This window comes from Equus asinus, chromosome 16, assembly GCF_041296235.1.
Source record: "Equus asinus isolate D_3611 breed Donkey chromosome 16, EquAss-T2T_v2, whole genome shotgun sequence".
In the NCBI taxonomy this organism is placed as follows: domain Eukaryota; kingdom Metazoa; phylum Chordata; class Mammalia; order Perissodactyla; family Equidae; genus Equus; species Equus asinus.
The window spans coordinates 43,358,192-43,502,370 of NC_091805.1; the positions used below are offsets into that span (position 1 = coordinate 43,358,192).

Below are 144,179 nucleotides of genomic sequence, written 5' to 3' on the forward strand. Positions count from 1 at the left end.
AAGAAAGCTGGAGTAGTGACACTTCTGTCAGACAAAACAGACTTTAAAACAAAAATTATAACAAGAGACAAAGAAGGGCACTACTTAATGATAAAGGGACCAATCCAACAGGAGAATATAACACTTGTAAATATCTATACATCCAATATAGGAGCACCTAAATATATAAAGCAATTGTTAACACACATAAAAGTAGAAATAGAGCACAATAATAGTAGGAGACTGTAACACTCCACTTACACCAATGGATAGATCATCCAAACAGAAGTTCAATAAGCAAACATTGGCCTTAAATGACACACTAGACCAGATGGACTTAGTAGATATAGAGAATATTCCATGCAAAAACTGCAGAATGCACAATATTTTCAAAAGCTTATGGAACATTCTCCAGGATTGACCACATATTAGGCCATAAAACAAGTATCAATAAATTTAAGAAGATTAAATAATACCACACATCTTTTCTGACAACAAAAGTATGACACTAGAAATCATCTACAGGCAGAAAATAAGAAAAGCCACAAATATGTGGAGAATAAGCAAAATGCTACTGAACAACAATTGGGAAGGAAATAATAAAAATCAAAGGATAAATCAAAAACTACCTGAAGACAAATGCAAATGAAAATCAACATGCCAAAATTTATGGGATACAGCAAAAGTGGTTCTAAGAGGGAAGTTTATAGCAATAGAGTCCTAGCTCAACAAAGAAAAATCCCAAATAAACATTCTAATAGTGCACCTAAAGGAACTTGAAAAAGAAGAACAAAGCCCCAAAATAGCAAAAGGAAGGAAATAATAAAAATCAAAGCAGAAATAAATGAAATAGAGATTAAAAAGCAATAGAAAAAATCAATGAAACCAAGAGCTGGTTCTTCAAAAAATAAACAATATTGACAAACCTTTAGCTAGACTCACCAAGAAAAAAAGAGAGAAGGCTCAAATAAATAAAATCAGAAATGAAAGAGTAGAAATTACAACAGACACCTCAGAAATATAAAACGTTATAAGAGAATACTACAAAAAGCTATACACCAACAAACTAGATAATCTAGAAGAAATAGATAAACTCTTAGAATTACACAACCTTCCAAAACTGAATCAAGAAGAATTAGAGACTTTTAATAGACCAATCACCAGTAAGGAAATCGAAACAGTAATCAAAAACCTCCCAAAAAATAAAACTCCAGGACCACACAGCTTCCCAGTTGAATTCTACCAAACAGTCAAAGAAGACTTAATACCTATTCTTCTCAAACTCATCCAAAAAAAAATGGAAGAGGAAGAGAAGGTTCTTAATTCATTCTATGAAGCTAACATCATCCTGATACCAAAACCAGACAAGGACAACACAGAAAAAGAAAATTTAAGACCATTGTGACTGATGAACATTGATGCAAAAATCCTCAACAAAATACTAGCAAATCAAATACAGCAATACTTTAAGAAGATAATACACAATGATCAAGTGAGATTTACCACAGGGATGCAGGGATGGTTCAATATCCACAAATCTATCAATATGATATACCACATTAACAAAATGAAGAATAAAAATCACATGATCATCTCAATAGATGCAGAGGAAGCATTTGAGAAGACACAGCATTCATTTATGATAAAAACTCTGAGTAAAATGGGTATAGAAGGAAAATACCTCAACATAATAAAGGCTATATATGACAACCCCATAGCATATCATTCTCAATGGAGAAAAACTGAAAGCTATCCCTCTAAGAACAGGAACCAGACAAGGATGTCCACTTGCACCACTCATATGTAACATAGTTTTGGAAGTATTAGCCAGAGCAATCAGGCAAGTAAAGGAAATAAAAGGGATCCAAATTGGAAAGGAAGAAGTGAAACTGCCACTATATACAGATTACATGATTTTATAGAGAGAAAACCCTAAAGAATACACTAAAACACTTTTAGACATAATAAATGAATACAGTCAAGTTGCAGGATAAAGTATCAATATACAAAAATCAGTTGCATTTCTATACACTAACAATGAAGTAACAGGAAGAGAAATTAAGACTACAATCCCATTTACAATTGCAACAAAAAGAATAAAATATCTAGGAATAAACTCAACCAAAGAGGTGAAAGACCTGTACACTGAAAACTATAAAACATTATTGAAAGAAATTGAAGAAGACACAAAGAAATGCAAAGATATTCCTTGCTCTTGGATTGGAAGAATTAATATATACTTCCTAAAGCAATCTACAGTTTCAATGCAATCTCTATCAAAGTTCCAACACAGTTTTCACAGAAATAAACCAAAGAATCCTAAAATTTATATGGAACAACAAAAGACCCCAAATAGCCAAAGGAATGCTGAGAAAAAAAGAACAAAGCTCATGGTATCACACTCCCTGATTTCAAAATATATTACAAAGATGTAGTAACCAAAAGAGCATGGTACTGGCACAAAAACAGACACACAGAGTATTGGAACAGAATCAAGAGCCGAGAAATAAACCCACACATTTATGGACAGCTAATTTTCGACAAGGTAGCCAAGAATGTACAATAGGGAAAGGAAAGTCTCTTCAATCAATGGTGTTGGGGAAACTAGCCAGCCACATGCAAAAGAATTAGACTAGACCACTATCTTACACCATACACAAAATTAACTCAAAAAGGATTAAAAACTTGAATGTAAGACCTGGAACCATTAAACTCCTCGAAGAAAACATAGGCAGTATGTTCTTCGACATTGGCTTTAGCAGCGTATTTTCAAGTACCGTGTCTGACTGGGCAAGGGAAACAATAGAAAAAATAAACAAATGGGATTACATGAAACTAAAAGCTTCTGCACAGCAAAAGAAACCATCAACAAAATGATGAGACAGGCTAACAACTGGGAGAAGATATTTGCAAACTATATATCTGAAAAGGGGTTAATATCCAAAATATACAAAGAACTCATACATCTCAACAACAACAAAAATTAACAACCCAATTGAAAAATGGGCAAAAGATCTGAACATTTTTCCAAAGAAGATACACAGATTACCAACTGGCACATGAAAAGATGTTCAACATCACTAAATATTAGGGAAATGCAAATCAAAACTACAATGAGATATCACCTCACTCCTGTCAGAATGGCTGTAATTAACAAGATAGGAAACAATAAGTGTTGGAGAAGATGTCAAGAGAAGGGAACTCTCATACACTGTTGGTGGGAGTGCAGCCACTATGGAAAACAGTATGGAGATTCCTCAAAAAATTAAAAATATATATACTATATTATCCAGCTATTCCACTGCTGGGTATTTATCCAAAGAACATGAAAACACACATGCATAAAGATATATGCACTCCTGTGTTCATCACAGCATTACTCACAATAGCCAAGACTTGGAAGCAACCTAGGTGCTCATCAAGGGACTAATGGATAAAGATGTGGTACATATACACAATGGAATACTACCCACCCATAAGAAACAATGAAATATGGCCATTTGTGACAACATGGATGGACCTTGAGGTTATTATGCTAAGTGAAATAAGTCAGAGGGAGAAAGTCAAATACCATATGATCTCACTCATAAGTAGAAGGTAAAAACAATGACAACCAAACACATAGAAGCAAAGACTGAATTGGTGGTTACCAGAGAGAAAGGGAGAAGGGAGGAGGGTGAAAGGGGTGATTAGGCACCTGTGTGTGGTGATGGATTGTAATTAGTCTTTGGGTGCTGAATGTGTTGTAATCTACACAGAAATAGAAATATATAACAATGTACATCTGCAATTTATATAATGTTATAAGCCACTGTTACCACAATAAAAATAAAAGATTTAAAAAAACAAACAATGAAAGCAAAAGTTGATTCTCTGAAAAGATCGATAAAATTGATAAGCCTCTAGCAAGGCTAAGAAAAAAAGAGAGAGAAAGCAATTACTAATATCAGAAATGAAAGAGGGATATAACTACGGATCCCATGGACATTAAATTATAATAAAGGAATATTATGAGCAAGTCTATAACGACAAATTTGATAACCTAGATGAAGTGGACCAAATGAAAGCCTCAATCTATGAAAATTCACATAATAAAAAGCAGTAAATCTGATTAGGTCTGCACCTATTAAAGGAATTGAATCAATAATTAATAACTTTCCACAGTAGAAAACACTAGGCCTAGATGGGTTCACTGGTGAATTCTATCAAATGTTTAAGAAAGAAATTATGTTAATTCTCTACAATCTCTTCTAGAAGATAGAAGCAGTGGGAATAATTCCTAACTCATTCTATGGGGCTAGCATTACCCTAGTATCAAAACCAGACAAAGATTACAAGAAAGGAAAACTACAGAGTATGACATCAGCAAGATGGTGGAGTAAGAAATCCTAAACCGTTTCCCTGTCCTCCCACACACACCAAATGAGCAACAATACATGGACAAACTTGCTTTGTGAGAAGTCCAGAAACTAAGTGGATGGATTCTATACTGAAGGTGACTGCAAACCCAGATTCACAAAACTCAGATTCAGAATACCCTCTCACTTGAATCCTTGCCCATGGCACAGTGCCATGTGATCAGAAAGAGACTACTTAACTTCCGACTTCTACCAGGGAGGGAAGAATTTGATTATCATGTCCAGCTCCCCAACATTTCTGAGGGGGTTCCACAGAGAAATGACCTCTGCCCTGCCAGGACTGTGGAGCTAGGATGGATTCACCACAGGTTGTCAGCTTCAGGAAGAATGGAGAAGGCAGCTTGGGCTTGTATACATCACAGCTACCCTTTCTTCCCGGCACAGACCAAGGGGACAAAACAGCCAAGCTATCAGATTCTCCTTGTGGAGGAAAAGAGTAGAGCCTTTTGTACAATGACCCAACTTCTCAGAGAGGGCTCCCTAGAGTACTGACCCCTGTTCTGCCAGTCTTGGAGTTCAGATATGTCTACAACAATTTAGAAGCCTACAGGATAATGGAGACTACAGTTTGGGCTCACAGACACCATTACTTGTCCTCCTGCTTAGCACACAGTGAGGAGACAATAAAACCCAGCTATTAGCTTCTGCATGGAGAAGGTAAGAGTAGAGTCATCTTTACAATGACCCAACTTTCCTGAGAGGTGTCAATAGAGAACTGACCTTGGTCTTACCAGTCGTGGAACTCAGACAGGTCCACCATAGTCTACTGACCTTGGGAAGAAAAGAGACAGCAGCTTGGGCCAGCAGATGCCATAGCTCACCCTACTGGCTCACCACATAGTGACCTGACAAAATCCACAGCTGTCTGCTTCTACCAGGGAGGGAAAGTGTTAATAGAGTACCTCATAATCTCTAGTTGGGCTGATTTGCGGGGGTCATTTCTAGTAAAAGTCCAGCCTATCATGACTGTGAGAGGTGCCTGCCTTGTTTAACTTTAAAACATAAACACAGAGAGTCAAAGAAAATTTAAAAATGAGTCAAAAATGTTCCAACAAAGGAACAAGATAAATCTTCAGAAACCAAACACTGAAACACAGGTATAAGATTTATCTGAAAGAAAATTCAAAATAGCTGTTATAAAGATGCTCACTGAGGTCTAGAGAATGATGCATGAACAAATTGAGAATTTCAACAAAGGGATAGAAAATATTTTAAAAATTCCAACAGAAATTGGGGAGTAAAGAACACAATAATTGAACTGAAAACTTCACTAGAGGCATTAATCAGCAGACTAAATGAAGCAGAAGAAGAGATCAGTGAACTCAGAGGTCATTGGAAATAACTCAATCAGAGAAACAAAAAGAAGAAAAGTTCAAAATGTTATGAAAGTTTAGGGGACTTATGGGACACCATCAAGGGGACCGATATACACATTATTAGAATCTATGAAACATGAGAGAGAGAGAGAGAGAGAGGCTTTGAAATCTTATTCACAGAAATAACAGTTGAAGAAGTGGACATTCAGAAAAAACAAAAACAAAAACAGACATCCAGATAGAAGCAGCCTGAAAGTTATCAGATAGGAAGAATTCAAAAAAATCCACACCAAGACACATTATAACCTAATTTTTAAAAATCAAAGACAAAGAGAGAACTTTGAAAGCCTTAAGGGAAAAAGTCTCATTACATACAAAGGAACCCCCTCATAAGATTATGAGTGGATTTTTCAGAAAAACCCTTGTGGCTAAAAGACAGTAGGATAATATATTCAAAGTGTTGAAAGAAAATAACTGCTAAGTAAGAATATCATACCTGGCAAAACTCTCCTTCAAAAATGAAGGAGACTTAGAGACATTCCAAGACAAACAAAAGCTGAGGGAGTTCATCCCCAGTAGACCACCTGCCTGACAAGAAATGCTAAAGGGAGTCCTAAAAGTTGAAATGAATGGATGCTGAACAGCAACATGATATCATAAGAACATATGAAACTCATTAGTACAGGTAACTATAAAGACAAATAAAGAACACTGTATTACCATATTGGCGGTGGGAAGATCACTTCTAATTTAAATGTATAAGTAAAATAAAAAAGTATTAAAAATAACTATAACTACCTACATGTTTGAAAATAGATAATATAAACAGATGTAAACTGTGACTACAGTAACATAAGGGGGGGAGAAGTTAAAGTGTAGAGTTTTTGTAAGCAATTGAACATAAGTTGTTAATTCAAATTAGACTATTATAACTATATGTTATATTACATAAGCCCAAGGTAACTGGAAAACAAATAAAACTATAGAATTTATACAAAGGAAAAACAAAAAGGGATCAAAGTGTATCAATACAAAAAAATCAACAAAACAAAAAGGAAAATAGCAAGAGAGGAAAAGACAGACAACAGAACTACAAAACAGAAAACAACTAACAAAATGGCGATACTAAATTCTTCCCTATCAAGAATAACTTTACATGTAAATGGATTAAATTCCCTAGTCAAAAGACATTGAGAGGCTCAATGGACCAAAAAAAGAAAAAACATATAGCAACTATATGCTAGCTACAACAAGCTTACTTATTTTTTTTCCATGGCTTTATTGAGGTAAAATTGAGAAATAAAATTGTATATATTTAAAATGTACAATATGATGATTTCATATCATATATGTATACATTGTGAAGTGATTACCACAATCAAATTAATTAGCACATCCATCACTTCACATAGTCACCTTTTATTGTTGTTGCTGAGGACACTTTAGACATACTCTCTTAGTAAATTTTCAAGTTTACAATACAGTATTATTAAGTGTAGTCATAATGCTGCAATTACATCCTGAGAACTTACTCATCCTATAACTGAAAGATGGTACCCATTGACCAAAGTCTCCTCATTTCCCAGCCCCTGGCAACCACCATTGTACTATGTATTCATATCTATGAGTTTGATCATTTTTGTTTAGATTTTGCATATATGTAACAAGATACAGTATTTATCCTTGTCTTCCTTAATTCACTCAGCATAATGCTTTCCAGGTTCATCATGTTGCAAAAGGCAGGAATTCCTTCTTTTGGTTGAATATTCCATTGTGTATATGTGTGTGTGTGTGCGTGTGTGTGTGACATTTCCTTTTTCAACTCATCTGTTGACAGACATTTAGGTTGTTTCCATATCTTGGTTATTGTGAATAATGCTGCAATGAACATGGGAGTGCAGATATCTATTTGAGATACTGATTTCATTTCCTTCAGATATATACCCAGAAGTGGGATTGCTGGATCATATGATAGTTCTATTTTTAGCTTTTTTATGAACTTCCACTCTGTTTTCCATAATAGCTGTACCAATTTACATTGCCATCAACAGTATATGAGAGTTCTCCTTTCTACACATCATTGCCAACACTAGCTATCTCTTGTCTTTTTAATAATAGCCATCCTAACACGTATGAGGTGATATTTCATTGTGGTTTAATTGATTTAGATTCCTCTTGTGATTAGATATGTTCAGCACCTTTTGTGTACCTGTTAGTTATTTCTATATCTTCTTTGGAAAAATGTCTATTCAGGTCCTTTGCCAATTTATTAATTGGATTGTTTGGTTTCCTGCTATTGCATTGTAAGAATTCTTTATATTTTTTGGATATTATCTCCTTATTGGATATGATTTGAAAATGTTTTCTCTCATTCTGTGGATTGCCTTTTCATTTTACTGCTTCCTTTGCTGTGCAAAGGCTTTTTAGTTGGACATAATCCCACTTGTTTATTTTTGCTCTAGTTGACTGTGCTTTTGGTGTCAGATCCAAAACATCATTGCTAGGATCAACGTCAAGGACCTTTTCCCCTAGGTTTTCTTCTAGACATCTTACAGTTTCAGGTCTTACATTTAAGTCTTTAATACATTTTGAGTTTATTTTTGTGATTGATGTAAGATAGAAGTTCAGTTTCACTCTTTTGCATTTGGATAACCAGTTTCCCCAACATCATTTATTGAAGAGACTAACCTTTCCCCATTGTGTGTTCCTGACAATCTTGTCAAAGATTAGTTGACTGTATACATGTAGATTCATTTCTACACTCTCTATTCTAGTCTATTGGTCTATGTGTCTGTTTCATGCCAGTATCATGTTGTTTTCGTACTATAACTTGGTAGTATAGTTTGAAATCAGGAAGTGTGATGCCTCCAGCTCTATTCTTCCTTCTCAGGTTTGCCTTGGCTATTTGGAGTCTTTTGTGGTTCCATATGAATTTTAGGATTATTTTTTGTATTTCTGGGGAAAATTCCACAGTAGTTTTGATAGAGATTGCATTGTATCTGTACATCACTTTGGATAGAGTGGATATTTTACAACTTTAATTCTTCCAATCCATGAATACGGGATACCTTTCCATTTATTTGCGTCTTCTTCAACTTCTTTCATCAACTTCTTAGAGTTCTCAGTGTACAGGTCTTGCACCACCTTTGTTAAATTTATTCCTAAGTATTTTATTGGTGCTATTGTAAATGGGGTTGTTTTCTTAATTTCTCTTTCAGATAGTTCATTGTATATAGAATTATAACTGATTTTTGTATGTTGATTTTGTATTCTGCAATTTTACTGAATTTTTCAGTTTTAAGGAGTTTTTGAGTTTTTTGGAGTCTTCAGGGTTTTCTATATATAAGATCAAATTATCTGTAAACAGAGATGATTTTACTTCTTTTACAATTTGGATTCCTTTTATTGCTTTTTCTTGCCTAATTGCTCTGGCTAGGACTTCCTCTACTATGTTGAATAGAAGTGGTGAGATGGGGCATTGTTGTCTTTTTCCTGACCTTAGATAAAAAGTTTTTAGCTTTTTACTGTTGAGTATGATGACACGAATGATGTCAGCTAGATGGCAGAGTAATTGACAACAGCCTTCATCCCCTCAAAATGACAACAATTAGATAGTTATCCAGAAAGAAAAATAGCCCTGGGAGAGCTCAAAAGTATAATTAAGAACCTTCAGCAACACAGTGGAACGAAAAGTGGAGATCAACCAAACAGAAAGGATCAGTGGGGAGATTGCCTTAGTTGAGATATATGGACATGGCTGGGGAAAAAGAAGGATGGGGTTATCAGTATCAGTCATGTGGTGTGTGTCCTCATGTTCCTCACTGGCCTGCTCTGCAGAGAACCCTGGTGGCCTTTGCCACTGAGGACCTCAGTAGCCCCCAAGACAATCTGAGTCTCCTGTACCTTTCACAGTGGAGGTCCCTGAAGTGTTCATCAGTGTGGGACCTAGAAATCTTGTCCAAAGAGGACAATAGCAGCTTTTGCCACTGAGTTAACTCAGTGACTCAGCAGACGTGACTTCCATGGACTCCCTGGAGAGGATGCAGCAGAAGAAGAAATAATAAGGAAATTAATTGTGATAAATGCATACATTATCATGGAAGAAAGATGTTAAACAACCTAACTTTAAACTTCAAGGAACTAGAAAAAGAGAAATAAACCAAACCCAAAATTAGGAGAAGGAATAAAGTAACAAAGATTAGAGCAAAAATAAACAAAATAGAAAATAGTAAAGCAATAAAAAGAAAAACCAGAACTGAGTTGGTTTTTTTGAAAAGATAAATAAAACTGATAAACTCTTAGCTAGACTAAGGAAAAAAGAAAGAAGTCTCAAATAAAATTAGAAATGAAAGAAGAGACATTAGAATTGATGACACAGATAAAAAGGATCATAAGAGACTACTATGAACAATTATGCCAAAACAAGGGATAATTTAAAAGAAATGAATAGAGATTTCTGGGAAAATGGTGGCATAGGAGGACTCTGAACTCACCTCCTCCCATGGACACAAGAAATTTACAACTACCTTTGGAACAATTGTCCCTGAGAGAGAGCTGAAAACTGGATAAAAAAACTCCCACAACAAGAAACAGTGCTAACTGAGGTGGAAGAGGCAGAAATTCCTTTCTGGAGAGAAAAAGGCATATTCTAGTCATGGAGCTTCACAACCAGGAGCAATCTTAAAGTACAAAGCATTTTCTGGAGAAGCAGGGGATCTGAGTGGGGGTGTTTTGCCACAATAAGAAGCTTTGGACTCAACACAATTGAGATGAGTGTCATAATATCTGGCTTTGCTGGCTATTAACACCAAGGGGGAATACCCCCAGAAAGCTATTGAACATAAGGGACAGAAAAAGTCTGCTCTTAAAGGACCCATGCACAAATTCACCCATTTCTGAAAGTAACCTAAAATCACCAGAAAGAAAGGTGCACAGTCCTTTGGTGAAAAGAGATTCACTTGATAGGCTTTGGGCACTTCTTGACAAGAGGTGGGATCTCCCCAGGCTGGGACCATTGTCCCAGGGACTGAGACATTGGCAGCAGATATCGCAACCTAGTAAAGCATGCTGACACAGATGCTGGTAGACACCAATGAAGTTCTTCCCCTGGCCTGTTAGCACAGGGGTTCCACCCACTAGAGCACTGATTTAATCCAGCTCCGCCAGAGCAGATAGCCCACCCTAGGGACTGGCCTCACCCAACAGCAAGACCTTGGGCAACTTGTGGGCCTGCATTGGCAGAGTATGTCAGAACTCTGAAGTGGGGCAAGTGGGTCCACCTCTTCAGGGCAAGGCACGAATGAGGAGCAGGGTGTATGTGAGGGGTTGGCCTGCATTGGCGGAGCATGTGAAGCCTCTGCAGCAGGGCAGGTGGGTCCACTTCAGTAAGCTGGGGTGTGCACATGGGCAGGGCTATGTGTGAGTGTGTGGGCCTGTGGTCAGTGGGGCTTCAGCTGCAGCAGGCTTGTGTTTCTTAAACAGCCACATAGGGGATTGGACCCACCTTCCAATGCCTGAAACAATTAGGTGCTGACACACTTGGGGCTCGCGCCACCCAGCTGCACTACTGAGCAAGCTGACACAGTCTTGCAGGTTGGAGGACTACAGCAATTGTAAGCCCCTGAGCCTAGCGATCAGTCACACTGGGGGCCTACTCACTTAACAGAAAAACTGTACCAGGAATGTTCTATTAGAACTGAAGCCAATTTTGCTGGGGCTCCCCATGCCTGACAAAGTGACCATAACAGCCACATGCAGCTGAGCATTCTAACCAGCCAGCCAAGGGGACAGCCAAGCCTCCCTCTGCACCTGCAGTAAAAGAAACCCTGCTACAACAGAAGGAAAAATGTAGCCCACACAAGGGACACTCCTGGAACATTTGGAACTCGTGACTAGATGGAAGCACACTGCTGGGTCTCATAAGGCATCTCTTATATGAGGCTACCTCTCCAAGATTTTGGGGGATGTAGCTGATCTACCTAATACACAGATGTGAGCACAGAGAAAGAGGCAAAATGAGGAGACAAAGTAATATGTTTCAAATAAGGGAACAAGACAAATACTCAGAAAAACAACTAGATGAAAGAGAGATAAACAATCTGCCTGAAAAAGACTACAAATCAATAGACATACAAATGTTCATTGATCTTGGGACAAGAATGGATGAACACAGTGAGAATATCAAGAAATAACTGGAAAATATATAAAAGAACCAATACAAAATGAAGAATACAATAATGGAAATGAAAAATTCACAAGGAGAAATCAATATCAGAGTAGATGATATGGAATGGATCAGCGAGCTGGACAAAAGACAAGAGGAAATCACTCAAACTGAACAGATAAAAGAAAAAAGAATCAAAAAGATCAAGAACAGTCTAGGGGACCTCTGGGACAACATCAAGCACACTAACATCTGTATTATAGGTGTCCCAGAAGAAGAAAAGAGAGACAAAAGGGCAGAGAATCTATTCAAAGAAATAATAGCTGAAAACTTTCCTAAGCTAAGGAAGGAAACAGATGCCCAGGCACAGGAGGCACAGAGAGCATGAAACAAGATAAACCCAAAGAGGCCCACATCAAGACACTTTATAATTAAAGTGTCAAGAATGCAAGATAAGGAGAGAATCCTAAAATCTGCAAGAGAAAGGCAACAAGTGACATACAAAGGAAACCCCATAAAGCTATCAGGTGACTTCTCAGCAGAAACTTTACAGGCTAGAAGGGAGTGGCATGATATATTTAAAGTGCTTAAAGGAAAACATCTACAGCCAAGAATACTCTGCCTGACAAGATGATCATTCAGAATGGAAGGAGAGATAAAGAGTTTTCCAGACAAGCAAAAACTAAAGGAGTTTATCACCAAGAAACCAGCCTTACAAGAAATGCTAAAGGGACCTATTTATGTGAAAAAGAAAACAACACAAATAGGAATAAGAGAATTACCAAAAAATAATAATAAATGAAATAACTGGTAAAGGCAAATATACAGTAATGGTAGCAGAACAACCACCTATGAAGGTCAAAAGACAAAAGTACTAAAATTATCTATTTCCATGATAAGGGAGTAACAATACACGTGCTCAAAAAAGAGGTTAAATATGATATCAAGAACATAAAATGTGGGACCAGAGAGTAAAACTTCTAGCAAAAGGTCAAACTTAAGAGACCATCAACTTAACATACATTGCTATATATATAGTTATTATATATGAACCCCAAGGTAATCACAAACCAAAAACTTATAATAAAAACACAAAAAAATTAAGAGAAAGGAACTCAAACATAATACTAAAGAAAGCCATCAAACCATAAGAGAAGAGAGCAAGAGAAGAAGAAAAGAACAGAGAAAAACTACTAGAACACCAAGAAAAAAGTAACAAAATGGCAATAAGTACATAGTTATCAATAGTTACTTTAAATGGCAATGAACTAAATGCTCCGATCAAAAGACAGAGGGTGGCCAATTGGATTAAAACACAAGACCCATATTTATGCTTCATACAAGAGACACACTTCAGACCTAAAGACACTCACAAACTGAAAGTGAAGGGATGGAAAAAGATACTCCATGCAAATGGCAATGAAAAGAAAGCTGGAGTAGTGATACTTATATCAAACAAAATAGACTTTAAAACAAAAACAGTAACAAGACAAATAAGGACACTACATAAAGGTAAACAGACCAATCCAACAAGAAAATATAACTTGTAAATATCTATACACCCAACATAGAAGCACCTAAATATATAAAGTGATTATTAACAGACATTAACAGAGAAATAGACAGTAACATAATAATAGTAGGGGACTTTAACACTCCACTTACATTAATGGATAGGTTATCCAAATAAAAGATCAATAAGGAAACATTGGCTTTATATGATACATCAGACCAGATGGACTTAGCAGATATATACAGAACATCCCATCCAAAAATGTCAAAATACACATTATTTTCAAATGCACATGGAACATTCTCCAGAATAGATCACATATTAGGCCACAAAACAAATTGCAATAAATTTAAGAAGATTGACATAATACCAAGTATCTCTTCTGACCAAAACAGTATGAAACTAGAAATAAACTAGAGGAAGAAAATTAGAAAAGCCACAAATATGTGGAGATTAAACAAAATGCTACTGAACAACTATTTGGTCAATGAAGAAATCAAAGGAGAAATAAAGAAATACCTGGAGGCAAATACAAATGAAAATATGACAGCAAAAATGTATGGGATGCAGCAAAAGCTGTTCTAAGAGGGAAGTTTATAACAATATAGGCCTACTTCAACAAACAAGGAAAATCTCAAATAAACAGTCTAAAAGTATGGCTAAAGAAACTGGAAAAAGAAGAACAAACAAAGCCTAAAATCAGTAGAAGGAAGGAAATAATAAAAATCACAGCATAAATAAACGAAATAGAGACTAAAAAAAAATAGAAAAAATTAATGAAACCAAGAGCTGGTTCTTCGAAAAGATAAACAAAATTGACAAACCCTTAGCTAGACTCACCAAGAAAAAAAGAGAGAAGGCTCAAATAAATAAAATCAGAAATGAAAGAGGAGAGATTACAACGGACACCTCAGAAATGCAAAAGATAATAAGAGAATACTATGAAAAGCTATACGCCAACAAACTGGATAATCTAGAAGAAATGGATAAATTCTTAGAAACATACAACCTTCCAACACTGGACCACGAAGATGTAGAAAATCTGAACAGACCGATCACCGGTAAGGAGATCGAAACAGCAATTAAAAAACTCCCAAAAAATAAAAGTCCAGGACCAGATGGCTTCCCTGCTGAATTTTACCAAATATTCAAAGAAGATGTAATACCTATACTTCTCAAACTCTTCCAAAAAAATTGAAGAGGATGGGAAGCTTCCTAACTCATTCTATGAGGCCAACATGAACCTGATACCAAAACCAGACAAGGACAACACAGAAAAAGAAAATTACAGGCCAATATCACAGATGAACATCGATGCAAAAATCTTCATCAAAATACTAGCCAATTGAATACAACACATTAAAAAGATAACATACCATGATCAAGTGGGATTTATTCCAGGGATGCAGGGATGGTTCAACATCTACAAATTAATCAACATGCTACACCACATTAACAAATGAAGAATAAATATCACTTGATCATCTCAATAAATGCAGAGAAAGAATCTGATAAGATATAGCATCTATTTATCATAAAAATTCTGAACAAAATGAGTATAGGAGGAAATTACCTCAGCATAATAAAAGCCATACATGAGAAACCAACAGCTAATATGATAATCTATGGAGAAAAACTGAAATATATGCCTTTAAGAATAGGAACCAGACAAGGATGCCCACTTTCACCACTCTTAGTTAACATAGTATTGGAAGTCCTAGCCAGAGCATTTAGGCAAGAAAAAGAAACAGAAGCAGTCCAAATTGGAAAGGAAGAAGCGAAACTGTGACTATTTGCAGATGACATGATTTTGTATAGAGAAAACCCTAAAGAATCCACCAAAAAACTTTTAGAATTAATAAATGAATATGGAAAAGTTCCGGGACACAAAATTAACATACAAAAATCAGTTGTGTTTCTATACACTAACAATGAAGTAGCAGAAGGAGAAATTAAGAATACAATCCCATTTACAATTGCAACAAAAAGACTAAAATATCTAGGAATAAATTTAACCAGAGAGGTGAAAGACCTGTACACTGAAAACTATAAACCATTGTTGAAAGAAATTGAAAAAGACACAAAGAAATGGAAAGATATTCCTTGCTCTTGGATTGGAAGAATTAACATAGTTAAAATGTCCATACTTCCTAAGGTAATCTACAGATTCAATGTAATACCCATCAAAGTTCCCATGACATTTTCCAAAGAAATAGAACAGAGAATCTTAAAATTTACATGGAACAACAAAAGACTCAAAATAGCCAACGGAATCCTGAGAAAAAAGAACAAAGCTGGAGGTATCACACTCCCTGATTTCAAAATATACTACAAAGCTATAGTAATCAAAACAGAATGGTTCTCACACAAAGACACAGAGATCAACTGTACAGAATTGAGAGTCCACAAATAAACACATAGATCCATGGATAGCTAATTTTTGACAAGGGAACCAAGAACATACAATTGAGAAAGGAAATAGAAGATAAGAACTACAACAACACACAAACACATAGATGCAGAGATTAGTTTGATGCTTACCAGAGGGTAAGAGGGGAGGGAAGACCGTGAAAGGAGTGACTGGGCACATGTGTACGGTGATGGATGGCAATTAGTCTTTGGGTGGTGAACATGATGTAATCTACACAGAAACCAAAATATAATCATGTACACCTAAAATTCATATGTTATAAACCAATATTACCTAAATAAGCAAATAAGTAAGTAAATTAAATTAATACAAACTACCAAATCATGAAGAAATAAAAAGTCTAAACAGACCCAAACTGGAAGGGAGATTGAATCAATAGCCAAAAACCTCCCAATAATGAAAAGCCCAGGACCAAACAGTTTCACTGGTGAATTCTATAAAAATATTTAAAGAACTAATGCCAATCCATCTCAAGTTCCTCCAAAAAATTGAAGACAAGGTAACACTTCCAAACTCATTTTAAAAGGCCTGCATTACCCTGATGCCAAAGCCAGATAATGACACTACAAGAAAAGAAAACTAAGGACCAATATCCCTGATGCTATAGATGCTAAAATTCTCAACAAAATATTAGTAAAGTGAAATCAATAACACATCACAAGGATCATACACCATGACCAAATGGGATTTATTCCTGGGATACAAGAATGGTTCAACATATGTAAGTCGCTTAATATGATACACCACATTAATAATATAAAATCATAAGATCATCTCAATAGATGCAGGAAAAGCATCTGACAAAATACATTATTTCATGATTAAAAACCCTCAATCAGTTGGGTATGGGAAAAACATACTTCAACAAAATAAAGGCCATATATGACAATCACACAGCTAACACCAAACTCAATGGTGAAAGAATGAGAACTTTTCCTCTAAGATCAGGAGCAAGACTTGGGTGCCCATCTACCACTCTTATTCAACATAGTACTGGAAGTCCCAGCCAGAGCAATTAGAAAAGACAAAGGAATAAAATGCAGTCAAATTGGAAAGGATGAGGTAAAACTCTCATTATTTGCAGATATGATCTTGTATATAGAAGATCATAAAGACTCAACCAAAAAACTGTTGGAACTAATTAATAAATTACAGAAAGTTGCAGGATATGAAATCGACATACCAAAATTAGTTGTGTTTCTATACACTCACAATGAAATATCTGCAAAATAAATAAAACTATCCCATTCACAATAGAAAGAAAAACCAAAAAAATACTTAGGAATAAATTTAACCCAGGAAATGAACAGAAAGTACAATGAAAACTACAAGACTTTGATGAAAGAAATTAAAGAAAATACAAACAAATGGAAAGCTCCATGTTCATAGACTGGAAAAATTAATATTATTAAAATGTTCATACCTCCTAGAATCATGTATAAATCCAATGTAATCCCTATCAAAATTCTAATGGTAATTTTCACAGAAATAGAAAAACAATCCTAAAATTTGTATAGAACCACCAAATATCCCAAATATCCAAAGCAATCCTGAGAAAAAATAACAAAACTTGAGTATCAAACACCCTGATTTCAAACAATAGTACAAAGCTATAGTAATCAAAATAGTATGGTACGGACATAAAAATAGACACATAGTCCAATGGAAAAGAATAGAGAGCCCAGAAATAAATCTCCATACATATAATCAACTAACATTTGATGATGGATCGATAAACACTCAAAGGGGTAAGGATGGCCTCTTCAAAAAATGATGCTGGGAAAACTGGATAACCACATGCAGAAAAAATGAAATTGGACACCTATCTTACACCACTCAGTAAAATTAACTTGAAGTGGATAAAAATGTACACAGCAGACCTGATACTGTAAAACTCCTAGAAGAAAGAAGTTCCCTGATATTGGTCTTGGCAAGGATTTTTTGGATATGATATCAAAAGCACAGTCAACAAAAGCAAAAATAAATAAGTGGGACTACATCAAACAAAAAAGCTCCTGCACAGCAAAACAAACAATCAACAAAATGAAAAGAAAACCTACAGAATGGGAGCAAATATTTTCAAACTGTATATCAGATAAGGGTTTAACGTCCAAAATATATAAAGAATTCATACAACTCAATAACAAAAAAGTCTGATTAAAAAAATGAGCAGAGTAAAACAATAGACAGTTTTCCAAAGAAAACATACAAATGGCCAACAGGTACTTGAAAAGACGTTCAACATCACTAATAATTGGGGAAATACAAATCAAAACTACAGTGAAATACTACGTCACACCTGTTAGAACAGTTATCGTGTAGAAAACAAGAAATAACAAGTGTAAAAATGTAAAGAAAAGGAAACTCTAGTGCACTGTTAGTGGGAGTGTAAATTGGTACAGCCACTATGGAAAACAGTATAGATGTTCCCCAAAAATTAAAAATAGAATGACCATATGATCCAGCAATCCAACTTCTGGGTATATATCCAAAGGAAATGAAGTCAGTATCTCAAATAGATATCTGTATTCCCATGTTCATTGCAGCATTATTCACAATAACCTAAATATGGGGACAAACAAAGCATCCTTCAATGGATGAATGGATGAAGGAGATATGATATGATATGATATGATATGATATGATACATGATATATATATATATATATATATATATATATATATATACAATGGAATACTATTCAGCCATGAGAAAGAAGAAAATCCTGCCATTTACAACAACATAGATGGACCTTGATGATATTCTGCTAAGTGAAACGTCAGACAGAGAAATACAAATACTACATGATATCACTTACATGAGGAATCTTAAAAAGCTGAACTTATAAAAAGAGAGTAGAATGGTAGTTACCAGGGGTTGAGGGGTGGGGGAATTGGAGAGACGTTGTTTAAGGGTACAAACTTGAAACTAGTAGATAAGTAAGTTCTGGAGATCTAAGGCATAACATAGTGATTACAGTTAACAATACTGTATTATAAACTGCAAAGTTGCTAAGAGACTAAATCTTAATTGTTCTCAAAACACTAAAGATTTCTTTATGCGATTGCAATTAGAGGTGTTAGCTAATGCTAAGGTGATAATCATATTGCAATATATAAATGTATCAAATCAACACATTGTATACTTTACACTTACACAATGTTATATGTCAATTATATCTCAATAAAAATAAAAAATAATCTTTGCTCATTTTTATCATGTTATGTGCCTTTCTGCTATTGAGTTGTAGCAGTGTTTGCCTTTTAATTAAAAAATTTATCATTCATATTTATAATTATTGGTATATTTGGATTTAAATCTATGAACTATAGATATATTCTATATTAATCTCATTTGTACTGTTGCTTTTTCAGTCTCTTCCCTCCTTCTGGCTTAAATAATTTTTGTTATTTCATTTTCTCATTTATTAGCTCTTAATTATGCAGTTTTTACTGAGGTATAACAAAAATACAGTATTGTATTAGTTTCAGGTATAATATACTGATTTGACATTTGTATATATTCTGAAATGGTCAACACAGTAAGTCTAGTTACCATCTGTCACCTTACAAAATTAATATGATATTATTAACTATATTCTCTGTGCTGTACATTACCCCCCCAAGACTTATTTTATAACTGGAAGGTTGTACTTAATCCTCTTCACCCATTTTGCCTCACCCCCTTACCTCCCTCCCCTCTGGCAACGACCAATCTGTTCTGCCTATGGGTCTGGGTTTTGTTTTGTTTGTTTGTGTTTTAAATTCTACATATAAAGGAAATCATGTGGTATTTATCTTTCTCTGTTTATTTCACTTAGCATAACACCCTTAAGGTCCACCTATGTTATTGCAAATGTCAAGATTCCATTTATTTCATTTGACCATATATGTGAGGGTTTATTTCTGGGCTCTGTGTTGTATTCTATTGGCCTATAGGCCTGTCTTTATGCCAATATCACACTGTTTTGATTACTGTAGCTTTGTTGTAGGTTTCAAAATCAGGAAATATGAATCCTCCAGCATTGTTCTTATTTTTCAGGAATTTTTTGGCTCTTCAGGGTTCCTCGAGATTCCATATGAATTTTAGGATATGTTTTTCTATTTGTGCAAAAAAAAAATCATTGGGTTTTGTTAGGGATTAAATTGAATCTGTAGATGCTTTGAGTAGTATTCACATTTGAACAATACTAAAGTCTTCTAATCATGAACATAGAATGTGTTTCCATATATTAGTGTCTTTCAGCAATGTTTTGTAGTTTTCATTGTACAAGTCTCTCACCTCCTTGGCTAAGTTAATTCTTAAGTATTTTATTCTTTTTGATGTTATTGCAAGTGGAATTCTTTCAGTAATTTCCTTTTCAGATTGTTCATTGTTAGTGTATAAAAATGAAACTGATTTTTTGTATGGTGACTATGTATCCTGCTACTTTGCTTAATTCTTTTATTAGTTCTAAGTTTTTTTTGTGGAAACTTTAAGGCTTTCTATATATGATCATATGATGTACAAATGGATATAGTTTTACTGCTTCCTTTCCAATTTGGATGCCTTTTATTTCTTTTTCTTGCCTAATTTCTCTGGCTAGAACTTCCAGTACTATGTTGAATAGAAGTGTTGAAAACAGGCGTCCTTGCCTTCTTCCTGACTTCAGAGGAAATGTTTTCAGTCTTTCACCATTGAGTATAATGTTCACTGTTGGTTTTTCATATATGGCTTTTATTATGTTAAGGTAGTTTCCTTAATTTTGAGTGTTTTTATCATGAAAGGGTGTTGGATTTTGTCAAATGCTTTTTATACATCAATTGAGATGATCATGTGGGTTTTTTCTCTTTCTTTCTGTTGATGTGATTTGTGTGGGATCAGAACTGGCCACCTCAAAATGTCTCTTTGCCTTGATTATTTTCAAGAACAAGACTCTGAAAGAAACTTTGACCTTCCCCCTAACTGCCTAAAAGAAACTTAAGATAAAAGGCCTGTCCCCAGGACAGGCCATCACCACAGATAACTCTGGGTATCAGTAGACTGTGAGGGTCCTTGCTAAGCCCATTTTTATCAAAGTTCTGTTTACCAAACATTTGCCTTTCAATTTCCATGTGAATTACCTTCATCCCCTTTGAAGCCCCAAACCACCACCCCAACATCCTCCTTTGTCTTTAGCGGAAGATGATACTTAAGGTGACAGCTTTGGCCACTCTAGTCAGTTATCCAGTTTTCCTGGGTTTCTTCTATGTATACATGTTATAAAGCTCTGTTATATTTTTTCCCATTATGTCTCATGTCAATTTAATTCTTAGGCCAGCCGGAAGGACCTAGAGAGGGTAGAAGATTTATCTTCCTCCCCTATGGATTACATTGATCAATTTTCATGTTGAATCTTACTTGCATTCAGGAATAAATTCCACTTGCTGATGGTGTCTAATCCTTTAAATATGCTGCCAAATTCTGTTTCCTAGTATTTGTTAAGGACTTTTGAATCAATATTCATAAGGAATATTGGTCTGTGGTTTTCTTGTAGTATCTTTGTCTTTGGTATAAGAGTAATGCCGGCCTCATAGAATTAGTTGGGAAATGTATACTCCACTTCAATTTTTGGAAAAGTCTTAGAAGGATTAATTCCTCTTTAAACGTTTAGTAGAATTCACCAGTGAAGATCTGGTCCAGAGTTTTTGTTTGTTGGGAGACTGTTGATTACTGATTCAATCTCCTTACTATTTTTAGGTCTATTCAGATTTTCTATTTCTTCATGATTTGGTCTTGGTAGGTTTTGTATTTCTAGAAGTTTGTCCACTACGTATAGGTTATCCAATTTTTTGGCATACAAGTGTTCACAGTACTCTCTTACAATCCTTTTTATTTCTGTAGAATCAGTAGTAATGTTCTAATTTTGTTTCCAATTTTAGTAATTTGAATCTTTCTTTTAGTCCATCTAGCTAAAGGTTTATCAATTTTGTTGATCCTTTCAAAGAACCAACTTTTTGTTTCATTGATTTTCTCTATTGGTTTTCTGTTCTCTATTTTGTTAATCTCTGCTCTAATCATTATTATTTCCTCCTTTTGCTAGTTTAGGGTTTAGTTTGTCTTCTTCTACTTCTTTAAATGGTAAAATTAGGTTGTTGTAATGATATTATTACATCACATAATATTATATAATATTTAATTATATGTTTAATTATAATATAATTATATTATTATATATTAGATATATTACATTTTTTCATGTAAGCATTTATAGCTATACATTTCCCACTTAGCACTTTTTTTCTGTGTCACATAAGTTTTGGTATGGTTTTGTTTTGACTCATCTCTAAGTATTTTCTAATTTCTCTTGTAATTTCTTCTTTGACCCATTTGTTTTTAAAGATTATGCTGTTTAATTTCTACAAATTTGTGAATTTTCCAGTTTTCTTTGTTATTAATTTCTAACATTATCCAATTGTGGTCAAAGAAAATACTTTGTACAATCTCAAGCTGTGGTATTCTGTTACGGCAGTCCTAAAAAACTAATACAGATTTTAGTACCAAGAAGTAGAGTGTTGCAATAAAAAATATCTAAAAAAAAATGTGGCTTTGGAACTAATTAATGATTAGAGACTGCAAGAATTTTGAGATGTTAGAAAAAGCCTAGATTGCTTTGAAGGGGTTGTTGGTAGAAATATGAACATTAAAGGTGCTTCTGGGGACATTTCTGATGGAAATGAAAAATGTGTTATTGTACACTGGAGGAAAGGTGATCTTTACTATAAAGTGATTAAAAAAAAACTTGGCATAGCTTTTTTCTAGTGTTTTGTGGAAGATAGAATGTGTAAGTGATGAACTTGGATATTTAGTTGAGGATATTTCTAAGCAAAGTGTTGAAGTGGCCTGGTTCCTCCTTGCTGCTTATGGCAAAATGTGACAGGAGAGAGAGAAATTGGAGTTGTTAAGCAAAAAGGAACCAGAATTTGATGACTTGGAATATTCTCAGCCTATCCATATTGCAAAAAACAAGAAACCATGTTTTAAGAGAACATTAAGAGTGTGGCTAGACAGTCATTTGATAAAGAGATTACAGGTGTGCTATAGACTAAATGTTTGTGCCCCTCAAAAATTCATATGTTGAAACCTAATCCCTAATATGATGATATTTGGAGGTAGGGCCTTTGGGGAGTGATTAGGTCACGAGGCTGGAGCCCTCATAACGAGATTAGTGCCATTCTCAAAAGGACAACCCAGAGAGCTCCCCTCCTCCTTCCTTCATGTAAGGACACAGCAAAAAGACAATTATCTATTTACCAGGAAGAGGGTCCTCACCAGACACCAAAACTGCTAGCACTTTGATTTTGAGTATCCTAGACTCTAGAACTGTGAGAAATAAATGTGTTATTTATAAGCCACTGTCTCTATGGTATTGTTACAGCAGCCTGAATGTACTAAGACAGAGTGTTATTCATGGATCTAATCAGCTTTCTCAAGAGAAGCCAGTAATAAAGATTGGGTTATAGCAGCAGAAACATTGCTAGCTTGGACGAATGAGACAGAGAGAGGACAAAATGAAGGCAGGCTATCAGATTTCTGGGATACTACAGAGTTGGACAACAACGTTAACCACCTGTGAATGCTTTTTTTGTTTATGTTTTTTTGGGGAAGACTGGCCCTGTGCTAACATCTGTGCCCATCTTCCTCCATTTTATATATGAGACACCTGCCACAGCATGGCTTGATAAGCAGTCCACAGGGCCATGACCAAGATCCGAACCAGTGAACCCTGGGTCGCTGAAGCAGAGCATGCCAATTTAACTGCCAATTTAAGCCACAGGGCCAGCCCTGTGAATATCTTTTATCTTTCAAGAAAAGGAAAGAAAGACCCTGAAGGTAACAAAAGATCGGCAGGGCTGCCACTGCCACCATGGGGTCAGAGGGCAAAGGTCCATGGGTCAAGGTTCTTTCATCTTCAGTTTCAGAGGGCAGAGCCTCCTCTTGGGTTTCAGCAGGCCAGACTTCATGGGCATCACAGGCAAGGCTGCCACCCACGGCCTCAAGGACAAGACTACCACCCGAGTAGGCTAAAAAGGTGAGCTACCTCCCCAATGGGCATGGAAGAAAAAGCATTGAGCCAAACATTTTCTTTAGTCTTAAAATCTAATAGAATGTTACCTGCTGTTTTGGATTCACTTGGGACCCATGACTCCTATCTTTCTGATTTCTCCCTTTTCAAATGGAATGTCTACCCTATGTTTGTTACACCACTGTATTTTGGAAGCAGATAACTTACCTGGTTTAACAGGCTCACAGCTGGAGAGGAATTTTGACTCAGGATGAGTCTTGCCCACATGATTTAGATTATATTTAGGTGAGATTTTGGACTTAGAGTTGATGATGGAATGGGTTAAGATATTTGGGCTGTTGTGATGGAGGTGAATGTATTTTGCATATGAGAATATGAATTTAGGGGGTCCAGAGGGTGGAGTGTTATGAACTGTGTACCCCAAAAATTCACGTGATGAAATCCTAATCCCCATTTCCTCAGAATGTGACTGTTTTGGGAGACAGTGCTTTTAAAAAGGTGAATTAATTAAAATGAGGCCATCAGGGTGGGCCCTAATCTAATCTGGTGTCCTCATAGGAAGAGAAAATTTGGACACACTAGAAGATACCAGGGATGTGCATGCACAGAGGACATGTGTGAAGACACAGCAAGAAGCCAAGGAGAAAGGCCTCAGAATAAGTCAAACATGCTGACACTTTGTTCATAGGCTCTAGCCTCCAGAATTGTAAGAAAATGAATTTCTGCCATTTAAGCCACCCAATCTGTAGTATTTTGTTATGGCAGCCCTGACAAACTAATACAGGAGAGTATGTTTTCATGCTACACTTCACACAAAATTTTGGTTACTTTGCTTTTCTATCAAAACAAACAATTCGCACATAATATTGAGGTTCTCTATTCTATGGAAATTGGTTGGTTTAAATTTTCTATTGCAAATTAGATCAATTTTGATAAATTATATTTTCTGAGAATTGAAACTTTGGTGAAAATATCAAATTTCTGTAAGTTTATGCAAAGTAGTATCTTATTATTTAAAAATTTTGCTTTTTCAATTATTTCTCAATAGTTCTCATTTTGTACAGCTGTGTTTTCATACTTTTAAAAGAAGTTAGCTAAATATCAATTTTACTGATTTTTCCCCCAAAGCATCAGCTAATTGTTTTATTTGTTCTACTGTTTTTCTATTTTCTATCTTCTTAATTGAATAAAGAAGTATAGATCTTGTGTTCAACATGATAAGTTGACAATTGTATACATCTGCCACATACATCCCTTTCAAGCGGAAGAATGTTTGCATCAGCCCCAGTAAGATCTTTGTATGTTTGCTAGGGTGCCATAACAAAGTACCACAGACTAGGTGGCTTAAATAAACTTGTTTTCACAATATTGGATACTAGAATTCTGAGATGAAGGTCTTGGCAGGGTTGGTTTCTTCTGAGGCCTCTCTCTTTGGCTATTAGATGGCCATCTTCTCGCTGTGCCTTCATATGGCCTTCCCTCTGTATATCTCTGTGTCCTGATTTCTTCTTCTTATAAGGACACCAGTCACAGGATTAGGGTCCACCCCAATGACCTTAGTTTAACTTAATTATCTGTTTAAAGACACTATCTCTGAATACTGTCACATACTGAAGTACTGAGAACTAGGACTTCAACTTATAAATTTGTGGGGCCACAACTCAACCCATAACAATCCCTCATGTCCCTTTCCAGTCAATATTTCCCATAAAGCACTCACTTTCTGATTTCCATCACCATGGTTTTGCCTGCTCTTTTGCTTCAAACAAATAGCATCATATATTATATATTTGTGTTTCTGTGTGTGGCTTCTTTTGCTCGATACGTTTTTCTTATTCATCCATGTTGTTGAGCATATCTGTAGTTTATTTTTACTGTGAAGTAGTAAGTCATTGCATAAATATACCTCAACTTGTTTGTCCCTTTTCTTCTTGATGGTCATGAGGGTTACTGCCACACTTGCACTATTTTGAATAAGATTTCTGGGAAGATTCTTGTTACAGTCTTTTTGTGAACATGTTTTTATTTCTCTTAGGTAAATTCCTATTAATACATTTTGCAGGGTCACTGAGTAGATATATGTTTAACTTTAGAAGAAATTACCAAACTGGCTTACCAGCAATACAAAAGGTCCAGTTTCTCATATTCTCATCAACATCTGGGATTGTCAGTCTTTTTTATTATAGCCATACTAGGGGGTACGTGGTGATACCTCATTGTGGCGATTTCCACTACTCTGATGTTGAGCATCTTTTCATGTGCAATTTGCCCATTCATATATCTTCTTTTGTGAAGTATCTGTTCAAGTACTTTGCACATCTTTTAAAAACTGGATGGTTCATTCCTTATTTTTGATTTGTTGAAGTTCTTTACATATTCTACATACAAGTTATTTGCATAAGAGACATGCTATGAATATGTTCACCCAGTCTGGTTTGCCTATTCAGATTCTCAGGAGTACCTTCTGATAAACAGAAATCTGAAATTTTGAAAAAGTCCTTTGTATTATTGTCTCGTATGTTCCTAAGAAAACTCTGCCTTCCCAAAAATCACAAAGATATCCTCCTAGGCTTTCATCTAGAAGCTTTTTGGTTTGGGCTTTTCCCCAACCATAGGTCTAGGATGCACCTCAAAATGTCTGTATAGGACTGAGGTAAAGGTTAAGATTCATTGTTTTTCACTTGGAGATTCTGGTGTAAAAACACCAGTTGTTGAAGATTTTCCTTTCCTCATTGAATTTTCTTGACTGTGGTTAAAAATCAATTGACTATGTATGCATGATCTATTCTAGGAGTCTACTATGTTCCACCAGTGTATTTTTCTATCTTTATATCAGCACTACATTGTCTTTATTATAACATAATACATCTTGAAATCAGATAGCATAAGTCCTCTAATTTCTTCAAAATTGCTTGTCAATTTCTTCAAAATATCCTGCTGGAATTTTGTTAGGGGTTAGATTGAATCCATAGATCAAGTAGAGATTGGGCATCTTAAGTATATTGAGTCTTCCAATAAATGAATATGACATAATCTTCCACTTATTTAGGTATTTTTAAATTCTTCACAGAAAATTTTGTACTTTTCAGTGCAAAGGTCTTATAAGTCATTAGATTTGTTTCTAGGTATATGAGTTTTATATAATTGTAGATAGTATATTATTTCAGTTTTCAAGTGTTTATTGTTAATATAGAATTGCAATTCATCACTATTGAACTTGCCCTATAATCTTGTTATTTACTTATTAGTAAAAAAGTTAGTTTTAAAAATTTCATAGGATTTTTGTAAATACATTTTCCCTTTTTTCTTAATCTTTCTTTCTTTTTCTTGCTTCCTTGTATGGTCGAGAACTTCTATTGCAAGGGTGAATAGAAGGGGCAAGAACAGATAGTTCTGCCTTCTTTCCAATCCAAGAGGAAATTATATTAATTAATATTAAACCACTAAGTATAATATTAACTGTTAAATTTTCACAGATGTCCTTTATCAAGTGGTAGAATTCTCTTTTATTTCTGGTTTGCTGGAAGTTTTTATCATGAGTGTTTAATTTCATCCAATTTTTTTTTTTTTTTGTATCTGCTTTTCCTCCTTTATGCTAATCCAGTGAATTATATTGCTGGGATAAACCCCACTTGGTCATACTATGTCTTTTATTTTTTCATCGCTAAGTTCTATTTCCTGCTATTTTGTTAAGTATTTTTGTATTTGTATTCATGATTGATACTAATTTTAACTTTTTCTCAAAACGTTTGTCAAGTTTTGCTACCAGGGTTGTGCTGACCTCATAAAACTAGTTGAAAAGTTCTCTATTTTTTTAAAGTTTGTATAGAACTTAGTATTATTTCTACCTTAAATATTTGATAGAATTCACCACTGACAATCAGGGCTTAGAGTTTTCTTTTTGAAAAGATATGTGACTACAAATTCAATACTTTAATATGGAGCTATTTTTAGATTTTCTTTTTCTTCTTGCATCACTTTTGACAAATTACATCTTGAAAGGCATCTGTCCATTTCATCTGAGTTGTTGAGTTTGTCAGCATAAAGTTGTCCATAATACATCCTTATAATTATCTTTAATGTCAACAGGCTATGTAGTGATGCCCCATGTTCATTCCTGATATTAGTAATTTGTGTTTTCTCTTTTTAACTTGATCAGCTTTTTTAGTTTCCTAGGCTGTCATAACAAACTACCATAAACTGGGTGGCTTGACACAACAGAAATTCATTCTTTCATATTTCTGGAGGAAAGAAGTCCAAAATCAAGTCTCTCTCTAAAGGTTATAAAAGAGGATCCTGCCTTGCCTTTTACTAGTTTCTCCTTGTTGGCAATCTTTGCCTTGGGACTGCATTACTTCAATCTCTGCTTCTGTCTTCACATGGCCTTCTTCTCTGTTTGTGTGTCTCTACACGACCTCCTTATAAGAATACCAGTCACTGGATTTAGGGCTCTTCACAATCCAGTATGACTTCCATCATAGGTGATTACATCTGCAAACACCTCATTTCCAAAAAAGGTCAGATTCTGAAGTTCTGGATGGACATGACTTTTTGAGGAATACTATTCAACCTGGTAATTAGTGTTGCTAGGTGTTTATCAATTTAAATCATTTCCAAAAACTGCTTAGATTTTGTTTTCTGTGTTGATTTCCATTAATTTGGAAAAGTTTTGCCAACATCTGTTCAATTTTTTTCTGTATCCTCTCTCATCTTCTCCTCATGAAACTCAATTACAACACATAAGACCATTTGATTTTACCTTCAAAACTCACTCTATTTTTTATTTTTACTCCTTTTTTTCTCTTTGATATTGTTTTTATACTTCCAGTTGCCTGTTTCCAAGTTTATCAATCCTTTCCTCTACCCATACTGGTATCATATTCTAGAATTTTCTTTTTTGTGTTTTTTTCAAAGTTCACATGTCTCTGTTGAAATACTCCATCTCTTCATGCATGTTTCCCATCCTTTTTACTAGCTCCTTCAGCATTTCTACCTTAGTTATCTACCCCTGATAACTGCAACGTCTGGACAATCTCTGAGTTTGGTTCTATTGACTGTTTCCCCTCTGGTTCAAATTTTTCTGCTCCTTTGCATGTCTTATAATTTCTTACTGTATGCTGGATATTTTCTATAGAAGAACAGTAGGTATGAAGACAATTAGTAGTTCCCTTCAGAAAAAGGCATGCCCATTCTTTCGTCAGGATCCTAGAGTGGGTGGCTGAGTTAATCCATAGCTGAGGTGATGAGCTTTGTTGCTGATTTAGTTTGACTCACTTTATCACTGAACATTGGTGAGATTGTAATGAAATCTTTGTGCTTTTCAGCTGAGTTGCCAGCTTTCCAAACAATGAGGGATTTCTCTCTGCACTACATTCCAATTGCATATTTTAGAATTTCTGAGGTATTATCTTTGTACTCTACACAGGCTTTCTGAATAGGTAAACTCTCTCTTTCAAATTACCATGCCTTGTGAAGGATATAGTTGCTTACACTAAGACTCATAAGGCCTCAGAAAGATTTTTCCCTTGTTTTCAGTGTTCTATATTCTAATCACCCTAACAAATGAGTACATTCTTTCTAAAACCAGCATTTTGGCTGGATGAAAAGAGGCAAAATGTACATCATGGATTTACAAGGACACTAATAAGCCATGATTTACTGAACTTCATTTCACAGTGAATGTGTGACAGGACACTGCAGAAGGCATAAGAAAAGCTGTCTTTCTCTTTCATAAATCTATTGAGCATTTACAATATATGACACTATTTTAGAAATATACAATATAATCTTACTAACTGGAATGAATAAAAACAGAGTTCCTAAATTATACTAGATTTCTAGTTTGATTTTCTAAAATCTGATTAAAAGTGGATTAGTTCAGCTCCTTCCACCATGTGACTCTGCTGTCTCCTAAAATCTTGTCATCAACATCCAATTAGTATAAGGAGAAAAAATTGGGAAAGAACATTCCTGTTTTTCAAAACCTTAACATGGAAACAGCAAACACATTCCTTTCATTTATATTTCATGGCTAAAATTCAGTCTCATGCCTAATCTTAATTGAAAGGGAGGGTGGGAAATGTAGCCTTGTATACCCAGGACAAAAAAGAAAGAGATTTTTCCCTATCAGTTCTTAGGATCCGCTAATTTTGTTAGCTTAAAACCTCTTATTCTTAAAGCTAAACATTCAACACAAAAATGTTGATAAAAGTAAAGAGAAACGCCTTATCCATTCATCCAAGCTACTGGATGACACTACTGAGTGTAGGCAAGGCATATTTTGAAGGAGGATATGGTTGTTTTCCATTACTTCAGCCTTAAGGTGAGGGATGAACACATATTCAAAATTCCTCTTTATTTATAATCCCTTTTTGAATCTACTAATATTTTCAGCCTATGTTATCTCTTAGGGTAAAAGTCTAATGAAATTAAAATATTATCAAAGTAATATTTTTTGTCATAAAATAATTTAATATGTCAGCATAAATCTCTAAGCCTAATATTCTAGTATGAACATCAAGTCCATGCTCTTCCCTGTGCCATCTTCCCCACACAATTTATAATCTTATGAACTTTGATTCTATTTATTTCCCTCTCACCATTCTGTGGTCCTTCACAACTTGAATGACAGCTTCCCTGATGCATAGCAATCAGGCCTGGATGTGTTTCCCAGGTGTGGTTGCACCAAGAGTTTCAAAAGCACGATAAAAATTTTTTACAGTTTGCATCCAATTTTTTTTCTAGTGATGCCAGATTTCAATCAGTCGATGTTTATCGAAATGTGTCTCATGTTCACCGCCACTTGATATAGGTAAAAACAGTATTTTATTCCATTTTCTGTCTTATTAGCCCAGAAGTCTTCAGAAATATTATTTATAGAGTCCTATATCTAGTAACTTATTCATAATTGAGATCGCTAGTTTCACCATATAACCATTTTCCCTTAAATTGCTCCCTCTTTCACGTTAAACTTGTTTGCACCATTTTTCATTCTGGCTACAGAAACATTTCTTCTAAAAAGATAAACCTTGTTAATTAATCTTCTTCAAAGATTCTTTTGCAAACCAGTTTGTCACTGGGTACCTTCTACGTGAACATTTTCTTCTTTTGAATTTTATCTGCGATATGTTAACCATTCTTTATCTGCACAAAGAGGGATCCAAGTAGAAGTTATCCAATTGCTGGTATGACCAGAAAGAAAGAGAGAAAATTGTTTTCATGGATGCATGTATCACAATTACTTTGTACCTAGTTTTTCTCGGATTACTAATTTTGTCCTTTAGAATTTGGGTTCTACAAAGATCACATCCCACTAGAAAAGCTGAATATTTTCCTGTTCAAGGTTACTTTTATAAGTAATTATAATTTGCTATAAATGAAAATCTAAGAAGCTCTTGACTGCGGTTTGAGGTGACTTTTATTTGAGATTAATCATATCTGCTGTTATTCACAAACTTCTCAGTCTTGTGTGTGAACACTAACCCTCATTTTATGTAAAACATGATTGGAGTAAATTTATCTATAGCTACTGCTCTTATTCATTAGTGATTAAAATCTCATAGCAGAGAACAAATTTCACGAAATGATCGCAAGCACATATGACAGACCAGTTAGCATATTATCCGGCCTTGTGGCAGGAATCAAATTAATACCTATAGAATCTCTTGTGCAAAGATTAAGCAATGAAAACGTTCATGTGAATTCAGGTCTGCTTCCCTTTACAGGTGGATTCCAGAAGAAAGAAATTTTATAAAGACTGTAAGAAATATATTAATATGATAAAACTATTACTTCAAAACCCAATTCTAAAGGAGCTGCTGAGCAATGTTGATTAGGAGGTCGTGGACAATGCTTCTCATAAAAGTGCTCCAAACAAAACATGCTTTACGATGATTTACAAGGTGTGAAAGGCTGGGTTTTGCAGACTGCTTGGTGCACTTCTGGCTGTTTCTCTTACACAAAGTAGAAAAAATCTACAGTGCTGTAGTCCTTTGGTTTTATTTTCTGGGATAAAAAACGTATAGGCATAAATCTTTTTACATGATCCTCTTGATGATGTCCTTTAAAACAACTTATCAAGTGGCTTAACTAATGTCTCTTGATTATCAGTATTCATCAATGTCGCTGTCAGTCTTGATTAACTGGTTGAAAATTTCAGAGCAGAATCAGTAACTTTCATGAACATTTTCCCAATCCCTGAGAATTATAATCACCACAGAAGTAGTTTATCCTTTCATCATAAATCTCTGGGAAGTAGCCGTGTTCGTTCATTGTTAATAGGGCAAGGAGCAGTGTCATAGAGGGTTAATCCGTGTAAATTGGCTTCCACCCGTAAAGAAATTTTCTGGAACAGAAAAGAAAATTACACACAGAAGTTTGCTCCTTAAAGACAGATCACATCTTCAATACGTTCTGTAGACTATCTTTTGTGATTAGGAATGTAAATCAATTCTAATGAGCAACAGAGTGACACAGCTGTTGTATGGCCAAAGGCATCATCTGTAGTACCAATAGAGCTGGGAAAACCATGCTTCTCTACTCAGAAGTCCCTCAGGTTTTCTTTGGTTTCTATGAAAATCAGTAAAACTAAATGTTGAGGACGGCCTACGTAAATGTAGACAGAATTGATGAAAATCCTGTGAAAGAATTTCTGCAAATTTTATTGTTTTACAATCCTATTTTCAAAGCTGAACCTCGCTAGCAAAACACTACTTCTCCAGACAACAGGACAATTCACCTGAGAAGCTACACTTTCAGCAGCACTACTTATGAAGTTAACTTTCGAAAAGGTTGGAGACTTGCCAAAGACAGTTCTGTTATTCCACCTGAAGGAAGTTTGACTGCATAAATCTAATTCTGTCTTTTCTTACCTGAAAATCACGGATATAAGTCAGGAAAAAACCAAAGAAGGAAAATGACATAGACCATTCTGCTGCAGTAGTGATCATGTGAAGCACATAACCCTTGAGTGACAATGGAAAAAAGAATAGTTCTGTGAAATTGTATTCAAATGACCTACAACTTCCCTCAAATAAAAATCCCATAATTCTTATGAACCAATCTGCCTTCTGAAAATCAACTCTTGATTTATTGAACATATCTCAAGAATTAAAGGCAGCCATTAGGCAAGTCTTCCTAAATGATCTAGCCATGGTAGTTTCTTCTTTGTTGTTGTTCCAGCCAACCAGTCAAATCTGACTCCTAGCAACCTTGTGTACAACAGAGAGAAACCCTGCCTGGTCGTTTTGCATCATCCTCTCACCTTCTGGTGCTATATCAGACAATGCTACAACGTCTAGTGCTGTGTACAGACAATGCCTATGAATAGGTTTTCATGGCCAACGTTTTTGGAAGTGGGTGGCCAGGTCCTTTTTCCTAGTCTGTCTTAGTCTGGAAGCTCCACTGAAACCTGTCCACCATGGGTGACCCTGATGGTATGTGAAATACCAGTAGCATAGCTTTCAGCATCATAGCAACATGCAGCCACCACAGTACGAATCCAGCAGATGGGTGGTGTGGTTCCCTGACCAGAAAAGGAACCCAGGCCATGGCAGTGAGAGCACCGAATCTTAACCATTAGACTAGGAGGGCTGGCTACTCTCATCTAGAGCAAATAAAATTTCCATTTGAATAACTAACACAGAATAGGAGAACTCTACAATCAAGAAGTTACTGCCTTTCCCAAAGCCATAAGATTCATAAAATGTCACTAAAAAAAGTTTAAGTAAACAATGCTCATAAGAAATTTAGTGTTATTTTTAGAGCCTTAAATAATATATGGATTATAATGAGAATCTAGTAAATTATGTCATTCATTTATTCTCACAAACATGTCCTATCCACCGTTGATTCTTTAAAAATAATTTAAAATAAACTGTCACTGAAAGTGTTGTGAAAACAGATGAACTCAATTTATTATCTATTTAGTACGTCTTTTTTCTCAGGATCAAAGATGCTGTGTCCATTCAGATATCCACTATATTAGAACCTGAATGCAGAGTCTAAAATAATAAACTTCCAGATTACAAAAAATGGAAGAAGATATCTTTTTAGTTCAGAAAACAAGCATTCTAATAATAAAAGATCTCAGTTTGGTATATTATATACTATATTCATATGTAGAGAAGTCAATTTCTGAGAAAACTCTTTGCCATTATAATTCTCTTCAAGTCTTGAAAACATCCACAGATCACAGGTGAGAGGAGAATATGGATGGTTCTACATAAACTCTATTATATATAGAAAACAATCCTAATATCTAACTGATTAGTCTACTGAAAAAGTTTCATTTTAGTGATGCAATGAAAAATACATGAAAATCAACCAAAATAGTCATCTTTAATAAAAAACTAAGTTTTAGAGACTCTCAGTTCTTACTTTGTCCTTTGGGCTCCAGTGGAGCTTCTCTACTATATCAATGCCAAAACTGCCATGGTACAAAAGTGATGAGCAAGTCAGCACTACAAAAAAGTAAGTCAAGGAAGAATCTCAGAGAAGACCTGTTTAAATTAGATTATAACAAAAATCACTTTAAAGGTCCAAAATATTACTCATACATTTGTTCCAAAGGTTCATACCCAGTTTCTTAAAGGCTTCACGTTACATGGCAGTAGTAAAATTTAAAATGTGCCCAGAGAATTACCATGAAATGGTTCACATGGTCAATCCCTCTTTGCTCAGTAAACTAGCAGCTCTATCATAAGCCTTTGCGAAATAATTGCTCTCAAAGACGGCACTAACTCATCCTTCATATCTTTGAAGTGAGTACAGTAGTCCCCCACTTATCCAAGGAAGATACGTTCCAAGACCCCCAGCGGATACCTGAAACCACAGATAGTACTGAACCCTATATATACTATGTTTTTTCCTATACATACATACCTATGATAAAGTTTAATTTATAAATTAGGCACAGTAAGAGATTAACAACAGTAACTTCTCTTTGGAATACCCGAATTGCCAGAATCACTACTCCTGCACTTTGGGGCCATTATTAAGTAAAATGAGGGTTACTTGAAAACAAGCACTGTGATACTTAGACAGTCCATCTGATAACTGAGATGACTACTAAATGACAAAGGGGTGGATAGCGTACACAGCCTGGATACAATGGACAAAGGGATGATTCATGTCCTGGGCAGGAGGGAGCGGAATACTCAAGATTTCATCATGCTACTCAGAAAATGGCATGCAATTTAAAACTTACGAATTGTTTATTTCTGGAATTTCCCATTTAATATTTTCAGACAGCGGTTGACAGTGGGTAACTGAAACCACGGAAAGTGAAACCATGGGTAACGGGGGACTACTGTATGATCAGTCGAAACCTTATCTTTGTTCCTAGCTCTGTTACTGAGGTCCTACGCCAAATCTGAATTTCATGTTTCCAATATTTTAATTTAGGGTTACTAACCCAAGAACCTCACACATAAAAGGACTGTTTACAATATGTCAACAGTGTTCACTTAAATTTTGTTATTCAATTCTCTTCTAAGTGTAGCCACATTTTACAGCAAAGGATACTGCTAAATGCACTTACTCCACACCAGATAACTAACAGCAGTCTGATCCAGAAGACTTGTTTGCCATGAATTTTGGGCTGCATTTGGTAGGAAAGGATGGTCTGAACAAACATATATAATGAGCCCATACCAAAGGTGAGCACAGCTCCACATACATGTATAGCAAAAAAGGTGGTTTTCTGAGAGGTAGAAAGAAGAAATAAGTAAATAAAAGAAATTCAAAACACATTGCCAACACAATATTTAAAGGGACAAGCCAGTCATTTCAATAGGACATTTTCTGACTGGAAAAGCTCTGCAGATTCTGCAAATTACTTCCTGAAGTAATTTTCTTTCATCATACTCAGCACAAACCTGAGGATTACAGTAAAACCAAATTATTTCATGTGCCACTACTGAAAATATAATAGTTCTTATTCATTTACTCATTTTTTTTTGGTGAGGAAGATTGGCCCTGAGTTAACATCTGTTGCCAATCTTCCTCTTTTTCTTTTTTCCTTCTCCCCAAAGCCCCAGTACATAGTTATATATAGCCTAGTTGTAGGTCCTTCCAGTTCGTCTATGTGGGATGCTACCACAGCATGTCTTAATGAGTGGTATGTAGGTCCATGCCCAGGATCTGAACCGGTAAAGCCCCAGCCGCTGAAGCAGAGCAGGCAAACTTAACCACTATGCCACCAGGCCAGCCCACTCATTTACTCATTTAAGAATATGTTTGTTTACAAGTGCCTCACTGTTCTAAATACTCAGATATGTTAGTGAACAAAACAGACAAAAATCTGGCCCTCAAAGTTTACATTCAAGTGAAAGAGCACAAATAATAATAAACTTTAGAAATAAGTAAATTCCACATATATTAGATGGTGATAAGGGTTACAGAAAAAGAGCAGTGCAAGGAAAGATTAGGATGGTTAGGAATGCTGGGCGTAGGGAGCTTCTATTTAAATGTAATGGCAATTTAAAGACTCAAGAAATTAAAACATTTCCCCTTGGCTCTAGTTTGGTTGGTTTTGATAAATTATACAAAGAGATTATCATAAATTGTAATTTTTTTCTCCTTTACCTTACTTTTATCAGTATCCATTTACATTTTTTACTTTTTACTATATATACCCTCTGCTTAAAAGTGAGGACAGTAATTCTTGAAAAATTCTATAATCAAAGACTTTTAGTTGAACTACTCTATTTTTCTAAACTGATGCTGTCTGTATGTCATTTGGTTGAGAAGATACTATACAGCACGTGGCACAGAGGGTATGACAAAGGTAATAAAAGAAGAGAAGTTAGGGTGGGTTTCCCTTCTTTTATAAGCAACTGAACTAAACCACAAACACAGAGTAAATTTCCTTAGTTGAAGGTATAGGAAGTTTCTAGTATAAAGAAGTAAAAGATAACTTATTTGCCAAAGGCATTGGTTTCCTTTTGGAGAGAGAAAGGGCTACCTTGATATGGTTTGGGGTGTTATAACTGGCAATAAGTTATGAGCACTGGGAAGGGAAAAATAATTGTCATTACCGTTTTGGGTAACCAAAAAGAAATAAAACATTCAGCACCCATAAAATAACAGAAAATGCTAATACCTTCTCGCGTCATAATTATGTGAATTTATTTACACATATGCATAAAGTCTGCAAAAATATAGGCGAAAATGAAAATAACTAAAAGCAGGAATATGGGTGAATCTCCCCCCTAAAAATATTCTCACATATATTGATGAAGCTAAATACAGATATAGCCTGATCAATGTCCACTTGTAATCAGCACACAATTCCATCAACAAATTCTGTGAATTAAAAAGCAAACATAAATAGAGAGCATTTACTCCTGTAGTTTTATAATTAAAATAGAAGTATATAAAACTGGTTTTAACTAGCTGTTCTTTTGCTTAATATAAATTAATATTAATTATATATAATATATAACTATAAATCATGTAAATTATATTTTGTCATGTATGAGAGCATGTTTGTGCTAAGCACCATGTTAGATGCTGGGGATACCACAGTGAACAAAACCACTGTGCTTATAATTAATGGAGAAATATACCAACTAAAAAATTTAAAAATAAATTTAAAGAACAATAGCTATAAAATTAGACTATAATAAGTGCTATAAAGAATTAGTTTCCAGAGGCTTCGAGAACACAAAAAAAGAAAACTTGAAATGTACTGGAGCAAGTCTATTGACAGAAAAAACTTCCCTGAGGAAGTATAGTCTGCACTGAGATCTTAAAGATGCCAAAATCTATTTAGGCTTGGGGTTGGGGAATGTCTATCAGAAGAAACAATGTACGAAATGGAGTAACATAAATTTGCCTTATTTAAGGAACAAAGAAAGGCCTGTGTTACGCACAACAGGGACATTAAGAAGGGGAATGATGCAGAATGAGGCTGGAAAGGCAGACAGGATCCAAAACATACAAGACCTCTGAGTTAATTAAGCAGTTTGGCAGTTTATCAAATTAACTGTTTCTCTCATTATATCTCTTTTCATGCAACTTTGGACCTGTAGAGCTTTAAGCAGGGGTATAGGGAAACCGAGTGACATGTATATAGTCATACACTGCATAATGACATTGGTCAACAACGGACCACGTATATAATGGTGGTCCCATAAGATTAGTTCCACATAGCCTAGGTGTATAATAGGCTATGCCATCTGGGTTTGTGTAAATATATTCTATGATGTTCACACAATAATGAAATCACCTAATTACACAATTCTCAGAAGGTATCCCCGTCGTTAAGCATCACATGATTTATAATATATAATTTACAAAAGATTACTTTGGCTACAATACTAAAAAAGGGATCTAAGAGTGAGTACAGAGCAGCTATTCAGGAGGACATGGCAGTAGTGCAGATTAGAGATGATGAAAGCTGAATTGGTTGAGAAGGAGGTGAGAGGGAAAGAAACAGAAATGGAAGTGGAGAGAAGCAGATGCTTTCAAGAAATACTCAAGAAGTAAAACCAACGATTCCCTACTTTAAAACACAGTGCTCGTCTCTCTTCCAAGTCAAGCTCTGTAACTGTAAACCATTTATAGACCTGGTTTGTACAAAATTTTTTTATATGAATCAACTAGAGTTTGTCTCTGCAAGAGAGAAGTGGGAAGAGGAGGAGGAGGAAGGCACTCACCACATTAAATAAGCAGTAAAAGTTACATTAGAAAGGAAGGAAGGACAACTGTTTGATATTTGGGTAATGCTGTAGGGTTTGCTTATAAACAGGGCCCAGCAAGGAAGCCATCAGTGAAAGATGCAGAGAACATTCAACAGGCGCAAAGTTGTATAAAAATAGATGTAATCAACAGAGAAAAAGAAATCTGATTCAAAATTACAAGGCCAAGAGGCCCCCTGTGGTGAGGGTGAATTAGAATGAAAGCTGAAAACAAAGGAATACAGAAAGCACATAAATATAAACTGTGTTAATAGATGAATGAGATAAAGGCAGAAACGCAGCTTGCATGGGTGCTATCAGGAACTGCTACTAGAACTTCCCGGGCTGTGTAAACAAGTATCAGTTACTAACAGAAGGAGTATGCTAAATGTGGAGGTGACTTTGAGATTCATTTTTACCCTACAGTGATGATATTGTTAAATTGATCAAAGGACAACTGGAGCAAAGAATGAACTATCCATACACTAAAAATTTCAAAAAACATATTTTTAACATTGAGCTATTAGAAACTGATTAGGAAAAACAGGACCTTAGTTGAGGTAAAGTCAGCCAGCTAGATGTCCACCAAAATTTTTGTGTCCCCTCCATAGTATACAGTTGTCCAGGGAACTGATGCACACCAAGACTACATTTCCTAGCCCCCTCAATGCATCTTGCAAATGAACGTCAGTGGAATGATGTGAGATACCGCCAGGTCAAGGTTTTTAGGGAACAAGCGTGATTTTTGCATGTTCTCTTTATTTCAGCCAGCTAGATGCAGAAGACAATAAGGACTTACGGAATGGCAGAGACCAAAGATGGATAGTGTAGGGGCCTTAAATCACTGTGGGAGGAAAGCCATCTATCACCAACAAAACCTGCACTGGATGCATGCATGTAAGAAATAAACTTCTATTGTGTTAAGCCATTAAAATTTTGGGCTTTGTTACAGCAGCAAGCACCACCCTAATATGTACCTGATATACTTACAGAAATTACTAGTATTAACCATTACTAAAAAACTGAAAAACAGGAGACACCAATCAGAAGCAGTATAGGAATGGAGAACTTTGAATAAGAGGGATAGAATATGCCTATATATGTGTACTTGATATGACGAGTGTGTGTTTATATGTCCAAATAGTTATTAGATGTCTAAACAGGTTATCAAATGTCTACACTGAAACTAGTAAAGACTTCAGAGAGAGACATCAAAAAGCACCATATGTCCAGCATGCAGTTGATATTACCAAAGACTCATCTGAAAGAAGGTCAACAGAAAGGAACATGGAGAGTGTGCAAACATTTGGTAAAGGTTGACTGCTGCTTTAACATTAAGAATTCTCTGAGATGGGGGGCCAGCTCCGTGGCCGAGTGGTTAAGTTCGCGCACTCCGCTGCGACAGCCCAGGGTTCAGATCCTGGGTGCGGACATGGCACTGCTCGTCAGGTCACGTTGAGGTGGCGTCCCACATCCCACAACTAGAAGGATCCACAACTAAGATATACAACTATGTACGGGGGGGTTTGGGGAGATAAAGCAGGGAAAAAAAAAAAAAAGATTGGCAATGGTTGTTAGCTCAGGTGCCAATCTTTAATTAAAAAAAAGAGAAAAAAGAATTCCCTGAGAGGGGCTGGCCCGGTGGCGCAGCGGTTAGGTTCATATGTTCTGCTTCTCAGCGGCCTGGGGTTCGCTGGTTCGGATCCCAGGTGTGGACATGGCACCGCTTGGCAAAAAGCCATGCTGTGGTAGGCGTCCCATGTATAAAGTAGAGGAAGATGGGCACAGATGTTGGCTCAGGGCAAGTCTTCCTCAGCAAAAAGAGGAGGATTGGCAGTAGTTAGCTCAGGGCTGATTTTCCTCAAAAAACAAAAAGAATTCCCTGAGAAAAAGCTGGAAGAGCTACAGATCCTCCCTTTACCCCCTTATATGAGGTACTGGGCACCTAGGAATTCAGGCGACAAATGGCAACATCTAAACAAGAACAGAAAACAGGTAAATGAGTATAACTTATTAGGCATATTAAAAAAAAGTTTAAGTTTGAATTGTGTCGCTTATCATTTATATCAATTCTCTCTGGCCTTGGAGTAATCTCCAATTAAGTAGTAATACAGTCTAATAACTGTCCTGTGGATCCCCCAAAAACTTAGAATAATTTATACATGTTCAAGAGATTATTGAGAACGAATTTTTATAATTGTGAATGTAGCTATTTCTAAGAGGGTCAAATAATTTAAAGGTGGTGGATTCTATTTTGTTAAGGTAAAGAAAATAACAGCATGTAACTGAATGTTTCAGGTTTACTTTTTTAACAAGGATCATTATGTACTTCAGGAAAATACCTATGCTGGACTAAAACACAAACCTGGAAGTTTGCCACAATAGAAAGTCCTAAACAACTCAGTAATCCAAGTACAAGGCCGGCCTTGTTTAATCTGATGATACGATTCTCTTCAGGATTCAGAGCCTGAACTTGCTTATAACGAACATAAATAGTAGCAACGCCTGGAAGAGATAATCCGAAAAACAATAAAGTAGTAAATAAACGAGGAATAAAGTTGCCAATAAAGAGTTGACAAAGGTCACTGCTATTCAGAAACATAGACTTTCCTTTCAAAGTTAATCTGAGAGAAGAAAAAAGACAAAAAACAAAAGCAGCTGTAGATTTTAAAGAGCTTTTAAGGTTGCATTAAGGAACTACTGATATCTGTGTGACTGAGCAAGTTATTTGCCTCCTGTGGGCCTCATATTTATAAACATTTAGGATAGAATTTAAGAGAGAAGTTTGACGTTTTCTGAAAATCTCTAATGATAAGTGTTATATATAAAACACAAAATATTCTATATGATTAGCATTAAAGTCTAAAGTAATTAGTTCTAGAATATGGATAAAAATGGACATAGGCAAAAAACACCAAAAGATTATTTGTCTTTCATTTCAATTTATTTCAAATTACTACAACTTGGCTCAATCAGACATAGTTGTCAATTACACAGAAAAATCCCCACTTAAACATCTTTATTAGTCAAGAAGGGGCCAAATTGAACTTTCCATTGCAAAAATATTGCCAAAGAACTCAGGAGTGTAGAAAACATAACAGAGATATGCTTTTGAAAACTTTAGTAATAAGATGAACTTCTGTACATTGAATCATTTTCTTGACTTCAATTTTTGACCCGATAAATAATAAACATACAGAAGAACACATATTTAAAACAATCAATTGATGAAAGAAACAACATTTTAGTATATGATTAATAAAAATTTGGTTCAAAAAATAAATAAACAGGAATATAAAATACTATAGAACACTCCATTCCTTTGGCATCAGAATATCACTCAAAAGTCAAAACGTGGTTCCATCACTATTCTTAAACTTCTAAACTGTTTATCCTAAAGGAATTTAAATTAGGGTTAGAGTGATCAGTGTGATTATAGCTGTCATCTGCTGGCTGCTTAAGAAACCCACTGTAGGCCTCAAGGAATATTTGGTTACACTTTACAACTTCTATCTGGATGAGCAGTCAAATAGCCTTCTAGATACTTTTTTAAGTTTATTTTCATAATTTAGCATTTCTAGAAATTGTTTTTCTTTTAAAAGGAACACATCTGTGATCAATAATTTAGTGATAACATTCCTTCAAGTATAACTAGAAAATAAAACAAGTAACACATAGTGTTTAAAGAAGGGCAATTTAGCTATTAATTTCGATTGTTAAAACCCCTCTCATTACTTACATAAAACTGCGGCGATATTTAACATGGCCCCAAACAAGCATTTTTCTGGAGCGACTGTACCAGTGTCGCTGAAAGAAAAAAAGAAGGTGTGTGGATTTCTCACACTAGATATACACATGTATGTCTGCTAAGGGATAGGAAATAACAGAGGTTACTTCAAATCCTTTATCTTTTTATAAATCCATGAGTTCAACTCATATAATCTTACAATGAGAACATGACAATTTGGACTCACGATATTTGCCTATTCACTTTTTTCTCATACCACTTAAGACTACTTCTTCTTCACATAATAGAAATCAATGTAAATTGATAAAAAGCTATCCTTGGCATGTTAAGGCTGTATAATTGACATTTATCAGTCAGGCAGATGTGTTTATCTGTCTCACCTGAATATTCCCTAAACACCAGAGGTCCTTTCACAACTCTGTCTCTTGGTATCTGTTGTTGACTCTGCCTACAATTACCCTTGATAACTTCCCGATTAACTAAAACATTTATCAAGCACCTACCATGCAGCAGACAGCATTTTAGGGACAGGAATACAGTGGCAAGTAAAAGAGACAAGGCCCCGCCCTCCTGCAGCTTCTGTTTAAGAACGGTTTTGAGGCCCCTGCTCTCTACAGCCTTGGCCAAGTCCTCTGGCAGAATGCTGACTCGTACACCACTCTGTCTCGACTTCTATTAAAATCACTTATCACACTGTATTGCAGTACATCTGTCTACATGCCTGTCTTTCAGGGCTGTCTTTCAGGGCAGTGTGGAATACACAGATCCAGATTCACAGCTCACCATTTACTAACTGTGAAACTTTGGGTATGTTCTTCTATCTCCCTGAGACTGTTTGCTATCTGCAAAATGGGGCTACGAATTCCCTCCCAGCCTCATGGGATCAGTATGAGGAAATGAAACTGGGGTGATGCATGTGAAGTATCTAGCATAGTAGCAGGCACACGGGAGACATCCATTAAATGTTAGTTCCTTTTCCTTCCCTCAAACTACTGCAAACACTAAAAGGATAAAGTTTTTAGTCTCAAAGTGAAGTACTATAGGAAAGAGATAATAAAGATGTCAACCGAGACAATGTAACGGGAATAAAAAAGAAATGTAAAGTCCTATCTGGTAGGGAATTAGTAAGATTTGGAGAACACCTGGATTAGGAGGTTTAGGAATACTAAAGTATCAAAAATAAATTCTAAGGATTGCTCCTTCCGACTCTAAAATGTATTTTCAGATACAAAAGATTTTGTTACGCTGTGATCGTCTTCAGGGAGTAGAGATTAGAGTTTTTTTGTCATTGTTGTTCCTTCGACCTTTCAAGTTTCAAAGAATAATGTATATGAATTACTCTTATAATCAGAAAAAAATCCATAATGTTAATAGTTGTATTCCAAATGATGCTCCTATTTTGGATTACCCCATAAGTAAACAGCAGCAGTCATTTCCAAGATGGCTGGCTAAGTGTGCTCCCTCTTCAGCTCTGGAACAGAACGACAGAAACTACCCTACAAGTGAAAATGGCCATGCCCATCACCTCATCAGCACAGCACTTCAACCCAGCGGTCATCAAACTATTTTGATCACACACTATCAAAAAAAAATGTCTCATCATGTAACTTCAAAATATATGCATTTATTATATTATTATTATATGTTAAATATAAGTTTAAATATTTTGAGATTAAGAAAATATACATATAAGTTCTAATAATTTCTTCTCATACCCTAGTGCCCAGTTTCACGCACCCTATTTGGGCATCTGCTACTTGGACCAACTAACAGAACACCTGCAGCTCCCTTCAGCGGAACTGTCTTTGAGGTGAAATTTGCATTCAGTTACGTCCTTTGAGGCTATTACAATTAAACCTCTTAGACAGGGTCTATGAACTGAAAGGAACTTTGAAGAGTATCTAGTTCAACTTAATCATTTTTCAGACAAAGGAAATGAGTCTGAGAGAAGCAAAAATAAGTACCATTGAATTTAAATATATTAGAAACTTGGAGAAAAATCCCAGGGTAATACTACTAAGTTCACTAGCAGAAAAATAAACAGGCAAAAGAACAGGGACAGAAAAGGAACTGTCTAGGGTACTGTCTATCAGAAAATCACATGCAGTACCATGAGAGAACTGAAACTGAAAAAGAACTCAATGGTCTCTTAAATTATTAAAAGCTCTTTAAAGTGAAAGTAGACAAGTTCCTGAAGGGGAAATAAAAATGCTGAAGGATCCTCATGAATCTTATATATGTATCCTCTCTTGGAGTTATTAAAGAATGAACTGGCTCCTTAAGCTACATATTCCTGGTAAACAGTGGTGATTATTTATCAACTTATTCCTAGAATTGGAACCTTAAATTTTAAAATATCCTTGGGTTTTGTAAATATTCCCAAAGTGCACTCAATTTGTTGATAGCCTTTGTGCCATACCATACCATTGCGGAAACAACAAATGTAGATGGTAATGCCCTGATCTCTTCTTGACATTTTAAAAAGATAAATTTAGCCTTTTGGTTTCTCATCCTTTAAAAGTTTACTATTTTCTGTGTTGGAAAGGTTATTTTTCATAAGGTAAACAAACAAATGAAACAACTACAACAACAACAAAACAAACCAAGCTCTGGAAGGAAATCAACCAACCATGAAACACCTTGCGGGGGGCAGAAACTGGAAGGGGGCTGCAAGACACTTTCACTTTTTCTTTTTATAAGCACTCTAGTATTGTTTAAAATTTGTTATAACAAGCACATATTGTCTTCATAATTGGAAAAAAAGAGGGTTATGGACATAGCACATGCAACTGAGTACCCACACTTACATCATTAGCAGTTTTGAAATTTCAAAAATATTACCAATAAATTTTGATACTTAATATGTCAGAAAGATCTAGGCAACATTTCATAAGGAGTAAGAGCACAGCCTCTAGAGTCAAACTGCCCAGTCAAACTGAACCTTGGTTCCAACAATAACTGAGTTGCATGCCCTTGGACAAATAAACAACGTAACCTTCCTGGACCTTATTTCCTCCTCTCTCAAATAGGGGTTGTAGTTCCTACTTCAAAGGGTGGTTGTAAGGATTCAATTCTTTAAGACGTGAAGAATGCTTAGAACATTACCTTGTACAGAGTAAGCTGATCAATGTTTGTCATTACCATTGTCTCTTAATATGTTGCTGTTTGTAGCATTTTTGAATTTTAAGAGGAAAATAATTCCAATTCTGTCTTCTGAGACAACTTCAAACAATTATTTGGAAGACATGGCGCTAAAATGTCGCAATTCACTAACATATTCAGTCACTGAATCTTGCCCGTCTGTCTCCACATTTCTCTATTACATAGAAAGTGCCAAATACAACTTCCTTTTTATGTTCCTTTTATTGTTGTAATGTCAAACATAAAATGTGAATTTTAAAATGTTAACATTAAATGTTGGCTCCAATGTTAAAATATGAACGAGACATAAACATTCTCCTATAAAAGAATACATTTCACTGACCTGATATAAGGCAAAACAGGGTCAACATGGTGGAGAGTTATGGCAGTAATGTATGAAAATATGAAAGCAGCAGCCGTCCAAATTACGAGGGCTGAAGGAAGGAAACTGAGGCCTTGCTGAAACCACCACATCTCAAACAGGTCTTCTAAAGTAGAAAAAACAAATTAGAAAAGATTATTCACAACTGTTTCATCTGTTCTACTTTAGCCACCCACTCCCACAACCTTGTACTTATCACTCTGAGCTGTTCCACTTCTGAAATCACCCCCCGCTCATCTACTAACACCTGCTCTCCTTTGATTTCTCCGTAAATGGAACCAAGACTCACCCACTTGCCATATCCAGAAACTTTCTTTCTCTTGCATCTTTCCACGCAAAATCAAGTACTAGGTAGTTTATTCTGCCTCATAAATTTCTTTCAAATCTACCCCTTCTCTCCATCTTCACTGCCCCTACCCCACCTAAGCCACCATCATTTCTTGGCCATATTACTATTATGACCTCCTAAATGGTCCTCCTCTTGTCTGGACCACAACCAATTTAAACTCCACCTTTAAACCAGAGTGATTGTTCTAATTCTAAAATACCAATCTGCGCACCTGATTCTCCTACAAAGAATCTTTCAGTGTCTCCCTTATGACTTTATAAATTGTCTTTCCTCCTTTGCATGGTCTATAAGGTCTTTGCATTCTCTGATCTCTACTTACCTTTCTACATTCATCTTTGGCTACTCTGTTCCCAATTCCTTGCTCTAGCTATCATCATCTTCGTCATGATTACAAAAGCAAACACAGGGTTTACTCCATGTCAGCAATGTTACTAAGCACCTGAAATGCATGATTTAATTTACTCCTCTGCAAAGAATTATACAGGTTAAGAGAACTGCCCAAGGACACAGGGCTGGAACATGGTAGAGACAGGATTCAAACTCAGGCAGTTCCTAACACCAAACACTATGCTATACTCCCACAGCTAACTTCTTTCAGACTTTCAAATGTGCCATGTTCTCTTGTGCACCTTTAGACCTCCATGCATGTTGTTCTGTCTGGATGACTAGACTACAATGCTTTCACCCCTCCCTCCCCACTACCACCAGTTAACTCCTATACATTTTCAAGTTCTAACTCTTCTAGCTTCAGCTCAGTGTCCCCTCTTTGTTTCCAATAGCACTGTTTACCTCCCCAATGAGGAAATTCATCACACTTAACTGTTACTTGTTTGGTTTTATCTTCCTTCTAAACTTTAATTTCTGTGAGAGCAGGAAGCAATGGTTTTGTTCATCATATTTCCAGCTCCTACATGAGGGAAAAAAAAATGGACCTAAATACACATAATACACATCACCACTTTCTCCCTTAAATCCTGGACTGAGGAAATTTGTAATAATGAGTCGATGTGAATTAGAAAACATAAATGTATCTTCATGCATTTAACTTTTTTAAAACATATACAGAAATACTTCCAAATTACAAGAAATTACTCCTATGCATGTGAAAATACTTTCATGTTTGGATGAGCATTATCTCGTAGTTTGACGGAATGAAATTTAGTATACCCCATGAACTCTGCAAAACTTACAACTCTTTATCTCCACATCCTCCAACGTGCTCAGCTTCCTCATCTCAGACTGACTTCCAAATATGAAATCTCAGCCACTTTTGACTTACACTCGGTATCTACTCCGATCATCTGACTTGTTGCTAAATATGTACATTTAAATCTTGCTAAATAAGTTTCTTTTCCTTTTCCCCTGAAGTCACCATCATAGACTAGAGTTGAATAATTTCCTGCCTGAATATATCATGATCTCTTCTTTTCCGTTCGTCTTCCCTAGTCAGTCCTTAACATCCCATCAGAATTTTCTTCATCTATTTAGTTAATTATGACAATTCCTCACCAAGTTCTTATAGAGGTTTCCCCAGTATAAATTTCTAGGACAATAATTCTCAATTTTTGTAAATTTTGAATTACTTCAAAAATTTTTAATTTTTCATCATTCATCTCTTTAAACATTATTTTAATTTGTTTCTGATAATTCCAATCTAAAGTCCTTAGGAGTTTAGATCCATATTTGTTGGTTCTGCCAACGCTTGCAGATGTGTTTCCCAGTTTTTTGGGGTTTTCTTTAAGATTTTATTTTTATTTTTTTCCTTTTTCTCCCCAAAGCCCCCCAGTATCCAGCTGTGTATTCTTAGTTGTGGGTCCTTCTAGTTGTGGCATGTGGGATGCTGCCTCAGCATGGCTCGATGAGCAGCGCCATGTCCGCACCCAGGATTGGAACCAGCGAAACCCTGGGCCAGCGCAACGGAGCGTGCAAACTTAACCACTCGGCCACAGGGCTGGCCCCATGTTTCACAGTTTTTGACTGTGAACTCATATTTAGATGATCTTAATCTGGAAGCATTCTAAAAGGCTTAGATTAAGGGTGAATCATTCCAGGGAGGATCTTATATATTTCTGCCCGGCACTCTGGCACTTTACTCACATGGGCCCTTTTAATCTCTTGGTTTCCGAGGTTTTTTTTTTAAATCATGTAGATAAGTAAATTTGAACCTTGAATCTAAGTCACAGCAGACCCTACAGTTTCAATTTCTCAGGTGGTTTATTCCCCTACCTGGAGCTGTGGTGGAAACGAAAAACTTCCTCTGTGATCTCTCTTTGCCAGGAAGGAGATATTTTTCAAAGCCCACTTTTCACTGAGTGTACAGATTTTCGAGGGTCCTAGCTGAATTTGAGGGGAGGTGATTCTACAAGGCTATGAGTCATACAATTTCAAGCGGAAACATTTATATTTTCTTTTTTATGAAAAAGTCATCCCCTGAAACACAGGCACCATTTACACAAACTACCCTTTGAATAGTATCTCCTGGAGCTGTATACCTGGGAGGTCAAAGGGGTATGAATTCTACCTCTCTATACCCTGGGTGGGAAGCAGGGGGAGCCTGTAATCTGCCCCTAATTGTGCTTTATTTCTGCCACCAGCCAAATACCCCCAAAGGAGACAGACTGCTAGTTTACTACTCTGGTTGCAGCTCTATCTTTGACTTTTTAGCCCTGGGGATTTCCCTTTCCTTCCTACAAGATCTGCTTTGCATTTAAAAGGCTAATTTATTCAGCATTTAGATGTTTTGGCAAAAGGGATTTTCAAAATATTTTGTCCACCCCATTGCTAGAAGCATAACCTCCTTCTCCTTTAATCGTTTTTGCATGTCCAAATCCTTCCTATTCCTCAAAATTGAGCTCAAATACTGTCTTCCACACACAACTTTCCCTAATCCCTTTGCATCTGGAAACAAGCACTCATCCCTCTGAGCACACTTGATTTGCACATCTCTTACAGTTCACTATCTTCTACAGTACAAAAATTTAGGAGGCTGTCTTCTTCAGTGCTTAAATCCTTGAAGAGGTACTCCACTTCTCTACCTAAGCAGAGCAGAGGGCTTTGCCCAAAGTAATCACTCAATAAATACTGCTTGAACAAACAAATAGCCAAAATCGAATCCTTTCACTCGAAAAAGGTTTTATTATTTTTCTATTTCAGTAAACAATGTTACCATTTTTCCAGGTTATCCAGAGTCTAAGACCTCAGAGTAAGCTCAGATTCTCTCTTCCAAAGCCCTCACACGCTGCCAGTAAGTGACAGCAATTCCACCTCCAGTCATTTGCAACCATTCTTCCTCCCAGTTCCCAGTGTAAATACGCAAGTCAGATTCTCAATTCTCTTGGCCTAATTGCTTTTTTTCTTCCCCTCCATCTATTCTATACACATTGCCAAATTAACATTCCTAAAAATTCTTGTGTTCAAAAGCTTTTTTTTTTTAATAAAATTGTGTGAATTTGGGCAAGCTTTACCAATTTCTCTGAACCAGTTTCTCCTTTGAAAAATGGGAATCATATTATTGGCAAAGGCTGGCACTGTCCAATACAGTAGCCACTGGGCATATGTGGCTATTTAAATTTACAATTGATTAAAATAAAATAAAATTCATTTTTTTTTAAAGATTGGCACCTGTGCTAACATCTGTTGCCAATCTTTTGTTTTCCTTCTTCTCCACAAAGTCCCGCGGTACATAGTTGCATATTCTAGTTGTGAGTGCCTCTGGTGTACTATGTGGGACGCCACCTCAACATGACCTGATGAGCGGTGCCATGTCCGCACCCAGGATCCGAACCGGTGAAACCCTGGGCCGCCGAAGCGGAGCGCGCGAACTTAACCACTCGGCCACGGGGCTGGCCCCTAAAATAAAATAAAATTTAAAATTTCAGTTCTTCAGTCATACTGTCAACATTTCAAGTGTTCAAAAGCCACATGTGTCTAGTGGCTACCATATAGGATGATAAAAATGTAGAACATTTCCATTATTGTGGAAAAGTTCTCTTGGACTGTGCTGGATACTTACTGCAGAGATTGCACTCATGTAACACAAGTAAAGAACCTAACACATTGCTGAAACATAATAAATGTTGAATTTTAGTACTAACTGATAAACGGTCTAAAATAAAATAACACCTGCTTCATAGAGGTTTATTCAAGAACTAAATGAGACAATATATGTAAGATACTGTCACAGGTGGTCAATAAATGTTTGTTCCTCTTTTAGAATGTAAAAGGCGAATTACCTGTTCACATAATATCAGTCTTCAAATCTGTCCAAACCTGCACCTTTCGTAAATCCTAAAATCCACATACAAACAAAATAAGAGGTGGTTTCATCTCATATGCTTTTAAACACGTACAATTTCAAGACAATGCACCAATATTGTTCATCGGCAGAAATTTATGCTACAGCACTATTAACAGATTTTTTTGTGTATTTTATAATTATGTCATATCATCTGGAATTAAATATTTTAAATCTAGGATATCAATTTTCTTAAGCTTTCTCATTTTAGACACCTTTCACTGATCTCAAAAAGGATTAAAAAAAAAGAAAAACAGAGTTTCCTCCTATAGAAGGAAAAATAAAAATGACAGCTTATTGTTAAGCAAAATAAAGCATTAACTACTCCGTGTGATGCAATGGAGTTGCAAAATTAGATATATCTAAGTGCAAATCCTAGCTTTATCAGGTCCCAGCTGTATGATTCAAAGAAGGCAAGTTACTTACCTTCTTTGAGTTACAGTATTCTAATTTGTAAAGTAGCCATCTAAAGGATTGTTCCTTAGAGTAGAACAGAAAGGCACAATACATAATAATGATAGCTGAGTTAACAATTCTGTACGATCCTTACGAGCCACAGGGATGGGAAACGACAATACACTTCTTTGTATATATAAATCATCTTGGATTCGTATCTCCTTAGCTTTGAGGGTTCTAGTTGTTTAAACTGACAACTTAGAGAAGTAGGGCTTGAAATAGCTTATCACTTGGCTAACAACAACTGAGAAATTCAAGTGCACCAACTAGGTGAGGAAAACCATTGCCCACGGATTTTCACATTGGAAAGCTGGAAGAACGGTTGCCTAACTGCCAATCAAGGAAAATTAGAATTCTAATGGTTAATAACCTAAGAAACCTTTCAAAATACTTGAAAATATGCAGGAATAACCTTCAATAGCAGTAAGAGTGTTTAACAAAACGTTCTTGCATCTCTCATCTATCTTCTCCGCTTTCTTTGAAGATCCCTGAATCAGAACTGCAGTTGCAATTTTTAAATTTCACAGATATTTAAATGCCACTGGTAATAAGATGAATTTCTTATGCTGTCTCCTCTAAATGCTGACTGCTAAGATACAATAAGAAAGTAAATTCTGGATATTCCAAGTGAAGAGAGAAAGCCCTAAGCTTCTTTAAGAGATGCACAGAACCATCAGGCCCAAAGTATAATAGAAAATGGTTATTTTTCTAAACTCTAACTTAGCCTCTCGACAAGTATAATATTCTTGTAATGGTTAAATCCTAGAGTCGAGAAGATCAAGCAATTTTTTTATAAGTGGAATCAAATGTTACAGGGAGAGAAATAGGGGAGAACCTGATGATGCAACGCAAACTACAGAGCTGCATTTGGGTACCGATTTATAAATTAAAATTTGAAAGAACAGGAAAAATCATTTCTGGGGTGTGTTTTGTTTTCCAAATCTATCTTAAGGTAAAGCTCGGCTGTGAGGATACAAAGGACTTGCCGCGTACCTTTCAGTATTGGGCCCCCGTCCCCCGCGATAGAATTGAGAATAGCCGACCCGAGCTTCGCGTAAACACAAGGTCACCACAGATCTCAATTTCAAACCTTCCTTCCTTTCCCCCCACCCCCAAGGAATGTGAGCCCAGGAGTGACAACTGGAGCGCGTATTCAACCGCAGATTTTGTGGCACTGGGGCGAAGGTTCTTGGTAACCGCTTAAGACACAAAAAACGGAATGATTTAGACCGCTGCCTCCTTCCCGAGGAGCGAAGCACTCCGACCAAGATCTCGGCTCCGCTTTGCCTGCGGCCGGGAAAAGATAGGGGAGGCGGAGCTTGGCCCGGCTTTGGGAACCGGGGTGGCGGGGGAAGAAGAGGAAGAGACCAAGGACGGAGACCGAAAGGTGAGTCGCGGACCACCCGCCCCCGGGGACCCCGGAGCCTGCCTGCAGCTCCAGCCACCACCTGGTCCCTTTCCCGTGCCTCGCACAGTGTGGCCCCTGGAGACAAGGCGCGCCAGCACGCGAGACGCACGCCCGCCACGGGGGTGAAGGGCTCCGGGCTGCGTCCACTTTCCCGACCCGCCTGATGGCATCCTCAGACACACACCCTCAGAGCGGACCGAGGCCAGTCCACGTCCCCTTTCCGGCCTACCTTGCATGGGCGAGCCCGCTAGTGCTGGTGGCCGGGTCCGGAGTCTGCCGGACGGACGGACATGGGGCGGGGCCCCGGGGCGCGCTCCCGAGCAGCCCGGCGGGGCCCGGGGCGCGCTTACCTCCCCGAGGAGCGCGCCCGCGCCCCCGCTCGTTCGGACTCTGTATCCCTTTACGGCAATCGCGAAAGTGTCGTGAACGTGCTGCCGCAGATCAGAGTCACCCAGTCGGCTGGAGGCGGAGGTCTTATTTCCAGGGCTGTGCTTTTTGCTGTCAGGGTAAGGCTGCGGGGCTCGGTCTTGGGAGGATGGCCAGAGAGTGAAGGACGTGTTTGAGGGGCGCGACTCCGACGAGGGGTGGGGAGAGGGCTGCATGCTCTGGGGTGGAGCGTGGAATATAGCTGTGTATGGACTCGCGCGAGGCAAACGCAGTTCTTCCTCGCTCGGGGTGGCCTGGCGCGCGGGGTTGTCGGGAGGGCGAAGGGCGACTGCCCCTAGGAGAGATTGAGATGGCAGAGTGCCCGCGCGGGAGCCCGGGGGCTGCTGTGTGGGCTCCGGGAGTCGGAGTGGGCAGACCCTCGGCGGGCCGGGGCCGGGGCCGGGGCTGGGCGGGCCGAGGGCTGGGGGCGCTGCCGGCGCGGAACCGACCTTGCCGGTCAGGTCCACACCCTCCTGCTCCGGGGCTGCCCAGTCCACAAACCGTGTTGCATCCTGTGCCGGGGTTGCCTTCCCTTTGGAATGCGGTGCTGGTGTTTCGTGCCTGGGCCACTCTTTTTGGTCAGCAACTTTTCTAGAAATTTCAGCGTATATTGACAAGCTCTGAGATTGCCCGCTAGGGTTCATTTCCGCAGTATTTTGAAAGAGAAAGGACAGGAGGGTTGCTAGTGTTTGTCCGTGTTCCCAGGGACGCTGGATGAATGAGATCTTTACATTCAGCTGCGTTTAACTTGTTTTCTCTAGTTCGGCGCTTGGCATTTTTGTGTCATTTTTGGTGTTTTGCATCATTGGTATTCTATATGTAATTTTGCTTTGAGTCTCTTAGTTCATTAGTGAATCCATATTACCATAGTAGGCAAATTCATGGTTGTCTTTCAACAGATTAGCTTCTTATCTTGTATGTGGACAAAGAATAAAGATTCAGTTTCTGTTCTCGAACTAGTAGTAATGTGTTCAATGTGTGCATGGAATTGACTAACATCACAAGTTAGACTGATAAGGGCGTTTAGAAATTACTACCATTAGTATTCACATAACATTCCAGAGTTTGAAGTTCTAAAAGCATTTTGCTGAGAAAAACTAGTCAAAGCCCCTTGTACAATTTGTGTTTACAACCCTTGCATTGAAGAAATGTTAGATAAATCCGCCTCTTGTATTAACCTGTTCCACCACAGGCATCTTTATTTGTTGTCCAGTTAATTTACAACTGTGGTTTCATAAATTCATTCTCCTTCTTCTCCCACACCGAGTCTCTCTTAAAAATTACATTATAAACACTAAAAAATGTTTGATATATAACTAAACTTTTTTTATAATCCCAAGTACATTTTATTGCATAGTTGATTTGTTTTCTAAGCAGCAGTAGACTTGTTCTTTAAGTTGGCTGAAAGTACTGGTGATTTTTCTTTTATTTTTGAGGGTCATGCTGTGCTGTCTTTTTTAAGGGAATAGGAAAATAATCTATAAAATGCCAGGCTTTTGCTTTTTTTTTTTCCTGGAGGAAGCTGTTTCCTTTTTTTAAGGAATTCAGGATTTTACTTCAGCAAAACAGTAGATCTAAATTGTATTACACAGTACCGTTTCTGCTTCCAAGTCTGCTGAAAAGGCTTTTGTTTTTTGCTAACTTGTTCTGTGTATCACTTGTTAAATAATGCTGAATGTAATCCTGTGATCCTATTAGTTTTCTTTCCTTTTTTTTCACTTGCTTTTTATAATTTGCTCTGCCTCCCAAATAGTGTTGTCCTTTAGTATTTTCCTGTAGTAGTGCCATAAAGGTTGGAAAGAGCTGTGTAGTCACCAATTCCTGTGAAAAGACGATAAACATACTGCTGAATCAGTGCAGCTCAAAACTTGGCACTCTTAGATATGGGGTGATGGGACTTCTGGAATCTCTCCCTATCGGTTAGAGGTTGTGTGAGCTTACCTTATGCTCTGCTGAGCAGTTGGAGATTTCTTTTTTAGTGTAATACTTGTCAGATGTTCTCCAGTGCTGAACACAGGAATAATATAGGCAGCATGCCCTTATCCTCAGCTGCTGTAAGCACAGATGTTCTACATCATAGATTTGAGGTCCATAAACTGTGCCTAATTTTAGTAAAAATATTCATTAAATAGGTCTGATTATATTTTTGTACCTCTGTTGGACTTTTCACATAAATATTCATGCCTGCACAAAGAAAATTCTTTATTAGACCATATGTATCCTCTCCTCTGGACTCCCACAACAGTTTGTTCACAGCATGTTATAACTTAGTTGTTTACAAGACTGCCTCCCACCACTCTTTTGAGCTTCTTGAGGGCATAGATGGCATATGGTAGTTCCCCCTTATCCATGGGGGATATATTCCAAGGCCACCAGTGGATGCCTGAAACCACAGATAGTACTTCACCCTATCTATTACTGTGTTCTTTCCTGTATATACGTACCTCCGATAAAGCTTAATTTGTAAATTAGGCACAGTAAGAGATTAACAACACATTAATAATAAAATTGAAGAGTTATAACAATATACTGTAATAAAAGTTATGTGAATGTGATCTCTCTCTTGAAATATCTTATTGTAGTACTCATTCTTTTTGTGATGATGTGAGGTGATACCATGCCTACATGATAAGATGAAGTGAGGTGAATGACATAGACATGTGACTTAGTATTAGGTTGCTATTGACCTGACAGTCCTTCAGAAGGAGGATCATCTAGCCATGACAATGTTGATGGGTGGATGTCAGGAGCAGACATGTCGATGATGGGTGGGGATCCAACAAGAGGATGATTTACATCCTGGGCGTGATGGAGTGAGATTTCATCACACTACTCAGAAGGACATGCAATTTAAAACTTGTGAATTGTTTATTTCTGGAATTTTCCATGTAATATTTTCAGACCATGGTTGACTGTGGGTGCTGAAACTATGGGAAGCAAAACCACAGATAAGGGTTGACTATTGTATTTCAATCTTTCTGTTTCTTCAGAGTGTAGAACAACTAGGTGCTCATTAAATACTAAATGAATCATACGTGTTCCTTGTTCCACAAATAAGTGCTGATTACCTACTTAGTGTGTTAGGTGTGGTATGAGATTCTGGGAAAAAATGTTAAGACAGTCATAGCCCCTGCACTCATGGAGCTTACAGACCAGTGTATGGGGAAGACAAAAAAACAACAAACAAAGTCCAAAATGTGGTAAGTGTTATGAGGGGAGCAGTGTTATGAGGTGGAACCAGGTTATAACAGAGGAGGGGAATTTGCTGTTTAGCAGTGGAAATGTTACAATAACTGTAGGGCTCTGATCAGTATCATCATTAACTGAATTCTAGGTGACAGGAAGTTTTTACAGTTTAAAATATTCACTTTTACTATTATGACTTATGAAAACATATCTTCAGTTAACAAATGTGCTGTGCTACAAAATTACATGTTTCTTTATAAGCTCATTGATGGCTTTCTGCAATATCAGAATAAAATCCCAACTCCTTGCCATGGTCTACAAACCTCTGCCTTGTCTGGCTTTTCAAACTTTATTTTATCCCAGTCTTCCATCTGGTTTACGACTTTCTAGCCATAGTGATCTCTAAGGCACCTGAACAAGATAAGTTCTTCCTTGCCTCAGGGCCTGTTCCCTTCTCTTGGACTGTTCTTCCTCCTGCTCTTGGAATGGTTAGCTCTTCCTCTTCCTCAGAATTTGGTGTAAATGCTACCTCTTCATAGACTTCAACCACTTTATCAAAAAGGTGCACTCCCCAACTATTTTCTGGCTCTGCACTTTGTTTTCCTCAAAGTACCCCTTCGTAATGTGTAATGTTATTTGCCTGTTTACCTATTTTTAGTTATTTTCCCATTGGACATGGGAGCTGGGACCATGTCTGTCTTGTTTACTGTACTCAGATCTTGGCTGAATGCATTTGGAACTTGGAATCCATTTTCACATAAAACCTTATTACTGGTGGCTAGGTTTCTAGGCTATCCAGCACTCATTTTAATTTCATACCTTAATTTTTTTACTTCCTTATAGTGTGGCAAGGAAAGCACATTTTCTCTTCACCCTTTTGGGCATAGGCCTGACTCCAGATAAAAATCTCAAGTGGCTGAAATAACTTTTATAATATTCATACCTCCTTTCCATATTCCCGTTCCACATCCTTTTTCCCTTTCTCTCCGTATAGTCCAGTCTTCCCATTGTAGCCATCTACCCTGTCCTGCTCCCTTGAGGTATGCTTGCTTTTCATTTGCTGAAATTCAGAAGCTCCTGTTTTTTTCCTGAAATAGTTTTTATGGCAATAGCCTCTGGGTCTCAGGTATGATGGGAAGAAGGAAGAGTAGAGGGGACCTGTGGCAGTATGTGTTGAAAGCATAGTAGCCATATGTCAGGGGCTACATGTATCTGAATTTATATTTGCAATCTTGTTGCTGATAGCTTCACAGATACAATGTTGCCAAATTGAAGTGTTCGGAAACTCATTGGCTTTTTTTCAAGGATGAATTATATAATGGCTAGATCTAAAAGGTTTGTCAAAATGTAGATTTTTCTAAAAGAGAAATAGAAGGTAAAAAATAAAAATCTAGGTCAGAGGCGTAAAACAGAAGGAAAGTATCAGTTTATCGTATAGTCCTGCCAAATGCTCAAACTTAAAACCGTTAGGATCAGTTGCTTATAGGTGTTCAGTGCCAAAAGCAGGCCAGCACCCTCAATATGTCACCTTTTCTTTTTAACAATAGAAGAGTGGAACACTACAATAATAAAGCATAAATTGAGTTTACTAAAATTTGTATTCCCATTTAAGTAGAACTCCATAAGAGCTGATTGATTATAGCTCACCAAATATGAAAATGCATGATTCAATTTAACTCTAGAAAATTTGGCTACTATAAACTAAGTGTTTTGGTGGTTATCGGTCTGTCATTTGATCTAAAATGATCTTGTAACCAGTTGTTTGACATTATATAAATATTGCTTAGAAGCAGTTTTAGGGGCTGGCCCGGTGGCACAGCGGTTAAGTGTGCACATTGCGCTTCGGCAGCCCCGGGTTCGCTGGTTCAGATCCCAGGTGCAGACATGGCACCATTTGGCAAGCCATGCTGTGGCAGGCATCCCACATATAAAGCAGAGGAAGATGGTCATGGATGTTACCTCAGGGCCAGTCTTCCTCAGCAAAAAGAGGAGGATTGGCAGCAGATGTTAGCTCAGGGCTAACCTTCCTCAAAAAAAAAGTAGTTTTAAAGTTGCTTTGTGATACAGTTGGGTATGTGGAAAAATTCTTTGAAATAAGCTTTCATTTGCCTTGGTTTAAAAATTATTTCAGTATTTTTATTTCAGAGCACTTCACTTAGTTAAATTGTGGCACTGGTGGTTCTTTTGAGATTTTTGAAAATTTATCTAAAGCAGTTAATGACTACAATGACTATGTTCTTAACTATGTTCTGAACTAGTTATTGAGATACATGATTGACTGAGATTTTGGATGCCACTTTAGATTATTAGTGACATTGAAATTTTGGAATTTGTTATTTATGGTAATGGTGGGAAGAAGTCCTGTGCATGTTTTGATACTAGGTCCATTGCTGAGATGTCGTAGACCCTGTGTCACAGTCTGTATTCCCATAGTGCAGCATTTCCGGGAATTTCATATTGCATTCTGGATAGCTTCTATCCAAAGATCAAATACACCTGTCTTGGTTCAATGCCACTACTGTTTTTTAGGTCTATTAAGATTATTCCTTTTTTTTTTTTTTTTTTTAATAATCCTCTTATGGCTTCTCTTCCTCTTGCTCACTAACCATGAGTTTCCCACAAGGTTCTTAATTCTTTTCCTTTTCTCTTGATACTTAATCCTTTCAAGAACTTTTCTACTTTCTAGTGTTTAAGTAGACTTTAGCTTTTAAGTTGATAACTTGAAATTTTCCTCTCTTACCCAAACTCCAGCTGTTTGATTTTGTCTAAAACATCTCTACTTAAAAGTCACATGTGTGCCTTTCCTACCTTCATCACCAGGTCCTCTCTCTTCCCCAGCAAAAGCCAAAATAACAGTGATTTTCCTTTCCAACCCTCGCTTTTGACAGTAGTGCCATTAGTCTCTGACTGTTGATTCCTTTTTTCTTCTGCTCCTTCACCCCTCATTTCTAATCCCTACGTACTTTCTCTTGATTCTTCCTTCTAAATGGAAATTACTCACAGACTTGGCTGTCTTTCATATTTCCATTTTTACCACCCTACTCTCGGCACTCACTACTTCAAACCTTGAGGTCACCATACTGATTTTTGTGTTCTCACTACTTTGTCCATTCTAATGAATATATATATCTACCTGTTAATCTTGAAAATATACTTGTCATTATTTTCTAGCATTGCTTAATAACGTAACAATTATGTTATCTCTCATCTTTTCTAGGGGCAAGTACTTCAAAGATTAAACTCTGTCTTTCATGAACAGTCATCACTTAATGCACGTATACTTTTTTCTCACTACCTCAGTTCATTACAACACTCTGCTAATATGTATATACTGTCCTCTTGAAGTTAATTTTTTTTCATTGCTTTTTATTCCCGCTTGGAATACCATCTATATCCCTTTCCACTAATAAGTTTTATCTTTTAATTTAGCTTACATAGAAACCCTGGGTTTGTTTGAATCTCACTTACCAGCTGTATGAGCTTGACCAACTTAATTAGCCTCCCTGAGCCTTAGTTTCATTTTCTGTAAAAATGGGGATAATTAATAGTCCTTACCTTCTAGGGTTGTTTCAAGGATTAAATGAGTTAATATATAAAAACGTGCTTAAAGTGTTTAGTACATAGTAAGTGCTCAGTGTTAGCTGTTAGCATTAAATAAAAATCTAGTTTAAGACCCATTTTATTCAGGTCATTCCTCTGACATTGATACTAATTTGTTAGCTATCATTGAATATGCCTTTGGATCTCAGTTTCCATATATGTGAAATGATTAGGTCATTTCTAAGATTTGTTCCATTATTGAAAGTGTGAGATAGGAAAAAAAGGGTGAGCTTTGAAGTCAGACAAACAATAAGGTAACAAGAAGCATATTACTATTTAAATCCTTTAATATTTTTCACTTAAAGGTGAGGTTATATGACTTCCTTTGGCTCACACCATCAGTAAGAATTAGAATGAAAGACAATCCCTGGTTTTCTGATCCCCGTTTGATACGTATTACTCTATTACCAGTTTGGTTTTTTTTTTTTAATTTACTGATAGTGATATAAATAGTGGCTGACAAATATATCTTTTCTTTTTTTCAGGTAAAGACCAGCCAATAAAAGCTATAAAACAAGATAAATTATTTTCTACAAATAAAAGAAGGCCAAGATCCATGAGTGGGCATCGGTCAGCGAGGAAACGATGTGGAGATTCTCACCCGGAGTCCCCTGTGGGCTTCGGGCATATGAGTTCTCCAGGGTGTGTATTAAATAAATTGTTTCAGTTGCCTACACCACCCTTGTCAAGACACCAACTAAAGCGACTAGAAGAACACAGATATCAGAGTGCTGGACGGTCCCTGCTTGAGCCCTTAATGCAAGGGTATTGGGAATGGCTAGTTGGAAGAGTTCCTTCCTGGATTGCCCCAAATCTCATCACCATCATTGGATTGTCAATAAACATCTGTACAACTGTTTTATTAGTCTTCTACTGCCCTACAGCTACAGAGCAGGTAAGAGGAATTTCTTAATGACAAATATGAACATTTGTTATATGCCAGAAACACTGTAATTGGGATTTTTAGGTTCTTTTAGCTAAAAATAAGATAATCTGACAGCTATTTGTCAACTGTTTAAAAATATCCTATCGCACATACTGTTAATAAAGCTCATAACTACAACCTAGTTTATACACTATGCTTATGAGAAACCAGAAGCAAAAGGTGGACTGTGATCCTAATAGGTAAATTAATGTTAGCAGGGATTAATATGTAAAATATTCCTTTTAAAGTCAGTAAATCTCGATTGTTTATAAAAGAGTTTTATTCCATTGTTTAAAAATGACTGAATAAAGTCTTAGCAAAGTTTAAAATGACCAGAGAGAAAAGTCTCTGGTAGTGAGATGGCATGGCTGTAAATCAGTCTTATCAAAAGTGTGTTTCTCAACATTCCAGTGAGATTTTTGAATATGCCTTTTCTCTTCCTGTAAATGTAGTGGCTGATAGACTTCAGGTGTATCTCTCTTACTCTAACAAAGCAAAAGCAATGTAAGAAAAAGTCGATATAATGTATTTCCTGTTCTGTATCCTGCTGTGGCTGCCAGCAAGAAAGGAATCATGGCATTGCTAACAAAGACCCTCTCCCTGGGTCTTCTCAAGTACAAATCTCTCTACTTGTGTTCCCTCTTTTACCCTCTATACCCATTACTTAGAGCCAAAACTAAAACTAGAGCCTTTTATCAGAATGGGTAAACTAATGTTTATTTCTTTGGTTTTAAAATTTCCATGTCAACAAGTGAACTAAAGTAGTTAGGTAGATGAAAGAGAATCAGAAACATTTGTTGTGCCTGTCTTAATCTGAATGTTGCCTCACAGGTAACCCAAGAAGGTAGAAGACGATCCTCATCTAAAGGTGTAAAAAGTGACTGAACCATATGGAATCATAATAACAACATTCTTTGTCTTGTTTTAAGCTTGAAGTAATGTTTTTTTTTAAAAAAGCAGCCTTTTCAGATGATCTGTCCTTTGAGATAAAATTATCACCATCCAACCCTCTATCCCTTTCTGCTTTTGTGAGTTCATTTGTTTTCACATATAGCTCTTAAAGTAAACAGCTGTTGAGGGTCACAGTAACCTATAAAATACGTTTTGGTTTTCTTTTGTTTTCTTCCAGGCACTCATTTCTCCCTCACCCTTGAATACTTCTTTTTTTTTTTTTTTTTTTTGTGAGGAAGATTAGCCCTGAGCTAACTGCTGCCAGTCCTCCTCTTTTTGCTGAGGAAGGCTGACCCTGAGCTAACCTCCATGCCTATCTTCCTCTACTTTATATGTGGGACGCCATGTCCACACCTGGGATCCAAACCAGCGAACCCTGGGCCAGCGAAGCAGAACATGCGAACTTAGCTGCTGCACCGCTGGGCCGGCCCCTGCCCTTGAATACGTTTAATTCCTCCTGTACTATACAAATACAATCCATACTGTCCAGATTGTATGGCTGTATTTCTGGTTTTCCCTCATTGTCTTAACTGTCTTGCTTTACATCAATCAGGAAGCTTAAAAAACAAAAATCAATATGATTGTTTAAATATGTCCTGGGATTCTTTATCACCTCTCCTTTGGGCTGTTTACCTGTGGCTTACTTGAGGACCTGACAGCTGCTTCCAGAGGAATTTGGTCCAGATCTCACACATCCTTAGAGATAACAGCAAACAACAGGGAAATGGGTCGATTCCTTTGGAAACCTTGCAGTAGTCCTAAGCTAGTTCTAGGATGGGGATCAGGGTATGAGAGCAGGTTCAAAGGTAGCTCAGCCACGAACAGTCATTTATTGAACACTAAGGATGTACTAGGCACCATGTTCCCTATAATAGTTTTCCTCAGCTTCTGTTCTTAAGTGATTTGGAATTATTGGACTAACCCTAGACCCAAAGGCTAGAAATGGGGTTCTTAGTCACACAAAATTAATCACTCAGTCCAGTGTGCTTGCGTGTAAACTGGCTACATGACCACAGTTATTGCTTTCAGAGTTTGTAACTCTGGCTCAGGGGAGGTATATACTATGGTCCTTTTAATAGCCGCAGTGTCGTAAAATATGAGACTCCAAGAAAATGTTTGAGAGAAAATCCTTACCTTTAATAACTGAGAAGTAAATAGATCTCTATCAGAGAGAAACCTCTTTGCAGTGCAGAATATACTGAAGATTATTTGCAGCTCTGAGCGCTTAATTCAGTTTAACTTAATAAATAATATCTGAGAAAATATCTTGTGATTATAAAAATTTTTTCATGGCCTAGACATGGGAAAATAGTGAAAAATGGTACAAAGCACTCTTGTCCATTTTTAAGGAGAACAAACCAAATAGAAGCTCTCCTTTTTTAATGCACAACATTTAAATTCAATATCAGTGGTTCAATTTCTGTCTGGGAAAAGAGAAACTATTCTTTGAGTATGTGATCATAAATACTTGAAAAATAATGTTCTAAGGACTTGTGTATGGGCCGGCCTGGTGGTGCAGCAGTTAAGTTTGCACGTTCCGCTTCTCGGCAGCCCGGGCTTCGCCGGTTCAGATCCCGGATGCAGACATGGCAGCGCTTGGCAAAAGCCATGCTGTAGTAGCCGTCCCACATATAAAGCAGAGGAAGATGGGCACGGATGTTAGCTCAGGGCCAGGCTTCCACAGCAAAAAAGAGGAGGACTGGCAGTAGTTAGCTCAGGGCTCATCTTCCTCAAAAAAAAAACAAAGGACTCGTTTACTCGATCATGATTTCCCTAGTGTTGTTCCATGGAACAGTAAAGAGGTGTGTTTAAAAATAAGTTACATGCTCAAATAAGTTTGGAAAATGGAAGCATATTGTGTCCTCTTCCTGAATGTTCACAATATGTGTTAGCATCGTCAAGGGCTGGAAGAAGCCCTGCAGTAGAGAAGTCTGTGTAATGTTGTTTAATCTGGTCTTTCCCATGTGAGTTTAACATGGGATTTTTTTTTTCACGTAATACCTGTAAACATCTTGAAAGGTACAATTTGGGAAAACTGTATTACATTATTCATTAATTGACTCTTAGAATCTGAAAGTTAGGGGGAATCTTACAGAACTTAATTTAGTCTAATCTCTGATGGAATTTCTGTAATACTCTGTGAAGTAGTTATTGAGCACCATTACCAAACAAGGAATTTAATTCTTTTACAATTCTGATTGTACACAGCACTTGATCTTCTCCCCCATAGCTTCTAACCAGTAGTATGTCTCTGGAGAGTGAAGATAAAATATCTACAAGTAAAACATAGAAATTCATACATCTTAGTACTCTTGCTTTTCTTACTTTACTCCACAGGCACCTCTGTGGGCGTACATCGCTTGCGCATGTGGCCTTTTCATTTACCAGTCTTTGGATGCCATAGATGGAAAACAGGCAAGAAGGACCAATAGTAGTTCTCCTTTGGGAGAGCTTTTTGATCATGGTTGTGATTCACTGTCAACAGGTATTGTTGATTTTTTAGTGTTAATGATTAATAATGATAAAAGGAATGTGATAATGTTGGAATAAATAAGTTTATAGTGTCATAATAATTATCAGAATAATTTTGCATTGTTTTAGTATTTTCAGAAAACTATAAATCTGGTTACTATTTGTTCATTGTTGTCAGTATTGGGAAATTTAGAAATTAAAGTAATTTCTACTTAAGCTGTTTTTAACCCTAAAGATTATTGTTTTGGCACCTGTTGTTTTTAAAATCTTAGGGCATAATTGTTATCATCAAAAAACTCATAAATTATAGACGAGAGTTCAATCGTAGAAAACTAAGAAATTCATAGTCTTTATATTGAAGTGGATATTATTAGACATTTAAAATTCAGCTGTCACCTTGGAGTATAACTGTGATAATGGGCCTGGATAAAAAGGCTTGAAAGAAATACACTAAAGTGCTAGCAATAGATGAGTTACTATAGCTGGATAATAGGTGATATGTCTTTATTTGTACTGTTTTTAAAATAATATTTGAGGTTTCGGTTTCGTTTTGTTTTGTTTGCTGAGGAAGATTGGCCCTGAGTTAGCATCTGTTGCCAATCTTCCTCTTTTTGCTTGAGGAAGATTGCTGCTGAGCTAACGTCTCTGCCGATCCTCCTCTGTTTTGTATGTGGGATGCCACCAAAGCATGGCTTGGTGAGCGGTGTGTAGGTCTGCTCCCCGGGATCTGAACCTGCGAGCCCTGGGCAGCTGAAGCCAAGCGTGCAAAACTTAACCACTATGCAACCAGGCCACCCCCTCAGTACTTTTTTAAACGGAAAAAAGATTTAGAAACTAAATGACAGTTTCTAACTAGTCTTCCTGACAGGAATTCCCCCACATACACACACACTTAGTTTTATTTAGTTCTTGTTGGTTTCTTGTCATTTGGCATAGCATTTAAAATATTTTAAAAGAAACAAACAAAAACTGTTGATAGTTTTACTTTGTGAAGTCAGATTCACAGATATAGGCACATGTTAAAATCATTTTGTCAGTGTATCCTGACAGCAGCTTTCTTAATGGAGGAGAAGGAACAGCTAAGCTCCTATAGCTTTTAAGACTCAAGAAAAACTCAAAACTTCCAATGAATAAAGGCTAGTTGGGCATCTTGAAAGGCTATTATAATTTAATTAGAGGACAGGAGAATGATAGGTATCCTTTGTTTATAAGTGATGATCATTTTTGCACTGTAGTTTGAGTTCCAGACTTTTATAGGAAGACTTTTTCTGTGTATGTCACACGTAGTGATGTTTGCTAAATAAGAAAAGGCAGCTGTCAGGTTGAAGCAGGTAGGTCCCTTTTTGAATTATCTAGGCCTTTTGTTTTTCTTTCTTTTTGACTCTGCCTTGTAATTTTTTATTGCTCACTAGTACACTGTCGCTAAGTTGAGAGAATATTCCAAAAAATGCTACAGTATTTTAGTTGCTTTCAAAAACTTTAGTTGCACTAAGTGGTATAGTGAAAGAAGAGATTGAAATTATGGGGTAAAAAATTATGTAAAAGATTGTATCTGACTTTCCTGTTAACCATAGATAACTGAGAGAAGATTATACACTCATGGCATATCTTCTTTTCACCTCATCTAAAATCATTTCCAGTTCAGTTCATGTTTGTTATTCGTATTGTTCAATTTTCATTGGGATCTTTCTTTTGCAGTTTTTGTGGTTCTTGGAACTTGTATTGCAGTGCAGCTGGGGACAAACCCTGATTGGATGTTTTTTTGTTGTTTTGCTGGGACATTCATGTTCTATTGTGCACACTGGCAAACATATGTTTCTGGAACATTGAGATTTGGAATGTAAGTAACACTTAATGGTGACTTTCTTTTCTCTTTCAAATATGGAGAATGTTGCTTACAGATATTTGAGTATTAGGAATTGATCAAATCTCTAAATTAGTAAATAAAAGAAGTTTAAAACTCATTATTATAGCTGTTACCTAGTGGTCTCTATCCTGTATCCTTCTATCACCCTTTCTAAAAGGAAATATTAGAACCTCCCAACCAGTATTTTTAAAGCAATATGAAAAGCAGTAGCCTGTCCTCACCTATATCCATTTGTCTTTCCCTCCAGCAAGTTTACTTTCCTTTTTCCTACTGTTAGTTCACTTTAACTCTGTGTTTTATTTTGACATATTAAAATGCATTTTCAGGAAAGAAAAGATATTTATGAGAGCAAAGACCAACTCTCGTCTCTAAATATCATAGCTTAATTAGATTTTCTTTTCATGTTTTTTATTTATAAGTCTATAAAAATCTAAGCTCTTGATAATTCTGTTGACATAAGCACATCATATAGATTATTATTGCCAACAAAATGCCTAAGAATTTAAAAAATGAAATACAAACTTCCTTCAAACTATAAAATGAATAGTACTGGTGAGCAGTACTTTTCCATGAATACTAATGAGAAAACCACTTTAAGAGGCAAAGAATGGAATTCATCCACTGGTATTTAAGTATCACAGATCCCATTTACGCTGGTCAAGTTAGTCTTTTATTTCTTTCATGGTGTGGGATTAAAAGAGAAGGAAGGAATACTTCATGAAATGTCAAAATAAAAATCTCTGATGGCAAATGATAGGAGAACATCTTAACCTAGTCTCTAATTAAGATGAATCATTAATGGGATTTTTAAAATTTAGATCCCTAGTAAACTTAGTTCTCTAGGCCTTGAAAAAACTAGAATGCATAGAAATTCAGCTATTTCCTACAAGTTCAGTTCAGATGATTTTTGCTAAACTTATTTAAATAGGTTTTAAGATGTTCTTCACTTATGACAGTAACTGAATAATTGTTAATACTTTGGATGTTAACTAAAAGACATATCAGAATAATTTCAATATAAAAGGGCTTTAGAGAACATGTTTAAGGCCCATCTAGGTGGTATCCTTATTATAAGTGACAATAGTGGACATGAGTGTCCACTTGAAAACTGTATGCCTGCACATTCATCAGCAATTTACAAAATGATCAATGCTCAGAAGGTATTGAAGATTTCTGATATAGAAAAAGCAGCAATTGAAAATATTATGTTCAGATGTTTTTTCTCAATATTGTTTTCATAGCCTTTACTTTATCTCAGTAATGTTTTCATAGTCGTTCTCTGCATTAGGTAAAACCACAAAATATAATAGACTTCTGAGGTCACTTGGTTTACCCTAATTCAGTCTTAATTTTTAATGGCGTTACTATTTTCAAAAATAGCAGAATTTGTAATATCTGATTTTGCATAGTTTATCTTTCATTGGTTTTTATCTCACAGTTAACTTTCAAGCCATTATTTTGAAAGCTTATTTATCATCTAGTCCTAATTTATTCTCTTTCCCTTTCAAGTAAAATGGCACCAACCATATGGTATGGGAACTGAAGGAAGGAAAGAGAGTGAACCATGGAAACAGGGGAAGAGTAAATAGTGTTTTTAAGGCGCGATTTTATATCACAGATTTCTCTTTGCTCATCTTAGAATTTCTTTTGTGGTATATTCCTTTGATGAAATGTGTACTTGGAGAACTGCAAGCAGTTCCATATTGTTAGATCATAAGATGCCTGTAGGGGAGTGGCAGGAGATAACGCTGGAGAGAAGATCCAGAAAATCAAGGGCCTTCTGTGTCCTGCCAAGAAATGTGGGCTTTTTTGCTGAATCTGTGGGGAACTTTGCAGGACCTAAAGCAGGGAAATGACAAGAGTCACGATATTTTGGAAAGATCAGTCTGGCAACAATTCAGAGGGTGGATTGGAGTGTGCTGTGGTGGAAGCAAGGACTCCCCATAGGAAGCATCAGCGTAATTGATGTGAGGAGTGATGAAGTCTGAACTAGCACAGTGACAGTGCTGTTGAAGAGAAAGGAATAGGTTGGAGAGACTTAAGAGGTAGAAACTATAGGACATAGTCTCTATTTGGATATGGAGAGTGAATGAGAGAGCAGAGACTGGAATAACCCCCAGTTCCCCTCCTTGGGTGCTTGGAGAAAGGCACTACAGGAAGAGGAATGTATTTGAAGGGATAATTCTATCTAGAACATGTATGTGAGGGATTTTAGGCATTCAAAAAGAATGAGAATAGTAGAAAACCTAGAGAGCAAGCCTAGAAAGAAGCCCATGAAAATTATTGAGCAGCTAGAGTAGGAGGAGGCATACTGGAATGAAAAGCCAGAAGAGGGATGAATTTCAAAAGAGAACAATGCTAAATGCTGCCAAGACTCAAAATGAGGACAGAAAATTGTGCCTTGAATTTGGCAGTATGACACCATCCAGAGTAGTTTCTCTATAGTGATGGGGTAGAAGCCAGATTGGAGGGGGTGAAAAGTGAATGGAATAAACAAACATACAGTACAGGTTACTTATGAAATATGTGGCTGTGATGGGAAGGAGTGAGGCATCGGTTAGAGGAGACAACATGGTCTCGAAGGAAGGAGAGTTTTGTATTTTTAATGGGAAAGGTTTAAGCATACAAAAGAAATTGACTAGAGAAGAGGTTGAAGATATCTGATTTATGGAGTTAGACTGCTGAAAATTCAGGACCAGAGGAGTTTGGGGTAACAGACAAGAGGGCCTAGATAGTGGGACACTCTCCCCCTGAGACTGTAGTGCTTCCTAACAATGGTGTGAAAAAATGTCTAGGAATATTGAGGCCAGTTTGAATTTAATGTCTCAATTTAAATTAAATATTATAAGGGATTGGTTTCGATTTTGGAAAATTGTATACAATTTTCTGAAATCCCACGTTCATATTAAAGCAACACTGAATTTCTTTTTTAAATTAAAAGCAAACTGTAACATTCATAGAAATATGCTGCGAGTTCTTTACATTTAAGGAGATATTTATCAAAATACCAATGTAATCGAGGCATATGGAATAAAATAGGTCTTCCTAAAGAAGTCTTAAAAATGCCATTTTAGATTTCACATATTTTTTTCAAGAGCAGATAGAATAGGCAGTTGTATAATGAGTTAAAAATATTGAAGTAAAGTTTGTATGTGTAAAGGGGAAAGTCCAAATTTTGTTTTAATTAGGAAAGAACAAGGTTAATTCTCAAATGTAATTTGAGTAAAGAAATTTTTAACAATGGTTTACTTTTTCTTACTCCTTAGGGGAAAATAAAAGCAGCCTTAGGCAACTTAGCAATTTTATTTTAAAACATTTTTATTTTGTTTTGATGTTTACACATTAGTGAAAAAAATCAGGAGGATTTTTTATATAGTAAATTCAAGTTGTTATACATTTAATAACCTTATAAAATAGTATGTTTGACAAATAAGGAATTTTTATTGTTTTTCTTAGTCTCCTAATGTCACTATTTTTAGTTGCTATTAAGTTTATTCATAGTATCTTGAACGAAAATAGGTACAGTAATTTAATTCATCCATAACTAAATAATTTCTGTTTAAAGTCAGGTATTGTGAGGAAGCCAATGTGATTTGGATATATCTTCCCTGAAATTTTATCTTCCAGCACTTTGCTCTGATCACAGCTACAAGCTGCCTTGCACAGAGAATATTAGTACTTGTCGTATCTGGACAGATCCCTGTCCTGAGAGTGCTACTGGACTGAGCAAGCAGAGGTGTGGTGGGTATGCGTACTGCTCAGTGGGATCCGTCCAGACCCAGCTTAGCCCTGTAGGACTTTTCCTAGCCTGGATATGAAAGACGGGGGAGGAAAATGGTCTTAGAGGCTGGAACTTCATAGAAGGATTGGGCCAGTGGAAGAAGATAAGAATTATGAGTTGCAGCTTGTAAACATTTGTAAAATATTCTTAAACATGTTCACGGATTATATTAAATGGAAGAGTTCACATTTCCTGTCTTAAGGCCTAAACCTTCTATATCTAGGTATTTTTAAATTTATAACTTGAGTGTATAGAATCATTTTTGTCAAATGCTTAGAAACCCTAAACAATCTTTAATAAAACTAGATTTATGCAAAAAATGGGCCTTAAAAAAATCTTCCACGCTTGAAAGGTAAAACTCTTACTTAAATTATCATTTCAGGAAAACAAAAATAGTCTTAAGTTATCAGAGAAAAAAAGAAAGAATAAATTGAACTCAGGCCGGTCTATCTTGCCTCAAGTATTACCTCAGAATTGTGCCGTCTATATATCAGCTTGGGCAAGGCCCGTAACTTGCGTGGGCCTCATTTCCTAATTTGTAAAATAAGAGTTTTGGATTAGATATCTAAGATTTCTTCTGTGAGTCTATTAATTTTACAGATGTTATTTCTAGTGTACTTATTATTGATAATTATGGCAGAGTATTTATCTTCACTTTATCACATTTTGCAATTCATGCTTCTAAGGTTTCACATTTACATTACCTAAAAACCCTGCCACCAAGCGTTTATTTCTATGTAAGTAAATAACTTCTGACTTTTTCTTTTCTGTAGTTAAATGAAAAAAGTTAATAGGCTACGTATTCTACTGGTAGTCTGACAAACCCAGTCCATCTTCCTTATCCAAGTGACCTCTAAAGAATAAGTATTTGGGGGGAAAAAAAGAATAAGTATTCAAAGACCTCTTAGTAATTAAAAACTGTTGTCTGTTAATGTATAATCCACTTTCTGTGGATTAAGAATTAGGAAACTTGCTATTGAGTGCCTTTGTAGGATCTGCATATCTTGAAATGTTTAAGATTTATCACATGAATTATTAAATACCAAAGATTTTCCTTATAGTTTCTAGTTTCCTTGTCTTTTTGTTTTCTCAGCAATGATTCATTCATCTGTACTCTTGCCCATTTTAATTTTATCAAATTATTATGGATAATATCCTAAAACAACTATTTGTATTAATGTAAAAACCTAGATTGCAGTTTGGATTCTCAGATCATTCGGTAAAATCGTGGACCTCTTTCTGTCTTATTAGCATTCCTCAGTTCTTAATTTGGATTATGTAGTTTTTATTTGAAGCATATTCTATACTGCTACTCTTTTCTGTCACCATCTGTGTTCCAAAACTTCTTTAGTGATTGAATTGGATGTTTTACTCATTTTTACTACTAATAAACTAATCCAATGTAGTAGAGAGTTATAACACTGATGTGGAATTAAGGAGAGAGAAAGAAGAAAAAGGATAAGATTCTGGACTAGAGATTCTCAGGAAACAGGACCAAGTGATGGCCTGTTTGATTTTTATTCTAACCATATGCGGAGAAGTCACTCACACCTCCCCACTTGCCCTTTCCATGAACATCTGCTGATTTTACTGAGATAGAGAGGCAGGAGTGTGATGAGGTATCGGGCAGTGAAGGGGTGTGAGATGATTAGTGGTTTTTCAGACATATAGGTGACTGTCCACTGGGGCTTCTGGGAAGCACTCCTATCCACAGGGAAGGATGGATATGCTCTGACACTGAAGGGACCTATGTCACAGACAGTGTGACTATTTGGCAAGTAGAATTCACCATTCCTAAGTAATTGAGAGTTGACTGTGTTTTTAGTTCTAGTGTTTCCACCTGCCTATTTCTAAGTCGTTTATTCAATGTGTTACAGTTTTAATTTTTAAACTTTTCTACTATTTTGAGTTGGGTAAGAAATATACATGCGTGCATAAGGATAGTAATAGTACTGTGTGAATTGTAACATTGAGTCTTTAGATGTCTTTATGGAGAATGCTACCTTTTAAGTCTGTTTTTGCTACCTGTCTTAGTAGGAGTTCTTAGCAAAAGCTCTGAGTAAAATTATTTTGAAATGTTTATTTCCTTATGCATAGATTCGATGTTACAGAGTCCCAGATCATAATTATAATATGCCAGCTTCTCACAGGAACCCTGGGACCTTGGTTCTGGAACTTCACGGTAACTGCCAGAATATTCATGCTGTCCAGTCAATAATGGCATGAACTCAATAAAGACAGCACCTTTGTCATGCACAGAGTATTAAAAAACAAAAAATCAACAGTCTTCCTGGTGGTATTTCACAAACAGGTTATTAGAAGATGAATAATTTTAATATACAATAGGGCAATAAAAATCCACCCTATTAAACAACATTTTTTTAAAAATAACATTTCTAGTGATTTGATGGTAAAACCAATTTTCTCTCCCGTTTACCTACTATACCTAATATCATTTTTGCTCTATGTAATATTCTTAAAATAAATACCTTTCCACCACTAAATAGAAGTTTTTTGGCCTTTATGTTTTGAAAACGGAATAAAGCAAGCAGAGTTTTCCTTAGGTAAGTCGAGAGGACTCTATAGTAATGTAGGAAAGATTCTGTTTATTCTCTTGACTTAGCATATCCTTTAAGCAATCTAATACTACTTCTTCCATTTCTGTTTTCAATGATCTTGGTTTTTTAAAAAATTAATGCTAGAAGCTATTCTCACTTCTATTTGTTTTGTTTACTGTTTTCCTCTCTTAGTTATGCTTTTAAAGCTAAGTGTCCTTAGCTTTTCATGTTCCTATAGTCATCCTTTGAATACCCTCCTTTTTCAGATTTGGGGGGTTTTTTTAGTAAATACATATTTTCTTAATGCTAACAGTAAGTAACGTACCTTTTTCTCTCATATTAGAATTATAATTTTGACCTTATGACTTTTAAAAGTTCAAAAAGATTTATTAGGAAATGGTTTCCCAGTAGAATAGTCTGGAATCCTTCACACTTTAATATGAAAAGGTTTATTTACGAGAAAAATACAGCTAAGATTCTGTTTATTTTGCAATTCAGAGAGTGTTGGGGAGCTCTTCATATGGACGCCTGACAGACAGTTCTAGCAATACAAGACTGCATTAGGTTTCCTACACTTGAGTCCCCATGCCCCAAACTGCTTCAATAATTTGCCAGAAATAGTGAATCCCTGGTAGCAAAGTTCTTTCTGAAACGTATCTTGCAGGATAGTAAATCCAGCTATTCAATGGCAGTGATGATGGCTTTGGGGACAAATTAATAGTAAGAGATATTCTACATCGTTTTTTCAAAAAAACTTGGAATGTGGAAAATACTGAGAAGTACCATAGGCATGTTTTGGTAGCAAAACTAAAGCCATTTTCAATTGAATGTACAGTGTATTTGCATAATTATTTGTGGGATTCCCTCCTAGGGTAGAATAATGTGCATAGTTCAGGATGTGTCATTCTTTAGCAAGACTTTACCCTTAACCTGTCTTCTGGTTCTTTCTCCAAAAACCCGAAGCTTTATGCTTGCTGCAGTTGTCTAGATTTATATTTTTAGGTAGCTCATTTATTATTATTATTAATTATATTCGCAATAGGTCTTTTCCACCAGTGTTTTTATTGAAATTAATAGTCAAGATATGCTGTATTATTTACTTTCACCTTGTCTGTCTATGGTAACAAAGTACCCTATATTTATAGAGCCCTCACTATTAAAATGTTTCTAGAAACTAATGCATTTTAATTTTAACATCATGAAAAATGTTTTGGAAATCTGGATTTTTTCCTCGAGATATACTGTCTTCACTTTTACCAATCACTAACTTGCAGAGATTTTCTTTTGCTTTTAATATTTGTTGCTTTAACTGATTTGGTCATTGAAATGAAATTGTCAGATGTACTTTTTTCTCTTTTTTCTACAAAGTTCAGAGGAAAAAATAGGCTTCAGAAAGAGTTGTTCTCTCTAATTTGTTTCCAATTTAATTTAATTTATTAGTGTCCAAACTTCCTATGTCAGCTGTTGCCTCTTGTAGCCTCATATTTTAAGGAAAATTGTGTTAGAATATGATAAGCATCATCCTGAAATGTATAGACACCTTAGTGATAGCAAGTTAAAAACATCTGACAGATGTTTGTTCCAGTTGATTAGTAGACTAAAAATTAGAAGAGTTGTAGCACTGTGTAGCAGCAACACTTCCAATCTCTTTCAAGGCTCTGCCACTTGCTCTCTCTGTAACCTTGGAAAAATCATTTAACCTATCTGACTAAATTTCCTCATCTATAAAATGGTGATAATAGTTCTCACCTCCTACAATAGTTGTGAAGATTAAAAGAATAAAAAAATGTAATGTGCTAACTACAATGCCTGGCATGTAGTGAGTGTTCATTGTCATTATTATTATATTAATTTTAAGACCTGTTAGTAACTTCCAGTAGTTTACAATTTCTTCCAGAATTGATTGTGCTAGTTTGAGAGGAGAAATCTGTCCTCGATCCCTTTATTTAACTCCAAGATTGTTACTGAATGAGGTGAGAGGACTCTGTTCTAATTCTTCTCTTTGCAAAGGTGATAAGGATAGGCTGCCCCTTAAATCTGAGACCTAAACTTTAGTTCTTCTTAGAGGACTCGTTCTATTCTAGCCTTTGGCTATTTTCTTTTCTTACTCAAAGTCACTGGATGGGTTGTTGTGGGTTTTCTTGTTTTGGTTTTTTCATTCTTCTCAGATAATCTACTGATCCATAATAGTCATTCATGTGGTAGATAATACTGTTTTAAATAATTCAGCTTATCTCAAAAATAGATGCTTAGACTTTCTCTGTATATAACACTGGAATTTAAAATCCTCATAGTTATCACTCAGCTGAACAGTTAGTGTAATTTGACATTAATCTAAGCTTGCCATGCCCAGTTTGCCCCTTATCAAAGGTAGAAAGTAAAATATTGGAAGGCAGTATGTTGAATTTCTAGACTAATCTTCATTCCAATCTACGAATACTTCACTCCACCCCTGGTATTTCTGGTAACATATATAATGAATGCCATCTTCTGGTTATGCATGAGTCCCCTGAACTTCAGATCCATTGACAAATAATTGCAAATCTGTAGTTTATAGCAATCTGATCCTTGAGTAGGGTTCCATACACCTTCAATGACTTTTTAAACAAAATGCTTCTTTTTAAATAATAGCTCACAAGTCAAATTGTACAAATCAGAGTTTCTTTGACATTGTGAATTTAGCCCTGATGCATATTCTGTGCTAACCAAGCCAATAGCCAATACAAATTACCACACAGTTATATTTAGTATGTATAGCTTAACAAAAAATTTGTTTACAAATTAGCTAAGTTTATTTTTGAAGTGCATATGTCACATGTAGAAGAAAAATAGATTAAATTGTCTTGTTTCTGATATTAGAGAGGAAAGACAAAAAATTCTGGGAGAAGATGATTAACATGCTTATCAATTCTCACAGAAGGTCAATTAAATCCTTTCACACCCTTCAGTTAATACTGAATCTTGGAATTCAAACCAAATGTATTTGTTAGGTATTTCTCAGAACACTGAGAAATAAAAATGAAACATTCAAAGTAGAATTTTTTTTCATAGTTAGGTAACTTAATTTGGAGTTCTTATACCCTGTAATCACTTTTAAAAGCTGCACTTCTTATGTAATAACTGCCCTGATCAAAGAGCTTTCTAAGCTGCTTTTCTGTGGTGATGAGGGCCCCCTGGGCTTCTCACTCCAGCTAGGGAGATTCTCTGTTCCCTGTTAGAAGGTAAAATTACTCAGATTCATTTAGGATACCTTGATCTCTTTACCTTTAATCAATAGACCTTCGGATATTGTAAGGCATGATGGGCCCAAAGCATTTATTATGAGTGTTGAAGGTTATTTTGACCATGGACTGCCACACTTACAGCCTCCCCATCAGAAGAATGGGAGACCTTATTAGTCTCCGCAACTGGTGGAGACTTCTTTCCATTTTTCTCAGGTGACAGCCATCAGAACATTGTTTGTTGCTGGCTTGTCGTAATTTAAGTATGTTCTAACCAGAGTACTCATTATGGATTATCCACAGTAATTGAGGAAGTTCTTTTTGTCTTTTGACAACCTATACTAAAATAAAGTAGAAAAAGGATTTAAGCAATACCAGTCAAGGTATTCAAATAGCTTCATGGTTGCAGAAAATTATGTTTATTATCATGTAATTTTCCCCCTCTGAAACTTTTAGACTGTGGAAATCTCATGCTGTAGACATGAGATTTGTTTTCCCATATGTCTTTTTAAAAAATCACTCTGGTGTTTTGGGTGCTTTTCTATCACATATCCCTTATGTCTTGAAGGGCTTATTCTTGGCACAGTCTTGAAGGTTGGTTTTTTGTTTTTATTTATGAGAAATAATCCCAACACCTGGGGCTATTATTCACCCTTGTTTTTTTTGTGTTTTTCTTGAGGAAGATTAGCCCTGAGCTAACTACTGCCAATCCGCCTCTTTTTGCTGAGGAAGACTGGCCCTGAGCTAACATCCATGCCCATATTCCTCTATTTTATACGTGGGACGCCTATCACAGCATGGCTTTTGCCAAGTGGTGCCATGTCCGCACCCGGGATCCGAACCGGCGAACCCCAGACCGCTGAGAAGTGGAACATGTGAACTTAACTGCTGTGCCACCGGGCCAGCCCCTCACCCTTGTTATTATTTTGAAAATAATAATAATAAGGAAGTGACTACAGAAATGCCAAATTCCTGCCTTTGTATAGTATTCTCCCTTCTAAATAACTATCTTTCCTGACAAAAAGAGTAAAATGAGCCCCCTCCTAATATGTATTATAGTAAATTCAGCCCATACTGAGTTAGTGGAAAGGTAGAAAAATGGACTGTCATGTAACCAGCTCTCTTGTAAACAGAATCGTTAACTCTTTTGTTATTGTTAATCATTTCTGCCACCTATCCCTCTTGGCCTGCTTAATTCCTGTCTCTGGGGACGGTCTCATGCTGCACCCTTTTTCACTGGCCATCAGGATTAGAGGCACACCTCCAGGAGTGCCGATAGGCAGTTCTCATGATTCAGAGCAGGAGGGCCTCATCCTAGAGTAGAGAGTATTCCTCTAAATCAGATAAGCAAACAGGAAAAAATATTCCTAACTACCTACCAACTGGTAAGTAAGTTTTCCCTGGCTCTCCTTCCTAATATTAAGGCACTGTTGATCAAAATACAGTGACAATATCTCAGTGGTTTAGAAAATTCTGTCTTCCAAAATTTCTGAACAGGCTAATCCATGAAACTTTCCCTAAGAAGCCCAGTTATGACTTTGTAAAGATCTTTCATGTTTCCTATTCTCTTTTACATTCATCCAAGGTACAAAGATTAATTGCATGAGGTTCCCTCCATTTTTATTTTGTAATTCTATACTTCTGGCCCTTCCCCTCCCAAAAGGCTACTTCATATATCCAGCAAAATGTTGTAAGATGTCTACCCTCCTCCACCCACGACAGAGTCGATCATCTATGACACCTGCTTAGTCTCCTGAGTCTGCTACTGACTGTAATTCCCCTTATTGGCAACACCACTCACCAGGTCAGCTCTACAGATTCTTTTTAGCCTAATTCAGTCCATTTTTTTCCAATAAATGTGTATATCAAGATAACTACATCACTATATGTTTGCAGTTTAATAAGCTTCTGTTTAAAAAACGTTCTTGAGCAAACATAGATCAATTTTTTAGTTGTAAGAGACTGGTTTCAACCTAGTTACTTATGGGCATGAGAGCTTACGTATCTTAAGCTCACATTATAGATTGTCTGCTTTAAGTATCAGTTTTAGAGATGGGGGCTCTATTCTTGGAACTGAACCCCCTTACTGTTGTTGATACCTATTTTTCTTAAACTGATTTTTTAAATTTACTTTAGTAGAAACATTACTCACAACATTATAAAAAAGGTATGCAGCGATCACTCTCCTTCCCATCCTCATCTCCCAGCTGTCCGGTTCCCACACTGTCCTCTCCCAGAGGGAACCATTGTTCTTAGTTTGTAATGTGTCCTTCCAGAAATTTGTTATGTAAACTACTGGAAAAAACAAAAAGAGAATATTATTTTTCTTCTTTTTTACACAAAAAATAGCATATCCACATTCTACAACCTTTTTTTCACCTAATATATCTTTGATATTTTTCCACACCACTATATAGGGAGCTACCCCACTCTTTTCTTATAAGCTACCAAATATTCCATTGTATGGAAGTACCATAATTTCTATAACCACTCCTTCATTGAGGGATATTTTTTAAATTTTGCTGTTATAAATAATACTGTAATGAATGACCTTGTACATTTTGTGCAAGCATATCTGTAGGATAAATTCTCAAAATTAGAAAGCGTTTGATCTAATCTGAGAATGATAATCTCAAGATTATGTAAAGTGCTAGTCTGCAGAAGGAAAGGGACACCATTTTACACTTTGCTCCTCAGTCTTTTTACCCATATTCTTTTGCTCAGTCTTTCAGACTTCTAATTTCTACTGCCCTATTTTTGTATCAGGTTTGTCTCTTCTTGACTGTAAGATCATTTTCAGCAATCTCAAAGCTAATTCTTGGCTGCTTTCAGTATCCTCTTTCCAGAAATCTTAGAGTAGTTGACCTCATAAGCATAAGAATTTCATTGAGAATTGGGTGATTTTTTTTTCACACCCATCCCATGGGAGACATTAAATGAATATATCTAAAGGGCAGTTAAGTTTTGCAAGGTGTCTGTGATTTATGTTACCTTAGTAAAAGCGCACCATTTTTTCCATTTGATACTACGAAGCACTTATTTCAAGATCTCATATAGCAGTACAATGCAGTCCTCTGCTTGACACTCAAAATTTCATACACACACACACGCCTTTTGTTTGTTTGCTTGTTTTTGGTGGGAAAGGTTAAGCTATAGTTTCAGCCCAAATTCAAAGAATCAGAAATTTCCTTTGAAACGGAGGGGTTTTTATTGCTCTGTGAAATTCATCAAATTAAATTAAAAGATTCTGGATTTTATTTGATTTTGCTCATAACAAATTTTTGACACCTCCTTTTCCCCTTTCCTCAATATTTGAGATTTTTTCTATTGTGCATGATAGAGGAATGCTGCTAAGCTTGCAAGTAATTAACTTGAAATTGTTTTGAATAATTCTGCTTTTTTGGCTTTTTGTACCTAATCAGAATTGATGTGACTGAAGTGCAAATCTTCATAATAATCATGCATTTGCTGGCAGTGATTGGAGGACCACCTTTTTGGCAATCTATGGTAACTTTGTTCACGTTGTGTATCCCATGTAATGCATGTTGTCTTTTGCTTGTGTTTTCTAATACAAGATAATCTAGTTAAAGGGTGATATGTAAAATTATTTTATTCCTTCTGAAAATGAAAAGTCACAGCAATGGTAAGACACTAACTTCTCTTTAGGGCATGGTGAATTTTGGACTTGGAGTTACGTGGTACATTAAGTCCATTCCAGGGCTACTTTTGAAACAAAAACAGAACATATTTTTTGTGTATTGCTTCCCCAAAAGAATATATCCTCTTGGAATGTCTTGGAACATCTTCCATGATAGCACTCTTTAAAAAACAAAAAAAGAATATCATCACTTTGAAGGGGGCCCACATATAGTCCCCCTCATGATTATTTTCACTGACATTTGATTCTTTTAAATGTAATAGTTGATTAAATGTGTATTAAACCATGAGACACCTTCTGGAATCCGTTAAAACAAATGGTGAGTGGTATAGCAGATGGTGAGTGTTACTACAGGGAAGTTTCAGAATTCATTAGTTAGAACTGAAGACTTCAAATGTAGTGTAATTTATTTGTATCTCATTCTTAAACTGAAAGACTTAAGAAGTGCCCTTACACTTAAGTAATTCAAACCTGGTGATTTTCCTTAAACACCTGGTGGATACTGTAAATATGTTACATTGTATTTTGATGGAATTAGCTTATATTAAATGTATTTACAAACAGGCATTCCCACATTCTTGGGAAGAAAGTATCTAATCTCAAAATGATGCTTTCTATTTCTGCTGAAATTTACAAAGCCTGTAAGAACCTTTTATTATGCTGGTGAGAAAACTAGTGTAACAGTTTAGGAACTGATATTCTGCATTAATCCAAACTACTAAACCAAAACATGTGTCTGTTATAGTCTGGTAAATCTGAGAATTTAACGGTTTTTTTCCATCTCTAATCCTTTTAAAATGAATTACATTAGTTCAATGATATTTGGATGTATAATTTCATGGTATGAACCCAGAAGGTTTTCCGTTGGCTCTAGGGCGGACACCATGACTCAAAGGAGTTCTTATTCTTCCCAGTCTCAAAGATGCCGAAACTGGGTAGCCCTGAAATAAAGGTGTTTTCAGTACAACTGTCTGGCTGTTTCTATAGAGTGGATGTACTTGACTATCTTGGATGAATTCCAGGATGAGGACAGAAAGGGAAAGACTGGGAACGACAGAATGTACCCACTCTCTTTGAGCTTGGGTAGGAGGTAAAAATGGCAACACTTTTAGTGCTTTTTATAAGTGGATCAGTTGGGGCCGATTTTTAAGGGATCACCTGGTGAGACGTGGGATTCCTCCGACACCAGCTTTCCCTTTACTTTGCCTCAGATTTTCTTGTAGCTAACTTCCTGTTTCCTTCTTAATATGGGGACAAGATGTGTCTTCATACTCTCTCAAGCAGTAATTCTACAGAGAGAGTAAGAGAAAGGCAAAAGATCTAAATCTTCATTCAGCAAGTGTATATTGAGCACCTACAATATCCAGGGCTCTAGAGAGAATATAAAAATCAATTCAAACAAAATCCTACACTCAGGAGCTTATGCTTTGGTGTATATAGCTATAATATGTGACAGAAGTGAAGAGGGCCCTTGGAATGTTTATGACAATTTGCTCCTCAGTCTGTAGCTTGCTTACTTTGTGGTCCAATCCATTTACTAATTAATTTGCCTGGCTTTTCTAATGTTTCTAGGGTTTTTTGTGGGGTTTTTTTGAGGAAGATTAGCCCCGAGCTAACATCTTCTGCCAGTCCTCCTCTTTCTGCTGAGGAAGACTGGCCCTGAGCTAACATCTGTGTCCATCTTCCTCTATTTTATATGTGGGACGCCTGCCACAGCATGGCTTGATGAGCAGTGCCATGTCTGCACCCAGGGTCCGAACCGGGAAACCTGGGCCACCAAAGTGGAACATGCGAACTTAACCACTGCACCACCAGGCTGGCCCCTAATATTTCTGTTTATTCTTTCTTCTTTCAAAGGGCAGCAGTTCCCGTGATCCTAAAGCATTTTCACCAAATTTTAAATAGAGTTGTGACACTATTCAGTTCGGTTGTGGCAGAGATTACTGCTACACCAGAGTTAGCACTCATTCCGTACCCTGGCCCTAATACAGGCATCCCCTGTAATGGATTAATACTTTGCTTGTTTTGAAATCTGAGGGCGTGTAGTATTTCCCCCTTTGCCAGACAGGTCCTTTGTCTCTGGAGGGAAAAGGAAACTAGACGAAGTATTGAGTTTCAGCCAGGTGCATCAGATTTAGATTGTAGTATCCCTAGTTTTCTGAACTGGAGGAGAGAAATCTGTTGGAGTTTAAAGCAACCATGGTGTTGATTTTCTCCTTTATTGAAAACTAGTTTTGAATTTGGGCTATAGGGTTTGGAGATGAATTAGGGAGGGAAAAAGACCATTTAGGATGCTCCATAAATGGGCTTGATTTTTGAGATTGATTTTTAAGTTGTTCTGGGCTTGATTTTTAAGTTGACCTATTTCACTTTAGAATATTAAACACTGCCACAGTGCAACTTGAAATTTGAAGTTGATTTCAGTTTGTTTTGAGCTGTAGTTTTGCAAGAGGTCAGAGTTGTGTAAACAAACTGAGTTCTTGAGAGTTTTGAAGAAATAGAGTATCTAAACATTAAGATTTATGTCTCTACCACTTTTACTGGGATTTTATACATGCAAAACATGTCACATTTGCTATTTGATTCTAAAAGTGTAGGCACATGGCAGCGCTAAAAAAGTACAAACAGCCCTAATTAAAATATTTTCATTATAAGAACTCATTAAACCATTGTGGGCTTTTGGAATCTTGTTCCTATAGTCATTTGTTTCTATTACTAGAATATATCATTTTACTATTGATTTCTTTCCATTCCATATTGGACAAAATTTAAGGTTCAGAAAAGCTAAAGGAAAGCTACAAAAAGGAAGAGAATCTTAAATGATTTTAAAAATTTTGTACAAATTAATTTCATTTGAAATAATGGATATTGTGCTTGCAAGATTCAATACATGACCTCAATCCACTCAGAACCCCTTTAGGTAAATCAACCCATATTTTCAATATACTCTAAAAATATATTATTTACTTCTTTTGAAAAGTAAACTTATATGTTAAAACTTTGGATACACAATTGTAGAGCTGTACCTGCTTGGATGTGCTGGACGTGTTTTTCCCTGCATATGAATGCCTTCTTGGTTGCCCTCTGCTTTTACTCGCTGCCTGTATCCTAACAGTTTGGAGATGGGAACACTTCTGAATAGAACTTTTGTCTTCCATTCTCTAGTTTACAGATTTTTTTAATCTAGTTGCAAATATTTTTAGTCTTTTTATGCTCCACTCTTTCTCTCTCATAACAATTAGAAACAAATTACAGATTTAGAGGTAGAGTTCAAAAACTGTACACAGAAAAAGACAAAGTATCCTTCTTTTATTAAAAAACCAGGAGACAGCCTGGTTCACTGCTGTCAAGTCTTCTAGGCTTCATTAGGTGAGCTTCACTGAGTTTGTGACACAAATTAGTAAAGTTGGATCAGTTTTGTTTTTTAAAGGTTGGTGTCAGAAGTGAGATTAATTTCTTTATAGCCTCATCTCTTGAGACTTGTTCTATTGCATGTGATGGAAAGGAGAGGAAAACTTCCATTACTTTAAGTATATACTAAACTAAAGGGAATGGAGAATATATCAGAATATGAATCAAATGTTCTGTTTTCTTATTTTAATTTGTATGTATTTTAATTGTTCTCTCTTTCTACCCGTTAAAGATTCCAGTGCTGAATATTCAAATGAAAATTTTTCCTGCACTTTGTACTGTAGCAGGGACCATATTTTCCTGTACAAATTACTTCCGTGTAATCTTCACCGGTGGTGTTGGAAAAAATGGATCAACAATAGCAGTAAGTATATCTTAAGATTTCCAATGATTGTTTATGCTAAGACTTCATTTTGTGGTCACTTTATTTTTCATTCAAATTGTATAAAATCACTTGTTTAGAGTCTCAAGTTAGTCTTTAAAAAAGGTAATGTCTAAAACTTCTCAGTTTTATTTATACATGCATACATTTATGTGCTTATATAGCATATTTTTCTGCATGGACACACACACAGACACATGCACTTTTATACACATATATTAAAAAAAGTATGACCTGCTTTGTAAAATAAGCCTGGCTTCTTGAGTAAAATCCTTAGTTTGTTGCCTAACCAGTCCATGCTGCTGCTTTTTATTAGTTGTTCTGGTATTCGGTTATAGAAACTGCTGGCCGTTAGGCATCATGAGGTTCTTAAAAGTTTGAGTTGATCTCTCTTACAGCAGATCCGTGTAGTATCTGATCCGTATTGAATACCATTAATTCCTCTCCCTTCTTTACTGTTTACAGGGAACAAGTGTCCTTTCTCCTTTTCTCCATATTGGATCAGTGATTACATTAGCTGCAATGATCTATAAGAAATCTGCAGTTCAGCTTTTTGAAAAGCATCCCTGTCTTTATATTCTGACATTTGGTTTTGTATCTGCTAAAATCACCAATAAGCTTGTGGTAAGCACCAAAATTTTTATTTGTTTTGTTTTTAACTTTCATCTTATTTTGGTTTTATGGCCATAGTTTTATTCCACAGCTTCCAAAGCAGTTCTAGACTTTACCCTCCTCTGCTCAGAATATTTTGATATCAACATGGGAGCTGTTTTTACTCTTCTGTGGAGCTACAATTTGAGATTACCAGAACCTTTACAATTCTTCTCCTTTCTATCCACAGTTTAATTTAGTTGTTTAGTTTATCTGCATTTGTCAATCTCAATTTCTACACTCAAATTAAGACTCTTTGTGCAAAGTCTCCTTTTGGGGACTTCGTTGATGTGGTATACCCCTTTGATGTATAGCTCTCACACACACCATGTTGTCAGCTTTTTAGTTTTGGAAATTCAACAAATATTGCTAAAGAATTCTTGAAACTTGGTATTTGAGCACAGTACTGACTGACTTGTAGCTCACAATTGCTGTAATATGAAAATGCCTACATCATTGATTCTCTTTTATTCATAGGTGGCACACATGACTAAAAGTGAAATGCATTTGCATGACACAGCATTCATAGGCCCAGCACTTTTGTTTCTGGACCAATATTTTAACAGCTTTATTGATGAATATATTGTACTTTGGATTGCTCTGGTAAGTATTGTACATTGTCCTATATCATAATTTGGAGGCTAGTTGTTTTCTTGTTTCAGAGGGCCAGTCCTTAGAGATAGATCATATAATTGTGATGATTTGGAAAGTCAGAAAACCACATTTATGGGACTTCGTGAGAGTTCCTTGTTTCTTTGTCTTTGAGCCATTTTTTGCATTATTCTTATTAGCCCTGCCTACATTAGGATTCATAAATTTCAGATTTCTGACTGTAAAGCAGGAGTTGGCAAACTACACCCTGTGGACCAATGGCCTGTTTTGTAAATAAAGTTTTATTGGAACACAGCATGGCCATTCATTTATGTGTTGTCTATAGCTGCTTTTATGCTTCAGTGGCACATTTGAGCAGTTGTGACAAAGACAGTATGGTGTGCAAAACCTAAAATATTTACTCTCTCTCTAGGAGTTTGTTGATCTTTGGTGTAAAGGAAAAATCTGTGAGTAAATTGAGTTATTAAATTATATGGAATTGAAGGTGAATCTGAAGAGAAGAAGTCAGAAGCCACTCCTCTTCACTTTCAGGAAGCTTAGGGATGGCCTAAGTAGGTCCTGAGAATCTAATAGTCTCTTTTCTTTCCAGGTCTTCTCTTTCTTTGATTTGATCCGCTACTGTGTCAGTGTTTGCAATCAGATTGCATCACATCTGCACATACATGTCTTCAGAATCAAGGTCTCTACAGCTCATTCTAATCATCACTAATAATGTAACTGGTGTTATATAGGAAACATGTTTTCTTCAGGAAAGAATCTGAACATATTAAGGAGAATGGGTGGATAAGAACAAATATAATTTATAATAATCAATGTTGTATAACTTTTATTCTTTGTTACTGGTAACACTCCTTATCTATCCTGTGGGAGAATGAGAATTGCAAGTCCCATCCTGTAAATTGTACATGTTGTCATACAGGATTTGGCCCAAGAAAGCATGCAGGAAAAAATGCCATGTGTTTGTAATTATCCTGGATTCAGAATAAAAATGTCATGGGGAGCAGATCCCCAGTGGTGGAGATTTCTAATGCAGAATATTTGCAGGTCACGAGATGGTTGCTTTATAATTTTAACAAATCATCATCTTTTAGTGACATCCTTGTTTAGTGTCTTCTCAGTCTTTCTTTATGAAGGAGCTCAGCTTGTGGCACAGATAGATCCCACTAGCTTGTGAGGTGGACCTAGTGATAAAGACCTCGAATTTGGATTGAAAGGTTTCCTGTCTTTACATTGTTGAGGAAGTAAGTCATTTTTTTATTGCTCAAGAAATGATCTCTCTCACGAGCTTGGGAAATCCTGTTAGCATGCGGAATAATGTAACTTTGTCACTCCATTTTATTTTTTTAAATAAATACGTGATCTGAAAGCCAGCCTTTTTCTCACTTTCATTTAGTGGAAAGATAAGCTAAGTTTTAATGTCATTTTAAAAAATTTAAACAAAATTTATGTCTGTTCTTTAATAAGTAAGGAAATTCAGTCAGCTGCAGTGTCATTATGTGTCCTATGACTTTTCTATTTTGAATGACTTGTTTAGCTTAAAACATAGAAATATGTTCATTTTTCCTCTTGATAGGTTTTTTTGTTGTAGTTGTCACGTTCAGATTATGAGTCTTTAGGAATGTCAGACCCTTTCCCCAAATTTTCAATAAGAGAGGCCTGGGCCTCTTTAGGCAGTTATTGAAAATGTTCGGTCTTTTTTCTGGCTGCTCACTATCTATACTGCAATTTGAAATGAGAACCAGGTGTGTTCAGTAACTATAAACAAGATCCGTTTCCATTGTATGTAGATAGTTCAGTTGCTTGAATGAAGAGGCAGAGAGCAGAAAGGGTTTAAACTATTGGCTAAAATGAAGTATCTTATTATTGATTTTTATTTATACCTGTTTCCATAATCATGGATAAACAATAGCTGTATTGTCTTGCCTGCCAGCCAGAACTCTGCTTTCTTGCACTTTTAATGATCCCATTAGTCCCATGTAATCTGGATTAGCAATGGCAGTGAAATCTTTAATTTCTTTGCTAGACTGTAGCAGCAAAGGGAAATCTCTCATGACCTTTGCTTGCTAGCAACTTCTCCAGCATCTGGGGTGGAAAAGTACATACAGGAAAATGCTAGGGCAGATTCAAGTTTTGAAAGCAAGGACAAATGAGGAAAGAGAAGGAAGGATAATTCTACTTCTTTGGCACAGTTACATCTACTGTCTTATTTGATTATTACAAAAGACGCAGCAGATGTTAATTACCTTCAGTGGAAATTGAGGTCTGGAGAAGCTAAAAGGCATACCACTGTTAGACAGTTGCTGCTGTTCTGAATGGGGACTAGAATCTGGATCTTCTGAATCCTGGTCCAGTGTTCTCTCCTATACCCTACTAAGTTTTAGCAGACTAAAGCTGTAAACCGAGATGCTAGAACCTTTTTCAGCCTAAAAGGCTGAAATTTCCAGGTTGGAAGACACTCAGGTATTTGGTGTGACAGATACTGTCTATGGTGATGGTGGTAGAGGCCATCGGCTTCAGGTCAAGGGTGCATTTATAGTAAACTCCACTGGCCATGATTCTTCTTGTGATCGTATACCTGGCTAGGTATCAAAATTACCTGAAGAAGCTTTAAAAACTACAGGCTCCCAGGTCCTATCTCTAGAGATGATTTGGTATGTTTGGGATGGGGCCTCAAAGTATTTTCATAAGCTTCCCAGGATTCCAGTCCTTGTCCTAAAACCTTTTTTGAGGTACAACTGGGTTTAGGAACCACTGCCATAATCTACCTAAAAAGGCGCAATGACTCTTAGAAGCTGTGAAGAATAGCAGTGTGGTTCGGGGTGGCATGTGGACGGTGGAGTATCTGCCACCTGCAGTATGTCTCTGTGCCCCAGAATCAAATTACATTGGCTTTAACTTCAATTTGGTAACCCCAGATCCCATACCCACTCCAAAAACATCTGTGTTCTTTGTATAGAATTCAGAGGCCTCTGAGGGCCACACTCATACACATACATTAAAAAGATGGAACTTTTGAAAAACGAGATGCTTCTAAAAGTTTCCCATCCCTTACAGTGTTTCACAGAAGCTACCAGTAGAGGTATGGAGGGAAGATAGACTCTTAAGATTCTGAGTCTCTTTTCTCAAAGGGAAAAATGTCAGTGCAGGGAGCTCTCCATCTTTAGCTAAAGAGTTGAACTGGGCTTCTCAGAATAACAAAATAGGATGACTAAACCTGAAGGTTCCAAACTTGAAGTGATGCAGACAGACCTATTTACGGAAGCAATGTAGCGTTCTTCACTGGCTTCTGTTAACTACAGTCCTAACCCTCAAGTTCCCCTAGACTGCAGGTGCCGCCCTCTGGCTAGCAGCCTTTCCTCCCTGGATTCTGGGAAGCACACCTGACTGGAACCAAGAACTGCTGCCCTGGCCCCAGTACTGTTGCTGCTTTTACCAGCATCCCCTCCTCTTCCTATCAGAAGTGGAGCTGCTGACCCCCGTAATGCTGCCACTCCAAACAGAACCCCAGAGTTGTGGCCCACTATGACCAGGGCTGCCTCCTCTAGTCCAGGTTATTCTCACATCGTATTGTCTTGTTTTCCTGATTCCCCCCGAACAGTGGAAGCCAAAGATACATATAAACAACAAGATCTTCATCTTTATTGTTACCCTCACATGTCCACAGATCTCTTTTCTTACGTGGAGAGACTGAGCCTTTCAGCCACAACTGCTTTCTCTGTTGAGGATTTTGTAATAGTGGTTCTTGGGAGAGGGCAGTTACAGCAACTTCTAAGTCTCTATGACACCTGGACTACTGTTCCGTGCTCTGTGTTGCCTCTGCAGGAAATGCAGCTTTGAGCCCAGCTCTGTGAGCGCACAGCTCAGAGCCTTCCAAAGTCCTGAGAAAGCTGATTCCAGGGATCCCATGCTCAAGACACCAGCTTGAAGCCAGACCTAGTTACCAGGACTCAGAAGGAGGCTGTGGATTCTGGGGGCTGAGAGCTTCACCGAGCCTAGCATGCCAGCAGGGGCCAAAGTCCAAAGCTGGCCTGTAGGTCTAATCACTCCTGTCCACCACAGCTCTTATTTCACAGTCTTTTCCCTTGATTTCTTCTGTTTCTTCTGTTCCTCATATTCAAGTATTTTCTGTTGGAAATAACCTGTGGGTTCAGATAGATGTGTCAGAGGCATCTAATCTGGCCAGGCCAAGTGTGGAGCGAGGATCAGAAATATCCCCTCTGTCTGCTCCCGCGCTCCCCCGCCACACCCACATTCCTGCTGGGGATTCTCGCCCTCACGGGCCTCTGGAGATCCAGGTATTCAATTTGACCCAAAAAGAGGCCTACAGACAAGGAATCATTAATAGGAATTAGCTCCAGACTAAAACAGCAAACAGCCTCCTGCTGGCTGATGAATAGAGAGACTTCTACAAAATGTCAGCCCAGGAGCATTTTCTTAGGCTTCAGGTTATTTCCTTCAAAACACACTGATAAGGTGACAGCTGTTTTGTGGGCCCCTAGAGAGAAAGGCTCTTTCCTCCCTTCCTCTTCATCCTAGGGCCACAGCTGACTTGGTGACCCTCTCCAGGCTTAGATTGACAGGGGGCTGCCAGTGTATACCTGCAGGAGGGTTCTTGCTCTTCTCAGCTTCCTGGATGAAAAGAGAAAAGAGCTGTGTCTTCACGAACTTCTTCACGAATCGCCGGTTGGTCTTGGAGGTCAGCGCCTTACAGAAGGCCCGTTCTTGGAAGTGGCCTTGCCCATTTGCCTCCCGCTTGATATAGGAAGCATAGTGGCCCACAGTCTTGACAAAGAACTGCACAAAAGGGCCTGAAACATGCTCGTTGATTTGTTCCGAAGCTGCAGGGGACATATAGAGGCCATCTCAGAGGGCAGCAGCCGGATGAAACTACCCTCCAAGTGGCTTTCATTGCAGGCTGAAAGCTCCCAGGGAAGGGGCTGGGCTGGGGTTCATAATTACTGAGGGACTGACTACAATGGGAGACTGGGTAGGGGTTTTCCACCGTTGCTTAGGAAGAATAAGATCTCACACTCAGACTTGCCGAAGAATCCAGGCCTCTGGGACTGGCCCAGGACTGCTGAGTGAGTTCATTTTAGTTTGGAAGGCAATGGTTGGGAATCATGCCCTCCAGTTCTTTGGAGAAACCCAAAATAAGAGGGGCCTAGGACTTACTCTGTAAGTCGCTCCCCTGACTAAGAGAGTCTAAGATGTCTTCCTGAAGTTTGGGTGGTAGGATGTCTTTTTCATCACCAACCTAGGAGAGGACAGAGTGAGCTCAGAAGTCCAGCAGTCAGGGAAGAGGTGTGAAGTTTTGGTCGAGAGCATGAGGAGGGCACGAATTCCACCCCTCCCCACCACCCCCAAAGAACTGGCCACACAGGAGAGAAATGGCAGAGGGTGTTTCTTGGTCTTCACTTTGACTCTAAACATTAGCAAGTCTCCGCTCTACCCCTGTGGCATTTGATTTATGTCCTGGCTCTAAAGGCACTAACACCAACTGCTCTGTTGTAAGTCATCTGTGTCTTCGTGTGTCGTGACTCCTTGAGAGAGGAGAGGTCTTATTAGCATGGGTTCTCATTCAACAAAAGTACTTCGTTTGTTAAAATGAGTGGAACATGGATGAGACTAGAGTGATTGAGTTGGTGGTGAGCCTGCAGGGCACCTGAACCCAGACACTTACTGACATTAAGAAGGTTCCTTCACAAAGGTTCACCAACAGGACCTGAAAGAAACACAGAATGGCTTTATCTCTTCCCCTTTCCTCATAGACCTCAGGAGGACTTCCCATCTCCAGAGGTACTAGTGGAGATGGTACCTTTCAGCCCAAATAGCAACAAAATCAGCATCTTCAATTCTCATTTCCTGTCTGACACTCTCCTTTCTCACTATTCCCCTCTGGAAATCGCAGTTCCCTTCCTGGGTATGAAAAGGTATGAGGGTTTAGGGAGAGGGAGAAGGGAGAGAGCCAAGGGAGAAGGGAAATACAATATGGGGAAATCATAGCCAGTCACTCCTTAATAAAACATTGGTCGTCAATGGTGATTGCTTTATAATGGAACATTTAGTACCTGGCACACATGGTAACTGCTCTGCACATCTTATCTCATTTAATCCTCCCAATAGCCCTAGAAGCAAGTGCTATCTCTGTTGTGCAGGTGAGGAAACAGACTCAAAGGAGTGAAGTTGCCTGAAGTCATACTGCTAATAGAAATAGAAGCTTCCAAGCCTGGATTGTGCTGTCTTTGGGATGGCAGTGCTCTCCTGACAACTCTCCTGCAGCTCTCTGCCCTCTGGTCAGCTTTAGGACAGGGATGCAGATCTTTTGATCTTTTAATGCTTGCAACAGCTTTATGTACAATTGCCTGGATAGAATAAAATAGAACTATTTCAAAACCCCCCTCAGAGCTTCCTTCCCACAGGAAACAACAAGAGAAGGAAATGAGCCCAGGGTCAGCAGGAAGAGGGAAGGAAAGGTAGTGAGGAAACCATGTGTCTACAGGCTGCAGACAAGCACAGGCTGGAACCAGGGGGCCTGCTTCTATAGCAGCCCCATCACTGCCTGAAGGGCCTGCTGTCTAGCCCAGAGGCGACAAATAGGCCTCTGCTGGTTGGATTCCAGCCTGCAGATCTGTCTGTTTGATCCTCAGAGTATTTTTAAATAATTCAATTCGTTTCCAATACAGTCATGCGCCGCATAGTGATTTCGGTCAACAACGGTGATCCCGTAAGATCAGCACCATATAGCCTAGACGTATAGTAGGCTATACCATCTAGGTTTGTGTTAAGTACACTGTATGATGTTCGCACAACAAAATCGCCTAATGATGCATTTCTCAGAACGTATCCCCGTTGTTAAGTGGCACATGGCTGTTTTTAAATTGGAAAATTTCACATAAACTTTGGATTTGGGGCTTCTGAAAAGTAAGGAACTCTACCACTGGTCCACGTTTCTAAAGGACAACATCAGATGGAACTGAGTGCAGCCACCTCAGGCAGGCATGTGCTCAACAGTTCACCATGTTCCCCCAAAGCTCACGTTGGTCATTTAAGTGCCTGCTGGGCCTTCTTTTCAGTTTGGACCCTTGGTCTTGATAACAGGGTGAATGATCCCTCCATGCTCCCTTCTTCCAAACAAACAGAAAGAGAGGGACTGGAAAGCGTGCCAAAAGACAGAGCAGGCACTGTAATTATCCATCATCAGCGGAGAAAAGTTGAGCTCGTCCAGACCTGAAACCACTTGTATGCATAGGCTCAGATGCCTTCATTCAGGGGAGGCTGTTCATTTGGAGGTTGGGAGGTAAGAATGTGCGAAGAATTTTTATGTGAAGTTGTTCCCAAAAATCTTTCTAGTGTTTGGGAATGTTACTGTCCGTTGAGTAATCCCTTCCAGAGCCCTTGTGTGGAGTCAAGGAATCCCTTCTCCACACCCACCCTGGCCCTGGCCTCCCTGTCCCTCATCCCCTGTCCATTTCACAGAGCAGCTGCTGAGGAATCAAACAGGCCAAGGCTCCGGGATAGCAGGAGCTGCAGTCCAGCTGGCCGTAGCTTCCAAGAAGCTGAAGCTACAGCATCAGGAAGTTTCATAATTTCTGGGGTTGGGACATTTTAAGTCTTATTGCTAAACACGGGGCTGACACTCTGTCCCAGTTAGTCACAAGGCAGAGGCTTGTTCAAAGGGCGTGTGTACTCAGCAGTTCTGAGGAGGGCTGGGAGGGCCCGGGAAGCGAGGAAGGGAAACAGCCTGCTTCTTTACTTCTCAGCAACACTTGTGTAAGAACTGTGCTAGGTTCCATCATTGCCTGTGTGGCCTCAGATAAGTCAATTGAGTTCTCTGGACCTCGGTTATTTCTTATTTAAATTGGAGAAGTCTTCCCATTAGGGCTGGTTCTATGCCTCTTTAGTAGCTTACTTCTGGACCTTGCCTCTCCCCGTGGTAGGCCCTTTGTCTGCACAGAGGGAGTCAATGGTTAGCCAGTGCAGACATGCCTAAGCAGAAGTTCTGGCTTGAGATTATAGCAACATGCTATCTTTTGAAAGTTCCTACTGACCATTCAAAGCAGAACACATGTTTTGAATTGTTCTTCTAACATTGGAGGTAGATTTCTGCTATTAATGCCCATTTTCACCACTGAGCCCTCTGATGTGTCTGGGGCACTGCCAAGAAATAAGAAGCTGACAAAATCAAAGGGGATTTGGACCTGTATCTTCATTAGCCAACTGAGTTCTGAGCTAATCAGAAAGATGGCTCTTACTACAAAAATCTGCATTTTCAGAACTCCTAGTTTGCAGGAGGGCTCCATTAGCTCACTTCCAAGGAATGTGAATTAACTCCAGTGGAGTGTGTATTATATAGACCAGCTGTGCTCATCCATTCAGATAAGAGATGGGACACCCCAGAGCCTACTCATTAATCATTCAAGAGGAGGGAGCTGACGCTCACTGAGCATCAACTCTGTGTCAGGCACGAGGCTAGAAGCTTTATGCAGGTTATTTCCCCTAGAATCCCTAGGAACCAGACACTGTCATCCCCATTTTACAGATGAGGAAGCTCAGGCTTAAAGACATTAATTAAGCAACTTGCCCCAAATCACACAGTTATTAGTGGCAGAGCTGAGATCCGAATGCCCGTCTTCCTGGCTCCCAATCCCGCCCTCTTCTTGTGGCATCATACCTCTTCCATGGGGCTGTCCATAACCTCCTGCCGAAAACGCATCTGTACTCCAACCATGAAGGGAGTGGGGCAGCACACGGTGGCCAGAAGGCTCTCAGGGACAACAGGAATGTAGGTGTGTGCCCAGCTGAAGGGGTAGAGCAGCGCAGCCGCAGCGTGGATGCACTGAGACAGGGTGCTGGGGACAGGGCACACAGAACAAGAGTGAGAGGGTGCGCCCCAACCCTTGTGCACCCCCACACAGCCCACCACCGACAGCAGCTGCTTCCAGAGCTGCCTGCGCCAACGCAAAGGCAAGTATGAGAGCCAGGAGGGTCACAGAGCTTGTGACTACTCGGAGCTGGGAGGGCAGGGCCAGAAACCAGGGGAAGCTGAGGCTCCTCTCATCAAGGATGGGGCCTCTGTTTGATCCTTCTTTTCCCGCTTTGTCTTCTCAAGTCACTACTGGCCAAAAATAAAAGTTGTCTCTCAAGAGAGGAGGGAAGAAGAAACGCCTTCACTCAAACAGATCATTGATTGAGCCCCTGCTGCATGTCACCACTGTGCTGAGGACATGGAGAGAAGGAAACAGAAGACACTCTGCTTTTAAGGAACTCACAGTGTCGCTAAGGAGATAAACATGTAAACACTGGGCACAGCAGAGGGGCGAAGCCCTATTTCCTCATGTCTGTCCACCCTCATCCCCGGTCTTCACCGCTCACAGCTCCCTCTGGCCACTTGAGGTTATTTAAAGTTACCAGGTTGGTGCTTCAGTTAGCCTGGGAAATTCCTAGCTTCCAGGAACCTCTGCTCAGCAATTCCTACCCGGAAAGTCCCCCAGAGGTGGCTCCCCTACCCTTTCCAGTGAAGCATTCCCTGTGTGATTACTGCCTAAGTCACAGCTCAGGCCCCACTCCTCATCTCCTGACGGACACACACACACACAACCCAACCCCGCGTTCTGATTTCTCTATTCTCCACTACCTTTCCCGGCTCTCCATTTCTCTAAATTGCCCCCAAACCAAGGCCAATAAAAACAGAGATGCGGAAACTTTGTTTCAATTCTTAGTATCAAGCTAGCACTTCCTGAGTTAGAAGGCGTGTCTCTGCGAGTCTGGCCAAGGCTTAGGTTGACTGGAAGTCCCCTCCCTGCCTGTGCTTCAGAGATCTGACAACACCGCGTGGGAAGGATGGGAAGGAAATGGCAGGTGGTGGGATTGCCCTGGAGAAAGTTAACGCCTGAGACGTAAGTCCTGCCAGCCTTTGCCCATGTCCAGGCCAGCTGATGCCTGGAGTCACCTCCACTCCCTAAACACTCATCTTAGGGGGAAAGGCCAGAATCCAGCTCCAGCCGCAACAGAGACTCTCACTTCCCTACAGGGCTGAGAGTGGGAGAGCTATTTCCAAAGGAAAAGATTAGACCACTTCCCTCAAGGATTAGCCTAGAACTAGTGCCGTTTTGGTTATCACTGATTTTTATAGAATTTCCAACCCACAGACCCCGTCGTCTGCCCAAGCTTCCTTTTCTCTGAAACCCATAACATTCATCTGACCCTCTGGCCTCACATTTGGGTCCCTAACATCCCGTTTCTTCCTCTCTTCCCTAAAAGATAGAACCAGGATTGTCAGCCCAATATCATCAGCTTTCTCCCTCCCCAGATATGAACAGAAGGCCAACCTCTGACTGCTTTATATTTTTTTTCCTTCACCATTCTGTCACATGTCTCCCCATGTCTTTCTCAGACTTGAAGCCTCTAAGAGATAGAGACCAGGACATGACAGTACCCTGCTTCCACTATACACACGGATATATTCAACTGTGAACTTATTATTAAGAATAATAGCCAGCACTTACCAACATGTGCCTGCAGGACACTAGGTACCTAAGGTGCATTATTTAATTTAATCCTCACCACAACCTTATGAGGTAGGTACAATCATTATCTCCATTTTACAGATAAGAAAATCATGACATCAAAAGTTAAGAAACTAACCTAAGAGGAACCATGTAGCTAAAGGTGGAAGAACAGGACTCGAACCTTGTTCTGCTGATTTCAACACCTATGCTTTCAACCACTACATAATTCTACATCCCTTTAAGGTCAAGGAACCATGTCTTATTTGTCCATATCTTCTTAATGGTTGGCATCTGGCAAACAGTTGACACACAATACATGTTTGCTGAATGAGTGAGCAAATGGATAGATGAGATGTGTTTGCTGTTACAGAAGATGGGCTTGACCTTCATACCATTATATGCCTTCCTGCCCTGTCCTCATGCCGGTCCCTCCCTCAGCCTTTCAAGAGCAGAATCATATCTGCATCCACCCTAATTAGTCTGTGCCTGGGCTGGCCCAGGAACGCTTCATGCCCTTACTGAGAACTAAATTGGGAACCTTCTTCAGGCTTAGGCAGCAGTCAAGTTTGGAGGCAGAAGCAGGGGAATTGCAACAGCTGTTTCTCTAGACGGCGCAGATCAAGACCTCGACGCAGGAGGTGAGCACACGGGTCCCACAGCCTGATTTCCTCTGAGGGCCCTCCAGCATGTTCCCTTGAACCCAGGGATGCCAGTCAGTTCAGGTGAGCCACTCAGTGTCTGGACCCACCTGAGACCTTCTGCCAGGAAGATGATTTTTCTCTCCAGCACTGCAGAGGCAAAGATCTGCAGAATCTGCTCGAAACGGAGACACTGCAACAGAGAACTAAAATCCACGTGTTCTAGGTGGGAGTCCAGAGGCCGCGTCAGTGAGATGAACTGTGGGGAAACCAGAGAGTCACCACACTGAAAAATCACACAGATCCCAAAATTCTGAGTCTTGACCAGCCTCCACTCCATTCTCCCAACAGGAGTAAATCCGATCCTGTCTCTCCCCTGCTAAAAACCCATCCATGGTTTCCCTCGGCTCTGAGGATAGCACTGATGTAATCCCTGGCAGGGCCCACACTGGGCGCACCCCACCCCCTCATCATGCCGCCACAGCAGTCCTTTCTGTTCCTTGAGTACATCGCTCTTCCCTCCTGAGGTCCTTCAGAGGTTAGGCCCTCTCCTGGATGGCTCTTCTCCCTTCACTCTCATCCTCCTTTTTGTCTCAGAGGACTTCCCGGGCCACACACCTAGTGCAACATGTATTTCCCATCATTTTCTTATGTAGTATCCTGTTTTTTTCCTTTAATCACAATCACATGATTTTTAATTATATATTTATTTGTGCTTTCTCACTCAATGTCCCCCACTAGACTTTTAGCTCCATGAGATCAAGAACCATGTTCATTTTATTCACTACTTTATATCCAGAAAATAGTTTAGCTTGGCACACGGCAAGCATTGCATACTTACTCTTTGAATAAGTGAAAAGGCCCAGCCCCTCCCTTTATTTTTGCAGGGGGAAGCCAAGGTTCAGAGGGACACACAGATGATCCAGAGGACCAGGGATCAGGACTGGAATTCTGAAAACAATGTTCTGTTTGCTGCCTCAGTCTGCTTAGTGCCTTAAAACAATGGCATCCCCGTGTGGCATGGGTGGGGACTCAGGGGTGGGGACAGGTGATAAGAAATAGACAGATGGCACCCAGGTAAAGATATCAGACAGACACAGGAAGATAAAGGTGGTAATGGGAAAAAGTGGTAGTTTGGGGGCTGGGGACGAAGTCCATCCTAACACCAGGAACCTCACCTTACATGGTTTATTTATTATAAATAAAAGTCTGGGTAGCTTGAACAGTGAGTTCAAGTACATCCTTGTAAGTATCAGGTTGGGAGGATCAGAAGATCTGGATTTGATTTTTCAGCTCTGCCAAGAATTCTAGTCAAGTCCCAGTCCCTGCCTGGCTCCGTTCTCTGTATATTAACCTGGTGAATGAAGGACCGTGATGAGAGGTGCCACAGAAGCCTGCCCCTCCAGCCCGTTTTGCTGACCCACCTCAGTGCCCGAGTCAGGGATGAAGCTCTTGAGGGTGACAGTCTTCCCAGGAGCAGGGAAGGCCGCCTCTCGCAGGCCCTGCATGAACGGGTAGATGACTGCCATGGAGATCTGATGCCTCTTCTCCACTTCATCCAGGATCTGCACAGAAAAGGACCACGGGAGGCATGGCTCAAAGGCATGCTACCAGGAGGGTGGCAGAGACCCCATGTGTGAGGCTCCCTCACTGGTGCAGCCAATCGTCATGTACCTTCAGGCCTCTCCGACACCTGGTTCTCTCTCTCAACTGTGAGAGACCAGTCTGCTATTTATGTCCTGCACAAGACCTGCTTTTTCCTAGCCTTCTTCTTTTCATCCTCTCTCTATCAACCCATATTCCTCCCTTCTCCTAACATCAACATAAAGCACCTTCCCCAGGAAGACATCCCAGAGTAAACTCATCATCCATGATGGTACCATGTTCTTTATTGCTGGTGGGAGGGGGAGCCTAGAAGGCTGGGCCTCTTGGGCACCACTCGGCCCTCCAACTTCCCCTGGAGACTCCCCAAGGCCAGGACTGCCTCTGTCCTTCAGAGCCCTGCACAGATAAACGCTCTTCCCAAGCAAAGGCTGACGGACTTTCCTCCCTTCAACCTCCAAGGGGCCTGCTGGGGGCAGAGCACACTGAAGCCCTTTTGTGGCCACTAAGACACCCCCCATCCCTTCTGAGGGACTCTGCTCTGCTCCTGACTCAGGTGTACTGGGTCTCAGATTAGCTCCAGCAAGAGAGTCCCGGGGGCCTCAACTTCTCTTCCAACCTGGAAGGAGTCGGAGGGAGTCTCAGGACCCCCACTGTATAATCATTGTCTCCATATCTGTTTAGTGCTCTCCCTTTCTGATATATCACCTCATCCAAGCCTCACACCTGCCTGTAAGGTAGGAAGGTGAGGGGATCATTATATGCATTTGACAGATGAGGAAAATGAACCTCAGGGCAAAAGTTTCCTGAAACTCCCAATTCTTAACCTGGGCTCTTCCCACTGTCCTACTCCAATTGCTTTCTCACCTGACTAGAGTGGGAGCAGTGGGTCTCCCAGCAGGGAAGACAGTCCCCTAGGTTCAGTTCCCACTTTTCCCTAAAATCAAGTGGAGTCCAAGCCCCTCTCTGCCTCAGTATCACCAGTGTGCCTCTGCTGACCCCAGCTTTGAGGTAGGAGCTCCACTCAGGGCTCAGAGAGCACAGGCAGGGCAGGCAGACCTGGAAGCTGAACAGGCCAAACAGGCCCCTGAGGAATCCTGTCCCACCCCCCTACCTTGGAGAACAAGCCGAAGCAGCCAATGCAGCTGATGATGCAGTACACCTTGGGGAGGCGAGGGCCGCGGCCGGCGGGCTGGGGGTGGACAGAGAGGTTCCTTCAGTGCTGCAGCCTCCCTGGGGCCTCGCCCGACTGGGGCTGATGGGGCACGAGGCTGGGGGCTGCGGCTGGGGGATTCATGGTAAATGGTGGGCCAGATGGAGGAAGGCCTGGATGCGCTGGGGTCCCATTCATGGGATAAGCAGCAGGGAGGCCAGAGGGGCCACCAAAGTCAGAAGTTGGCCTTGAGGGGTTGGGTGGGCTCACTGGCAAGCACTGCTGCCATCAGCACCAGTGCCATCTGGGGTTAGCAAAGACAGGAAGCAAGAGTGCTGTAGAGATGAGGAAGTGGCTAGAGAGGAGAGCCCTGGAAAAGTGACTCAGAGAGACCCAAGAAATGAACCTAGTTGTCCAAATCCTAGTGTATGTTCTGCGAGGCTCCACGGGCCACAGCAACGAGGCCGGGAGGGAGAAGGTGGAGAGCAGCTTAGGCTGGAGCCTCCCACAGACGGGAGCTGTTGAAAGCTGGGGAGAGCAACAGCTGAAGCCTGGTCAGCAAAGGTCCCCCGGGTGGGCGAGGGGGGGCGTGTGTCTCTGTTCTCGTGGGGTTGCAGAGGGCACTACCATGGCAGCAGGTGCTGGGCTTTGCTCTCTCTACAAGCACCACTGCCAGCGAGCCTTGGCTTTTGCAGCTGAGGCTTGAGCCAGCCCAGCTGTGGAGCCGAGCAGGCTGCAGAGAGGAAGGGGCAGTTCTGGGCTGCACAGACCAAGAGGCGCCTGCAGTATCCAATCTTCCTGCTCCCATCCACATTGGTCAGGACGAAGGAGAAGGTCTCCCTGGGGAAGAGCAGACAAGACCCGGTTTGCATTTGCTCACGAGATTCTATTTTTTTTTTTCAGGAAGATTAGCCCTGAGCTATCATCACCACCAAGCCTCCTCCTTTCACTGAGGAAGATTGACCCTGAGCTAACATCTGTGCCCATCTTCCTCTACTTTATATGTAGAATGCCTGCCACAGCATGGCTTGACAAGCGGTACCCAGGTCCTCACCCGAGGTCCAAAGTGGTGAACCCTGGGCCACTGAAGGGAAGCATGTGAACTTAACCACTGCGCCACTGGGCCGGTCCCTGCTCACAAGATTCTAAGACAGGAAGGTGGTCAGCATCAGAGGGTGCTGAGTGGGGTGAAGTGGGCAAAGGGGAGCTGCTGATTAATAAGGAGAGTAAGAATAACGCCAGTAACTTGTTAAGTGCTTATTAATGTCACGCTCTAAATGCATCATCTCATTTAATTCTCACAACAACTTCTGAGGTGGGTTCAATTATTATCCCCACTTTAAAGATGAAGGAACTGAGGCTCCAAGAGGAGGTTTTTATCAAGGTCATTCAACACATAGCAGTAAAGCCAAAATTCAAACTCAGGCAGTCGAATTCCAGGGCTCAGGCTGTAAAGGACTTTGCTATGTGGCCTTCTTCGAGGCCAAACACCTTCTTTTAAGTCCAGCTTCTGCCAGTAGCAGAGTCAAAACACAGTGACCCTCAGTCCTAGGGCAGGTAAGAGAACCTCACCTGTCTCTGGAAAGAGGTGACTGGTCAACCAGGTTAACTAAGATCTTTGGCCTTAAGGGACCCCAGGCAAGAAGTTTATGAATGAACCCACTCCAGTCCCTCCCAGCAGGAGGGAAGCTGGCAAGAAGTCGGCCTACACACAAAGGGAGGGGCCACAAGAACCACATGGCTCACACTTGTCCCTTCTCCCCCAATCCCAGATTCCCCCGTCCCAGGACCAAGCAATTACCTGGGATACTCAGTGAGTGGTGCCCACTCATTCCCATCTGGGAAGCAAAACAAGGGGATGGCTCCGAGCAGCCGCTCCTCCTCCTCCTGTTGGCCCCGAAGCAGGTTCTCCCGCTATAAGGAACAGGAAAAGAGACAAGTGGATGGTGGAGGGAGGGGCAGGAGGAGGGCTGGAGGCCTGGTGGGCTTCTTTTGAGGCTCTAAAGCAGTCTGAGAATAAGCTTTTCCACTGACGGGGGCTCAAAGCGTGCCTCTGCCTGTCACTACACGGGGACATTATTCTGGGTCTGGCTGGAACGACCCCAAGGCTGAAACAGCCCCTCCTGGGCCAAGTCTACAGGACCCTGAGTTGGACTTCAGTATCCTGAAGATCTACATAGTCAGGAAGGGGGCCAGTGCCACGGCCCAGACAGGCCCAGAGACCGGCTGGCTTCCTGGGAGGACCACATTAGAGAGATACCACGAGAGACAAGAAGCAGCCAGCTCAGTTGCCACGCCATCAGGGTTAATGAGAAGGATGTCATATCCCTGCCCCTTCACCCAGTGCTGGACCAGACAAGAAGGAGCCTGACACTTGAGCCGTGGCCACAGGCTGCGCCTGCCCACCAGCTACGTGCCTGCCCACCCTCCTTCCCATCTATCCCAGGGAGGGGATTCCTGCAAGGAGCTCTGGCAGGAGGTAAGCTTCTCTACAGAGAAGGGTGACTGAGGATGGAATTTGGAAGAACTCGGGGTCCCCAAAGGGGCAAAAGAACTAGCCTAGTTTCCTGGCCAGGGAGCCTAGATCAGTTCCTCACAAAGAAGCCAGGCCTAGATTCTGTGGGTGATAACAGAAAATAGGGCTGGGCCTGAAGGAGACAGGAGCGGCCAGCTCAGGGCAGCCCCAGATTCAAGCCCAGCAGGGTGGGGAGAGGGAGAGAGCACCCGCCTATACCTCTCAAGCAGCCCAATCCTCTGTCTCCCCCTGCCCCCTCCTCAGTCCTTACCTTGGGAAACTGGTAGGTGATCGTGGGCTCATAATCATCCCCTGAACGCTTTTTTTTGAGGGAAACCACAAGGAGGTATTCAAAGAAGTGCTGCCCTCCAGCAAAGTTAGGTAGACAGAGCTCCTGGGCTCTTTCCGGTTCCTTTACAGCTTCCCCCCGATTGTCCTGGGGAGGTCCTGAAACCAAGACACCAGGGCCCTTTTGGTATCTCATTGATGCATGCCTCAAGTAGAGTCTGTGAGGCTCCAAGGAACTTCCGCACCCCAAGGCCGCCATGCCAACGCTGAGGTCCCTGGAGCCTGCCCAGCTCCTCAGGTCCTGGAACAGGACCAGAGCCAACTGGGCAGTTTCCATGCCTGCCCTGGGAGACTCGAAACAACAAGGAGCCAAGAGGAGGAAAGAAACCACTGATTTGGAACCCAAGGAAATGTACTGGGGAGGCCACCTGGGTCGCCCTCTGCCCCAGAGCAGCACAAAGACTCTGCCTACAGTGGGGGCCCATGGCAATGCCTGGAACTGTGCGCCTTGATCAGACTTCTACTTGCTAAATCAGAAAAGGCCCAATGACACGTGGCTGTGACCACACCAACCCCCAAGAAGGGCATGACCAGCTCCCAAACCAACAGGGGAAACCTCCCGGCCCAGTCACATGGGAGACTGGGTAGAGGTCAAGATATAAAAGGAAGAGGAGGAAGAAGCATTTAAGGGAAGAAACAGCCCCATCGACAAGGGTTACCCTGGAACAAAGGAAGTGGGCAATCCAGTCCAGACCTGCACGGAGTCGAGGAAGGCGGTTGCGGAAGAGCCTGAACATCCCGCCTACTACTTGTCCTTCCATCTTCTCGGACCTGCAGGGCATGGAGTGCTTCTCTTTCCTCCAACACAGACTAGCTACAGAAAGCCTGAGAAAGGGGCTGCTGCTTCAGTCTCCAACCACGGCTCTATGAAACCACACCACGCGCCGTCTTCCAGATAGGGGAGAGCAGTTTCCATCCTGTGCACCCAATGGCTGAGCAGGAAGGATGTGACGGGACCCAGGAAGGCAGCAGAACGCCCGTACTGACAGAGGCAGCATCCTGGCACTACAGCTCAGACCTCAGCTCCTCCCAGGAGCCCCAGGGTGTGGTGAGACTAAAAAGGTCATGAGCAAACACCTCCAAGGCCCAGCTGCTTGTGGGCTAAGAGCTCTGAATTCTGGGTTGCAGATTGTGCAATGGTTTTATTTACAAGCTTGGGACAGTGAAAAATGCCAGATAGCACCAGACTGTGGGCACTGGAACCTCACCAGCCCCAGGACAGAGATTTTATATCTCCATAACTTTGATTCCTGGCCTTTCACCTCTCAACTTGGTCAAAGTAATGGAAAACTCGTGCAAGGCCACCTGCCACGCTCCAGAACTTCCAGGACTTCAGGGCTGCAAGCAAGAGCACAGGACCAAACAGTCCCCACAGCCAGGAGGCCATCGCCCCCACTGTAGGTAGATCAAGAGACTTGGCCCACTAATTATCTAAATGGAGAAACTGTCCTCACAAGAGGGAGTCCTGGAAATGAGTACAAATCTACAAGCCTCCTCTCCTGGTGATGAAATAGGAAGAACGTCGATCTCTGAGCTGGAGAGCTCCTGATACTTCAGGATGATCTACAAGGGTGCATCCCTCACCCCCTGTAAATGTCCTAAGACAGACTTCTCTCACTGAGCCCTATTCTGAGCCTCCAGCAAAGAATCCCTCTTCTCAATAGGAAGCACTGACTCAGGACATTCTCCCTGGGCTGGTTAAGGGACTGGCTGCATCAGGAGCCTAAGGGTCGCTCAGCACAGTGGAAAACAGCCGGGTGATCTCCACCCCACCCCGACTCCTGCTCAGTCTTCTTTCCCTGTTGGGCCAGGTCAACAGTTCTGCCCAAGCTAAAAGCAGAGCAGCTGGCCCCTGGGGCTCTAGTGGTATCTAGAGGCTGTGTCTGGAGGCTGGGGAAGAGAGAAAGAATAGCAATAAGTCACCTAGGATTCTCACAGAAACCCTTAAATAAGTGAACGCATGGGGTAAGAGAGAAGGACTTCTGCCAGGAAGCTGCCTCTAAGAGAAGCCAGGAAGTAAAAGGGTTTGGTGCCAGTGTCTGCCATTCCTGCAAGAATTAGAGCCCTTGGGAAGAAAGTGCAGTGCTGGAATAGGGGTGCCTTGCTCTTAAGAGCTCCAGACTTGACTCTTATGGGCCTAGTAAAAGCCAGTACTCAATGGCCCAGCTGTGACTCCCAGGGGGAAACCCAGTCACAGTAAATAAGGATTTAATGGTGAGAACAGTGACCCAGAACACTGTGAACCATCACCACGCCTTATTCACAACCCGCGTACACTTGTTGCTCAATCTTCAACACCTGTCTGAGGAACAAGCTGATATAGATAGAGAAACTGAGGCACGGGGTGATTCAGGGACTAGTCTGGGACTATTAACAGTATGTGTTGGGGGTGAGAATTATGAGTTCCACGTGCAGGCTCTGCCTTCTGGATGTAGTACACACCACACATCCTACAAATGTGGGGTGCCTCCTGTTGAGGGCTTTGAGAACCACAATCTTTTCTCTGATCATTCCAGAACCTCAGGAAATTATTCCTTTCCCTAAATCCTTTGGGTTGCATTTTGAGCCCATTTCCTCCTGGTTTATCATGAGAGCCAAGAGAACAACAAAACTCACAAACTCAAACAAAAAAAAAGTTAATAGACTTTTGGGCTGAGGCTCCAGAAATCCAGAAAAAGATTCCTTTCTCCTCCCTTTCAACAGAAGAGGAAAGCAGAAGAGAAAACATCCATCAAATACACGTTTAATATAGCTCATCTCATTGAATCTCCAATGCCCTAGAAAGGAATTATTATCCTGAGTTTTCAGTTGAGGAGGGAGCCACCCTTTCTAGGGAAGTCAGGAGTCTGGTTACACTTGTTCCTCCACCCGGAAGCCACTCCCACAGCCACCTGAAGAAAGCCCCAGAACCAGCTAGAATAGGTAAGAGGACATTCTGGAACCTCCATCTGGAAAGCTGGCCCTTCTTCTTCTGGCTCAGCAGCTCTCAACCCAGAACCATCACCACTGCCACTCCCCCCACCAGGATGATCTGCACATGCGTACACACACACACACACACACACACCCTCCTACCACACGATTACCCTGGGGCCAAAAGGGCAAAAGGAGGGGAACTCCCCAGGAAGGTGGAGGATGGTATACAAGATGAAAAGGGCACACTCTCCTGGACAGACAGGTGCCAGACCTCAGAACAAGAAATACAGCTGCTCATGTCACAGTTCCTCAGTGTCCAGGAAGCTGCTCCAGGCACAATCATCAGGCCTGTTTGGGGGCCCAGGTGGGTGGGAACAATTGGCCTGTCTCCTCTGGGCTGCAGGGAGCAGACCCCTTCCATTCACACAGCCTTCTGAGGGTTGAGGGAGACCAGGAAAGACCAGGCCAGTGCTCTCCAGAGAAGAGAGGACCCCAGCGCCACCCTGCATTCTGTGCCGGCCACTGTGCCATCCCAGGCCTCTGCGCCGACTCATGGTCTCTGACCTCTCTGCCTTGAAGTGGGTGGAACGACCAGATACTGGAAACCTGTGTTTAGGGAGAACAGCAAGGGGGGCAGGGGTGACGGCAGAAGGAGCACGGATCACACCCCCAGGTCTCCCTAGCTCTGGGGCTTGGAGCAGGAGGGGGTCTCGCTCCACCTCTTGACTTGCCAGTGTTAGAAGGGGTGGGATGTCTGGGAATGACGCTTGCTTATTTTTCAATTGGCTCTTTTCTCCTCAGAAGGTGAAACCTCTGGGCAAAGTATCCAAGGGTTACGGCTGCTCAGCCATAGGACCCACGGGCTAGTGGTAAGCAACAACAAATGTTTGTTGAATGAATGGAAAAATGAATGAATTCCGAATTGCCTTTCTTCCAACGCCCAGCACCCCTGCTAAGAAGAACAGAAATGAATATCGATTTCTAACTTACTCCCCACAACCCTAGAGGGGCAATTATTCTCACTTCACTGACGGGCAGTCGGGGGATATGGGAGGCGTGACCTGTCTGGTTCACAAACTAAGGAAGCAGCTGAGCACGTTCTAGCCCAAGTCCCGCTCGCGCCACGCTCTCCAGGGCTCCTCGCCGCCCGCGGGTAGGGGTGGTAACGACGTAGGGGAGACGAGCTGCTGTAGCCCGTGGCGACCTGCGGGGCAGGGACGCGCGCCTGCGTCCCGCCTGGCTGGGCTCCGGGGCGGGGCGGCCGCGGGTCCGAGGCGGGGTCTCCCAGGAGGGCTCTGCGGCACGGGTGCTTCAGGCACCCTGCGGTTGCGCCGCAAGCTTCCTGCTGGAAGGACACGTGGCCCCGGGGCCCCACAACGGTTTCCTCTGGCCGGCCGCCTCCCCCCACCCACGCTGCCTGGACACTGCTCCGACCTCCGACCCAGTACCCACCTGCCCCTTTCCACCTCTACCTGCGCCCTCTCTCCAGCTCCCTGACCCCTGCCCAGCCCTCCTCAAGGCCCCTCGCAGTGCCCCCAGCTCCCGACCCTCCGCGCCCTCCCCTGGCCCCCGCGCGGGCAGCCTCCTGTCCTGTCCCGGTCCCCGCGCTGCCCGCGCCCCGGCCCCGGCGCGCCCCAGCCCGGCACTAACCCCCATGGCCGCGCTTCAGTCTCAGGCTGGCTCGGAGGCGGCGGCCGAGCCCATCCATGGCCCCTGAGTGCCCGGCGCCCGCTCCCGGGTCCGCGCCGGCCCCGCCCCCCCGTGCGCGACCTCCGCGAGCCCCGACACTTTCACTTTCACGCGGGGGGAGGTCGGGGGGACAGGCCTGGGGCGGGGCCGGCGGCGCACCTTCCGGACTGCGGCCCAACCCCTGGCGCACCTGGGCGGGCCCGCTCTTCCCTCGGCCCGGGCAGGGCGGCGTGGGGTGACAGAGGGCGCTCGACGCGCGTCCGGGTGGAGGCGGCGCCGCCTCGTTCCCACCCTCTGTGGGGCGCCCCGGGAAGCTAGACTTTCCGAGCCCCGCAGTCCCCGAGCGCGCGGGGTCGAAGTCACCCCCTACCTTCGGCAAGGACCGAGAGTGCCCTGTGGGCATCGGTGCACCTTCCAGGTGGCTCCGGACTCAGCCCAGAAGCGGCTGGAGTTTTCAGAGTTGTCGCACCTTTCCAACCCCTCCATCTCTCTCCCTGCAACTGCTTTAGCCTCTGGCCATTTCTAGATCTCTTGTCACATTTGACCTTCCACCCGCGGGACACGTGTCCCTGCGTTGCTCTTGTCCCTACTTCACTTTCCTAGCGAACCGACGGGAGCCCTCATAGGCTCCTGAGGAGAGACTAGAGATGTGGCTTAGTGTCCTAACCCTGCCTTCCATATAACATGTTCTTGGGGGATCAGCAAAACTGGGGTAATTCCTGCCCTGCCACCCCACAGAGATGTGAAAGTGAAGGAATAGAAAGCTCTTTGTAAAGTCTTACGTGCTACAAATCTCAGGGATGATGATGATGATGATAATGGCACTGATGATGGTCGCAGCTATCCACACTTCCCTTCTTCTAATCCCCAATCCTAACACAGCCTTTCAGCTCGTCCTCCACCCTTCTTACCTTCATTGCCTTCCAAACACACCCAGACCTCAGGCTTCAGCTGTCGGGCATGAAAATTTGCATCTGCTAAACCCCATTTGCTCTGGGGCATCTGCCCTGGCTTCCCTCGCCCTCCCAGAACCTGTACCTGTAGGGTGAGAAGGGTGGACGGAGTGCAGAGTCCATCTGAAGTTTCTCCATTCACAGAGGTTTTAGCCTCAGTTTCAGGTGTGAGACGCAGAGGGAAGAAGACACTGTGGCAGAAATATGTCTGGGATCTATGGAATTGACCCCCAGATTTACAGCCCCTTCTCTCTCCCATGCATGGCCTCCAGGTGACTCTCCTGTCACAGACTATGGATGAGCAGGGGTGAGGAATCCAACCCTGGTATTAAACTGTCTGGTCTTAGCCCGGAGGTTCTAAATGTTGTCTCTACTCTGGGCCTATGCAATTTTGTACTTAATTACACCGTCTGTTTCTGTTCCCTATTCTCTGTGTGTTCCCATACGCAAGGACACATCTCTTCCTCAAGTCCCTTCTCTTGGCTGCATCGGTGTTTTATGCATCTCTGCGTAAGTGTAGTGGTCATTCATGATAAACTTGTCCAGTTGGTTGAATATGATTGTGCCTTAATCTTCCCAATCTATTTTATGGTGGTTCCAACCAAACTACTCCCTTCCTTTAAAAACAGATGAAGAAATATATGCATATGTACACAAAAAGACATGCTCAAGAATATTCATGGAAATCTTAGTAGAAATAACCTCAAATGTCCATGAACCATGAAATGGATGAATTGCAGCATAGTCTTACAATGGAGTACTATACAGGGGTAAAAATGAATGAACCACTGCTGCATGCAATAGCATAGCTACCTCACACAAGCATAAGGTCAAGCAAAAGAGCCAGACACAAAAGAGCACATAATGTAAGCTTCCATTTATGTAAAGTTAAAAACAGGCAAAAGTAATATATCAAATAAGAAGCCAGGATGATGTTACATCTAGGGAGGAAGGAGGGAGTAATGACTGGGAGAATACCGTAGGGCTTCTGGGGTGCTAGTGACATCCTGTTTCTTAACCTGGTGGCAGTTACATAGGTGTGTTCCCTATGTGATCATTCTTTGCACGGTACACTTATATGCACTTTACTGTGTGTATATGAAACTAGTTTAAAAAGTTTTTTTTTAAGTATTCATTAAGATGTTAGGGTAACATAAATGGAGGCATAAGCTAGTTGAGTTGAGAATGAACTGAGAAATTATTGGGATGTAAGGAAGTAGAGGGAATAACTATAAATCTTTGTTTTCTGAGAAGTGTGGATAACAATAGGAAAAAGTCAATCAGTCCATAGTTAGAAGGAGATTTGAGTTTAAAGTAGTGGATTAAGGTGGGAGAGATTAGAACGTATTTATGGGCACAGGGGTAGGAACCAGCAGGGACGGGATGGAAAGTACAAGAAAGAGAGCGGCAGATGGAACAGGGTCTGAGAGGAGAGGGAGAAGGAAGCCCGGGGCTTAGGTAGAAGAGTGGCTTAAATGGGAAAAGAGAACTTTATCTGAGGGGAAGAAAAGAGATGAGAATGGGTGTAGGTGTTGATTCATTTGTAGATGAGGAAGTGGGAAGTTAAAGGAAAAAGCAAGAAGCCTCAGTTTCTGTTAAGAGAAAAGTTTTTCCCTCTTTTCTCTGTGCAGTTGCCGTCTCCCACTCTATCCCTCGGGTTCTCCCGGTCTGGCTGTGGAATGGAAGAAAATGACACCATCTTCTGTTCTTGAGGGTCTTGAAAGGAAGGCCACAGATAAATTTTATTGAGAGAGGCAGTGTGGCATACCAGAATAACCGACTTAGCCCCGCGCTGCCTTTTGCCTGTCCTGCAGTCTCGGGTTAGGCATTTCCTGAGCCTCACTCTCCAAAATGATAGTCACCTTGCAGGGTGGTTGTGAGGACTAGAGAGAATAAGATCTGTAATCCAGATGTCCAAACTCTCCACACCCTGTATGCCTAAATCACTGTAGTCTCAACTCCATCTCTTTTAATTGCAGAAGTATCGTCTATTAACAGGTCCTGTTTCCAGATACTTCTGGGAAACCCTTAACAAGTGTTTATATGCTCCCCAGACTATTTCTGGTAGTTTCTTCTCATCAAAATCTGCCATAGGGATCCAAATTATTACTTTCCCTTTCTGAAGTTACCCTCATTTGTCTCAAGACAGACTGCCGCTGCTCTCCCCTGTGCCATTTTGCCCAACTTGGACATAGGCCCTATCTCCAGTTCCCTGCAGTGATAGCCGAGATCATGAAATAAAGTTTGTTCGGATTTGCCAAAGGCTTTGTAATAATAGAAGGGTATTACACAAGGGAGAACTTAAAAATGAAGTACCCCTGCTCTTGGGGTCTGCAGAGGGGTCTTCTCTCGGTCACTTCTCTGCCTACGCCTAGGCCCATCCCCACACTGCAGGGACCAGCTGACCTGACTGCAGTGGAAATGCCCTTGAGTCCAGCCCTGCCTCAGTATTCACATATTCCAGAATGACTGTTTCTTATATTCAAGGGGGGGACCTCGCCCCATACACAGGATGTGATCTTGTCCTTTGGCACAAAGACACCAGAACAACAAAAACAAAAGCAAAAAACTTCCAAGGAACGGGCCCTTTAGTACGGAATAACACTGTCAATAGTCCTAGACAATTCCTCTTCACAGCTTGAGGTGAACCGGAGCTCAACCATCCGTCTGTCCTTCAAACCGTCTTGGCTTACGATCTTCCGTGAGAAATGACTTGAACAATAACCCATACATCTGCCAGGAGTAAGCACTGAGAGCCAGGATGAGGAAAGGACGTCTGAATACTGGGAACAAAGACAACCTTTTACATTACCACAAAGAGCTCCTGGAGCCAAAATTCTCAACTCTCTCTCTCCTAGACAAGGGTCTCTGTTCTATATTTGGGTAACCTTGACCAACCCCTCCCCATTTACATCAGATCTCCTGTTACAACCTCAGGTCACACCATTTTCTTTGTTTCCTTAAAAGCCCTTAAAATGATTGGTAGTTAGTTACACATATATTTCTGATTAGTTCAACTACTTTCTCCCTTTCTGGAGTCATCCCCAGGAGGCATGGATCGTGTCTCTTTTGCTCACCTCTGTGTCCCCAGTGCCTAGCACAGTCCCAGGCACACACTAGGTAATCAGAAGATATTTCTTCCCACAGCCAACATCATACTCAATGGACAAAAGCTGAAAGCCATCCCTCTGAGGACAGGAACAAGACAAGGGTGCCCACTTTCACCACTCCTATTCAACATAGTACTGGAGGTGCTGGCCAGAGCAATTCGGCAGGAAAAAGAAATAAAAGGAATCCAAATAGGTAACGAAGAAGTAAAACTCTCGTTGTTTGCAGACGACATGATCCTATACATAGAAAACCCCAAAGAATCCACAGAAAAACTATTAGAAATAATCAACAACTACAGCAAAGTAGCAGGGTATAAAATTAACGTGCATAAATCAGTAGCATTTCTATACACTAACAATAAACTAACAGAAAAAGAACTCAAGAACTCTATCCCATTCACAATCGCAACGAAAAGAATAAAATACCTTGGGATAAACTTAACCAAGGAAGTGAAGGATCTATACAATGAAAACTACAAGACTTTCTTGAAAGAAATAGGCGATGACATAAAGAGATGGAAAAACATTCCTTGCACATGGATTGGAAGAATAAACATAGTTAAAATGTCCATACTACCTAAAGCAATATACAGATTCAATGCTATCCCAATCAGAATCCCAAGAACATTCTTCACAGAAATTGAACAAACAATCCTAAAATTCATATGGGGGAACAAAAGACCGCGAATTGCTAAAGCAATCCTGAGCAAGAAAAACAAAGCAGGCGGAATCACAATCCCCGATTTCAAAACATACTACAAAGCTACAGTGATCAAAACAGCATGGTACTGGTACAAAAACAGGTCCACAGATCAATGGAACAGAATTGAAAGCCCAGAGATAAAACCACACATCTATGGACAGCTAATCTTCGACAAAGGAGCAGAGGGCCTACAATGGAGAAAAGAAAGTCTCTTCAACAAATGGTGCTGGGAAAACTGGACAGCCACATGCAAAAGATTGAAAATTGACCATTCTTTTTCACCACACACCAAAATAAACTCAAAATGGATCAAAGACCTAAAGATTAGGCCTGAGACAATAAGTCTTTTGGAAGAGAATATAGGCAGTACACTCTTTGACGTCAGTTTCAAAAGAATCTTTTCGGACACTGTAACTCCTCAGTTGAGGGAAACAATAGAAAGAATAAACAAATGGGACTTCATCAGACTGAAGAGCTTCTTCAAGGCAAGGGAAAACAGAATTGAAACAAAAAAACAGCTCACTAATTGGGAAAAAATATTTACAAGCCACTTATCCGACAAAGGGTTAATCTCCATAATATACAAAGAACTCACACTGCTTAACAACAAAAAAACAAACAACCCGATCAAAAAATGGGCAGAGGACATGAACAGACATTTCTCAAAAGAAGATATGAATATGGCCAATAGACACATGAAAAGATGTTCATCATCGCTAATCATCAGGGAAATGCAAATCAAAACTACACTAAGATATCACCTTACCCCCGTTAGATTGGCAAAAACATCCAAAACCAAGAACGACAAATGTTGGAGAGGTTGTGGAGAAAGAGGAACCCTCATACACTGTTGGTGGGAATGCAAACTGGTACAGCCACTATGGAAAACAGTATGGAGATTTCTCAAAAAGTTAAAAATAGAAATACCCTATGACCCAGCCATCCCATTACTGGGTATCTATCCTAAGAACCTGATATCAGATATCTCAAGAGTCTGTTGCACCCCTATGTTCATCGCAGCATTATTTACAATAGCCAAGACGTGGAACCAGCCTACATGCCCAGAAACTGATGATTGGATAAAGAAGATGTGGTATATATACACAATGGAATACTACTCAGCCAAAAAAAAGACGAAATTGGCCCATTCACAACAACGTGGATGGACCTCGAGGGCATTATGTTAAGCGAAATAAGTCAGTCAGAGAAAGACGAACTCTATATGACTCCACTCATAGGTGGAAATTAGTATATTGAGAAGGAGATCTGATCGGGGGTTACCAGGGAAAAGGGGGGGTGGGGGGAGGGTACGGAGGGGGAAGTGGTGTACCCACAACATGACTAACAAAAATGTACAACTGAAATCTCACAAGGTTGTAATCTATCATAACATTAATAAAAAAAAAAAAGAAGATATTTCTTGAGTGAATAAATGGATGCATGAATAGATGTGTAGTCTGCCTTAAGCTTCCATTTCTAAAGAGACAGAAAATTACTTGAAGCATTTTTGTTCTCCTGGGTTCTACTCAGGGCAGACGCTTAGGTTGCCTAATACTCCTTCCACCTTTTATCTTTGTTGGAAAAGTCTTTGATCAGACATGTATCAGATCAGTGGAATCTGATCATGGCAGTCCCAGTCTCCTTTCTCAAGAATGATTTATAGTGGGCACGTGGCTCAGCCCTGGCCAGTGAGAGGTAAGGAGATGTTTATCCAAGGCAAGGGGAAGTCTGCTGGGAATTTCTGGTATAGGTTTCTCTAGAAGGGATGTTGTTTTTCTGCCTCTGGACATCATTGGGTTTGGATATGATGACAGGAACTGTTGAGATGAAGCCAAAGCACACGGCAGGACAGGGACATTGTGCTGTCAGAGTAAGGGGGCGGGAGCCAGGCATGGCTGGCAGGAGCTGGAGCTGCCTTGGCTCTGCGCTTCTTGTTACCTGAAGTGATAACTCTCCTGACAGATTAAGGCAGTGAGCTTTCTAAATACACTTTACATGGCATCCCAACACACATGTGCACACGTGTAATGCACAAAAAACATAAAAGTTTCACAAAACAATACCATTCCTGTTATGTGCAAGGTATTTCTCCTTTTTTCTTCCGTTCTGTGATTGCATTTTTAAAAATACGCTTTTTTGAGGCACTCTAAAAGGATTTCATCACCCAAAAATGTATGTGACCTACAGTTTAAAACATTTGGGTGTTTTCTGGTAGTTTTTCTGTAGACTCTGGAATCAGACTACCTAAGTTGCTATCCCAGCTCTGCTAGTTACCAGCTTTGTTACGTTGGACAAGTTTCTTAAATTCCGTACGATTCAGTTTTCTCATACTGGATGGAGGTAAGAATGGTACCTTCCCTCCCAAGGTTGTTTTAAGGATTAATTGTGTTAATGCATGTAAAGCACTTAGAACGGAAGGCCATTGGGAGGTCTGAACAGAAGACTGACATCTCACAAAGATGCATAAGGCATGGTCCCTGCCCCCAGAGAGTTTACTTTCTCGTGGGAAAGATATTATAATACAGAGGCCCAGGAGTTAAGAGAAACACAGAGCAATCCAGGAACATGAAGGAGAAACGTGCATTCCAGCCTGAGGAATCAAATCTGATCTCCAGGAGGCAGGACTGGGAGATAAAACGAATTGTGAAAAATCTACTTACTTTATTTTTTTAAATTAACACACTAATTTTTAGAGCCATTTTACGTTTACAGAAAAATTGAATGGAAAGTACAAAGACTTCCTCTATATTCCCTCCCCCCACAGTCACCCACAGTTTCTCATGTTATTGACATCTTGCATTTGTGTGGTACATTTGTTACAATTGATGAGCCAATATTGATACACTATTATTAACTAAAGTCCATAGTTGACATCAGAGTTCACTCTTTCTCCCATACATTCCGTGGGTTTTGACAAATGTATTACGGCGTGTATCCATCATTAAACATTAAAGTATCATATGGAATAGTTTCACTTCCTCAAGAATCCCCTGTGTGCCACCTATTCATTCTTCTCTCCCTCTCCTGGAGTTCCCAGCAACCACTGATCCCTTTAGTCTCTCCACAATTCTGCCTTTTCCAGAATTCCATAGAATTAGAATCGTATGTATATAGACTTTTCTGATTGGCTTCTTTCACTTAGCAATGTCTACTTACTTTTTAAAGATCTCTCTAAATACAGAATATATTCAGAAGAAAAAGAACAAATAAAATTTGAAAGTGTCCTTTTGGTGCTATTCAGGGCTCTGAGCAACCAACAGGCACAGCTAATTTCCTTATAATAATTTGCTTAATAAATATTTGCTGAATAAATATGAATAAATCCCCAGCACTATGACTACAACATTAGCACATGGTCAATCCGGATTTGTGGAACTGAACTACAGTCCTAATATCTCGTTTACACTTAGGAGCTTCCGCGTTCTCCTTGGTCATTCACTTAATAGGAACCAACAGCTCTCATGGATTGAGCTCTTTACATGTCCAGACACTATACTGAGCATTTTATAAACATGATTTCAAATCAGCACTACCATTAATCCTTTGAGCTAGTATTACTCTCCTTGCTTTATAGATGAGAAAACAGGCTCAGAGATGTTAAGAAACTTGCCCAAAGTCACAAGGCAGGTAAAGTGAACCTTTAATTCACACTCAAATGGGAACCCTATCTCCAGGTTCTTGGGGCACTATTGATGAGTCCACCAGCTTCTGCGGAGCTGACAAGTGGTCCAGCATGCAAAGCCTTACATGATGTCCTCAAACAGACATCCTGTGTAATTATGGTCAGGCCAGTCTGCTCACTGTTTCCAAAATGCCCTGCCCATTTCTGCCTTACACACTGAGGAATTCCCCAGAGTGTATGTGGGGTTTTGTTGTTGTTGTTATTTCCTATGTAGGACAGAGGCTCATCATAAGAGGTGTCACAGCTACTAGAAGTCCTCAGAGGTGTAGGTGACCACCCTGGAGATAAGGCAGACATAGGGCTGTGCTATACTGCTGGGAAATGAGCCCACCGTTCTCCATTGTAGGAGGAAAGAAGGGCTTCAGAGGATGCTGCGGGGCTTTGTAATTCATCACAGATCCTTAGACATTTCTCCCTGCAGTGAGAAATGGAAAATGCCTGATTTTCTCCAATGCTTCAAACTTCTGACAGGGAAGACTTACATATCTAATGACCAAAATCTTTCTAAACATGGAAGTGAGTCCTGTAAATCAAACATATCAGCCTGCTAAATGTGGTAGGCAGACAGAGCGTAAATAACGTAGCATAATGAAGGCAAACTGCCTGAATGAACACAATTTACCAAAAATATCGATCTTACATTCATTTAATTGCCTCCATGCTTATTTGTACAATTTCCCAGCACTATATATATTTTTCTCATCTAACCAAGGGAAACTTAAAAACCATCTCAGTCCCATGACCACAGTAACTCACATTTCAGAACCAAGGTTTGGTCTGAGACTCTGGGCGGGGAAATAAAGCTTGCACGTTAATTGCAAGATCATTCTTGATGAGTCATAAAGAAATAAGCTAAAGCCCTCTTATAGTAATAAAGTCTTCTCTGTCCTATACCTTTTCTTGCAATATAGTACATCTTTTATTACCTTTTTGATTTTTTTGAACGGTAACCTTTTATAACACTTTCACTGAGATGGCTTCCTCATGATTTTTTTTTTCTTTTTTTTTTGCTGAGGAAGATTCACCCTGAGCTAACATCTGTGCCAATCTTCCTCCATTTTGTTTGTGGATCGCTGCCACAGCATGGCCTCCAATGAGTGCTGTAGGTCCCCACCGGGAACTTAACCAGTAGGCCATGGGGCTCGCCCCATGAATTTTAATTGACTAATTTGAATTGAAATTCTCTTCTACTTGCCTGAATTGCAATGAAATCTCTTTGTGCCTGCTTGGATTCCACGCTCCGTTTGTTCCTCTGCATCTCACTTGTCTCATTAACCAACATATTCTGGACATTTATTGACAGAAAGAACTTAGAATCATAAAATGTCAAGTCAGATGGGACGGTATCAGAGGTATTGTTATGCCTCAGGCCATCCTTGTCAAGCCTGGCACCTCTGCTGGCGTGACCTCAGCAATAGGAAAATCCTTCCTTGAGAACTCAGAGTCTGCCAGTCCCTGGCCTCCCGGGGAGGGCACACGGTGGGGGTGAACCTTCGTCATCATACAGAGCTAGCCACTGAGTCAGTGGCTGTCAGGACCAGCACCCAGAAGATAGTTCTGCCCAAGCCCCTGTCTTCAGCCCAATGAGAGGATCGGATAGATAACTGTCCTCTATTTTTCCCCTTTTTTCACTTAATGAGCAGAGACGACAGAGAGCAGTGAGCACTTAGCACAGCCCTGGAACATAGAGATCAGTGAATACTTGTTCATTGACTGATCAATGACATCAACCCCCAGCTGTCCACGTTCACCCTAATGACAAAGCCCAAGAAGGTATGACTCCCGTGCCCCCGTGGTTCCCTCCCTCTCCCCTCCCCCCTGCCCAGCTCAGAAATGAGCTGTGGTAAACCACCTTCTTAGACAGAAGAGCTGTCTTGCTCCGTGACCACAGCCATCATGTAGAGGAAGCCAAGGAAATGATGAAAGTCTTTGAAAGACAAGCATGTGAAGAAAGATGGAAGGTCGCAATGGGCAGGGACCTAGAGGGAAGAGAGCAGGGTGGTTGGACTGGCACCACCCTCCCAGCCATGGCTGCTCACTTGGGTCTTAGGGACTGCTCTCTTCTCCTTCCCCTTGGCTCCTGCACAGAATATCATTCCGTCTCATGCCTCAGTCATATTTAAAGAGAGGTATGCCCATAGCGTATGCATACACACACACTTACCTAGGTGCCCATGTGTCTATTTAGCCATACATACTAAATTGACACCTGTCCCCAAACTGGACTCTGCTGAATAGAGCCACTCAAACTCACCGCCCTCAGGAAGCTTGCACCCTTGGAATTACATATCAACTTGAGGATGAGGGCCAGCCTCCCCCTTGGTGGATGACCTTATAGACTTTTCTAAGAGCCGAAAAGAGCCATAGCCTACGTTATCATTTCTCCACTTCTCTGCTCACTTTACACCATACTTGAACACATCTTTATGCAGCTGTCATTTCCTGAGCATCTTCTGTGTCCCAGGCACCCTGCCGGCTCTTGCGGATTGAACCACACAGACCTGAACCTGACTCCAAGGAGGTACCATCTCAGCTCTCGGAGGAGTTTTCACACCCAACATAACTTGCAGAGTACTTGTGAAGACCAAGGGAGATTTTAGTTATGGAAATGTTTTGAATAATTGGAGTATCCAAGCTAATATTATTGCCATGTACTTCAATGATGTATATATCAGAGCTCACTAGTGTCCTTGCCACCGAGAGGAAGCAGACTAGCAGTTCCCAGCCCTTGATGGGCCACATGAAATACGTGAGGTCTGCGCAGCAATCAAGGTGTGAATACATGAGAAACCACGAGCATCAGATTCCCAGGGTGAATGGGGCTGTACAATAAAAAACTTTGTTTTGTTTTGCTTGCTTGCTTTTTCTTTTTTTTTTCTTTTTGGTAATATAAAAGGAGATGAAATGCACATTGGTACTTTCCTATAGGGGCAAGATGCCAGTCCTTTGCTTATCAGGAAATTGAAAGTATGGGTTGCTGTAGCAACAGAGGCCTGGTTGCAAGAGGCCTGGGGGTGGGAGTTGGGGCTAAGGTTGTTTACCAGCTTTTTCTGGGGAAGGAGGTGAAAACATCACCCACAGCACTAACCAGAGGAAATGGCCTGTTCCCCAAGGTGCTATGGGGCTTCCTGCCAGAGCACCTGATACTTTGTTTCGTGACTGAGGCGAGCCTTGCCTCAAAGTCTTCCTGTAGACGGAGATGACCAATCAACTGCCTCCCAGCTCAAACCTGAACTCCTTCAGGCTTCTAGGGGGAGGCCGCAGGCAGAAAGAGCAGCAGGCGTCTGAATTCTGCGTTTAAATCCTGGCTCTGCCATTTGGAAGTTGCGTGACCCCCTCCCCATAAAATGGGGAGAGGGTATAATGCTCACTGGCTATGACGAGGACAGAACTTTCTCTTGCATCCATTTCATTTTTTCCCCTTTCCTTCCCAGGTCCCAGGATCCCTTTACCCTTCCTCTTGTGCGGCCAGTCAAAACTCAAAATTCTTCTTACTTTATTTTGCAAAGGAATTTAGCTTTCTTTGTTTCATTTTCCGCTCTCTAAGCTGGATCCTGGACCTACCTTTACAGAACTGAGTGATTATGCGAGTGTTTTGCTAACAACAGCCACAAAAGTTCTCCTCCACTGGGAATTCTGCCTCCAGCTTTAAGGTAACATGCTTTCTTTTTTCTCAGATATGTTGGTTCTTCACTCTGCACTTCCCTTGTTTCTCAAGATAACCTAAAATGAATGAGCTGGCCAAACCGGCCTACCATCTTCTACAGACTTCGCAAGTCCCCGGTGCATTGCTTCCCTCACAGGCCATTTTTCTTAACAATCTGAAACCAACTGTGCCCACCCATTTCCCCTCCATGTCCTTCCTATGTCTTTCCTTCAATCGGCTTATTTATGAAGTCTTCCAAAATCACTATTGCATCATACCGACATCACAGCAGTACATGTTTATTCTATACACATGCCTAACACGGGGGGTGGGGAGGGGATTGTAACAAAATTGCAAGGAGCAATCAATGGTAGAAATGATCCTTTACCGACCCAACATTCTTCCTGCAGCATGTCCCTTCTACTCTGCTAATAGAACCTCAATTTGTTCAGCTACTAGTAGAAATCTTTTGACTTTAGGGAGAGAAGACCCCCTACTCTGGCCATAAGGAATGAATTGTGATTCGCCTAGAGAACATATAGTAATCTCATTCTCTTAAGGTAGGCTACGTGACCCGATGAGATATAAGGGGAAGTTTGCTGGATGTGGCTTCCAGGAAAGCTTTTGCTATCTTGGGTAAAAAGGGACAAACTCAACTGGCAGGGACGCTTTTGTCCCGTTGCCATTTCTTCTTTTCTGGAATATTGACATTGTGCCTAGAAGTACAGCAGCCATCTTGGGACCATGAGGTACAAGAAAAGGCACAAAGATACAATCTCTTAAAGTATGGTTTATCATATGATCCAGCTATTCTACTTCTGGGTATTTATCCAAAGAACATGAAAACAATTATTCAAAAAGATATATGCACCCCTATGTTCATTGCAGCATTATTCACAATAGCCAAGACTTGGAAGCAACCCAAGTGCCCATCAACAAATGAGTGGATAAAGAAGATTTGGTATATATATAATGGAATACTACTCAGCCATTAAAAATGCAAAATACTGCCATTTGCAACAACATGGATGGATCTTGAGCGTTTTATTCTAAGTGAAATAAATCAGACAAAGACAAATACTGTATGATTTCACTCATATGTGGAAGATAAGCAAACAAACAAACACATAGGTAAGGAGAACAGATTGGTGGTTACCAGAGGAGAAGGGGATGGGGAAGGGCAAAAGGGGTAAAGGGGCACATATGTACGGTGATGGATAGAAACTAGACTTTCGGTGGTGAACATGATGCAGTCTATACAGAAGCTGAAATATAATAATGTACACCTGAAATCTACACAATGTTATAAACCAATGTAATCTCAATAAAATAATTTTTTTAGAGTATGGTTTAATAAAAAGATAGCAAGAGCGCGGGATACTGATGGTAACCCTGAGTACCTGGCCATCCTTGGTCTAACAAGGCATGTGAAACAAACAAGCCTCCATTTGTTTATGTTGTTGGGTTTTCTGTTATATATACCTAAAAACAGTCCTAACTGATACATAGTTCTTAAGAAACGGTTAATGGCTCAGTATATACATCTTGACATCGCTCTTGATTCCAAATCCAGTGCATGAAAAAAATCCTGTCTGCCCTGCCATCAAAATATATCCCAGATTTCAACCACTTCTCATTGTCCCTGCTGCTATTAACCTGGTTTAAGCCACCGGAATGCTGTAGTATTCTCTTAACAGGCTACCTGTGTCTATCTTTTCACCTCTTCAGTCTACTCTCAACACAGCAGCCAGAGTGATTCCATTAAAATGTAAGGCAGATGGTATCATTTCACTCATCAAAACCTTCCTTTGGTGTCCCTGTTACTCAGAGTAGAAGCCATAGTCCCTAAAATGACCTGCAGGCTACTTGCATGATTTAGCTCCTGTTTTTCTATTTTTTGTTTTAGATAGTTTCTTTTACTCTGCCTTCAAGTGTGCTGATATTTTCCTCTTCAGGATCTAATCTACTTTTATGCCCATCCAGTGAATTTTTCATTTTGAATATTGTATTTTTCAGCTAGTGAGGTTTCATTTTTTTCATGGTTTCTATTTCTCTCTTCATTACATTCATTTCCCTTTAAATCCTTGAACATATTTGTAATAGCTGCTTTAAGTCTCTTCTGTTAATCCCTGTCATTTCTAAGTCATTTTTCTCCTTGGTTGTGAGTCACGTTTCTTGTGTTTTGGTGTATCTACTAATTTTTTATTGGATGCTGAACATCATAACTGTTATGTCACTGAATATTTAGATTTATTGGTAGGCAATTTAATTTACTTGCAGATTGACTAGGGCTTTTTTTTTTTTTTTGAGGAAGATTAGCCTGAGCTAACTACTGCCAATCCTCCTCTTTTTGCTGAGGAAGACTGGCCCTGAGCTAACATCCATGCCCATCTTCCTCTACTTTATATGTGGGATGCCTACCACAGCATGGCTTGCCAAGCGGTGCCATGTCCATACCCGGGATCCGAACTGGCAAACCCCAGGCAGCTGAGAAGCGGAACGTGCAAACTTAACCGCTGCGCCACTGGGCCGTCCCATGACTAGGGCATTTTGAAGCTTGTGTTTAAGCTTTGTTCAGAAAGCTCTAGAGTTGTCTTTAGGACCAGTGAACCCTTTACTAAGGATTGAACAATTTAATTTTCTAGCTTCTCAACCAAGACTTTCCACTCTGGCCAGTCTTACATCAAATATCGCCCAGCCCTGTGCAAGCTCTAGTGTTTGTACAACTTTCGGCTCTCTGATGGTGTTTTTCCTTGGTTCTTTACCCATTCTTCTAGTTTCATCCTATGTACACACTGCTTCGCATTCAGCTGAAGATCCAAGGGAACCCCATGCAGATTTCCAAAGCTCTTTTTCTGTATTGCTCCTTTATCTCTGGTATTCTAGTGCACAGTTTCCATACATCTCAGCCTCTTCCAACTCCAATCTTTGTCTCCTCAGCTCAGTGAGACCACCATGCTCTTCATAAGTCTCCTTTCCTTGTGTTGCAGCCTGGAAATTGTCCCAAGGCAGGAATCTGGGGTAGCAGTAGGCTCACCTCATTTGTTTTCATTCTCTCAGGTTCACAGTCCTACACCACATGTTGCCCACTGTCTGAAAACAATGGTTTCGGGTATTCAACCTAGTTTTCTAGTCTATGGGATGAGGGTTACTCAGTCATAACTGGAAGTGACTACAAATACTTCTTAAACTCGTAGTGCATTTCAGCCTCCATGCTGGTTACTAGCATGTGAAGTTGAGCGTGAGTACATTGGCAGGTGGTGGAGGAACTGAAACTCAGAGTGGGGAAATAATTTGCTTAATACAAAGCTGTAGTTGGACCTGGAGTAGTGTCCAGGTGCTTTGTGTTCTCAGGCTGTTCTTTATGCTCAAGTCATATAATTTTTTCCCCCAGTTTAGCTCCCCTGAGTTCCCTCCCTGCTTAGTTCCTGCCTTCTAACACTTGGAATAATGACTTCTTCAGCCAGCACCTCCCCCTGCCCCCATATCTCCCCCATACCCTCTTTCAGACTAACTGGGAAAGGTCTTTCAGGCCCAAGTATATCAGACCATTTAGAAGGACTGAAACCCACTCACTCCATCATGAGCCAGTGGGATGAGCGTTCGGATTTCCCAACTTTGACGTCTGCTTCAGATTTGCCCTAAAGACCCCTCACACCAACACGCAACTAGATGAGACCATGTCTGTGAAATTGTGTTGTGAACAGCAACTCTTAAATAAATGGGGTTCATAAAAAAATAGTTAATGTACATCTGCCTCTGTGTGTCAGGTCATGAGGGGCTGAGGGTCACAAATAAAAGGCCTCTTTTCTCCAGAAGCACTCATTCTAGGGACCTGCTGCCCAGCTGAAGGGGTGCATTGGTAGGCAGCCTCCTGCTGCAGGCTTTCTCTGGGTCTGCCTCAGATGCAGACATCCCCCTTTCCCAAGGTCATGCCTTACCAGGGTAGCCCACATCTGGGGATGAAATGAGCTGGGAGTATAAAATTCCAGGCATTTGAGTCTGAAGCAGGACAACTCTGATGGACACCACTTGTTCTGGAGCTCCTGGCCCATCCTCAGAGCTCTGTCATGGCTGCATGGTGACTCAGCTTCTCCTCCGGCCCAGTCCTGCCCCAGCTCCCTTTCTTTCACAGACGTTAATTCCTGATGAATGACTTGTGCCCAAGAACTGACCTGGACATAGGCAACCACTACGGGGCTCTGGCAGCTACGTACAGCCCAGGTTCCCTGAAGCCAGGGCCTCAAGGTCAGGCAGTGATGACTCCACAGGAAGGTTGCCCTGACACCACAGGTTTTGGCTCCTCACACTCTCCACCTCCCTTCTTTACCAGTGTGGCAGAAAATTGAACTGAACATCTAGAAGATTTTAGAAAATAATACTAGATATTTATTGAACGTACATTCTGATCCAGGCACTATGCTAGGTGCTCCACATGCGTGATCACATTTTATCCCCACAAACAATCCTGCAGGGAAGGTAATCTTATTATCCTCCTTCTAAAACGACCTTCCTCGGCCTCTGTCTGTGACGAGTTGGGGCAGGGCCATGGATAGATGATGTGTCTCAGGCCCCTCCAGGATTCTGGCCCCATCTTCTACAGCATGAGCCCCTGACAACGGCTTCCTTCTCGTCTCTGGCTGCTGCTTACATCCTCTTTGTCCTCCTTCCTCCCCCAACTCTCAATTCTGCAGACCCAGCAGCCCCTGTGGAGGCCCCACTAGCAAATCAGAGGCACTTTCAGGGTCTAACCCCCACTTTCAAAAATAGGAAGGTGAGAAGCTCTCAGCCCACATCCTGTATTTGAGCAAAGTTTCCCCCGGTGGTTCAACCCAGGCAAGCTTTTATGTAACAGCTCACCGCCAGCCCAGCAACCACCAAATCTGGGCTCCCAAAAGGTCACTCACTCATTCATCCACTTATCAACAACGAACTCCCAACAATGGATGTACTGTGTACAGGGGAAAGGCACAGATGAATGACCTCTTCATTTATTGTTACCCTTGTTTATTTAACAATGACTTACTGAGACTTTATTTTGTTTGAAGCACAAGTCCTGCAGATATGACGGGGAGCAAGAGACAGTCTTGACCACACATTCCCCTGGAAGGGAGAAGGGTTACAGTCCATTCTTAAACTACTATAGTCCAGTCTCACGCACAAAGCTCAGAAGAATGTACACAAGATTTTTAGTTCAGGTTTGATAGTAACTTCTCACACAAAAGGGGTCCTCAGACAAGGTAGATATTTGGGTGTCTCCTTCGGTTTGTTTTCTTCCTTCCTGGTTTTTTGGGGTCTGGGTCTTTCTATGTAGGTTCTCTGGGTGCCTCACCCCGAGAAATACCTCTCTCCGAACCTGCTTTTTCCTCTTTTCCTGATGGACACTTGGCCTCATTTAACCTCCTTGTTTCATAGATGGGCCTCTCTTAGCGCCATCCCACGTGTCCCCAGGCTGACATATGCTGGAAGAGCCTGTCTCTTCCTCGGCCTTGAGGCACATTATCAAAAGCCCCTTTCTGTGACACCAAGTTTAGGCCTGAACCAGGCCCCAGAAAGCAAGGTGGGGAGGTGCCAAGCCTCAGGAATGACTGCGTGTTGGGGCAAGCAGGAAAAATCCATTTGCCATATTTAGAACAGAACATTTTTTCTCCTTTTTCTGCATTTTCTCCTTCCACCTGCCTTAGTGTGCTCCTTCTGCTCCCTCCTCTTTTTTTGGAGGACGTGAGCCAGGTCATGGACTCATTTCCCTCTCCCTTCTCATCCTCCCAACTTTTCAGAGACAATACCAATTTCAAGAAGAGACTGAGAGGTTGGAGGAAACAGTACCTTCCCAGCCTGCAAGCCTACCGCCCACCAGGTGTTGAGCCGCCTACTAACCACCACTAGAGGGCGCTACTTCCCCGGCCTCCGGGTGCGGAGGCTCTGTCCCTGAGTCTAGGTTGGGGTGGTGGAGAAGCGTTGCAGGGGCCTGCAGCCAGGATTCCGTCTGGACCAGTGACAGCGCCTCGGTTTCCTCACGGAATAATATAAAGCCATCCTTCATTTTTATTTTCTCTTGTGGCAAAACTGAGTTCTGAATTTTCTCCTCAAGCAAATCCCTAAAGTCTATTTCTGACCAGACCTTGGGTTAGTAAGTACCGTTTTCCCACCTTTAGGGATTCAGGTCTTCCCTGGGGTCTGGAGCAGAGCTAGATCGTGCCTTCCTAGGCCCCTGTAAATCAAGGTGATCCTGGGCTGGCCTTGTAAACCAAGAAGTGGGCATCCTCACCCTCCCACCCATCTGGCGATTCTCAGTTCCCAAGATGCTCCTAAGCTCTCATCAGCTGCACTTGGTCCCAGTGCCCACCCCTGAGACTGTGCTGAGGTCTGGCTGCAGTGGATGTTTCCGACTCTTCTTCTGCGTCCTTGAAATGCCCAGACCCTCCTTCTCATCTTATCTCAAATCTGGCCTTCTGGAGGAAGCCAGCCTGATCCCTGCCAGGACACCACAGTCCTTCCATTCGCCACTGTCTTCCATTCCATTTGGACTGCTGGGCTGTTTGTGTTTAATTCTCTGCTTCTTCATCCTACATCATACATAGCTCTTCTCAATTATGTCCTCTTTCCCAGGTTAGATGAAGCTGTATATGAATATTGACAGATCAGATTCCATAAAATCTTTTTTAATTGCACAAAGACAATATAAACACAATATGATGGGAAAAAATTAAAATAACTAAGAGAGAGAAAAGATTAATTGATATAATACAGGGAGAACTCCTAAAAAGTAATACCAAAAAAGATGGATGATCTAATGGGGATGGGCAAGCAACTCAGAGAAGAAATAGTATAGGCCAATAAATACATGAAAAACTAATTGCTCAACCTTTAATTTTAATGTAAATCAAAATAAGAAGTCATCATTGCTTAACATAAAAGATATAAAAGACTGATAATACCTATTATTTGTTAGAATAGGGGTAATAGGCACACTGTATATACTGTTGGAGGGAGTATAAACTGACAGACATTTCAAAGATTAGTAAAGAAATAGCAAATGCATGCTGTTTTATACAAACTCATCTCATTGCAGTATTGTATGTAATCGAATAATTTAGAAACAACTAAAATATCTTACGGTGGGGATTGTAGCCACTGAAAAGGGCATGTAAATAGGTGCTTTATCATAAAATGTTGCGTGTGTGTGTGGGCACTTGTGTGTGTGGAAAGACAGAGTGAGAGAAAGAGAGGGAGAAGAGAGTTAGGAATGATATACACTAAACCATTAACAGTGGTTCCTTTAAAAAAGGAGTAGGTACTTTCATTTTCTGCTTTATATACTTTCATATTCTTAGGGTTTTTGTGCAACATACATTTGCTATAATTATAACTTTTTCCCCAAACTTCCAGTTTTGAGTAAAAAGGAACAATTTGTTTATGCATTTGTCGCCACCACTAAGGATATAAGCTATTAGAAAGCTGGAAACAAATCATATTTATATTTATAATGTAGCTGACACAAACACTCCATTAATATATTTTGAATTGATTCCTTTTCATACACTTTAAAGGTTGATGCTCTGTTTAGCACATACTTCATTCCCTATAGTATTACTTTTAGTTGTATTTACGTATTTGCCTCCCTAAGTAGAGGACAAGTTCCTTGAGGCAGATCAAATGCATCCCCTATAAGCTCCTGCCGGTTCATTGCAAAGCATATATGTTCCATAAAGTTCACTGGACTTGTCGGCTGCTGAGTGATTGAAAGCCTCACTCCCTCCCCAGGCCCCAAGCTCTCCACCTATAATTTTCTTCCTCTTCCACAGTGGAACAATGAGTTTAGAACCTATTAATGTCTCTTGTGATTGTCAAAGAGCATGAGTCTAGTAAGGGACGTCTCCAATTGGGGCTTTAGGAAGGAATAGACAATGTAACAAGGGAGCAGAAGACCTTGCTTGGAATAGAATCCACAGCTTCAGCCTGGGAGGAGCTTGTTTAAGAAGAAAGTCTGCAAACAATTGTCATGATCCTGATAATGAAAACGAAAATATGATTGACTAAGTTTCTCCTTTTAGTCTTGAAGACAAGTTTATCATTTTCTAGAATTAAAATGAAGGGAGAGAAAAGATACATCTCTTCTTCTACCAACATCATAAGGCACAATGTCAGGAAAGAGGAGATAAATCCTTAATTACTTTCTTTGGGATGCTATCAGTGGGCCTGGTCATCTGATTAAAATACTGAGATGGACACCTGCAAAGAAATGCAAGCTAATGTGCATTCCTAGGCAACCTCATGAAATGCTGGTGTTATCTTTTACAGCAGGACAGGGGATACGATAAGATGGAAAGACCTCAGTTCAAATGAATAAAGTATTAGTCAAACAAATAGATTAGGTGATGAGATCTTATGGAAATACCAGAGAATACCAAAGGAGGCTGGGGTTTAATTTCAAGTTCTGTCTCTCACTAGATGTGGGATCTTGGACCTGTAATTAAACATTTCTGGGCCATGATTTTTCTCTTCTCTAAAGTGAGGAAATTAAAGTTGATAGGTAATTTTCAAAATTTTTGTTGTTATTTTTAATGTTTCAGAACACTTTAGTCAAGTGAAAGTTTAGAGAAGCTCCATGTGTACCAACGTGGAAATGAAATTGTTTCAGTTGAACTCGTCTGGGTTCCTGGAACCATCTCTTCCCATGAGGCTCCCTTTAGTGGGGATCCAAGGAACTCAGACTCTACAGAGCTCAGGACAAAAGTTGTTGGAGACGATAATCCCTGGAATAACTTCCATTTCTTACTGTTTACAAGTCAAGGATCCTAATAAAATTAGTTACTAAAAGTTGCAAATTCAGACATTATGTTGGGTTTGGACTTCAGCCTGGGAAATATGGAGGCACATATATTCAATGACGACATGGTTAGTTATTTTTCTACCTTGGTTGCCCTGTGACAGAAAACCTTTCATAAGTGCTGGAAAATTTCCATAAGATCTCATCGCCTAATCTAGTTTATTAAACTAATTATAAGCTACTGAAAAGGTCCTAGAAGATCTTTCCTACTGAAACTATTGAAATCTAATTCTGAGCATTATAGTAAGCCCCTTACTTTACCAAGATCTAACTCAGAAAATGTGATTATCTTGGAATAAACTCAAACTTTAGCTTGTCCCAGGATACCTACCTCTGACTGCAGTTAGTTCAGCACTGGTCCAACAACCACTATTTGGAAACCATTGACCTATCCTAATTTCAAAAAGTACATAGCTTTATATTTATCCCTCCCAAAAAACCACTGATTTTCTATATAAATCCTCAAATCTCCATATTAGCTTTCTCCTAAACAAACAAACAAAAATGCTTTCCTAAGTCTTTTTAATGTGCAAGGAGAATGAGCATATCTGTGTACATAGTATCAATATTATACATAATATTAACCTGTGCTATATTTTGTGAACCTCACTGAAGAACCAGAAGAAAATTAAGGCTTTCCACATCATTTACTTGGCCCCCTTTCAGTGGGCTGAACAGAGTGATTTGCATACTGACCCAGGTGCTGTAGGCTTCTGGAGCCCTTGAGAGTCAGAATAGGTATGAATGAAATTTTGACAGATTGAGTTCCACACTAAATGTTAAAAAACATGACTGAGTCATGAAGTTCAACAAAGAGATAGAAACCATTAAAAACAAACAAACAGAAATTCTAGAGCTGAAGAACACGACTGAACTGAAAAATTTAATACAGAGATACAATAGCAGATTTGATCAAGCAGAAGAAAAAATTAGTGAGCTCAAGACAGGTCATATGTAAATACCCACTCAGAAGATACATTATAATTAAATTGTCAAAAGTCAAAGACAAAGAGGGAATTTTGAAAGGAGCAAGAGAAAAATGGCTCATCACATACAAGAGAACCCCCATAAGGCTATCAGCAGATTTCTTAGCAGAAACCTTGCCAGCCAGGATAAAGGAGAGGTAATATATTAAAAACGTTGAAAGAAAAAACCCTGCTAAACAAGAATACTATACCTGGCAAAACTCTCCTTCAAAAATGAAGGAGCGATAAAGACTTTCACAGATAAACAAAAACTGAGAAAATGTGTCACCATTACACCTGCCTTACAAGAAATACTAAAGAGAATTCTTCAAGTTGAAATGAAAGGATGCTAAACAGCAATATGAAAACATATGAAAGTAAAAACTTCACAGGTAAAGGTAAATATTCAGTCATGCATCACTTACTGACAGGGATACATTCTGAGAAGTGCATTGTTAGGCAATTTTGTTCTTGTGTGAACATCATAGAGTATGCTTACACAAACCTAGATGGTATAGCCTACTACACACCTAGGCTATATGGCACAAGTCTTATAGGACCAGTGTCATATATGTGGTCTATCACTGACTGAGATATTGTTATATTGAACATGACTGTATATACAAATACAGAATAATGTAATACTGTAAGGGTGTTGTGTAAATCACTTTTACCATAGAGTAAAAGTTAAAAGACAAAAGTATTAAGAATGATTGTAACTACAAAAATTGGTTAATGGGTACACAATATGAAAAGAAGTAAATTCCCATGGTGTAGCAGTTAAGTTCTGCATGCTCCACTTTGGCAGCCTGGTTCATGGGTTCAGATCTCAGGTGTGGACCTACACCACTTGTCAGCCATGCTGTGTCAGCAACCCACATATAAAGTGGATGAAGACTGGCACAGATGTTAGATCAGGGCTAACCTTCCTCAGCAAAAAAAAAAAAAAGAATTGAATTCTGATATCAGTAACTTAAAGTGTGAGGGGAGTTAAAGTATAGAGTTTTCATATGTGATTGAAGTTAAGTTATCAGCTCAAAGTAGACTGTTATAAGAAGTCTTATGGAAACCTCATGGTAACCACAAAGAAAAAACCTATAGTACATACAAAAAAGATAAAGAAAAAAGCATCAGAGTATATTACTACAGAAAAAAATCATCAAATCACAAAGACAGCAAGAGAGGAAGAGAGAAACAAAGGAACTAAAAAACAGACAGAAAATAAATACCAAAATGGCAATAGTAAGTCCTTATCTGTCAATAATTACTTTAAATGTAAATGTATTAAACTCATCAGACAAAAGTCATAGAGTGGCTGGATGGATTAAAAAAACAAGATTCAGCTATATGTTGTCTACAAGAGACTCACTTTAGATTTAAGGACACACATAGGCTGAAACTGAAGGGATAGAAAAGATATTCTATGAAAATGGTAACCAAAAGAGAGCAGGGGCGGCTATACTTATATCAGACAAAGTAGACTTTAAGTCAAAAACTGTCACAAGAGACAAAGAAGGTCAGCACATAATGATAAAAGGGTCAATTCAACAGGAAGATATAACAATTATGAATGGGTATGCACCCAACAACAGAGCACCTAAATATATAAAGCAAACATTGTTAGATCTGAGGGAGAAATAGACAGCAATGCAATAATAGTAGGAAACTTCAACATCCCCCTTACAATAAAGGACAGATCATATAGACAGAAAATTAATAAGGACATAGCATTGAACTACATTATAGACCATTTAGACTTGATAGACATACACAGAACATTCCACTCAATGGCAATAGAATACGTATACTTCTCACATGTATGTAGAACATTCTCTAGGATAGATCACATGCTAGGTCGCAAAACAAGTCTTAACAAATTTAAGAAGATCAAATTCACCTCAAGTATCTTTTCTGACCACAGTGTAATGAAAATAGAAGTCAATAATAAATGGAAAATTTTAAAATTCACAAATACATGGAAATCAAACGACATATTCTTGAACAACTACTGGATCAAAGAAGAAATCAAAGGCAAAACTAGAAAATATTTTGAGACAAATGAAAATTAAAACATAACATGCCAAAACTTATGGGATGCAGCAAAAGCAGTACTAAGAGGGAAGTTTATAGTGATAAATGCCTAAATTAAAAATAAGATCTTAAATAAACAACCTAATATTGCACCTCAAGGAGCTAGGAAAAGAATAAACTAAACCCAAAGTTAGCAGAAGGAAAGAAATAATAAAGATTAGAGCAGAAATAAATGAAATAGAGAAAAGCAAAGCAACAGAAATTGATGAAATTGAGTTGGTTCTTTGAAAAGGTAAACAAAATCAACACACTCTTAGCTAGACTAATAGAAAAAAGAAGACTCAAATAAATAAAATCAGAAATAGAAGAGGAAACATTACAACCAATGTCGCAGAAATAAAAAAGATCATAAGGGACAATTACACACCAAAAAATTAGACAATCTGGAATAAATGGATAAAAATTTCTAGAAATGTACAACCTACCAAAATTAAATCAAAAAGAAATAGAAAGCCTGAACAGACCAGTAACAAATAGGAAGATTGAATCAATAATCAAAAGCCTTCCAACAACAACAACAAAAGCCCAGAACCAGATGGCTTCACAGGTGAATTTTACCAAACCTTTAAGAATTAACACCAATCCTTCTTAACTTCTCCTTAAAAATAGAAGAGGGAACACGTCCAAATTTCTTTTATGAGTCAGCAGCACTCTGATACCAAAGCCAGACCAAGAACCACAAGAAAAGAAAACTAGAGGCCAATATCCCTGATGAACATAGATGCAAAAATCCTCAACAAAATATAAGCAAACTGAATTCAGTAGCACATTAAACAGATCATACACCATGATCAACTAGGATTTCTCTCTGGAATACAAGGATGGTTCAATGCATGAAAATCAATCAATTTGATATACCACATTAAGAAAGTGAAAGATAAAAATCACATGATCATTTCAATAGATGCAGAAAAAGCATTTGACAAAAGTCAGTGCTCTTTCATGATATCAAACAAAAACCTCTCAGCAAATTAGGTATAGAAGAAACTTATCTCAATATAATAAAGGCCACATATGAAAAACCCCTAGCTAACATCATACTCAATGGTGAAAAACTGAAAGCTTTTCCTTTAAGATCTGGAACAAGGTAAGGATGCCTGCTTTTAACACTTCATTTCAACATGGTACTGGAAGTCCTAGCCAGGGCAGTTAGGTCGGAAAGACATCATGTTCATGGATTGGAAGAATTAACATTGTTAAAAAGTCCATACTACCCAAAACAATCTACAGATTCAATGCAATCCCTATCAAAATACCAGTGACATTTTTTAATAGAAATAGAGAAAACAACCCTAAAATTCATATGGAGTCACAAAAGACCCTGAATAGCCAAAACAATTTTGAGCAGAAGAACAAAGCTGGAGGCACCACATTTCCTGATTTCAAACTATGTTACAAAACCACAGTAATCAAAGCAGTATATTATTGTCACAAAAATAGGCATATAGACAAACGGAACACAGTAGAGAGCCCAGGAATAAATCCACACATATATGTGGTCTGCTGTTCTTTGTCAAGGGTACCAATAAATACAACGGGGAAAGGACAGTCTCTTCAATAAATGGTGTTGGGAATACTGGATATTCACATGCAGAAGAATGAAATTAGATCCTTATTTTGCACCACACATAAAAATCAACTAAAAATGATAAAAGGCTTAAATGTAAGATCTGAAACTGTAAAACATCTAGAAGAAAACATAGGGGAAATCTTCATGACATTAGTCTCAGCAATAATTTCTTGTATATGACATCAAAAACAACAAAACAAAAATAGACAAATGGAATTATCTCAAACTGAAAAGTCTCTTCCCACCAAAGGAAACAATAACAAAATGAAAACGCAAACTATTGAATGAGAGAAAATATTTCCAAACCATATATTGGATAAAAGGTCAATATCCAAAATATGTAAAGAACTGCTACAATTCAATAGCAGAAAAACAAATAATCGATTAAAAAATGGGCCAAGGAATTGAGTAGGCATTTCTTCAAAGAAGACATATAAAAGGCCAACAGATATATGAAAAGGTGCTCATGTATCAGGGGAATAAGTTACTCACCATCACAGAAATGCAAATCAAAACCATCATGAGTCATCAGCTCACACTTAAGATGACTTTTATCACAAAAACCGAAAGATAACAAATATTTATGAAGATATGGAGAAAATGGAACCCTTGTACCCTGTGGGTGGGAATGCAAATTGGTACAGCCACTATGGAAGACAGTACAGGGGTTCCTCAAAACATTAAAAATAGGACTATGACATGATCCAGCAATTCCTCTTCTGGGTATATAGCCAAAGGAATTGAAATCAGGATCCTGAAGGATATCTGCACTCCCATATTCATCGCAGCGTTATTCAAAATAACCAAGACATGGAAGCAACCTAAATGTCTACAAACAGATGAATGGGTAAAGAGAACTTGGTATATACATACAACAGAATATTATTTAACCTTAAAAAAGAAAGAAACCTTGCCAGTTGTAACAATATAGATGAACCTGAAGGACACTATACTAAGTGAAATAAGCCAGACACAGAAGCACAAATACTACATGATACCACTTATATGATGAACCTAAAATAGTCAAATTCATAGAAACAGAGACTGGAATGGTGGTTGTCAGGGCGCCGAGGGGAAGGGGAAACAAGGCGGTATTAGTCAAGTGTACAAAGTTTCTGTTACACAAGATGAATAAGTCCTAGAGACCTACTGTACAGTATATCCTATAGCTTACAATATTGTATTCTTAAAATTTTTTTAAAAGAGTAGATCTTATGCTAAGTGTTCTTATCACAAAATAATAATAATAATAAGAGGGCTAGAGGGAACTTTTGGAGGTGATGGTTTCACAAATGTATACTTATCTCCAAACTCATCAAGTTGTACACATTAATGATGTACAGCTTTTTATATGTAAAAATAAAATACAACAACAACAAAAAAACTGAGCCCAAGTTCTTCTCTAATTCACAGATAAATTTTTAAGCGTTATCTTTTTCCAGGGCACATCCAAACACTTTAAAAAGTGACATTTATTGTGCTTTCTTTCTGATCACAAAAGCAGTACATGACTGTTAAAGAAAATATGGAAATTATGAAGCTTCTTTCTCTGATGGCACCAAAGGGAAAGCCAAGCATCCTTCTCCATCCTGCCCTGCTCTCAGGATCCAAGTTGCATCCTTCTCCGTCCTGATCCTCTCTTGATCCGGATTTGGCTTCAAGGACTAGGTTAACCTGTTGATCAATTAGTATATGAAAGGTCAACTCAGTATCAATGACTCCAAATTTAAAACTCCTGCTTTTGGTGCACCCTGTCCTCATCTACAACATGGCCTGATGAACTTTAGCTTTAATATTCTATGATTCTGTCACCACACAAAAAGACTCCATTTAACAATTTGTTTTACTGAATTATTTGGGGGCTATAATTCACATCTAACTCATCTGGGAGGTCCCCTTTTGATACGGACCCATGCAAAAGAAAATGTTCTCAGGAAATATATAGGTTATAATATAATGTTACATATTTTTAAAAGCAGAAACAAAAGTGTATATGAAATGTACAACAATGTTAAAACACACAGATAATCAATGAACAGAATATAGGCACAGAGAATAAAGAAACTCACCCAAATAAGTTTTCCACCTGAAAGTGGCATTTCAAATCAGTAGGGAATATGATCCAGCTATTCCACTACTGGGTATTTATCCAAAGAACTTGAAAACATGAATGCGTAAAGATACTTGCACCCCTATGTTCATTGCAGCATTATTCACAATAGCCAAGACTTGGAAGCAACCTAGGTGCCCATCAAGGGACGAATGGATAAAGAAGATGTGGTAATAACATGGTGGACTACTACTCAGCCATAAGAAATGATGAAATCTGGCCATTTTGACAACATGGATGGACCTTGAGGGTATTGTGCTAAGTGAAATGTCAGAGGGAGAAAGTCAAACACCACATAATATCACTCATAAGTAGAAGGTAAAAACAATGACAAACAAACACATAGCAACAGAGATTGGATTGGTGGTTACCATAGGGGAAGGGAGGAGGGGGGAGGGCAAAAGGGGTGATTAGGCTCACATGTGTGGTGATGGATTATAATTAGTTTTGGGTGGTGAACATGATGTAATCTACACACAATTCAAAATATATTACGATGTACATCTGAAAGCTATAAAATGTTATAATCCAATGTTACTGCAATAAAAAAAACAAATCAGTAGGGAAAAGGCATAAAAATAATTATTTATTTTTTAATAAATAGTATTGAAGCATGAAGCTAACTTTGGGGGAAAAAAGCTGGATCCACATGCATTGTTTTAAAAAAATTAATTCCGTGGAGGTCAAAGATTAAAATGTAAAAAATAAATCACAAAGTATTAGAAGAAAACATGTGATTTTTAAAAATGAAATCTTGGGTTAAAAAGCCTTGTTTGCTTAAGCAAGACACCAAAGCCAGAACTCATTAAGAAAAAAAGACTGATTATTAACCACATATAAATTTAAAACACTATAGACAGAAGTATCATAAAGAGGGCCTGGCCCGGTGGCGTAGCAGTTAAGATTGCACGTTCCACTTCAGCAGCCAGGGGTTCACAGGTTTGGATCCCAGGTGCGTACCTATGCACCACTGGGCAAGCCATGCTGTGGCAGGCATCCCACATATAAAGTAGAGGAAGATGGACACAGATGTTAGCTCAGGGCCAGTCTTCCTCAGCAAAAAGAGGAGTATTGGCAGCAGATGTTAGCTCAGGGCTAATCTTCCTCAAAAAAAAAAAAAAGTACCATAAAGAGAATAAAATAAATAAACTGAGAAAATATATTTGCATCACGTTTGAGAAAGTTCTAATTTATTTAATAGATAAAGACAGGGCTAATTTATTTATGTATAAAGAGTTCTTCCGGGGGCCCGGCCCCATGGCCGAGTGGTTAAGTTCATGCCCTCTGCTTCCGTGGCCCAGGGTTTTGCTGGTTCAGATCCTGGCCGTGGACATGGCCACAGACCGTGCTGAGGCGTCATCCCACGTGCCACAACCAGAGACACTCACAACTAAAATATACAACTATGTACTGGGGGGCTTTGGGGAGAAGGGGGAGGGGGAAGGAAAGGAGAAGGAGAAGGAAGAAGATTGGCAACAGATGTTAGCTTAGGTGCCAATCTTTAAACTAAAAAAAAAAGAGTTCCTCCAAATAAAAAGCAAAAGTTCAATAGAAAAGTGAACAAAGAACATATACAGGCAGTGCTCTGACAAAGAAATACAAATGACTCATAAAATTAAACAATAACACTCATTTAAAAGAATGCCAATTAAAAGAATGAGGTAACGTTTGTCACGTACCAGGCTGGCAAAGATACAGTTGAACGATGTGCGCGCTCTTCGGAAGGCAGATTTACAGTAGCTCTCAAAATTCCTTTGACCCGTCCATTCTATCGCTGGGGATTTCTCCCATAGACAGACTCATACACGCATAAACAGCACCTGTTTTTAAGGATGTTCATTTTAGCATTGTTTTAAATAATGAAAACATCTGGAGACAAGCTAAATGTTTATCAGTAGAAAATGATTAAGTAAATGATGGTTTAGCCATAGGATGAATTGTTGTGAAGCTAGTAAAAAGAATGAAGTAAATAAGGGCTGATTTGGAAGGATGTCTAAAGTATATCATGTGGGGAAAAAGTATAGAAAATGAATGTATTAAGCTCCTATTTACATATAAGATTTCTTAAAAGGTGAACACAAGTGTGGCCAGTACATTGAACTAAGGGGTGGAATCATCAAAGCCACTTCATTTTTGGCTCCAACTGTCCCTTTAAGTTTGCTGCTTAGTGGGGATGGTTCTGGCCTGTCCCTGGATTTTTCTGCTGACTTGGAGGAAATGAACATTCTATAGTCAGTGTAAGATGAAAACTCAATCTCGGTTTACTAGCCAGTCCCAGGTAACAACCAAGACTCCCAGCTTGAACGTGTGTTAAATCAGGTGTGCTTCCCCAGCCTGGCTTCCTTTTCTCTTTCCCTGCTTTATCCTCCCACCCCCTCATTTTCCATCTTTCTTTCTTTTTTTCTTTTTAATATTGCCACCTGAGCTAACATCTGTTGCCAATCTTTTCTTCTTCCTCCCCTCCTCCTCCTCCTCCTTCTTGTCCTCCTCCTCCCCCCCGACAAAGCCCCCCAGTACATAGTTGTGTATTCTAATTGCAGGTCCTTCTGGTTCTGCTATGTGGGGTGCCACCTCAGCATGTCCTGATGAGCAGTGCTAGGTTCGCACCCAGGATCCGAAACAGTGAAACCCTGGGCCACCGAAGTGGAGCGCGAGAACTTAAACACTCAGCCAAGGGGCCAGCCCCTCATTTTCCATCTTGCTGTTATGATTTCTGAACCAGCTTTAGTCAAAGTAAGGGGAGAGGGAGCAGTGGCAAGACAGGAGAGTTGTGACTTAACTGGTATGGTCTTAAGAGGGCTTCTTGCCTCCAGGGCCTGGCAGATGTTTTAAATTGACATTTTTTCCTCCTGACAGTATTTATGCATTTTCCTCCAGCCACTGCTTCCCATCAGCCCCTGCTTTTCTGATATGCCTTCCAAACAGCAGGCTTTCTCTGCTGGGGTGCCACTGCTCTTTCCTTGGGTAGGATTGAAAATGGATCCAGGCCATTTTTTTCCACATGGCCCACATCTGATATATGAGAATCAGCATGTCAGAAGGCTCAAGGTCTGAGAGAAGGCTCATGGGACTAATGTAGAGTGAGAGAACAGAGACGGGAAAAGTGAGAGACAGAGAAACACCCACAGAGAGAGCCAGTTATGTGAAAGGGAATGGGGGAGTTAGGCAGGGACCAGGTCATGCAGGCCTTGAGAATCTGAATCTGTGAATGGGGGGTGCAATTCAATTCTAACAGTTTAAGGGAGGATCCTCAATAAATATCTGTTGAGGTTTTTGGTGGGTTTTTTTGGCACCTGAGATAACATCTGATGCCCATTTTTTTTCCTTCTCCTTCTCTTTAAAGCCCCCAGTACATAGGTTGTATCTTCCAGTTGTAGGTCCCTCTGGTTGTGCTATGTGGGACATGGCCTCAGCATGGCCTGTTTTTCTTGTTTCACATAGTTTTTGTCTTTAAGAGTTGCACGGTCAAGTTGAGGAGATAGACATATACACCAGTGCATTACAGTACAATGTGGAGACATGAAAAGAATTGAATGCACTGTGAGCAGAGGAGCCAGCCAAGCCTGCCTAGGGGGAAGCGAGAAAGTCTCCACAGAGAAGGAGTCATTTGGAAGTATCAGGTGAAGAATAGCTGCTGGATGGGACCAAGTGGCACGATAGCAGAGTCTGATTGAATGACCGGGAATAATCAGGCCAGAGGTGCTGTGAGTGCGGACAGAGGTGAGGGAAAGAAGGAGGAGGCAGATCCTGGAGGATGGGGAAGGGAGGTTTGGGGGCCCGAAAGTGATATAAGGAGACGAATCAAAGTATCACCTCTTTCTCTTTTCAGGGACTAGGTCTCTTCGGGGTGAGACTGGAGGAAAAGGACCCTCAACGGCTATCTCTACTGGAGCTTTTTTCTGACAGGTAAGAATTGGCTTTGCACAAACACATGCCTCATTGCCAGGAGGTTTTCACAAGGCAGATTTGGCAGGGGAAGTCCTTGGACTCTCCTGGACTTCTTCTTGCTTCCTTCCCGTAAGACAGGCTGTCGAAACCTCAAAGGCGTAAAAGGCCCAGGGTGTGCATCTCAGGGAAAGCTGGCCAGGGATACGGGAGCAATCACTATGGACCAGAAGTCTCTCTGGGCAGGTGAGTGTGGGGCTGATAATTCAGCAGGAAAGTTGATGAGAAGGGAAGGGGTAACGTAGACCTGTGGAGGAAGTAACGTTGTTCCTCTCCTGGGACCTCAGTCTCTCTGTTCACCTCAGTATCAAAAACTGTTGCGCTAACAGAATGTCCTAAGGGACCCATCTAACCTTTCCTAAATGGGCAAGGGAACAGCAGTGGCCAGGGTCCTTTGGACCATCAGGGTGTTCTCAGCCTGCGTTTACACAGAGGGGCCCCTTGCCCACATTGGAACTGGAGTTCAAGACAGGAAAGAGACCAAGTTTCCTTAGTCTCTTGAAGTATGAGCACTGTATTGAGAGTCACATTTTTCGTGGGCTATGCTTTGGGTACATTTTAGAACTTTGGGGGAGCCCCACATTTCTCATCTGTATAATGATTTGTGGGATGAAATGTTTTCTAAAATCCCTCTTTGAACTCTAAAGTCCTGATCCGAAACTGGCTTTTGTGGTGACTGAGAATTTGGATAAGGTGGGATGAGACTAAATAAACAGGGCTATGAGTGAACAGGGGAAGTTTACCTGGAGGAGATGGGGGAAAAGAAGCCGTTTCATTCTGTCTTACCTCTTTCATCTTGACTATGCTTTCCAGGCAGGACTGCCCCCTTGGTAAGGGCAGAAGCCTTTCAAGTTCCCTGCTGAAGTTCTTAGCCCTGGGTCCTTGGGAGAGTAGCCCACAGGGAGGCAGCACTTTGAAGTGCCTGAAGGCTGACCTGACAATAGATGTGGCAAGCAGCATTTTCCTAACCACTTAGTGGGTGTGTGGAGGAGTGAATCCCTGCCTTCTCTGCCTAAGAAGGATGCAAATCAGCAAGAGAGAACTCTAGAGCTGTTTTCCCCAGCCCTGAACTCTGCAGAGGAGGCACCAGCTCTAGCAGCTGTGTCATCCAACGTTTCTCTCCTTTTTAACCTCCTTTTTCTCCATTTTCAGACCCCCAAGGTGTCCTAGTGTGAGTAAGTCTAGACAATGTTCCCAGGCTAGGGGGGGCTACAGTTCAAGGAGTCTTGCCTTTTGGGTGAAGTTTCCAGGACTCAGGGTCCTGCTCTCTCCTTCCCTTTAGGAGGGTGAATTAAAGACAGAATAGTCACACCAATCCTCTTAGCAGGAGATGTCTTCTGGAGAATGATGCAGGGTCGGTGAGCCGAGGAGTCGAAAGAAAGATTTCTTGGACTCTTAAGATCTGGCAGTAGTGCTCTTTTATTTAGAGAGTAGAATAGCATGGGGACAGGACCCATGGGCAGTCAGAGTTTCTGCTGCTCCAAGTTGAGGGTTAGAGCTAAATTTAAGGCATAGGTATGTGAGTTATCTCTTTACAAGACAAAGAATATGTAAAAAAGTTAAAGGGGTATCAGTGCCCGTAGGGTCCGGCCATTTGGCGGTCCCACAACTTTTAGATAAGAATCAAACCGGATTGAGTAAATGGCAGAAGTCACCGCTTGAATTTTATCCTCAGCTAAAGACAAAGGAGGATTTGTTGGTGGGGGGGGGGGGGGGCTCAGTTACATGAGGTTGCCAGACAGTAACCAATTTAAGTTCTTGCCTCTGGCATTGATTAAAAGCTTCTAGAGATAAGACCATCCCCCCCTTCTTCCTGGCACAGAGAGGGAGGCATCTTCACAGATAGAGGTTTCCCTTAGAAATGTAAATGTTTCCCAACAAAGGGGCAAACAAATTCCACTCCTTGGAGCCTGAATCTCATCTGTAGTTTTAAAACTAACCAGCCTAAAAATCCTCATCAGAGAATAGGCTGGGCGTGACCTCAGACATGTAGGCTTAGAGCGCTAGCAGAGCCAGCTTACGCTCCTCAATTCACCTTGCCTTGTTTCAAGAGTTAGTTGTACATAGGGTAACGATTCATCTCAATTTACCCAGGACAGATCTGGTCCAAGCTAGTGGCCCAGGAAAATTATTAATAATGCTCCTTTTCACTCTCCAAAGTGTCTCATTGGACCATAAATTATATGGTCACCCTAACTATATTCAGTCCAGACTGGGCTGTGAGCCCATTGAGTGCAGGGATGGCATCAACTTTGTTTTAGTTTCCCCAGTATCCATGACAACGCCTGGCACAGAGCAGGTAATTCAATAAATGTTTGTTGGATAAATGCATGAACAAATGAGTTCCTAGTTTGGAAAATGTTTCTTTATAGGGCTGTAGAGTCCCCAGGGGCCCGAGGGCTGGAGGTCTCAAGGCTCTGTAAAGAGACCACGGCAGCTGTGGCTGCAGTGCCCAGAAGAAGTGCAGCTGTGCCTTGCATGTAGCACAGCCACATACTCACTGCCACAGTCTGAGACAGAAGTACCGGGTTTGGCTCAACAGATGTCTCTCCCTACCCATCTCTTACAGGTTTAGTGGTCTTGCTACTTCTGCAGGGAGGTAAGTAGTCAATGAGTCACTACTGCCTGGATCTCCTGCGCTGGGTCCTTACTGATGTTTATTTCTGTTTCTGCTTCATTCTTTTTCTCTTGTTTACTCTCCCAGGTCTGACACTAACATATGTATTACTCTGAGGTTTTGTTCTGTGTATCTCATTGTGCATCCATGGTTCTGGTTCTATCTCTTGAATCTCTCTCTCTCTTGTAGCTACCTCAATGTTGTGTGCATCATCTCTTTCTCTGTTTATCTCTCTGTGTCACTCATCCATCCATGCACATTGAATCTCTGTGCTCTGTGAATGTTTTACATATTGATGTTATCTGTCTCTCGATGTATTTCTTTACTGGGTCTGGATGCTCAAGTGCCAGCACCAAGGGCCCAGGCTGAGCAACCTTCAGAGGCTCTGGCTGAATAAGCAAAGGAGGCAATGCCTGTTTTGGGAGAAACTTGTGGTCTTCTGGGCTCTAAGGTAACAGCACTAGGCTCCCATTGGCTTTCTTCACTCGCCTCCAGGATCTACCTGCAAACTGGTTTGTTACTTTACCAACTGGTCACAGGACTGGCAGGAACCAGGAAAATTCACCCCTGAGAACACTGACTCCTTCCTATGTTCTCACCTCATCTATGCGTTCGCCAGCATCAGTAAAAACAAGGTCATCATCAAGGACAAGAATGATGTGATGCTTTACTAGACCATCAACAGTCTCAAAACCAAGTGAGTAGGATAGGAGTGGGAAGCATCCGGGGTGGGTTTTGGAGGAGAGAAGGTAGTCCAAAACTGGGCCTAAGGCCTACTATCTCCATTCATTCATTCATTCATTCATTCATTCATTTGTTCCAGTGTATTTCCTTGGGTATAACTCTGATCCTACCTATTCTTCTCCCCAGTGCCTCATCCCTTCACTGAATTTAGCTGCTAAGCAGCCAGGCCCCATTTATCCATATTCTTCACATCAGGAATTAAACCCTTTAGGCAGTTTTCCCTGGCAGCCAGTAGAGAAATAATTAGCTTATTCTTCTACTCTAGGAATTCCAAACTGAAAATTCTCTTGTCCATTGGAGGGTACCTGTTTGGTTCCAAAGGGTAAGACCACCATCACTCTATTCTATGTTCATTCTCCCATGTAATTTCTAATCATCACCACTTTTCCCCCTCCTGAGAAGAGACATTGAGTTCGGCTTTACAGAGGTCATGCCTTGGTCCAGATGGCAAAACTGATCTGCATTTTTGGCACAAGTTGAGGCACAGCCCTAGGTTTCCTGGTGTCTTGGAAGGAACTCTGCAGGAGCTTAACACAAGCCCAGATTGTTAAGGCCTGGGAGAAACTGGGCTATGAGCGGTAAACTCACAATTATTTACAGAAGGTTTTTACCCATGGACTATGGGGGGATGGTTTTAGTTGGGAAATGGAATTTTTTTATTCACATGAGGGTTTGACTTTGCACCATGAGGGTGGGTTGGGTGTGTAATTTCCACTTAAAACCTGAGCCTTGGCCAGCAGCAGTGAGTGGACTGTGACATTCTGGGTCCTTGTGTAGCCGGATGGCCTGAGAGCGCAGAGAGACAATCAGGTCTGCTTTGCTTTAAAAAGAAAATAGGTATTAATACAAGGCATCCATTATAAATTATAGTTCCTATTCACATGAAAATGATACCCCATTTATATCCAGAGCTTAATGTAAGGATGAAAGGCAACTTTTTGCAATCTTAAAATACAGTTAATCTAATTTTGAATTTCTTCTGCCTTAAGTTTTTAAAGGGCTAGCATTTAAAAAGTCTAGAGATCTTAAACTCAGCCACGTGAGGCTGTCAGCTTTCACAAGAAGTCTGGATAGGACAACTTCCCCATGCAACTTGTCAGTACGCATTGCAGCTGGAGTAAGCAGAGAAAAGAACTAAGCATTCGAAGACCTATGTAGATGAGTGACCTAGGGAAATTTAACAACCTCTCTGAGCTCAGTTTACCCATCTGTAAAATGTATATCACACCTAGTTCATAAGGTAGTGGCAAGGATTTTGAATGAGGTTATGCATGTCACGTGCCTGGATCAGTTATCATCCAGTAAATGTCAACTTTTTCTTCCTTTTCCTTCTCCTTTTTTTTTTTTATTATTATTTTTTTTAAAGATTTTATTTTTTCCTTTTTCTCCCCAAAGCCCCCTGGTACATAGTTGTGTATTCTTCGTTGTCGGTTCTTCTAGTTGTGGCATGTGGGACGCCGCCTCAGTGTGGTCTGATGAGCAGTGCCATGTCCGCGCCCAGGATTCGAACTAACGAAACACTGGGCCGCCTGCAGCGGAGCACGTGAACTTAACCACTCGGCCACGGGACCAGCCCTCCTTCTCCTTTTTTTATCCTGAATATTTTCATTTATGAAATAAGGAGATTGACTTAATTAATTTCTAAAGTCTCCACCAGTTCTAAAATTGTAGAATACTTAGCAACTCAATTTCTACAGGCAGGAAAAAGAAAGATCAACCTACCTAACTTTTCTGGCTCTGCGTTAACCTCACCGTGAACTCCTTTCCTTTATGAATAGTTTTCCGTGGCAACTATCCTTTATTTTTTATTTACTTAAAAAAATTTTTATGGCAGTAGCATTGGATTATAACATTATATAACTGTCAGGTGTACATCATAATGTATTTTGAATTCTGTGTAGATTACATCATGTTCACCACCCAAACACTAATTACAATCTATCACCACACACATGAGCCTAATCACCCCTTCTGCCTCCCCCCTCCCCGCTTCTTCTCTGGTAACCACTAATACAATCTCTGTTGCTATGTGTTTGTCATCGTTTTTATCTTCCACTTATGAGTGAGATCATATGGTATTTGACTTTCTCCCTCTGACATTTCACTTAGCATAATACCCTCAAGGTCCATCCATGTTGTCACAAATGGCTGGATTTCATCTTTTCCTATGGCTGAGTAGTGTTTCATTGCATGTACATACCACATCTTCTTTATCCATTCATCCCTTGATGGGCATCTAGGTTGCTTCCAAGTCTTGGCTATTGTGAATAATGCTACAATGAACGTAGGGGTGCAGGTATCTTTATGCATTTGTGTTTTCAAGGACTTTGGATAAATACTCAGCAGTGGAATAGCTGGATCATATGGTAAATTTATTCTTAATTTTCTGAGGAACCTCCATACTGTTTTCCATAGTGGCTGCATCAGTTTGCACTCCCACCAGCAGTGTACGAGGATTCTCTTCTCTCCACATCTCCAGCACTTATTGTTTCCTGTCTTGTTAATTACAGCCTTTCTGACCAGAGTGAGGTGATATCTCATTATAGTTTTGATTTGCATTTCCCTGATAGTTAATGATGTTGAACATCTTTTTATGTGCCTGTTGGCCATCCGTATATTTTCTTTGGAGAAATCTCTGTTCAAATCTTTTGCCCATTTTTTAATTGGGTTGTTGTTTGTTTTGTTGTTGAGATGTATGAGTTCTTTGTATATTTTGGATATTAACCCCTTATCTGATATATGGCTTGCAAATATCTTCACCCAATTGTTAGGTTGTCTTTGTGTTTTGTTGGTGGTTTCCTTTGCTGTGCAGAAGCTTTTTAGTTTGATGTAGTCCCATTTGGTTATTTTTTCTATTGTTTCTCTTGCCCAGTCAGACATAGTATTTGAAAAAATGCTGCTAAGATCGATGTCAAGGAGCATACTGCCTATGTTTTCTTCTAGAAGTTTCATGGTTTCAGGTATTACATTCAAATTTTTAATCCATCTTGAGTTTATTTTTGTGTATGGAAGGAGTAAGATAATGGTCTACTTTCATTCTTTTGCATGTGGCTGTTCGGTCTTCCCAACACTATTTATTGAAGAGACTCTCCTTTCTCTATTGTACGTTGTTGGCTCCCTTGTCAAAAATTAGCTGTCCATAGATGTGTGGGTTTATTTCTGGGCTCTTGATTCTGTTCCATTGATCTGTGTGTCTGGTTTTGTGCCAGTACCACGCTGCTCTGGTTACTATGGCTTTGTAGTATTTTATAAAAACAGGGAGTGTGATATCTCCAGCATTGTTCTTTTCCCTCAGGATTCCTTTGGCTCTCCGGAGTCTTTTTTTGATCCATATAATTTTAGAATTCTTTGTTCTATTTCTGTGAAAAATGTTGTTGGAACTTTGATAGGGGTTGCATTGAATCTGTAGATTCCTTTAGGAAGTATGGACATTTTAACTATGCTAATTCTTCCAATCCAAAAGCACAGAATATCTTTCCATTTCATGTCTTCTTCAATTTCTTTCAATAATGTTTTACAGTTTTCAGTGTACAGACCTTTCATGTCTTTGGTTAAGTTTGTTCCTAGGTATTTTATTCTTTTTGTTGCAGTTGTAAATGGGATTGTATTCTTAATTTCTCCTTCTGCTACTTCATTGTTAGTGTATAGAAATGCAACTGATTTTTGTGTGTTAATTTTGTATCCTGTAACTTGACTATATTCATTTATGATTTCTAAAAGTGTTTTAGTGTATTCTTTGGGGTTTTCTAGATATAAAATCATGTCATCTGCAAATAGTGACAGTTTCACTTCTTCCTTTCCAATTTGGATCCCTTTTAT

The 144,179-nt window shown here is 39.8% G+C and overlaps 4 protein-coding genes and 2 long non-coding RNA genes across 24 annotated transcripts in view; 4 read left to right on the plus strand and 2 right to left on the minus strand.

Annotated features, from left to right (window-relative positions):
• Positions 1-31,264: 31,264 nt before the first annotated feature.
• Positions 31,265-52,694, minus strand: DRAM2 (DNA damage regulated autophagy modulator 2). Of its 11 annotated transcripts, none has more exons than XM_070487025.1 (12): positions 52,554-52,694; positions 50,399-50,453; positions 49,913-50,015; positions 46,987-47,073; positions 46,486-46,605; positions 45,779-45,923; positions 42,286-42,353; positions 40,912-41,051; positions 35,389-35,566; positions 34,243-34,325; positions 32,736-32,828; positions 31,265-32,209 (listed from the first exon to the last, which is right to left on the minus strand). In XM_070487025.1, the coding sequence occupies exons 6-12, from the start codon at positions 45,907-45,909 to the stop codon at positions 32,102-32,104; spliced, it is 801 nt and encodes a 266-aa protein (XP_070343126.1). In that variant the 5' UTR covers positions 45,910-45,923; positions 46,486-46,605; positions 46,987-47,073; positions 49,913-50,015; positions 50,399-50,453; positions 52,554-52,694; the 3' UTR covers positions 31,265-32,101. The 11 variants fall into 11 exon arrangements, with proteins under 11 accessions (XP_070343126.1, XP_070343125.1, XP_044605355.1 ...); XM_070487024.1 differs by having other exon boundaries at positions 49,788-50,015; XM_044749420.2 differs by lacking the exon at positions 49,913-50,015.
• On the plus strand, positions 51,947-85,395 carry CEPT1 (choline/ethanolamine phosphotransferase 1). Of its 5 annotated transcripts, none has more exons than XM_044749419.2 (9): positions 51,947-52,303; positions 60,022-60,431; positions 63,750-63,897; positions 65,583-65,724; positions 78,734-78,818; positions 82,613-82,744; positions 83,228-83,386; positions 83,891-84,016; positions 84,615-85,395. In XM_044749419.2, exons 2-9 carry the CDS (start codon positions 60,093-60,095, stop codon positions 84,732-84,734), a joined length of 1,251 nt encoding a protein of 416 aa, XP_044605354.1. In that variant the 5' UTR covers positions 51,947-52,303; positions 60,022-60,092; the 3' UTR covers positions 84,735-85,395. The 5 variants fall into 5 exon arrangements, 4 of the variants coding, with proteins under 4 accessions (XP_044605354.1, XP_070343120.1, XP_014692742.1 ...); XM_070487019.1 differs by lacking the exon at positions 78,734-78,818 and adding an exon at positions 71,630-71,714 and having other exon boundaries at positions 52,027-52,303; XM_014837256.3 differs by lacking the exons at positions 51,947-52,303; positions 78,734-78,818 and adding exons at positions 52,708-52,830; positions 71,630-71,714.
• A 2,243-nt stretch (positions 85,396-87,638) lies between these two features.
• Positions 87,639-105,610, minus strand: DENND2D (DENN domain containing 2D). 5 transcript variants are annotated; one of them, XM_014837253.3, is made up of 12 exons: positions 105,356-105,610; positions 100,713-100,888; positions 99,728-99,840; positions 98,697-98,766; positions 97,888-97,965; positions 96,596-96,736; positions 95,282-95,430; positions 92,697-92,874; positions 89,706-89,747; positions 89,198-89,279; positions 88,624-88,863; positions 87,639-88,164 (listed from the first exon to the last, which is right to left on the minus strand). In XM_014837253.3, exons 1-12 carry the CDS (start codon positions 105,411-105,413, stop codon positions 88,088-88,090), a joined length of 1,404 nt encoding a protein of 467 aa, XP_014692739.1. In that variant the 5' UTR covers positions 105,414-105,610; the 3' UTR covers positions 87,639-88,087. The 5 variants fall into 5 exon arrangements, with proteins under 5 accessions (XP_014692739.1, XP_014692738.1, XP_014692740.1 ...); XM_014837252.3 differs by lacking the exon at positions 105,356-105,610 and adding an exon at positions 101,484-101,820; XM_014837254.3 differs by lacking the exon at positions 100,713-100,888 and having other exon boundaries at positions 105,356-105,607.
• LOC139040403 (uncharacterized) lies at positions 103,930-110,664 on the plus strand. Its single transcript, XR_011494899.1, has 3 exons — positions 103,930-104,069; positions 104,507-104,574; positions 107,979-110,664. It is a non-coding gene; the product is annotated as an uncharacterized lncRNA (long non-coding RNA).
• Positions 110,665-117,023: 6,359 nt separating this feature from the next.
• Positions 117,024-118,557, plus strand: LOC139040404 (uncharacterized). Its single transcript, XR_011494900.1, has 3 exons — positions 117,024-117,495; positions 117,968-118,048; positions 118,377-118,557. It is a non-coding gene; the product is annotated as an uncharacterized lncRNA (long non-coding RNA).
• An 18,428-nt stretch (positions 118,558-136,985) lies between these two features.
• Positions 136,986-144,179, plus strand: part of CHI3L2 (chitinase 3 like 2) — a 22,584-nt gene continuing 15,390 nt past the window's right edge. The window contains 4 exon segments of the mRNA XM_044749445.2: positions 136,986-137,185; positions 139,569-139,598; positions 140,112-140,313; positions 140,626-140,682. Of these exon segments, the coding sequence (XP_044605380.1) occupies positions 137,161-137,185; positions 139,569-139,598; positions 140,112-140,313; positions 140,626-140,682 (314 nt within the window). The 5' untranslated portion in view covers positions 136,986-137,160.

Bases quoted from the DNA above. Each gene is read 5' to 3' on its own strand.
- DRAM2 (XM_014837257.3), bottom strand. From the start codon at position 45,909: ATGTGGTGGTTTCAGCAAGGCCTCAGTTTCCTTCCTTCAGCCCTCGTA. The intron at 34,326-35,388 runs GTATCCTTTGCT...ACTTTTTTGTAG, and splicing joins TGGAGTAAGTGCATTTAGCA to TGCTGACTTGCTCATCACTT. The intron at 32,210-32,735 runs GTAAGAAAAGAC...TTTCTGTTCCAG, and splicing joins CTTATATCCGTGATTTTCAG to AAAATTTCTTTACGGGTGGA.
- CEPT1 (XM_044749419.2), top strand. From the start codon at position 60,093: ATGAGTGGGCATCGGTCAGCGAGGAAACGATGTGGAGATTCTCACCCG. The intron at 60,432-63,749 runs GTAAGAGGAATT...TTTACTCCACAG, and splicing joins GCCCTACAGCTACAGAGCAG to GCACCTCTGTGGGCGTACAT. The intron at 78,819-82,612 runs GTAACTTTGTTC...TACCCGTTAAAG, and splicing joins CACCTTTTTGGCAATCTATG to ATTCCAGTGCTGAATATTCA.
- DENND2D (XM_014837252.3), bottom strand. From the start codon at position 101,571: ATGCCCTGCAGGTCCGAGAAGATGGAAGGACAAGTAGTAGGCGGGATG. The intron at 100,889-101,483 runs GTCTGGACTGGA...TCTTGGTTTCAG, and splicing joins CCTTCCTCGACTCCGTGCAG to GACCTCCCCAGGACAATCGG. The intron at 95,431-96,595 runs GTGGGTCAGCAA...GTTTCCCCACAG, and splicing joins TCCCTGACTCGGGCACTGAG to TTCATCTCACTGACGCGGCC.